General features: G+C 46.5%; 1 protein-coding gene across 6 annotated transcripts; it reads left to right on the top strand.

The window, feature by feature from the left end:
* Nucleotides 1-52307: 52307 nt before the first annotated feature.
* CAPN13 (calpain 13) lies at nucleotides 52308-137969 on the top strand. Of its 6 annotated transcripts, none has more exons than XM_066266836.1 (23): nucleotides 52308-52464; nucleotides 81365-81597; nucleotides 89810-89888; nucleotides 91860-91975; nucleotides 99334-99470; nucleotides 103656-103830; nucleotides 104764-104838; nucleotides 109434-109519; nucleotides 113898-113972; nucleotides 115053-115198; nucleotides 116405-116547; nucleotides 118577-118588; nucleotides 120826-121028; nucleotides 121944-121980; nucleotides 122350-122406; nucleotides 125336-125393; nucleotides 125491-125549; nucleotides 126843-126911; nucleotides 128821-128896; nucleotides 130820-130948; nucleotides 131963-132018; nucleotides 132567-132621; nucleotides 137527-137969. In XM_066266836.1, exons 2-22 carry the CDS (start codon nucleotides 81400-81402, stop codon nucleotides 132591-132593), a joined length of 2013 nt encoding a protein of 670 aa, XP_066122933.1. In that variant the 5' UTR covers nucleotides 52308-52464; nucleotides 81365-81399; the 3' UTR covers nucleotides 132594-132621; nucleotides 137527-137969. The 6 variants fall into 6 exon arrangements, with proteins under 6 accessions (XP_066122933.1, XP_066122931.1, XP_066122932.1 ...); XM_066266834.1 differs by lacking the exon at nucleotides 52308-52464 and adding an exon at nucleotides 80949-81057 and having other exon boundaries at nucleotides 116408-116547; XM_066266832.1 differs by lacking the exon at nucleotides 52308-52464 and adding an exon at nucleotides 80952-81057.
* Nucleotides 137970-144179: the final 6210 nt, after the last annotated feature.

Here is a 144179-nt window from a genome sequence, read left to right as displayed (position 1 = left end):
AATAACCAGATACTGTATGCTATCCTCGAATCCCTCCTCTAGGACAAACACTGCATTTTTATGTATGTAGATTCCTGTCATTTTCATACTGTATTTGAGACTGTTCCATCACCCTACAAGGGAGGCATGCTGATCCCCACTTCAGAGGTGTGGGAAATGAGGCAAAGAGGAGAATTGTTTTCTCAAGGCCTCAAGACTATGAAGTGTTGGAAGGAAGACCGGTGAGCCAGTCTCCTGGCGGATCTCTTCTCTCCTGTAATGGGCTCCCACTGTGTCCTTGTAATTGAAGGAGGTGGTTCTCTCCTCTGGGAGGGGCAGCCTCCTCTCCATCTGCAAATAAAACTCAAGTCAGATCACCCGGGGTCTCCCCCCTCAGCGTGTAGACCATCACGCTCCTCCCCCAGGGTGTTCATTATTCTGGCAGAGAAAGTGCGGCTAATTGTGATGCTGATAATTCAGTGTCCACGAGAGCTGTCTCCACAACAAGGTGGTACTGCAAAGCTGCCAGCCTGCTTCTTTCTACACCTTCCTTTAGCATCCCCCATAGCTTCCCGAGACATTCCCTCTGAGACCAAAAACATTCATGGTTCTGTGCAGCCCCAGATCTGAATTACCTTGCAACACTTACATGCTTTTTAGAATTAGCACGAAGATATTTTTTAAGGTATAGAAAACAACCGTACTTTTGCGTTTCGGGCTCCAGCATTTGCCAGTGTGCTGCAGTACACAGCCCCGTGAGTCAACAATACATGAAAATCCAGGTTTAACGAGAAGTTAAACTAAAGGGGATTATTTGTTTACAAGGATGCCCTTGTACAGGAATTCCACTAATTCAAAAACTTGAATCCTGGGTCCTGACCCACCACTTACTGGCATAACCTTCCTGCACTCAGTGTTCATCTGTGTAAATGGGGAGATGTCACAGAAAGCTGTTTCACGTGTCCCACAAGGCTGTCTTAAGAAGCTAATGAGATACAGAATGTAAGCTGAGAGAGAGGTGCATAGGAAGGTAAGGCACCTTCAGTGAGAAAAGTAGAGGGCTGGGCGAATGGAAAAGGAAGTCCCCGTCTGGAAGTGGTACCCCAGGTTGCTGGGGACAAGCCTAGATTAGCTTGAGAACTGTCTACCCGTGGTTGCCACAGCAGAATACGAGCTCTTCCAGTTCCATTATCCTGCGCTATATCACCCTGCAGCCCTGCCAGTTAAACACCGCAGCTCCTGAGCACATTTTAATTTCTGATCATTAGTTACAAGATTTTTCTGGTTAATTCTGAGTCAGCAGATTTTGCTGAGACAGCTCTGTTTTTTTCCATTTTATTTTGGTCGCGCTGCACAAGGCTTATTCAGACAGACAATAAATTCTAGTGGCTCACCTCCCTCTGGGGATGAAACAGCTGAAACTCTGAAAAGGACACAGCCACAGAGGTGGCAGGGGGGATACTGTTCCCAGACTTCTTTACAGGGGACTCTGGGGGAACCTTCGAGATTCTGGCCTCAGGACACAAACCTGCCGGTGGTAATTACATCAGGGATAACAAGGTTTCCCCAGAGCTCAACGGCAGGCAAATTAGGGAGGAAAAAATAGAACAAGCCAGGACAACTCAGCAAAATCCATTTCTGCTTTCTGCTGCTTTTATTAGATCACAGGGATCATGCATTTACTGTAGATTTATCTAACCTGAAGGCACCAACAGAATTTTGTAACCAGCAAGATTGGTTTTGAGCCCTGTACCCTCCTTCTTGCCTTCCTTCCTGTGTCTGGTGCTCACCATGGCCACTGGCATGAGTAGGTTTATTCTTCTCCTTACGTGGGTAGGTAACCCCCTCCCAATCTTAGACCTAGGAAAACAATGAGCTCATCATGCTAACATGTTCTCGTTGGTTGCTATACCCTTCCCAGGGGCCAGGGGGATTTTCAGACATTAGGAAGAGCTAACACTCAAAGAGGGTTTACCGTGTGCTGGGCATTCTTCTTAACCCTTTTTATGTATTAACCTACTTTATTGCCATATCAACTCGGGAAGGTAGGTGTCATAATTTTCCTCATTTTATAGATGAGAAAACTGAGGGACAAAAAAGTTAAGAAAATCTCTTTATAGTCACACATATAGAATGTGGCAGAGCTGGGATTTCAGCCCCAGTTCCAGATTCCATGCTCTTAGCAACTGTACATTATTGATGAAATTTGATTTTGTCACAAGATACTACTGGAACGGCTTGATGCTCTGGCAGAGGGGTAGTCAACTACCTACCGCCCACTTTTGTATCTCTGTTAGTAGTAAAATTTTCTAACTGCCCACCAGTTCCACAGTAATGGTGATTTATAAAGTAGGGAAGTAACTTTACTTTATAAAATTTATAAAGCAGAGTTACAGCAAGTTAAAGCATATAATAATAATTACTTACCAAGTACTTTATGTCGGATTTTCGCTATTTGGCAGAATAAATCTTTATAAAACAACTTACTATAGTTAAATCTATCTTTTTATTTATACTTTGGTTGCTCTGCTACTGCCCACCATGAAAGCTGGAACACCCACTAGTGGGCGGTAGGGACCACTGCTCTAGCAGGACAGCTCTGTCTCGGGAGGGGGAAGGCCTAGCTTACATCTACAACAGAGAGGAATAGACCTTGCTGTTTGGCTGAAAGAAAGTCCTGTCTAATAGAGTTCAATTCAGGGCAAGAAGCTGCAGTCTAGACAAGCAACCCACGTCATGAAGGCTAGCATAGGATAGAGGGGTGACCCAGACCAGCAGATAATCCAGGGCAAGAAATAGGAGTACAGGCATCAGGGACAACTGCCAACAGGTTAAGAGACCCAGGTTAGACCCCCCCCCCCAAGCCAAAGTGGGCTTGGGAACAGGAGTTAAGATTAATTAAGAATCCCTACCTCACACCATATATAAAAATTAACTCAAAATTAATTAATGGCCTAAATATAAGAGCTAAAATCACTTAGCTCTTAGAAAAAAAACATAGGCGTAAATCTTTATGACCTCACCTTTGGCAATGATTTCTTGACTATGACACTAAAATCACAGGCCACACACACACAAAAAATGGGTAAATTGGACTGCCTCAGAATTAAGAACTTCTATGCCTCAAGAGACATCATCAAGAAAGTAAAAAGACAACCTAGAATGAGAGAAAATACTTGCAAATGCTATCTCTAATAAGAGTCTGATATCCAAAATCTATGAAAACACTTTTACAACTCAACAATAAAAGTACAAACAGCCCAATTAAAAAAAAAAAGGAATTAAATAGACATTTCCCTGAAGAAGACATGCAAATGGCCAATAATCACATGAAAAAATGTTTAATATCATTAGTCATTAGAAAAATGCTAATCAAAACCACAATGAGACAGACACCTCTTAATTCCCACTAGGACGGCTATACTAAAAACAGAAAACAGGCATTGGCAAGGATGTGGAGAAATTGAAACATTCACACATTGCTGGTGGGAATGTTAATGGTTCAACCACTGGGGATAATAGTTTGCTGTTTTCTCCAAAAGTTAAGCATAGAGTTTATCCTGCCATTCCAGTCCTAAGTATATACCCAAAAGAAATAAATACACACACATGCATATTCATAGCAGCACTATTCACAGTAGCCAAAATGGAAACAATACAAATGTTCACCAGTGGAAGAATGGATAAACAAATTGTAGTATACACATACAATAGGATATTGTTCCAAAAAGAAATGAAGTACTGATACAAGCCGCAGTGTGGATAAACCTTATGCTAAGTGAGAGAAGCCCACACAAAAGGTCTCATATTGTCTGATTCCAATTATGTGAGATGTCCAGAATAGGTAAAGCCACAGAGACGGCAGATGGGTGGTTACCAGGGTCGGCCAGGAGAAGAAAATAAAAAGTAACTGCTTAGTGGGTATGGGTTTTACTTTTAGAGTGATAGAAATGTTTTGGAATAAGATAGAAGTAGTGGTTGTACCACAATATGAATGTGCTAAATGCCACTGAATTGCCCAGTTTAAAATGGTGAATTTTAGGTTATGTGAATTTCACTTCGATTTAAAAAAAAGTAAGTTAGGCCCTGGAACAGCGATTCTCAACCTGTGGGTCGCGACCCCGGCGAGGGTCGAACTACCAAAACACAGGGGTCACCTAATGTATTTCCGATGGTTTTAGGCGACCCCTGTGTTTTGGTCGTTCGACCCCTGCTGGGGTCGTGACCCACAGGTTGAGAACCGCTGCCCTAGAACAACCATGGCACCAGGCAGGGACAAAGACAGGCCTGCAGGACCCGAATAGAGGTGTAAATGACGCGGCGACCAAGCACGGTACAGGGCAGTAACCCAGTTACTAGCCAGAGGCCTGGTGCTAAGCCTGGCACACAGGGACGGGCTTCCCCGAGCAGGAGCAGTCCTGGAAGAGTGTCGAGGATGGAGCCAGCAGGGGAGGTGGACCTGGGAAGCTAACATCAGCAAGGAGAGGCAAAGGTGCGTAGCCTCTTTGGACACAGGGTGACTTCCTGTGATTTGGTATTTCCAGCCTCCCTCCCTCAAATTGTATAAGCCTGGAGGTTTAGACAAATGCATTTGGCTGACAATAGATCCTCAAACACAAAGGAACAAATGGGAGGGGTGGAGGAGGAGGGAATGTTCTGTTGTTGTTTAGGAAATGAACCAAACAGCTGGAGGTAGAGCTTTTGTTACAGGCTGCCATCTCTGATTCCTGTGTCTGTAATCCTGACTATGGTAAGAGTGAGCCAGGAAGAGTGATTATCACCTCGTGTGTTTGCTGCACCCACCAGCATGGGGTTTATTAGAGGCGCTCACTCTCAATTACACAGCATAGACCACTGCCTATGAATGGAGAGCCACGCTCCTCTGCCAATGCCCAAGACCCAACTAAGAAACTCTGGGGCTCCCAGGGGAACCCCAGTTGCTAACATGAAACATGAAACATGCAGGGTGTCCTCAGCCCAGACTGAGCAGAGCCAAGCTTGGGGGTTAGTGAGTTGAGATCCTCCACCCTCCCTCTTCACCATCAGCATGGAGTAGCAGGAAAGGAGAGGAATTTGTGAAAAGGAGCAAGAGGCCTTTGACATCTTTACCCCCATGTTCCTGCCCTCCCCCACTTCCCTCCTAGCTTTACCTCCTCCTCATCTCCCTTTAGGCTGCCTTTTGCCCACAGAACTCTCCAGACTTGTCAACTTCTTCCCCACCCAAACTCCAAGGCCAAGCTCGGCTCCTTCCTGGGGTGAGACTCCTGCTACAGCTTCCTGTGACTGCTGCTGGTCCCTTCGTGTTGGGCCCTACCCTCCAGTCCTACCTGTTGCTGTCTTACTTTGCCTGGAAAGCCAGTTTGTATGGCCTCTGTTCAGAAGTCTTTCTTGATTGCCTACCTTTGATATGCTCTCCTTACCTCTGAACAACCTAGGACCTGTGTGTGCCTCTCTTGAACGCTTATTCTGTTCTGTCTCGCATTATGAATATTTCTGGCCTTGTCTTAACACCGCCCCCCTTACTAGGCTGTATGGGTCTACCTCTGAATCGTCTCACACAGAGCTTGGTCCAGCACTCGGGAGACAACATGTGTTTGTGGAAGGAAGGAAGGAGGGAGGGAGGAAGGGAGGGAAGGAGGGAGGGAGGAAGGAAAGAAGGAGGGAGGGAGAGAGGGAGTAGGGAAGTAGAGGTGGGGAGAAACTTTTCCAATCTGAGTCAGGCAGAAGAGTCTTCAGGGCACTGCTAACCATCCAGGAATCCCTGCGTCACCACCTGTGACTTATCGTGTGGAAAGCCTATCTGGAACCCTGTTGGGAAAGTGGAAGGAAGTCAGGCGGAGGCCCCAGGGCCAGGCCCTCTGCCTCTCTGGGGAGTGCCCGGCCTTCTGCTGTCTAGAGGGGCCAGGCCTGGAAAGCAAAAGTAGAGGAAGTGTATGAATCCCTTTTTATCAGAACTGAGACCCACTCAGACCTAGGCACACTGAGACTTCAGGGACATAAGCCAGGGAAGCAGGAGAGAGCCAGACCGGGGGGCAGGGGCAGCAGGAGTGCCAGGCACTGTCACAGTTCCTGTCATCTGCCCCGTTGGCATGGGAATGCCAGCACGGACTGCTAGTCCAGTGGGCAGGGCAAGGCCTTGCAGGATGTCAGGTCCCAGCCAGGTGAGCTGGGCCTCTTGACAGGAGTCCTTTCTGAGCACAGAACATAGACCCACAGGACATAAAGACTCATCTTTCTCATGAACTGGGAAGCCCCAGGAGGCAGGGAGGGACAGTCCCTAACAGACAGGTCCCAGACATGGGATGTGCCCTGAGCTCAGGGCAGACACCTGATAAAAGTGGGCAGTTAATTCCTGACCCTGGGGGCAGGTGTGTGTGTGTGTGTGTGTGTGTGTGTGTGTGTGTGTGTGTGTGTGTTACCAAAGCATGCCTGGCCTGGCCAGGTGTCAGGACTGACCACACCTCAGGACTGGCCACACCTATGCTTACAGAGCCTTCAGGGGTGGCCTTCAGCACACTCACACCCCAAATCTCTCTGCCCTTGAGCCCTTATCTCCCACCTTGAATGTCAAGAAGTAAGGCAGGAAAGGGGAGAAGTGAACCAGCAAGGGAAGGAGAGGCAGAGGGTGGAGAGGAGCAGGGCCATGCAGGCTTTTAGGGACCTCAGACTCACACAGTCTGGAGGGCTCTTCAAAAAGGACAAATGCAGTGTTGGGTGTTGGAAGCAGTCATGCCAGAAAGTGGCCCTAAGCCTAAGCTTTCTCTTCTGGGAGAGCCAGCCTCTGCCCCGCCTGGAGCAGTGGTCCACATGGGGGCTGGGGTGGGGGCAGAATGTCCCGTAGAAGCCCAGGCACACTCTGCACCTCCTCTCTCTTTCTCTCTTGGTCTCTCTAGCAAGCCTCGCCGGGCTGCCCCAGCTGGCTCCCTCTCTCCTATCCTCCCACCAATCCCAATTAAAAAACCCATTCTCTTATTTCCTGCATGCAGCACCCTTAATATTAGGCCTGAAAACAATTTGCAATCAGTTGCACTAATTAATCTAATTGAATTTAATTTCCCTTTCTTGGTGTTAGGGGTGAGCGAACTCCATATGTTGACTTATGTAAAGCAATATGCAAATTTGTATCTTGAGCCCAGAGCCCTGCAAGTGTTTTTGATTACGAAAAAGCCTCCGCGGAGGCCCCAGGGAAACACCAACCACTGCAGTTTCTGCCACCCCTCTCTTCCAGCTGGCTGGATGAGTGTCCCTTACTGTGCCATCTGTGACTTGGTCACCCTTGTTCCTGTCCTCAATTACACTGCTGGGTCCCCCTAAGGGGTCCATACCTTAATTTCAATTTTAACTCCAGAATCTGGGTCCCTTCCCTTTGTTTTGCTGCTGTTTCTTCTCCATGGGCCCCCTCTTAAGCTCAGGAATGGATCTGAACTTTTGCTGGGAAATTTGATGAGCACCCTGTTGGTGAGACATTCCAGCTTGGGGAGGTGGTGGGTAGTGTTCTTCTGGCCATGCGTGCTCCCTCCAGCAGAGGGCAGTGGAGGTCTTGGGTGGGGAGTAGGGAGCTTGGCCAAAGTGCAGGGCTACCAGGCATGTGGCCCCAACTTTTTTTTTTTATTCATTTTAGAAAGGAGAGAAAGAGAGGAGAGAAAGGGGGGATGAGCAGGAAGCATCAACTCCCATATGTGCCTTGACCAGGCAAGCCCAGGGTTTCAAACCGGCGACCTCAGCATTTCTAGGTCGACGCTTTATCTACTGCGCCATCACAGGTCAGGCCCCAACTACTTCTCTCTACTCCCACGCACAGGGGCAGTGTCATCCATGGATGACAGTAGAACAGAGGGTCATGAGCCATGGTTAGCCATGCCGAGTCCCAGGGTCCCTTGTAGAGCCCTGCCATAAAGAGCTGCCACGTGGGAAGGAGCTGAGAAGAGGTGAATGTGCACACCACGCTGTCACTCACTGAAGGCTTGTGCCCGGGTGCTTCTGCTCTGTTAAAAGCCAATGTCTTAGTTTGGTATTTACTCCCAAATAATCCAGGGTGGGGAGAGGAGTATTGCACAAAGTAGAGAAGACACAAGATTGGCTGTTAGAAATTGATGGTTGAAGCTAGGTGATGGCTCACTGGGGTTTATTATATTCTACTCTCTATTTCCATATAAATTTGAAATTTTCTGTAGTAGAAATGATGGTGTAGGTTTTTTTTAAGTCTTAGTTCTGAAGCTGGATCTTAGAACTGACTTTTGCTTCCAGTTGAGTGGGAGCTAAGAGAAGGAATGAGAAAAACTACGGGAGCTTTACTGTCGGCTCCTGCCACGCCGAGACCCATGTGGATGAAGGCTGCACCCTCCTCCCACCTGCATGGCGGGAGACTTGTCCCAGCCGCCTGCCCAACCTGGAGCTCCCAGGACCCGCCCACTCGCTTGGCAGGGGAAGACAGTCAAGCAGCAGGTTTCTGAGAGTAAAACCACAATGACATGGACCAGGGTGTGGGGGGCGGACTGGAGAAGGAGGCTGAGGGGTGCACACCTATTTGAAGGCTTCACAATTCTCTGCAAAAAGGGGAGGGGCTTAAATTAGATCAGGGCTAATGGATATGGTGAAGAAGGCACAAATGATTAATATTCCCAAGGACAACTCATTGCATTTAACGTTAATCTCTACATGAGAGATGAGCAGGTAGGAAGCTTTGAAGATTGCTCCAGCATGCCGAAATTGGTGGAGAAATCGTACATTCAGGCGAGGATTCTGGGTTGGGGAGAGGTGAGCAAATGCTTTCCTCAACAAATTTAATGTCTGGTGCAATAAGAATCCAAGTGAAGTCCCCAAGGAGGTTGGGAATGGAACCTGGAGTCCCAGGATGAGGCAAGAGAGCTGGAGAGAAGGATGTGGAAGATACCGGCATTGAAGTCACAGCCCGCCCACAAGGACAGTGAATCCATCCTGGGAGAGAATCCCAGAGAATGTCAATGCTCAAGGGCCGGGAAGAGGGTGGAGACAGCAAAGATGGTGACAGAAAATAAAAGGACCACTTCAACTGGATGAAAGAAAATCAGAGAGGTAATCCTGGAAGCTAGGGGAGGCGGGAACTCCGGGAAGAGTGTTTAATGATGCCACAGGCTGCAGGAAAGATGCACGCAACAAGGAGAGCAGCTTCCCCACTAAATTGTAAAAGCTGGATTTCCCATCAGGAGATCACCATCGACTGTGGCGAGAATTTGAGGAGTTTGTGTGAATGCACAGCCTTTGCACTAAAAAATTATACAATACTTAAGAAACATTTTTTTTTTAAGTACAGGTAAAAGCAATTTCCAAGCCTAGGTCTGTTAGACATGAAATCCGTATTCTTCCTTAAATCCAGTCTTCCCTCCAGTATATTAAATATACTTCAAATGTTATTAAAAGGTCCTCACGAACAAAGGAGAATTTTCCCATTTAGCTCTGACGAGAGGAAGGTTTATTAGTAAGAATAGATCCAGTTGAGAAGGCAGAGGGCAGATGGAAAGGACTGTTGGGCTAAGGACAGTTTTAGGAGGTCAGGGTGCATCCAGCCCCTCCCTCCTTGGCAGAGGACTTCACATTTCTGGCTCTTTTTTAACCTTACACGTCATTCATCCAAAATTTATTAAGGATGTACTGTGTGCCAGGCACATACCACATGCTGGAGATAAGATTTTAAAAACTGATGAAGACAGAGTCCAGCCACGGAGGAGACCATACCATGCCCTGTGGGGAGTTAGGGAGTTCCTCTGGGATTCATCGCAGAGGCCGCCAGGTGTGGGGTGTAGCCAAGGCTCTTCCCGCAAGACTGGCTGCCTCACAGGGCCTCTCAAATAGACACTCTTATTCCACGTGGGAGGCTCACTTGGCTCAACATCGGGAAGTACACGGGACTTCAGAGGAAGCCAGAGGAAAAGGCATCCAAATCCGGGCCCAGCTCGTGTACCAGCGGCTACCGTGCTGTGGTTAGAAATTATTAAAATTTCTCCTTGTTCTCTGGCCTTCTCCAGACTCTGTTGATTCCCTCATTTCTTCTGGGTAGAAAGCAAAGCCTCCCTTTAAGACTGCTGTGCTCTGCATGGACAAGGGGCATTTCAGCCAGATCGAGGGGGCCACGGAGGTGGGGTTCTGCTACCAAGTGTCTGAGAGTCTGGATTCTTGCTCGGTCTTCTTTGGAGATGATTCTGGGGGTGATTGCTGTTACCCAGCTCTTCTGCCTTTGAGAGCAATTGGATGAAGGGGAAAAGCCACGTCTCAGTGCACACAGGGTAACACTCCAGAGAAAGGTTCAGGGGCTTGGGAGGACTGTGCTGAAGTTGTTGGCAGGAAGAAAAGCTGCAGCATCTCCAAGTCCCTACCCTTTGAGCCACAATTGAAGGAAGAGGGTAAGGGCCTAGGAGGAGGCGGTGCTGGAACTGGGGTGAGAAGAGCGAGGTGCTTGTGTCAGGTATAAAATGAAAGCAGGCACCACAAATTCAATAAACAGGGTAAATCATCTTTTAAAACAATATTATTTTAAAACATCAAAGCTAATGCAAAAAATTGATGATGAGCAAAACATGAAAATTATAAATAAAGACTCCTAGGATTAGTAGGGTCACTCAGACTGCGAGATGGAAAGTACTGAGGTTGTTTACAGGCCACGCACTTCTTTCTAACCCTAAAATCCCACTGAGTGTCCTTCTCTTCCTTAAAAACCCTGATTCCAAAAGCAGCAAGACACCTCTTTACTATGAGGACACAACTCTCCCAGTGCTCAGCAGACGCTAGCCACAGCAACCTCCTTCTGTACCCAGGACATGTGATCTCTTTTCCACCCCAGGACCTTTGCACTTGCCTATTCTGCTATCTGGAGCTTTCACCAGCTCTACTTGCAAGAGAGTTATTGTCATCCTTCAAGTCTCTGCTCAAAAGCCCCCACCCACAGGGTTTTAAATTGGCCTCCCCCACATATGGACAATCACACCACCCTCTTTACCTCTGCCAGAACACATCTCACAGTCCACAGTTATCTTGTTTACTTACTCATTATCTCCATGGCTAGACTGTAAGCTCCCTGAAGGAAGATCCTTGACTGTCATCTCCGTGGTACTGCAGACCCTAACACAATGCCTGACACATAGGAGATGCTCACTAAATATTTGTGACCTGAATGAGCGAATGAAACTGCAGTTCAGGTGTTACCTCTTCTGGTAAGTCTCCCAGGACACTTGTCCTCACCATCGCCACTGCAGAAGTCACTGCTCATTCTCTGGCATCTTGGAAGAGACCAAATACCTCAACGTCACGCAGCGGACTGGAGAGGGAACTTCCTCTTTCCCTCCCTCTTTCCCATTTAGCATCTCCTGCCTCCTGGTCTGGGCAGTGGGTGTTAAACTGAAGCTGTTCTCGATCCCCAGTGGCTCAAGTTCCCGAAGGTGTGTGTGTGCCCCTTAGCAAGGGTAAGTGCTGCAGCAATCCAACAAAGCTACAGTGAGTAATTGTTATTTTCTTCCACAACACCCATCAGGAAACAAGCCCTGACATTTATCTAGCAGCAAGTGATCGTTATCTGGTGGCAATGTTCTTCCCACTGACAATATCTTCTAAATAAGGGTCAGCCATCCAGCGGTCTATCTGCCGCTGATTTCCTCGTGTGGGATAAACCACATTCGAACCAAGGCAGCTGGGGGGCTGAGGTGGGGAGGGGAGCAGCAAGAGAGAAGGTTATAGAAGGTGGACGTTCCAAGGTTGAGCCAGAGAAACTGGCCTGAGCTTTGATTGTCACAAATGTTTGATGGGTGAATGTTGGGGAGAACACAGAAGACAATCCCAGGGAGAATCTTCATTTTCACTTTGTCAAACCTGCATGCACAAACGCAACAGACCATCCCATAAATTACCAGATGGTGAAGTTCTGGGTTTGAGAGAGGTAAGACAAAAGCTCTTGTGGCTCTTGATCTCTGTTGCAAATCTTCCTCCCATCAGACCAGAATGTGGAATGGGTTTGAGTCTAGGAGCTCAGAATAAACAGTCTTCAAAGTATAGCCCTGGACCTGGCATCAGAATACCCAGGTTCAAGTCCGACCCCACCGATTCCAGGTTCTGGACCTTCGGTAAGTTAGACTCATCACATATACGTGGTCCAAAAGAATTAAAAGCAGGGGTTAAAACAGATATTTGTATGCTCATGTTGCCAATAGTATAAATATTATTCACAATAGCCAAAAGGCAGAAGCAGCCAGTGCCCATCAATGAATAAATGAATAAACAAAATGTGGTATAGACATATGATGGAATACCACTCAGCCTCAAAAAGGAAGGAAATTCTGCCACATGATACAACATGAATGAACTCTGAGGACATGATGCTAAGTGAAACAAGGCAGCCACAAAAGGACAAATACTGTATGATTCCACTTATAGGAGGTACTAGGAATAGTCAAATTCAGAGACAGAAAGTAGAAGGGAAGTTACCAAGGACTGAGGAGATGGGGAATGGGAGTTATTGTTTAATGCGCACAGAGATTCTGGGTGGGAAGATGAAAAAATTCTGGACATGGAGAATGATGATGGTTGTACAACATTGTGAATACACTTAATACCATTGATTCGTACACTTAAAATGGTTAAAATGCTAGATTTTATGTTGTGTGTATTTCACTACAGTAAAATAATAAAAACCCTCAGGCAGAAATTTTTCACTTGAAGAAAAGGAATGTTATGCTACCCGAGTTCCTTGCACTAGGGAGTCAAGATGATTATAATGTTTGTTTAAAAATCATTAACTGCTCTTCAAAGAAGGGGCAACCAGACACTCAAGACGTGACAAGAAGAGAAACAGCTCTGGGATGTTAATGTAAGTCACCAGGAAGTGAGGATTTGATTTACAAAAAAACTCAGTTGTTATGCAACTTCAACTAATTGCCCAACTGCAAACAAACCTGCTTAGAATTCAAAGGAGCTAAAAGAAAATGCATTGGAATTTGACCACAGGTCCCTTTAAGTCATTCAACGATGAACATTTATGCCACATGTTTCTTGGGTTTTTAAAAGGCAATGTTCTGTGTTGATGGTCCCCCCGCTGTATAGATAATTGTAAAACAAACTCCATATTCCACTGACACCCTTTCTAATTACATCTCACCTTCATTAGGCTATTAAAGTGATAGATGGTAGCAATTACATTGAACCCCACTGAAAACTATCTGCGACGCGCAGTGACGAGAACATGAGTTATTTACCCAGAAGCCAGGAAGAACGTGGCTGCCTGGGCCAGGCTGAGGAAAGAGAAACCCTGTGTGACCACTAGCCACTAGCAGCTTGTGGATTCCTGGGGCAACATCAGGAGGCAGGGTGGCAGGGTGCACAGTTGGTGCTCACTTTTCTACTGGCCTCATCGGATGCCCAGGTATGTAAAACAGAAACTATATTCAGGTGTTATCTAGTTACTGAAAACAGTTTGAATACACTCAGAAGAGAGCGTGCAGAATAGTGAGTTACTCCTAGCCAGTCTATGTGAAGGTCAGTCAGTTGAAGGAAGCAAACTTGAACCTGAAGAAAAGATAGAAAGCAGCCATCTCTAGACATTTCAAGATGAATTAGACTTGTTTACATCTACAGTGTGTCCGTAAAGTCATGGTGCACTTTTGACCGGTCACAGGAAAGCAACAAAAGACGATAGAAATGTGAAATCTGCACCAAATAAAAGGAAAACCCTCCCGGTTTCTGTAGGATGATGTGGCAGCATGTGCGCATGCGCAGATGATGATGTAACACCGTGTATACAACAAAGCAGCCCACAGCCATGCCAGTCGAGATGTGGACTGTACAGAGGAAAGTTCAGTGTGTTCTGTGGCTCGCTAAATTCAAATCCGTGACCAAAGTGCAACATGAATATCAGCGCATTTATAATGAAGCACCGCCACATAGGAATAACATTACTCAGTTGGATAAGCAGTTGAAGGAAACCTGCAGTTTGGTGGAGAAATCCCATTCTGGTAGGCCATCAGTCAGTGACGAATCTGTAGAGGCTATACGGGATAGCTACCTAAGGAGCCCTAAAAAAATCTGTGTGTGAGCCCACATTGAACTGCACTGAATAGGTATGAAACTGGGAGAGTTTTCCTTTTATTTGATGCAGATTTCACATTTCTATCTTTTGTTGCTTTCCTGTGACCGGTCAAAAGTGCACCATAACTTTACAGACACACTGTATATAGCCCAAGGAGGATGGATTAATTAGTGCAGACTCTAACAGGTTTAAATAACCAGGACATTTACTACTATAATAATCTGTGTAACTGGAGGTTTAGAAGTGGTTGGTCTTCATGGGCTGGTTGATTCATGGGCTCAGTGACACCATCTAGCTCTCAGGTTCTCTCCATTCCTCCACTCTGCCATCCAGGGTCACTCAACCTTATCCTAAGTTGGTTACTGCAGTGTGTTTATGGTGACTGTCAGTTACAATAAGGGCTGCACACTCTCTTGCTCAAGTTCAGTAGGAATGCAAGACCTGACTCCCCATAACTCTCAGAAAAATGCGGAAAGCTCTTAGTGGCCCAATTTCTCACTGGCTAAAATTGGGTCATATGCTCATTTCCAAATGAATCACTGTGGTACATAAGATGGAATTGCTCTGGTTGGTCAAGACAACTCATGACCCAATGGTGAAGCTTCTGCAGGTCAGCGTTTCCTGGGATGTCATGCAGAACAATGGAAACCTGAGCAATACGGGGCTCTGTTGGGAAGGAAGTAAGGGGATTGGTATTTGGCAAGGCCACTAGCAAGATTCACTAAAGGGGAAAAATAAGGACCAATAAGGTAAAAGTAGAGTTGACTCATAGGAAGAAGAGCTTCTAGCACTGGGAGTTGGCAGGGGGAGGGGGACCAGGGTAGATATGCTGCATCTATTCCACAGCTGCCCCTTCCATACCAATGACAAATGTAGTGAACTAGTCACTCTACCACTGAGCCTGGACAGCCTTAGCATCTGCCTTAACTTGGTTACTAACAATAAATTAGCTCTCAAAAAGAACATTTCATCCTGCTGTTCTATCAGTCAGGACTGCCCAAAGATGGAATGGCAGGCTTGACAGGTAGTGAGCTCTTGGTCACTGGCAGTGTGCAAGCATGGGCTGCGTGACCAGAGATGCTGTTGTGGGGATTTGATCACAGGGGAAGGCTGAGGCCCAGTTGTCCCGAGACTCTTTGGTTATAGATGGCTGGGGAAGGAAGCTGGGCACTAGAGCAGGCTTCCATTAGTAATAGAGGAAGAGTTTTGGAGCCTTCTTTGTTTTTTCTCCAGAGTCTTGAAGTTTTAGATTCCTTACATAGGATATCACCCCAGGCATCAGCAGCTCCCAGAGCACCCATCCTAGTCACAAAATATTAATACCTTTGCCTGGGGTTTTGATTTGTGCACATGCTTTCCCTTTAGCTTTCGATGTTGGGTTCTCATTAACACACACACAAGACTTACGGTTGCCTGACCGGGTGGTTGCGTAGTGGATAGAGCATCGGGCTGGGATACAGAGGAACCAGGTTCGAGACCCTGAGGTCGCCAGTTTGAGCGTGGGCTCATCTGGTTTGAGCAAAACAAAGCTCACCAGCTTGGACCCAAGGTCGCTGGCTTGAGCAAGGGGTTACTCAGTCGGTCAAGGCACATATGAGAAAGCAATCAATGAACAACTAAGGTGTCACAAGGAAAAACTGATGATTGATGCTTCTCATCTCTGTTCCTGCCTGTCTGTCCCTATCTGTCCCTCTCTCTGACTCTCTCTCTCTCTGTCTCTGAAAAAAAAAAAAGACTTACGGTTATTATTATTTTTTTTGATGCATGCACATGAGATGTTGGTTGCTTGCCCATGATCACATAGCTAAAGTGAGACAGAGCCTTTGGGCCTTCTCTCTAGACCAGAACACTGCTCGGGAAGCACCGGGCTATGGGGCTGAGGCGCCCTCGCCTGGGCATACACATGACAAGACACAGACAGAGCGATGTGGGTAGGAGGAGCCAAACAGGTCTCAGCACCTGAAGTGCCCTTTCTGGCCTATTCAGGAGGCCTGAGTACCAGCCGCTGTGAACGTGGCTGGGTCTTCTGTCTTGTCTGGGCTTTGGTTCTGCTTCCATCTACCTCCTCCCCTATACCCTGTAATAGGAGATGCTAAGATGCTGTAGGGCCAAGATGAGCTGTGGAGGCAGTTCCTCCAGCTTCTCCCTCAGGAACACCTACTCCAGGTTTATGTAAGCAGGTAGGAGTCCCTGTGGCTGCTTCTTTCCATTGGTCCTGGGGCCTACAACCTCGCTGGGGGCCCTGGGGTTAAGGCCAGACCTTGTCCAGACACACAGCTTCTGTATCCCTGCTCTCCCTCTTCTCTAAGCCATTTTTCAGGTTGCCAACGCGTGTGAAAGACCAGCAAAACGTGAAGGGAGGACCTGAAAGGAGTTCTCTGTGCCCAGTAGCTTCTGACAGCACAGTGAGACAGCATACTGAGTCCCTGCTGTGTGCAAGCCCAGCGAAAGGCACTCGATGCACACTCCCTGGGTGGTTCTCACTGGCAGTCCTGTGACACAGTGAGTGGTGTGTTTCCATCAGCCCTCAGGGATGCTGCTAGAAATTCAATAGAACCTGTCCTGGTGTTCACAGTCTATAGCCCAGTGTCTGACTTAGTGGATATTAAAAAGTAATTCACACACTAAGTGAATGATTAAACCCATTTTATAGATGAGAAAACCAAAGCATGTGATCCTTAGTTGGTAAACCAAGGCAACATACAAGTTGGGGCAGAACTGGGACCAGAAATAGGTTTTCTCCCTCCTGTTCCGGTTTGGAGTGAGACTAGACTATCTCTGACACCCCACTGTGCTCTCTAATATATATTTGGAGACTCAGATTCTTGATCAGAAAATTGGTCTCTAGGCCACTGCTGTGCAGCAGAACTTTCTGCAACGATGGAAGTGCTCCATGCCTATGCTAATACAGTAGCCATTGGCCACATGGGGCTGCAGGGCACTTGGAGTGTACCAGTGGCCACTGCACTGGGCAGCACAGGTCTAGCGTTCTCCCTTCCCCAGGGCCCGGCACCACCACCTCTGCGAACATCGGTGCAGTGGAATTTTGCAGGTGGCAGTGACACTTAGGAAAACTTTCCTATATCCCTCGGCCAAACACACCAGTTCCCCCATCACTGCACCAGTCATTCTTCAGTAGCTGTGCTTCGTCCTACAGAAGGGATACTAAATTGAGAGAGTTGAAGCAGAAAGACTATTGATTTTTAATCCTTTTTTATCATCTAAGAATTTCAAGGTATATTTCTCATGTCATTCCAGTCCTCTCCCGGGAACGAGGAGAAACTGACCCGTAAGGCCGGAGAGCACCAAACGATGTGAATTAAACACACTTTAAAGAAAACCTCTCTAGTCAACATCATTTTTTTCTTTTCTCAGCGAACTGTTTAGATCTTTACTATTATTTTCCTTGGGGTTTTTGAGAGACTTCTTAAAAACAGATTAAGCCAGGAATTCATTAACCAGTGATTTTATTTCTAGACCTCATTCTTCTAAACTGTTTTCTCATCACATAATGGAAATATGACACAGCTGAGCTAGAAGGCAGTTTAGGGAACCTCCAGTTTGTAAAATTGATGAGAATGAAACAGTTACTGCTTATCCAAGCTTGTGCAGCCATTGGACTGTATTCTCTATACCATAATTGTATCATCACCATAACCCTATGGGGTATGTAAAATTCTCCCCACTTTACAGATTGGTAAGTAGCTGAACTAGAATTTACAGCAAGGTCTGTCTGGCCCAAGACTGGGACTCTTCCTCTGTACTCTAAGCTTTCCAATCATTTCATAGACAAGAAAGTGGAGACGAAGAGTTATAATACCATATTTCCCCATGTATAAGACACATACTTTTTCTAAAATTTTGGGGTCTAAAAACTGGGTGCGTCTATAACAGTGGTTGTAGATTTTTTACTTGCATTTCTTGTTTCTTCACGCTTGTTTTGCGCTCATTGTTGAAGACAGTGATTCGTCATCAGACACAGACGAGGACAAGCTAATGGATAGGAGTTTTGACAGTGATGAGTTGTATGAATTTTATCATGAATAAAACTTGAGTTCAATAACTTTATGTAATACATTTTTTTTTCAAATTTCAGGCCCCAAAATTAAGGTGCATCTTATACATGGGATCGTCTTATACATGGGGAAATATGGTAACTACAGCAATCGGGCTGACCTCATGTCTTTCTGTTCCATTCAATTCTATCCTTTGACCTCAGATTTACCGTTCTGCACTCAGCTTGCACATATCACTCACCCTTTATTCTTTCCCAGAAAAAAGGTAAAAATAGCTGTACTTGCCTTCCAGGCCCCTCCACAGTTTGGTGCCGATCCTTCCTGCACCCTCCTCCAGCCCCACTCCGTGAAGGGAGCATTCTGGGCAAAGCCCAGTGTTTGCTTCTGCACTTTCAGAATTGAGCTTTATTTTTTTTTCTTGCTGTGATAAAAAGATACATAAAAACAAATTACATACCTGTACACTGACAGAGATGGTTAGGCATTAAACAAAAGATGTTTATTACAGCAATATACATCACAGTGAAATGTGAAAAATAAAAACAGCACGCATGGTCAACCATAACAGAAATGTTAAGAATAGACTTGGATAAAGCCACTAAAATGAAGGTGGGGCCCATGATGCGGGAGCACTTAGCTTCCACAATGCAAAGGCAGAAGGAGAACAGATCATATGTCCTGGGCACATACAGCACAGAGCAAAGCCACAAATGGCTGAATTGGGCCCCATGATATTAATAACAAAAATAGTGATAATGCAGGTTGATTGAGCTTTGCATTGATTTATAAGTTAAAGTTTTCAGCACTTGCTAGCTCCTCCTTGAAGCGGTCCCCCAGAGTAGCTGGGAGAATAAAATCCACAAGCGACCAGCAGTCACAATCCAGTAAGTCAAAGCCCTGCTGAGTCACTGAGACTTCAGTGTGCCCATCTGTAAATGAGGGCGGATTCTACCCACTGTAGGGAGCTGTGCTGAGCACAGCTGGTAGCTGGTGGCACCCCCACTCCCTGTTCCCCTGCTGCCCCTTTGGTGAGGAAGCATCACCCCTTGGGGCTTTGTCCAAACACAGGGACAGTGAGGGCACCCTGGCAGAAGAGGGGACAGCCACTGCTCTGTTTGGACTTGTGAGCCCGCCAGGCTCTTCTTTAACTCGAATCTAAGTGATGTGCAGCAGTCTGTCCACAAGGTGGCAGGAGTGGAGAGGCGGGGACCAGCCGTGGCTCCCCCTGGAATCCTGCTGTGTTTGCGGATTCTGTGGAACCAGAATATTAGAACTGGGCCTGACAGCGCTGATGGTAACAGCCACACATGTCTTGGGGGCTTCCCGTTCAACCATTCAGAGGGCTTTTGCAGACTCGCGTCAATGCACAAGGCAATTACTATTTCCATAGAAGGTTATTGTCACCAAATGCTCTTGCAGATTGTTTGGTTCAACCGGATGTGCTAGCGGAAACCACTGTGGAATGATTTCAGCTCTGTGCTGTTACACTTAAACACTCCCTCTGAAATCTGTCCTCCAGGGCCACCTAGGTTGATCTGATTTACTTTTTAAGCTCCTAATTCAGAATCGTGTGAGATGACTAACAGCAGCAGCTTTCACGATATTTAAGCAGCAGAACATTTTTCCCCCAAATGATAACTCATCTGGAACTTTCATGTTTATTTTATAATTTCTAATTAATAATATTTACTTTTTACAAAGTCAATCAGTGACAACAATGTGATTGTTTTGATTAACAAATAAGATTAAATCAGAAGCCATGGATGACAGTTGTATTTTTTTATATCAGCTTTTACATCTGATTTATAGCTGTTTCTTATTTTGGTTGTATTATATTAATACTGCATAATAATGAATACATCAGCAGTGCTCTGAGTGCTTCAAAAGTTTTAACTCATTTAAGCTTCAGAACAGAGAATATCATCATTCTCAGATGTGGAAATAGCAGCCCAGAAACCTGAATAAGTAGCCCAAGATCACACAGCCAGGGCATGGCCAGAGCCGGGGTTCAAGCCCAGGCAGACTGGCTCCACAGTCCCCGATTGGAATAGCCATTTTCTTCTGCTGCTCCCAACATATCCAAATAAATAGTTATACATAATAACTTTTTTAATTGGCTGCCCTGCAAGCCCAGCCTATTCTTTAATTAAACTGGGTGGACAAAATAAGTTTTATTCCATGTTCTAGTGCTTGAAGCATCTCCATTAGGATTCAGGGAGCAGTTTGAAAATTCCTGACTTAGAGCATAAGGGACATGTTGAAGGGATAATCCATCTGTCAAAACACACGTGCAGAGGACCCTGGGGGTATGGCAGAGACAAAAGACATTGGCTGGCATTTCACCAAGTGGAAATCTCTAATCTCTGGCACTACCAACATTCCCCATTACAAATCTTCCAGGTGGTAAACAGAATGATGCCACTGACATTTAATTGAAATGCCAGCACATTTAGAGAGAGCCCTGATGAAACTGCCAAGTTAAAGTTATCACTGATGACTTAAGCTAAATGGAAACAGAAAATCACCACTAACACCCACCCTTCGAAACACACACACACACACACACACACACACACACACACACACACACAGTATAACAGCAGAGAGAAAGCCAGAGAGCTTCAGCTGTCCAAGAAAAATTTACACATAATTTTTAAATGGAGTTTTATTCGAGCTGTGAGAAACTGTGGAGCAATTGGAAAATCTTGTGAAAGTAATCAGGTCTGAGATAGGCCAATGCCCATGTAAATCAACCTAACAAACATACACTGATTAAATTGCTTTTGGGTAGTAACATTACATTTATTTGCATAGCTTACAGTTTATAGAGGCCATGGTAGATAGCAAAGATGGCCCTGATTCTACACAACTCCTTACATCCTCATCTTAGGCCATTGTAACTTTGCAATGCCTTCCCACTCTGACACTGGGCTTTAACCATGTGATTTGCTTTGGTTAAAGGGCTATTAGAAGACATGGCATGAGCAGAGGCTTGAAAAGCACTCGGTGTTTTCACTCATTCTTTTTTTTTTTTAAATTAAGTGGGAGGTGAGGAGGCAAGGAGGCAGAGACAGACTCCTGCATGTGCCCCGACTGGGATCCACCTGACAAGCCCCCTATAGGGTGATGCTCTGCCCATCTGGGGCTGCTGCTCCATTGCTAGGCAACCAAGCTCTTTCAGTGCCTGAGGTGAGGCCATGGAACCATCCTCAGCATCTGGGGCCAACTTGCTCAAACCATTTGAGCCATGGCTATGGAAAAATAAGAGAGAGAGTGAGAGAAAGAGATGGAGGAGGGGTGGAGAAGCAGATGGTCACCTCTCCTGTGTGCCCTGACCGGGAATTGAACCTGGAACTTCCACTTGCTGGGCTGATCCTCTACTGCTCAGACAACATGCCAAGGCCAAGTTTTCACTCATTCTTATCCTATGCCATTGCCATTAGAGCAATATGACCATAAACAAATCCCAGGCATCCCAGTATTGCCCCACTGCCATCCCAGACCAACACCTGCTATCCAACACCCAGGTATATGAGTGATCCCTGCCCGTATCAGCAGAGCCATTCAGGCAACCTGCAACTGACCACAGTGACATGAACAGGCACAGTCAGGAGCAGCCAAACCCGGGTCAGCCGGCCCCCATAGACTCATGAGCTAATTCGGTGTTTACTGTTGTATGCCACTGTGGTTTTGAAGGTTTGGTTAAGCATCACTAGTAGGGCAGCAGATACCTGATAAAGAGACTTGCCTTGCATGTCCTCTTGTGCCCCTCCTTGGGAAGGAATGTGGGACAGGGGTGACGTCCACCATTTTATGGATGAGAACACTGCGATTCACACAGGTTAAGTGGATTGCCTTTATTTCTACAGCTGCCTCTTCTGATGCCTGGCTCTGCTCATGCTTAAGGCATGCAGCCTCTCTGAAATACTTAGCCAACAGCGTTAACCTAGAGGCCGAATCCATTTTTTTTTCTTTAAGATCAAAGAGACAGTTTTTATGAGTTGAAAGCACAGAGGGAGAGCAGATGTTTTAGAAGTTCTTGGGCCTGAAAGGCAGACACTGCTCAAGCATTTGGCTCTGCAGGCCCCTCTCACTCTCTCACACTGGGATACTGCTCCCCCTCCCTGGGTTCCACTCTGCTTTGAAGAGATATGCGCTTTAGTCCATGTCAGATGTGTGTTCCTCTCCGTGGCTATTCCACTCACAGGCATCCTTCAAATGCTTCACAGAAATCCCTGCCAGGCAGGAAAACCATTGAGGAGTTAGGAAGAAATGATCAAAAGTAATTTGTTTGACCTTGCAACATTGACCTTAAACATCTACTCTAGCTCCCAATTTCCCCAGCTAAAGCCCAAATTCATGTAGGCTCCTTCACAATCTGGACAAACCAACAACTGGAGCATCACCAACACTTCCACCCCCCACCCCCAAATTTCTCTCTGTTTCAGAATCAGAAATGTCCTGCTATTTCTGGAGAAGTGGGAATGGCAGGGCTGGGGTTCCAACCCAGGCAATGCACTCTGTAGTCCACGATCTATGACTGTAAGCATTCATGTACACATCCATCTGTTCAAAATTCTCTTCTCTTCTTTTTTTTTAATCTGGTAAACCTCTGTATTTTATTCTTTCCTTCTTTTTTAGGTGACAGGAGGAGAGATAGTGAGGCAGACTCCCACATGTGCCCAGGTGGGGATCCACCTGGCAACCCCACCTGGTGCAATGCTCGAGTACCAAGCTATTTTTAGCACCTGAGGCCGGCGCGCTTAGACCATCCAAGCTATCTGCAGTGCCCAGGGCTGACGCTTAGACCAACTGAGCCACTGGCTGCAGGAGGAGAAAAGGGAGGGAGTAAAGGGGGAGAAGCAGATGGTCACTTCTCATGTGTGCCCTGACCAGGAATCAAACCTGGGATGTCCATACATCAGATCAACACTCTGTCCATTGAGCCACTGGCCAAGGCCAACCTCTGTCTTTTCTATAAAATCACACACGTGTATTTAAATACTTTAAAGACCCACGTACTTTGTTTTGTCTGCTTGAGGCTGGGAAGTGTGAGAGTCCCTGCTTCCACTACCTTCTGACAGCCTGGTCCATTCAGAGCCCTCAGGAATCGGGGAAATAGTTGACTTTGTTCTACTTTGGGCTGCCCCCAAATGAGAGACAAAACACAATGGACCCGAAGAAGGTAGGCTTTACATGTTCAGAGGGAGGAACAGGATTACTCCCTTTTAGAAACAAGTAAGTCTAAATAGACCCATTTATTTTAAGTGGGTCTTAGACATCTGGTCACTAGAACCTTCCCATGTAGGACAAATCCCCAATTCCTCTGACCCCATTGATTGTACCAGTCACATTGATTATACAGGCCTCTTTTTACTGGTCTGCTCCCCCACTTGCTGTGAGCTCATCAAAAGCAGATACCCTGTTTTGTTCATCTTTATATTTTCATATCTCTCCTCTAACTTCCTCATCCCCAACTCCGAGCACCTACCATAACACCTGGCACATATTAGCTCAATAATTGTTTGCAAGAAAGCAAAAACTAAACCAAACTGCTGGGCATTAGACTGGCATGGTTCCTCTGAGAGGTAAAGGCATCTGCTCAGAGTCTTTGGTAAATTTTCCTGAAAAGCTGTCACTGTGGTACAGAAAGCATGGGCTCTAGAGTCAGAAGATCTCAGGATATCTCTTAATGTCATTGCCTTTAGTTTCCTAATCTGCAAAATGAAGATAGTATGGCACCATCTTTTTTTTTCTTCTTTTTGTATTTTTCTGAAGTGAGAAGCGGGGAGGCAGAGAGACAGACTTTCGCATGCACCCGACCGGGATGCACCTGGCATGCCCACTAGGGGGTGACGCTCTGCCCATCTGGGATGTTGCTCCATTGCAACTGGAGCCACTCTAGCACCTGAGGTGGAGGCCATGGAGCCATCCTCAGTGCCCGGGCCAACTTTGCTCCAATGGAGCCTTGGCTGCGGGAGGGGAAGAGAGAGATAGAGAGAAAGAAGAGGGGGAAGGATAGAGAAGCAAATGGGAGCTTCTCCTGTGTGCCCTGGCTGGGAATTGAACCCAGGACTTCCACAATCCAGGCCAACACTCTACCACTGAACTAACAGGCCAGGGTTGGCACCATCTTAATACTATTGGTAAACAAACAAGCAAACAAAAAACCCTCATTTTTCCAGAACCTATGACACATAAGGGAGAGAATCAGCATATGTATTTGGAAATCTTTCCCCATAAAATCCTTATATATCAACCCACTTCCAAAATGAGAATTTCTAGGCTAGGTCTGAAGGCAAGAGAGTTGGGTTGGAATGGAGGAGTGTGTGGAGTTCCGGGAGAACTTAGAAATCTAGACAATGACAAAAGGAATGGAGTTCACTCTCAGAGGAGGGATAAAGACAGAAAACATGCAGCAGAATAGACAGAGGTAAGGAAGGTTATAGCTGGGTGTCTTTGTTATCCATTCAGACCAAGGATAAATATAGAGAAGGCCATTAAGAAATCATTGCAGGACCCGGGTTTGATTCCCAGCCAGGGCACACAGGAGAAGCATCCATTTGCTTCTCCACCCCTCCGCCGTGCCTTCCTCTCTGTCTCTCTCTTCCCCTCCCGCAGCCAAGGCTCCATTGGAGCAAAGATGGCCCGGGTGCTGGGGATGGCTCTGTGGCCTCTGCCCCAGGCGCTAGAGTGGCTCTGGTCACAACATGGCGACGCCCAGGATGGGCAGAGCATCGCCTCCTGGTAGGCAGAGCGTCGCCCCTAGTGGGCGTGCCGGGTGAATCCCGGTCGGGCGCATGCGGGAGTCTGTCTGACTGTCTCTCCCTGTTTCCAGCTTCAGAAAAATGCAAACAAACAAACAAACAAACAAAAAAAGAAATCATTGCAACCCTGACCAGGTGGTGGCGCAGTGGATAGATCGTCGGACTAGGATGCAGAAGGACCCAGGTTCAAGACCCCTGAGGTCGCCAGCTTGAGTGCTGGCTCATCTAGTTTGAGCAAAGCTCACCAGCTTGGACCCAGGGTCGCTGGCTCCAGCAAGGGGTTACTCCATCTGCTGAGGGCCCCCAGTCAAGGCACATATGAGAAAGCAATCAATGAACAACTAAGGAGTCGCAACGAAAAACTAATGATTGATGCTTCTCATCTCTCTCCGTTCCTGTCTGTCTGTCCCCATCTATCCCTCTCTCTGACTCTCTCTCTGTCTCTGTAAAAAACAAAACAAAAACCACCCCAAAACAAGAAATCATTGCAAGGCCCTGGCTGGTTGGCTCAGTGGTAGAGTGTTAGCCCGGCATGTGGATGTCCCGGGTTCGATTCCTGGTCAGGGCACACAAGAGAAGTGGCCATCTGGCCCTAGCCGGTTGTCTCAGCGGTGGAGCGTCGGCCTGGCGTGCGGGGGACCCGGGTTCGATTCCCGGCCAGGGCACATGGGAGAAGCACCCATTTGCTTCTCCACCCCACCCCCTCCTTCCTGTCTGTCTCTCTCTTCCCCTCTCGCAGCCAAGGCTCCATTGGAGCAAGGATGGCCCGGGCGCTGGGGATGGCTCCTTGGCCTCTGCCCCAGGCGCTAGAGTGGCTCTAGTCGCAACAGAGCCATGCCCCGGAGGGGCAGAGCATCACCCCCTGGTGGGCAGAGCGTCACTCCTGGTGGGCGTGCCGGGTGGATCCTGGTCGGGCGCATGCGGGAGTCTGTCTGACTGTCTCTCCCCGTTTCCGCTTCAGAAAGATACAAAAAAAAAAAAAAAAAGAGAAGTGGCCATCTGTTTTTCCACCCCTCCCCCTCTTTTCTCTCTCTCTCTTCTCTCTCCTCCTGCCACCATAGCCCAATTAGAGTGAGTTGGCCCCTGGAGCTGAGGATGGCTCCATAACCTCTGCCTCAGGTGCTAAAAAATGGCTCTGGTTCCAAAGGAGCAAGGGCACCCTTTGATGTAAATAGCTTTATTTACTCAAAAGATGGGCAGAGCATCACTCTCTAGTGGGCTTGCAGGGCGGATCCTGGTTGGTGCGCATGTGGGAATCTGTCTTTGCCTCCCTCCTCTAACTAAAAAAAAAAAAAAAAAAAAATCATTGCAGATGTCTTATCTTATTGACCTTATTGGGGGGTTTTGTTGTTGGTCTTTGTTTGTTTTGGAATTTAATGGTCCAAATTAATGTAATATGTCAAAAGGATAGGAGGGCATGCTCATGACAAGGACTGGGGCAAGGATGGGGCTAGGGAGACTATAAATATGCTTTCACTGGGTACAGGCCTTGTGGGTAAAAGAGAATCCAAAATAGACAAATGAGTGCTGGCCATCGAGCAGGAAACCAGCAGGTCTGTCACCCGTCTGCAGAACAAAAGGCAAGCAAGGACTCTAATATCTAAAAGACAGGCCTCAGCCTGACTTGCGGTAGCTCGGTGGATAAAGTGTTGACCTGGAATGCTGAGGTCCCCGGTTTGAAACCCTGGACTTGCCCAGTGAAGGCACATATGAGACGCAACTACTATGAGTTGATGCTTCCTGATCCTATCCCCCTTTCTCTCTCTCTCTAAAAATCAAAAATTAAATCTTTAACAAAATTAAAGAAGGCCCTCAGAGAGGATGTCCCAAGAGAACTTCAAGAGATGCTCACTCCCCTGGGCTCTGACCTTGGTTTAGTCAAGGTCTTCATCATGCCTTTTCTGGACTAATGTGAGAGCCTCCCAACTGGTCTCTGTACCACCCACTGTTGCTTCCATTTAAGTATCTTCCCCACTATTACCACCAAAGTGATGTTTCCCCCTATTTTTTATTAGTATATTAAAAGTATAATTATACATAGATTTAAGTATTTGATATATGCATATAGTGTGTGTGTGTGTGTGAGTGTGTGTGTGTGTGTGTGTGTATTTACTGCTCACAAAAATTAGGGGATATTTTATAGCTTCTTATTCATTTTGAAATATCCCCTAATTTTTGTGAGCAGTATATGTAGTTCTTTGTAACTTTCTTATTAAAAGGGGATTTGTTATATTATCTATACCGTTCTGTGTCTTTCTTTTCTAATCCAGTGAAACCCATGGAATTTCCTTTAAAATCTTTAGGTAGTTCTCTAATTTATACTTTTTGTAGTCACATAATATTCCACAATATAGATGTACCATGATCTAGTCAGCTTGGGGCCACTATAAACACCAATAACCAATTCAGCAAATGGACAGGGGTGAGCAAGGCTTACAGTTCATATAGAAAAAGACATTCAGGTTATGACTATTACAATTGCTTTATTTACTCAAAAAAAATGTCACAATTGCACAGTGCACGTACTTTTGCCCACCCCTGTGTGTGTGTGTGTGTGTGTGTGTGTAGAGAGAGAGAGAGAGAGAAAGGGAGAGATTTTTTTTTCCTATCTGTGTCTGTGTCCTTAGAAACTACTCTTTTTATTTAAATAGGATAGATGCACAGAAGTGGAATTGCTAGGTCAAAGCATATATGTACTTTGAATATTAATAATTGTTGCTTGCTAGCTTCCAATTTAGCTGTAACTATATCACTGCCCCAACCTGCAATTTATAAGAACACTCTTTATTTCTGACATCCTTGCCAGCAACAGATATGACAGTTCTTTTTAATTTTTGCCAGTCTTATGTGTGCAAAAACGGTAATCTTATTGTTATTTTAACTTAGACTTCTGTGACTATCAGTGAACTGAATATATTTTGTACCATTTGCATATGCCCTTCTATGAATTATATTTTGTTATAATTTGTTCTGTTCATTGTGATTTAGTCTTTGAGTCAATTTATAATTTTTCTTTGCATAGTAGACAAATTAACCCTTTATCTACCATCTGAATTACAAACATTTGTATGGATCTATTGCATGTCTATTATCTGCGATATCTTTTTTCCAAAATGCATAAACTAAATTTTTTTGAGATATACTTTAAATACATCAAATGGACCTTTTTAAGTGTACAATGCATTGGGGTTTTAGTACATTCACAAGGTTTTACAACCACCACCACTACCTAATTTCAGAACTTATTCAGCACCTGGAGATATCTGTACCATTTACTCATTTCCTTCTGCCCCCAGTTCCTGACAACTACAACTCTTGTTTCTGTCTACAAGGATTTGCCTATTCTTCACATTTTATAAAATGGAATCATATAATATGTGGCCTTCTGCGTCTGCTTTATTCACTTTGTATAAGTTTTTGAAGGTCCACCCATGTTTGAGCATGTATCAAAATTTCATTTCTTGTTATGGATCAATATACCATTATATGGATACAATATTTTGTTCATTCATTGGTTGCTGGACATTCTGGGTGTTGCTTTGATCTGTGGACTATTGTGAACAGTGCTGCTATGAACATTCACATACAAGTTCTCATTTCTCTTGGGGGTCTATACTTAGGAGTTTAAATGTGGCATCATATGGCAACTCTGTGTTTAACTTTTGAGACTGTCAAATTACTTGTTTTCCAAAGAAACTGGGTCATTTTACACTCCCACCAATAATGTGAAGGTTCCAATTTCCCTCCTCTTCTATTTTTTAAAAGACTTTGTAAAAGGATTAGTGCTAATTCTTCTCTAAAAGTTTGGTAGAATTCACCAATGAAGCCATTTGGTCCTGGGCTTTTCCTGGTGGGAAGTTTTTTGATTACTAAGTCAATTTGTTTACTTTTTATAGGTCTATTCAGATTCCCTATTTCTTCTTGAGTCAGTGCACAGCTTTTTGTAAACATGTCTATTTTATGTAGCTGATCGATTTTGTTGGCCTTTAATCATTTATAGTATCCTCTTATAATACGGTTTATTATAAAGTCAATAGTAATGTCTCCTAATTTTAGTAATTTAAGTATTTTTCCTTTTTTTTACCAATCTGGTTAGGTATTAATTAATTTTGATGTTTTAAAAGAACTTTTAATTTTGTATATTTTCTCTATTTTAATTCTATATTTCATTTATTTCCATTCTAATCTTTATTATTTCCTTCCTTCTGCTTGCTTAAGGTTTAGTTTATTCTTATTTATCTAGGTTCTTAATAAGGTAGAAGGTTAGGTTTTCTGTTCTAAATATTTTTTAAATCTTTCTTCTTTTTAAATTATAAGTTATAAACTTTCCTCTGAGCACTGCTTTTTCTGTATCCTATAAGTTTTTTAAAATATGCCTTCATTTTTATTCTTCTCAAACTATTTTTTAATTTTCTTTATGATTTCTTCCTTGACTTATTGGTTATTTAGGAGTTATGTTTTTTAATTTCCACATAGAGGGGGTCCTCAGGTTACAACAGTCTCAACATATGATGTTTCGAGTTTACGATGATCCCTCCCATAGAAACTTTTAAAAATTGAGACATGAGTGTTTCCGCTTCTGCCATTAGCATCATACTTACAGACTACGTGAGTGAACTAGTTTGGTTTAACGCAGCGGGAGAATACGCAGTATAATGTACAGTATAGTATATGTTATTTTCCTTTTTCTGTGGCTTAGTTGCGTTTTTATGTTTTAGACTATGATTTTACAACTGTGTTAAGACAGGTAAGTGACTTAAGCTAGGGTGTGTTTCAACTTACACCAAAATTCAGATTATGTCACTGGCATAGGAACAGAACTGTGTCATAACCCAAGGACCCCCACCCCCATATTTGTGAATTTCTCACATTTCCTCCTGTTATTTATTTCTAATTTTATCCCATTGTGGATGGAAAATATACTTTGAGTGATTTTAATCTTTTTAAATTTATTGCTACTTGTCTTAAGAACTGACATATGGTTTCTCCTAGAGTCTATCCCATGTGTTTCTATTCTGCTGTTGTTGGGTAGAATGTTTGTTCTATAGATGTCTGTTAGGTCTAGCTGGTTGATAGTGTTGTTCTATACACAGAAGTCTTCTATTTTCTTACTGATCTTCTGTCTAGTTCTACTCATTATTAAAAGTCAAATATTGAGGAATTCAACTATTATTGTTAAATTGTCTATTTTTCCCTTTAATTTGTCATGCATTTAGCTTCACGTATGTGGGGGTTGCGTTGTTAGATGCATATGTGTTTTTACTTATTATATTTTCTTTGTCCCAGTAGTATATTCTTCTTTGTCTCTACTAACAATTTTGTCGTAAAGTCTATTTTCTTATATTAGTACAGCCATTCCAGCTCTCTTCTGGTTACTGTTTGCATGATGTATATTTCTAATCCTTATACTTTCCACCTATTTATATCTTTGAATTTAAAGTGTATCTCTTGTGGGAAGCCTATAAAGGGATTTTTTATGCATTCTGTCGATCCCTACCTTTTGATTGAAGTTTAATAATTTACATTTAATGTTTAACCCATTTGCATTTAATGTAATTACTAATGAAACATTATTTACATCTGCCATTATGCTGTTTGTTTTTGCCTACCCTACGTGATTTGTTGTTACTCTATTCCTGCATTACTGGGTTCTTGCATGTTAAATAGATATTTCTAGAATACCTTAGTTCCCTTGTCATTTCTTTTACCATATATTCTGTATTTAGTTTTACAGTAGTTGCCCTAGAGGCTGCTGGGCTGCTGCTTTTCACTGTGATTGTGAGCTGCTGATTTTCACGGCTGCTGCAGAGCTGAGGAGAGGGAGATGAGAACAGAACAAGTGAAATGCCACATGCTCGCATCGTTACCAAAGTCAGCCATTTCTCTTATATAAATGTCCGTTGAATTTCTGCAAGCCATTGGTTAATTTTCAGAGTTCTAAAAAGGTGATTCCGAATAATTTTGCTAGTGTTATTATTGTCTTTCTGGAAGAGAGGATTTTTAGAGGTTTTTATTTTGCCATTTTTACTGATGTCTTTATTATGTATTTTTTTCTCATGTAAAAGTTCATTTTAATTTGTGTTTTTGTATAAAAACTTCTTTGATTTGTATATAGTCAAACATGTCTATGCTTTGTTTTTTTAATTCTGGGCATCCACTTTTCATTAATAGAGTGTACTCAACCTTTGCTTGTAGTCTCCTAGGTTACTATATATAGCTATAGACTAATATCATATATTATATACATAAATATGTATATATATAATACATACACAGAATATTCATCATATTTGTGAGTATACACATATTCAATTTATTAATATAGTGGTATATGTTGATATAATGATATAACGGGTTGTTTTGATAGATCCTCTCATATTGAACTACCCTCAGTATAAAATCTGCTTAAAGATAATATATTATTCTGGTTGGCCTGTTGTGGCACAGTGGATAGAGCATCAACCTGGGACACTGTGGTGCTGAGGTCGCTGGTTTGAAACCCTGGGCTTGCCTAGTCAAGACACATATGACAAGCTATCAAAGAACAAATAAAGTGAAGTAACTATGAGTTGATACTTCTTGCTCCTCCTCCCCTCTCTCCTCTCTCTATAAAAGCAATACATAAAATCTTTTAAAAAAGAAAGATACTATATTATTCTTTAGTTTGTTACCAGATTTTATTTGCTAATATTTCATTTAGAATTTTGTACCTACATTTATATATGATATTGAGATATAGAATTCCTTCTTTATTATCTTTACCAAATTTTTTTTCTATCATCTGGAATAGTTAAATGGGAATTACTCATTCTTAAATTACATAAAATCTCAGCTTATAGGCCTGTTGACATTTTCAATGGTAACTCACTAATCAGTATGTCTATTTCTTCTATAGTAATTGATCAGGTCAAGATTCTTATTTCCTTTCGCCTGACTAGGCAGTGGTGCAGTGGATAGAGTGTCGGACTGGGATGAGGAAGGATCCAGGTTCGAGACCTCGAGGTCTCCAGCTTGAGCGTGGGCTCATCTGGCTTGAGCAAAGAAAAGCTCACCAGCTTGGACCCCTGTAAAAAAAAGCAACAAGAACAACAAATGAATCTTATTTCCTCTTAAATCAATTTTAATTGTTTTTTTTTATTGATTTGAGAAAGAGAGAGAGACATCAATTTGTTGTTCTACTTATTTATGCATTTATTGGTTGGTTCTTGCATGTGCCCTGACCAGGGGTCAAACTCACAACTTTGTTGTATCCAGACAACACTTTACCAACTGGGCTACCCGGTCAGGTAAATCAATTTTAATAGGATATGATTTTCTTAGAATTAATATTTACTCTAAGTTTTAAGTTTTTCTAGTATATAATTTAAGTATATAACAGTGGGATATATGCCCTGGCTGGATAGCTTGGCTGGTTAGAGCATAGTCCCAATGTGCAAAGGTTGCCAGTTCAATCCCCACTCAAGACACATACAGAAAAAGATTGATGTTTCTGCCTCTCTTTCTCTCTCTCTCTCTGAAATCAATTAAACACACACACACAAACAGTGGTACGTTTTGTTTTTCCATTTTCAATCTTGTCTATTTTTAGGTTTTCTTCTTTTTCCCCTTAATTAGGCTTGCAGGAGGTTTATGTGTTTTATTGGTTTTCTCAAAAAAATCAGATTTGAACTTATTTATCCTTTTTATTTCTTAAATTTCCATTTCACTGATTTCAGAGAGGAAATTAAAAAAGAAATTACTACTTACATACAAATGAAAAATATAACACCACACAAAAATAATAAGTCACTATAAAAGCAGTACTTAATTATTAAAGAAGGACACTAAAAACTAAGGAATCTAAGTGCTCGTTTTAAACTAGAAGAACAGTGAGGTGAGCCAAACAATCAGAAGGAAAGAATCAATACAGAAAAAAAGTCAAAATCAAAGAGCTCTTTTAAAATCCCAAATCTTCCTTGCTTATATCTTTTATCTTCACCTACACGATGAAGACCAACTTCTTAGCCTAACGACAGCACCTCAAGCCAGTCTTGATCTAGTTCTTCTCTGCCTTTTAGCCCCACCAGTCGGCACACCAAACGCACTGCATGATCCAACAGTACCAGATTTCTTGTAGTTCCCAAAAGACATTACATTCTTTCACTTGCCTTTATTTTATTGCGTGGACCATTCTCTGGAATGAATTTTCCATCTTTTTCCACCTGGCAAACTTCTTTTAACCTTTCAAAACCCAGCTTTATGGAAGTTCTGAAGGAAGATTCCCTCACTTCACCAAATAGAATGACGTTTTCTTCCTCTGAGCTTCACCTGCACCTTTACCTCCATTGTTACTTTATTGCAACGTTTGCCTCTGCCTCTGTTACAAGACTAGGAGCACCTTAATGGCAGGAATTACATCTTACTGGTCTCCATAATGACTCCCAGCTTAGTATCGAATATATTAGGAGCTCATAAAAATATTGAATAAATGAATGAATGAATGCCATGACTATAATATCCAATCATGTCAAGTCTTTCTTTGCTGGCATACTCTTTCAGAGGGTTTTCTATGCTTGCTTTGTCTACTTTACAGACTTTTGGCTCCTTAGTCCTTTACATCATGCATTCTTCTCCTGTCACTTCAGCAAAATGGCTTAACCCAAGGTCACCAACTCCAACAGCCTTTTCATTGCTAATGATTAAATGGCCCTCCCCCTTTTCTGGTTTTGGTTGGCCTTCAGGCAGCATTTATCCTATAAATTCCTTTCATCTTTTTATTTATTTTCTTGATACTAGGATGTCATTCTCCCTCAGTGTTTATTCTGAATTTCTTCTCGTATCTTCTTCTGGATGAGTTTTCATTAGTGTGACTTCATCTTCTTCCGCATTCTTTTTCTGAGTGGCCTCATGCATTCTCATGGCTTCAATTTATACATCTCTGTTGAAGATTCTTCAAGCACTAGCGCCAGCCTGGACTTATGAGATCCAAGTGTACACTTCTAACTACCAACTTACTAGCTGTCGCACAGGTACCTCAAATTCAACCACATGGTTTTCCTTTAACTCCTCTTTCTCCTATATTCCTTATCTTCAAGAATGGTGTTAAGTATTTCCAAAGTCACTCAGTCTGTAAATGGCATCATCTCTGCCTCTTTCTTGTTTACTGCTCACGTCGCCAGTCTTGTTTGTGCCTCTGAAATGCCCTTCAATTCTCTCTCCTGTCTTTATTCCCACAGGTGTGGTCCTACATCCATTCTCATCATCTTTTTCTTCTATTATAGCACTCATCATATTTGCTGCTGCAGCAATGTACTCTTTACATGATTTTAGTTCTAATACATACATCTGGTAATATTTTTCCACTAAAATATCTTTGTTAGTTTCCCACTACCTAAAGGAGAAAGTACAAGGTCCTCACCACTGCACTTATGACCCTCCACAATCTTTTGAGTTAATATCTTTTCAAGCTAATGTCCAGGATTTCCTCATCACACACCCTGCATTTCAGGCACACAGGGTTGGCCCTGTCCTACTGCCACCTTATTCATTGATGTGTGTGACTGTTTATGACTGGTCCCTACTCACTTGTCTGTAAGCTCCTTGAAACCGGAGACTCAATCTTATTTACTATTATATCCCCAGTGTCCCCAAGCCATTCCTGGCATGTTGCAGATGACTGAGTAAACTTCTGTGCTTCTTCATCTCTGCTCTTCCCCTTATCTCAGGTGCCCTTTCCCACTTTTCTCCATGGTGAATGTCTATTCATCCATCTCTAAGGCTTAGTTCAAGTATCAGCTTCTCCATTGAGTCTGACCTAAACACATCCTTCCCCAAGTCAAAATGAATGACTCTCCTTCTCTCTGCCCCTAAAACATTTTCTTTCAAATGCCAATTTAGCATCTACCTCCTTGTACTACCACTATTTAAATATGTGTCTCCTAGTTCTCTAGATTTGAACCCCTAGCAAGGAGGGCAATGAGCCTCAGTCATGTACAATTTCAGACACTGAACTGAACTTGACTCTGAATAGGTAGGTGCTTGATAAATATTTGAAGAAATATTGGAAGAACGTGGATTCAGATTTCTGCCTTTTGATGATAGAAAGTCTTGCCTCCAATTCATACAGGGGTCCTCCTCTGCTAAGCATCTGTTCAGCCTGTCTCTTAGTTCACCTGCCATTCTCTTTTGTGAAGCATGGAACCACAGGATGTCAGAACTGGAAGGGCAATGGAGACTCCTTCTGATTTGTCCAAGGCTGCACAGTAAAGATAAGAGACAAGGCGAGGACTAGATTTGCAATCTTTTAAGCCAGTATCTTTCCCAGTTGACTCTCTCTCTGCTCTCTCTTTGTATCACCTTCAACTGTTGCTTCCTTAGTGGGAGACACTGAAAGGCCAAGTGTCAGGGAGTGAGAGAAAGTCCATGGGTAACTGATACCATTGTGTATTTGTGATTTTTTTTGGTCTTCTTTCTATTTTATTTATAGCCCTCTGTATGGGTTCCTGGAAGTAGGCAGAGAGCAGAGAAGTCCCAGATCTTGACAGGAGCTGTGAGGAGAAAAGTCACGTTTCCTGTCTCTTCCTGAATTACCTACATGATGGCCAAAGCACTCCCCACATGGGCTCTGCCATACTCTACCATATCAGACATGAGCCCTGAGCAAGGATCCAATACTTTGAAATGTCACCATCACCAGAAACCTAGGTCCCTAAATATCCTAGAAAATGATAAGCCTGTGTCCCACACTTCACTCCACTGTCTTGGCAGGCAGCAACCCAGAGACAACCTTTGACCTCTGTCCTGCCCTGGCTCCCTGTGGTCCACACAGAGAGCAGAAAACACCTCAAAGGGATGTCAAGTTCATGCATCCTCCAATGTCAAATTTTTAAAACTGCAATACCCTCAGTAGACATGGTTTTATTGTAATTGTTTGGAATTTGAATAGTATGCCATAACCATCCCCATAACTTGGACTTCTTTAGATTTATTAAGCTATTTATTGAATGATGGGTAATAAACATTCAGGATTAACAGCTCTGCAACAGCTCTGAGCCAGTTACATATAGAGTTGCTAAACTCCCATAAAATAATTATGAATCAGTTACCAGGCTGACAAACCATAATTGTCAAAAGTTCAATGCAGACTCGGGGCCTTATTTAAAAGTTTGTTCTTGCTCACAGCTTTGACTCTCATATTCCTGTCTCCTTTCCTTCCTTTCTCTTTCTACTTCCCATTCCCTCTGTCTTCTCTTCCACCACTCTTTCTCCTTTCTTTTATTTATAATACATGGAAGTAACATGGTGTGAAGAAAAGAGCAGAGATATGGGGTCAGAAACATCTGAACTCAAGACAGAGTCTGTTCACCTGCCAGCTCCAGGTCCCTGGCCCAGTCATTTCTCTTAGCCTTTATCTCCTTAGCCATAGATATGAAGGCATATGTCTTTCCTTTTTAAGGCGAAGTAATATTTCATTGCATATACCACATTTTCTTTATCCATTCATCTCCTGATGGACACGTGGGCTGCTTCCGCTTTCTGACTGTTGTGAATAATGCTGTTATGAACATGGGTGTGCAATGTCTGCTCGAGTCCCACCTTTGAATTCTTTTGCAGCAGAATTGCAGGAGCACGTGATATTTAAATTATGAGAAAATACCATATCATTTTCCAAGCTGAGAAAATATTTTTTAAAGGTTTTATTTATTGATTTTAGAGAGAAGAAAAAGAAAGAAGGAAGGAAGGAAGGAAGGAAGGAAGGAAGGAAGGAAGGAAGGAAGGAAGGGAGGAAGGAGGGGGGCAGGAGAGCGGGAAACATCAACTCGTTGCTTCCCGTACGTGCTTTGACTGGGCAAGCCCGGGGCTGTGAACCGGCAACCTCAGCCTTCCAGGTGGACCCCTCATCCTCTGCGCCACCACAGGTCAGGCAGAAGATATATATTTAAAATAAATTTTCAATACTATTTTTTGATAAGATGTATTTATGGATAATTTGGAAAATGCAGACATCTGAACAAGAAAATAAGTTGTTCATAAGCCACTATTCAGAGATAGCTAGTGTTTACGTTTTGAAATATTTCTGTCTAATCTTCTTCCTCTTTGTAACTTTATATTTATGAGCTTGACCTGATTTTTTTTTCCTTGTGTTTTTCAAGCAGACTAATTTAGATAGTACCATCTATAAAATTTTTGTCTTTTTTCCCTCCACATCACTGTATTTTCCATTGTTGTTGTTATTGGTGGTGGTGCATGTGGGTGTTTGAATGGCTATACACCTTTTTCCAGTGAATAATGCAAACTTATTAGTAGAACACAGCTAAATCAAATTAATGAAAGTGTCTATTAATATTTATTATTATATACAATTATATTTTATTCATAGAAGAAGTAATACTATATATAAAATTTTTCAGATACCTAAAATTTTTACAATTTGGGTTGTTTTAAAAAATAAAAAACTCAAAGATTCTTCCCAGCACCTATATCTCCTACTTCTTTAATCTGAAACAAATAAAATAGCTGTTTTTGTCTTTAAGAAATATGTAATCAAATGTAAAAACAAATAAGAAGGAGAAATACTTTATCAGCCCAATGCCTGAGGAAACACTTAAAGGTTTTGTTTTGCATCTCTTAAATTATTTCTTTTTCCCCCCCACAATTGTTACAAAACTGTATATGTATTTGCCATACTGCAGTCTTAGGAAAATTCATTGTAATGGCTGCATACTGTTAGCCAGGGGGCATATAATTCATGCCTACCTATCCTCTATGGCTGAATATTTATACTTTTTCTAATTTGTCACAATAAAACTCCATAATAACACTTATCAAAGTTGATACAAACTATGTGCAGAATTTTTTTATAGGTGGAATGATTTTCTGAGCATAAAGGGCTAGAAGTAAAAATATTGGCTGTGGGTCAAATAAGTTTGCAAATATGATGTATATGTTTACTCGCTTATAGTTTGCATTGGGTGTGGGAGATAGGCTGTAAGCAAGTAAGGTCCTTATAGCCTAGGGCTTAGTTTTCCCATCCTTTTAATACCAAGATCTTCTCAACACTAAGCTTTTCCCCACACCCTTGACTGTTGCGTGATGTGAGGTGGTGCACTCTTCTGAGGAATTCCATTTATTCCTCAGATAAGTGGCTTTGTATCAGAGACTTCCTTATTTGTATACTGGCTTGAAGGCTTTAATTTCTACACTATAAAATGAGGGAGACCAGGGGCTCTTTCTCTCTTGGTTCTTGCTATCAGCATTGTAGAGGAGAAGCAGCCAAGATGGCAGATTGCTGAAGGAGAAGCCAGTTTGTGCAGAGTTTGTGCAGAGAGAAGGAGATGGGGAACAGAGATGAATAAGGCTGGTGAGGTAGAAACCTTTGATTCTAGGAATAAGTCAGTGGCTTTGGGAGCCCTGAATGGAAAGGGAAGTGTTTTCCCACTGTGTGTATTTCTTGCCCGCCAGGTGCGAGCTAGGATTAAAGGTAATGGTCCACCAGTTCTTGGCTCCGCTGTTTCATTACCGTCTGTCTGAATCAAATGTGAACCTGCATGGGCCAGGCAGCTATGATAGTGGCTGTGGCTACTGGCATTACATTGGCCAATTTAGATGAGCATTTTAAGGCTTTCAATGTGTTTTATAAATTGCTTTTATTTGGGGTCAATGTCTGATGACTTTATATACATGCCAATATGGATGCCATATGCTTATTTTTTCATAGCCTGAAACCATAGCCTCTCAAGACCACTAGAGATTGCTGAAGGTAAGTAATTCACCGGTATTTAGTCAGAAGACCTGAGCCCAAGTCCTAGCAACACACTTTAGTAGGTTTATATAAGCCCTCGGCCAGTGACCTTGTTGTAAATGGCTTCTGAGAAGGGAAGGAAGGAACCCTGATTGTACTGTTTGCCAATTTTCATGGTGTAAATATCTCCTTTCCTGTCTGATTTGAAACTACTATCACTGAGTAAGGACTTGGGAAGAGATGCACAAAATTGGCTCCCAGGAGTTGTAGAAGCAATGTCTAGCACACCGCTGCCCTGAGACTTAGCTGTTTCATTTAAAATGAAGGTCAAGATGTTTTAGGCAAAATAAAGAATAAACATATACCTAAGTCAGAACATTTGTGTAAAGGAAGCATAATACGGGAGGACTTGTTCTCTAGTTATTAAAATATAAAACGATGTTTATACATCATCATAATAAATATCAATAATATGTAATAGCTGTTATAGAATAGCACAAACCCTATTTTAAAACAAATGTTAGTATTGCTAAGAAAACTAATTCTCCTAGTACCCTCTACTTTTACTTCTTATTGACTATTTGATATTTAAGTAATTGTTTACATAATTGTATTTCTTTCCAAACTGGTGTTTTCTAAAACAATTTCTCCCTGATAGACTCTCCACTTAGGGCATTGTACGTGAATGGCCCCAAACACCTGAAGCCATCACAAAAGAGCATAATCTAACATTTAGAGGGGATCACCGCATATTAAACAGTGCTATATTTTACCATCTGCATATTTGTTTCCTGAGGACCCAGCTGAATTAAAAAACACATTTTTAAGACAAGTTTCAGAAACAGAACACTGCCCATTGGGAAATCTGTGTCTGTATCATAATAGTCAGGTTTTCAAGCTGCATCCAAATTCAGTCTCGCAAAATCTTACCTAATCTTATAAAATGAAATGAAACAAAATAAAACTAGATAAAATCAAATACAATAAAATAAAAAGTTAGTGAATAAAAAATCAAAGCTTCTCTTGCCTAACCTGTGGTGGTGCAGTGGATAAAGTGTTGACCTGGAATGCTGAGGTCACTGGTTCAAAACCCTGGGCTTGTCCAATCAAAGCATATACGGAGAAGCAACTACTATGAGTTGGTGCTTCCCGCTCCTCCCCCTTCTCTTTCTTTCTCTCCTCTCTAAACTCAATCAATAAATAAAATATTTTTTAAATTAAAGCTTCTCTCAAATAGATAAATTTGCATCAATAGATCACGGCTCTTTGAGTCCTCATTCTTTTTTGCTTGCTTGTTTTTTGTTTTTTTTGTTTGTTTTGTTTTTGTTTTTGTTTTGTTATTTTTCCAAAGCTGGAAACGGAGAGAGACAGACAGACTCCTGCATGCGCCCGACTGGGATCCACCCGGCACGTCCACCAGGGGCAACGCTCTGCCCACCAGGGGGCGATGCTCTGCCCCTCCAGGCCGTCGCTCTGTCGCAACCAGAGCCACTCCAGCGCCTGGGGCAGAGGCCAAGGAGCCATCCCCAGCGCCTGGACCATCTTTGCTCCAATGGAGCATCGGCTATGGGAGGGGAAGAGAGAGACAGAGAGGAAGGAGAGGGGGAGGGGTGGAGAAGCAGATGGGCGCCTCTCCTGTGTGCCCTGGCCAGGAATCGAACCCGGGACCTCTGCACGCCAGGCCGACGCTCCACCACTGAGCCAACTGGCCAGGGCCTGAGTCCTCATTCTTAGACTTCACTTCCTCACTCTTTAAAAAAAAAAATCCTTGATATGGAAACTTCTAGAAGCTTCATTTGCACATAAAAATTTGAAACTAAGAAAAACCTCTTTTATCCCATAGTCCATAGCCAATTTTATCTCAGGACCAACCAGGAAAAAAACACATCTTCAAATTATGCAAGTCCTTGAAGGGTCAAGATCAAATTGTTGGCAGGTGCTGCTGCAGTCAATCTGATAATCTGAGGTGGGAAAATGTTTTTAAAATGATGAATCACACTTAAAATCCATCTTTACTACTCACATACGGGTTTCTCAGGAATTGGGTGCGCCTGGTCATGATCTTATCCTGTCTGCACAGTAAGGATGTTCTTGTAGTCTTGTGATGACTTTCCACTTCTGAGAGTGTATCTCTTAAGAATAGGGATTTTATTTGCTTATAATTCTTTGTCTTGATTTGTAGCTCAAAAGATAAAACATTGTGTTTACCATCTGGAGAAGGTGTAAGGCAGGAGTCCCCAAACCTTTTACACAGGGGGCCAGTTCACTGTCCCTCAGACCGTTGGAGGGCCAGACTATAAAAAACTATGAACAAATCCCTATGCACATTGCATATATCTTATTTTAAAGTAAAAAAACAAAACAGGAACAATACGATATTTAAAATAAAGAACAAGTAAATTTAAATCAACAAACTGACCAGTATTTCAATGGAAACTATGGGCCTGCTTTTGGCTAATGAGATGGTCAATGTCTGGTTCCATATTTGTCACTGCTAGCCGTAATAAGCGATATGACGCACTTCCGGAGCTGTGAGGTGTGTGTCCCACATCACCGGAAGTAGTGCTGTACGTGAGCAACGCGAATGAAAGAGGTGCTCCTTCCGGAAGTGTGGCGGGGGGCCAGATAAATGGCATCAGGGGGCCGCATGAAGCCCGTGGGCCATAGTTTGGGGACCCCTGGTGTAAGGGGACAGGGTGGAGGGAAGGTCCTGGTTACAGTTCCTGAGGACACATCCCAGAGGGCAAAATGCTGCCCCAGGGGAAAGCTCTGCTGAGAGTCTTCAATGGTTGTAAAACAAGACTTGAAATGAACTTCTAAATCCAGGGTTTCAGAGCTGTGCTCCTCATTCCCTTCAGGTTCCTCTGAGGTGTTTTAGTGGCCTTGCATTTAGGATGGAGTATAGGGCCTAGGGAAGGGGGTGGGGGCGGATCCTGGCCCACTGGATCAGTTTGCAATTGAGGATCTGAGCTGAGCACACGTACCCTCTTCAGCAAATTGTCTTCGGTTAGTTTTTTCCTTTTAGCAGCTATGGTAAACATCGCTTGTGAATTGTCCCAAACATTCCTTTTTGCACTGAGAATTTTGTGTAATAAAAGGTTAACATGATGAGCAGACAAGGAATGAATAAAGCTTGATTGTTCAGATGAAGAGCTTGCAGTTGAGCACACTACTTATTATCTTTACCCTCAGTCCATTATATAATGATTGTCCTCTCAAGATGTAAGTATGGTTCTAAGATGGACAAAAATAGATAATAATAGGCTTGTATGTCCCTCTCCAGTAGCATCTTCCTATCAAGGAGGCACAACTATTTCTCTGACCACCCAGCTTGCATTCTGTAAGGATAACAGGCATATCTGAGCTTGACTGAAGCCTGTCGCCACGAGACATTGCAGTGTATTCCTTACACGGTAGTACTTGGCAATTTTAACTTCCTCACTTAAGTACTTTGTGATGGTGCCAGCTTCCATATAAATGAAATTATTGTCTTTCACCCTGTGTCAGCAGGCAGGAAGCAGCCCTGTAAAGAGCCCCACAGGACCTCGGCTGGTCCCAGCCCCAGGATCTCCCCCTCTCTTCTCTAAGGCCCTGGTCTGCTCTCTTCATCTGTTTTGGAGTTTCATTTCTCTGCTTTGTTGTAGTTCTTTTTGTCGCCCCAGAACTGTCTTAGATGAACAGGGTCTCCTCAGGACATCCCTTTCTTTCTGTCACCCCACCCCCAATGAGCATAGACATCCTTTTGAATTGGTTTTCTCGTTCATGACCTCAAAGAGCAGACGGGGAAGCCCAGAAATGCATAGAAGGTGCTCTGGCTTCACCAGGCTCTCCCGGGTCATTTTCTTAGAGGGTCTCTCATACGAACAGAGATACTCTTTTCCTGTGACTGAGTCAGAAATTATTGTTCCCACTGTACCCCCATGTGAATTTTGGTCAGCACTGCCCCTGCATCTGGTGGCTTCCCAGGCCCTGTAAGAACCTGCTTGCCAATCACATGTCCTGAACTAACTGCCTCTTTCTCCCCAAGGTCGGTTCACCACCAACGTTGGTCACAGACTTTTCTGGGCAAGTGAAAATTTCCCCACCAATTTACCAAACGTCCTTCTTCTGTCCTCAAGCCATTATGTACCAACTTTGAATATTCCTTATCTATAGCTTTCTCTACCCATTTGTCACTTTTCAGGAAGAACGAAGGGTTTTTCATAAGACCCCTGGGTTAGCTAAAAGTGAGGGCGGGGTGTACGGAACATTCCAGCCCTCCCTAACTTACCACATGCATTAACTGACCTAAGCCTTCTTGCCTCAAATTCCTCAGAACTTGTTTATCAAATAAGGAAGTAGGAATCAGAGTCTCATATCTTTTGTGTTTTTTTTTTTTTTTTTTTTTTTTAGTTTAGAAATTAAGTTTACTGGGGTGACATTGATCAACAAGAGTACATAGGTTTCAGGTAAACATTTCTGTAGTATTTAAACTATTGATTGCATTGTATGCTCATTACTCAAAGTCAAATCATTATATGTCACCATATATCTGTCCCTCTTTACTCACTTACCCCATATCTTACCACTTCACCCTTGTAGTGGTCCATATCTGACCCTCTGTAGTCAGTCCTAGGACAGAATATAGTCCTGACCCTCTGTAGTCAGTCCCAGGACAGAATATAGTCCTGACCCTCTGTAGTCAGTCCCAGGACAGAATATAGTCCTGACCCTCGGTAGTCAGTCCCAGGACAGAATATAGTCCTGACCCTTGGTGGTCAGTCCTAGAACAGAATATAGTCCTGACCCTCTGTAGTCAGTCCTAGGACAGAATATAGTCCTGACCCTTGGTGGTCAGTCCCAGGACAGAATATAGTCCTGACCCTCTGTAGTCAGTCCCAGGACAGAATATAGTCCTGACCCTCTGTAGTCAGTCCCAGGACAGAATATAGTCCTGACCCTTGGTGGTCAGTCCTAGGACAGAATATAGTCCTGACCCTTGGTAGTCAGTCCCAGGACAGAATATAGTCCTGACCCTCTGTAGTCAGTCCCAGGACAGAATATAGTCCTGACCCTTGGTAGTCAGTCCCAGGACAGAATATAGTCCTGACCCTTGGTGGTCAGTCCTAGAACAGAATATAGTCCTGACCCTCGGTAGTCAGTCCTAGGACAGAATATAGTCCTGACCCTCTGTAGTCAGTCCCAGGACAGAATATAGTCCTGACCCTCTGTAGTCAGTCCTAGGACAGAATATAGTCCTGACCCTCTGTAGTCAGTCCCAGGACAGAATATAGTCCTGACCCTTGGTGGTCAGTCCCAGGACAGAATATAGTCCTGACCCTTGGTGGTCAGTCCTAGAACAGAATATAGTCCTGACCCTCGGTAGTCAGTCCCAGGACAGAATATAGTCCTGACCCTTGGTAGTCAGTCCCAGGACAGAATATAGTCCTGACCCTTGGTGGTCAGTCCTAGAACAGAATATAGTCCTGACCCTCGGTAGTCAGTCCTAGGACAGAATATAGTCCTGACCCTCGGTGGTCAGTCCCAGGACAGAATATAGTCCTGACCCTTGGTGGTCAGTCCTAGGACAGAATATAGTCCTGACCCTTGGTGGTCAGTCCTAGGACAGAATATAGTCCTGACCCTCGGTGGTCAGTCCCAGGACAGAATATAGTCCTGACCCTTGGTGGTCAGTCCTAGGACAGAATATAGTCCTGACCCTCTGTAGTCAGTCCTAGGACAGAATATAGTCCTGACCCTCTGTAGTCAGTCCCAGGACAGAATATAGTCCTGACCCTCGGTAGTCAGTCCCAGGACAGAATATAGTCCTGACCCTCTGTAGTCAGTCCCAGGACAGAATATAGTCCTGACCCTCTGTAGTCAGTCCTAGGACAGAATATAGTCCTGACCCTCTGTAGTCAGTCCTAGGACAGAATATAGTCCTGACCCTCGGTGGTCAGTCCCAGGACAGAATATAGTCCTGACCCTCGGTGGTCAGTACCAGGACAGAATATAGTCCTGACCCTCGGTGGTCAGTCCCAGGACAGAATATAGTCCTGACCCTCGGTGGTCAGTCCCAGGACAGAATATAGTCCTGACCCTCGGTGGTCAGTCCCAGGACAGAATATAGTCCTGACCCTCGGTGGTCAGTCCCAGGACAGAATATAGCCCTGACCCTCGGTGGTCAGTCCCAGGACAGAATATAGCCCTGACCCTCGGTGGTCAGTCCCAGGACAGAATATAGCCCTGACCCTCGGTGGTCAGTCCCAGGACAGAATATAGCCCTGACCCTCTGTAGTCAGTCCTAGGACAGAATATAGTCCTGACCCTCTGTAGTCAGTCCCAGGACAGAATATAGTCCTGACCCTTGGTGGTCAGTCCTAGAACAGAATATAGTCCTGACCCTCGGTAGTCAGTCCCAGGACAGAATATAGTCCTGACCCTTGGTAGTCAGTCCCAGGACAGAATATAGTCCTGACCCTTGGTGGTCAGTCCTAGAACAGAATATAGTCCTGACCCTCGGTAGTCAGTCCTAGGACAGAATATAGTCCTGACCCTCGGTGGTCAGTCCCAGGACAGAATATAGTCCTGACCCTTGGTGGTCAGTCCTAGGACAGAATATAGTCCTGACCCTTGGTGGTCAGTCCTAGGACAGAATATAGTCCTGACCCTCGGTGGTCAGTCCCAGGACAGAATATAGTCCTGACCCTTGGTGGTCAGTCCTAGGACAGAATATAGTCCTGACCCTCTGTAGTCAGTCCTAGGACAGAATATAGTCCTGACCCTCTGTAGTCAGTCCCAGGACAGAATATAGTCCTGACCCTCGGTAGTCAGTCCCAGGACAGAATATAGTCCTGACCCTCTGTAGTCAGTCCCAGGACAGAATATAGTCCTGACCCTCTGTAGTCAGTCCTAGGACAGAATATAGTCCTGACCCTCTGTAGTCAGTCCTAGGACAGAATATAGTCCTGACCCTCGGTGGTCAGTCCCAGGACAGAATATAGTCCTGACCCTCGGTGGTCAGTACCAGGACAGAATATAGTCCTGACCCTCGGTGGTCAGTCCCAGGACAGAATATAGTCCTGACCCTCGGTGGTCAGTCCCAGGACAGAATATAGTCCTGACCCTCGGTGGTCAGTCCCAGGACAAAATATAGTCCTGACCCTCGGTGGTCAGTCCCAGGACAGAATATAGCCCTGACCCTCGGTGGTCAGTCCCAGGACAGAATATAGCCCTGACCCTCGGTGGTCAGTCCCAGGACAGAATATAGCCCTGACCCTCGGTGGTCAGTCCCAGGACAGAATATAGCCCTGACCCTCGGTGGTCAGTCCCAGGACAGAATATAGCCCTGACCCTCGGTGGTCAGTCCCAGGACAGAATATAGCCCTGACCCTCGGTGGTCAGTCCCAGGACAGAATATAGCCCTGACCCTCGGTAGTCAGTCCCAGGACAGAATATAGTCCTGACCCTTGGTGGTCAGTCCCAGGACAGAATATAGCCCTGACCCTCGGTGGTCAGTCCCAGGACAGAATATAGCCCTGACCCTCGGTAGTCAGTCCCAGGACAGAATATAGCCCTGACCCTTGGTGGTCAGTCCCAGGACAGAATATAGTCCTGACCCTCGGTGGTCAGTCCCAGGACAGAATATAGTCCTGACCCTCGGTAGTCAGTCCCAGGACAGAATATAGTCCTGACCCTTGGTAGTCAGTCCCAGAACAGAATATAGTCCTGATCCATGGCAACTCCTCAGGCTGCAAGGACAGTGACCACCCTCTGAGTGTGCTTTCATGGACCGGTGTGTCCACTGAAGAAGTTCACCCTGAGGGATGTTGGAACGTCCAAAGGGGCAGAGCAAGCCCCCAGGCGCCGTTCCCTGACACTGGCACACTTCTCAGAGTGTTGGCTCCTTCAGCACACGCAGGACTCGGGTGTCTCCCGTCCCCCTCCACCACGGCCACCCCATCAGAAGACCCATATGGGTTCATCTCCTTTCAGCCCACCTGTGACCAAGTTCCACATTAGTAGCAGAGCTCATTTCTCCTTGGCCAAATGCTTCCATCTTTCTCAGTTTAGCAATATGTGCCAGGCTCTAATGCCCTGGCCTGGGTTATCACCTTTATCTTTTCTATTAGTGTCTGTGGTTTCCACCTTAGAAGTCCCAGCCTCTCTGCTAACCTGGTTCTCTTCAACATCTACTGATTAGGTATATGTCTGGTTTACTAAATCATAGCCACCATTTATTGAATAGTTACTAAGTACTAGGCTTAGTACTAAACAATGTATCTGCCTTTGTTTTTTGGGTTTTTTTAATCTCATGATGCCTGATGAGTTAGATTAAAATGTTATGGTCAGGAGACCTGGCCCAAGGTCTGCCTAGGGTCAGCTGGTAGTGTATAAGTTCTTTTTTTTATTTTTATTTTCTGAAGTTGGAAACGGGGAGGCAGTCAGACAGACTCCTGCATGCGCCCGACCGGGATCCACCCGGCACGCCCACCAGGGGGCGATGCTCTGCCCATCTGTTGCAACCAGCGCCTGAAGCAGAGGCCATAGAGCCTTCCTCAGTGCCTGGGCCAAAGTGTATCAGTTCTTTATGCAAGAAAATTTCATAACATGAGTCCAGGTGATCATGAAAGTTTGTTAAAGCTGGGGACCGTGAGACAAGGGCCTAGAATAGAAGATACCTTATGGGAAGGAAATGAGCCTGCACTGGGGGGGGGCTCAGAGACAGGTCCAGGGGGACGAGCTGACACTGCGGGTCCCCACTGCTGCCCTGGTTACAAGTCTCATGAGGAACCTTTAAGTTTAGGAATTATATGCGGGGAAGGAAGGCAGAAGAGTGGAAGAGAGAAGAATGGAAGGAGGAAGAGGGGAAGGAGAAGGGAAAGGTGTAGACATGCTCTCTGAAGGAGAGTATGCTTGGTTCTTTGTTTCAAGCGTCTTCAAAGACTGGGGCTCTAGGGGTGTTCTTAGGGAAGGGTTCCAATAGAATTTTCATAAGTTGTATGCTGATGTGCCAACATGAGATTTATTCCCTTAACTTCATCCATCCTTAGGTGTGGTTGGCACAGACGGTACTAATTGGATTTCTGTTATCTCCATGAGTAGGGTGGTTTAATAGCTTAAACTTTAAGCTATTTACCCTTTGGGTGGGGAGAAGAACCCCATTTACACTTGGTTACAGAAGACAGGATTCTGTGATTCAGTAGATGGCTGTGAACTGCTTGGCCGGCTGTTTAATTATCTGTCTCAGTTTTGCTATTTCCCTTCTGTCCTTTCTCTGCGTCAGTATGCCAGGCTCTAATGCCCTGGCCTGGGCCATCAGCTTCTCCATTCCATAAGTGTCTGTGGTTTCCACCTTAGAAGTCCCAGCCCCTCTCCTAAGCTGGTTCTCCTGAAATTCTACCAACCGGGTATATATCTGGTTTACTAAATCATAGCCCTCATTTATTGAATAGTTACTAAGTGCCAGGCTTAGTACCAAGCAACTTACTTGCCTTTGCTTTTTTAATTCTCACGATGCCTGATGAGTCAGGTTCCGTCAACATCACCATGTTGCCATTGAGAAAGCAGGCTGAGGGTTAAGTGGCTTTTCCAGAACTTCCCAGTCTGTAGGGCGGGGGCACTTTGATTTGAAAACCTGTGCGATTATAATGCTTCTCTTGAAGGTAATGTTAGATTTTTGTTCTGTTTTTTTAATTTTTAAAATTTATTTATTCATTTTAATGAGGAGAGAGAGAGAGAGAGAAAGAGAGAGAGAGAGAAAGAGAAGTAGGGAGGAGCAGGAAGCATCAACTCCCATATGTGCCTTGACAGGGCAAGCCCAGGGTTTTGAACCAGTGACCTCAGTGTTCCAGGTCAATGCTTTACCAACCAAGCCACCACAGGTCAGCCTTGAAGGTAATGTTAGATTTGTCACCTATTGCTGCTCTGAGTCTAAGAATGTGACTTGGACAGTTTATTATCTGCAAACTCAAACTCAAGCTGGGAGAACCTCCATCACCTCATAGTTTTAGGCACTACCAAAAATCACCTCGCTTTGTTGACTTTGCTGCTCCACACACAGAGGAATGAAATCTGTTAGATGATCTGTTTATCTATGTGGCAAACACTGTGTACCCGTTTGCTCTGCCACAATAGTCCCTGTTGTTATATTTTGTGGGGACATTTGGTCTAATCTCTTGAATCAACACTGGGTTTGTTTTCTTATAAAGAAAAAGAGGATGGAGCCTATTACAACGAACAGGATTGGGGGCAACCTGGAGGACAGTGATGGGAGGGGGTTGCCAAAGGCGCATTTTTTAGGTCCCAGTAATGCTGTGTCTTTTAACTGCGGGGCTGGTAACTTGGGTTTGACCTTGTGAAGGGTCATGAAGCTGTCCACCTGGGATGCGTTCTTTCTCACCGCTCTCACTCCTGCCCGGACCACCGCCACCCCCATCCTCTCTTGGTGGGCTCCTCATCTGTCACTCCTCAGCAGGATTTCTCATGAGTCCTCAGTCAGGAAGGGGTCTCCTTGTTCGGGGTTCTCATAGGCCTGTAAACCCCTCCACAGCACTGATCACAAGTGAAATTATCCAGCTCTGTTTTTGGCTGTGGGTTTCATGTGTGTCTCTCACTAGACTCCAAGCCACCGGGCTGTCTGTGTCCACTAGCTCTGCTGTTCTGTCTTCTGGGCCTGGCTCAGGTGACCACTGTGCAATGGTTGGTAAGGAATGATGGAGGGGAGAGAGAACAAAGCAGATGGGGAGACAAAATAGAGAGAGAGAGGGAAGAAGATGAGAAGAAGGCAAAGGGAGGCAGGGGGACAGATATGTCTCCCAGGATCTGGTATTTTGAGGCACGGCTGGAGGTTGGAAAAGGGGAGCACTGGTTAGTGTGTTAAATGAATGAGTAAAGAGTCGCCTGAGGCCTGACCAGGCGGTGGCGCAGTGGATAGAGCGTTGGACTGGGATGTGGAGAACCCAGGTTTGAGACCCCAAGGTCACCAGCTTGAGCATGGGCTCATCTGGTTTGAGCAAAGCTCACCAGCTTGGACCCAAGGTCGCTGGCTTGAGCAAGGGGTTACTCGGTCTGCTGAAGGCCCACGGTCAAGGCACAAATGAGAAATCAATCAATGAACAACTAAGGTGTCGCAGTGAAAAACTGATGATTGATGCCTTCTCATCTCTCTCTGTTCCTGTCTGTCTGTCCCTATCTATCCCTCTCTCTGACTCTCTGTCTCTGTAAAAAGTAATAATAATAATAATAATAATAATAATAATAAAGAGTCTCCTGAGGAAGAAGTCTTTTCAGCAGACAATAGACTGACTGACTCACTGTGAACAAGCCTGGCTCAGGGACCACAGTCTACATTCATGGGGGAGGGCAAGGACCCTGAGCCCAGTCTAGCTCAGACTTTCTTTTGGTTCAGAGGACATTGCTGTGGGACAGAAGAGTTTTCCTCTGCCCTAAAGGTTCTTTTGGATGGTCTAGTAATCAAATAAACGTGAGGCAGATTAACAAGAGCAAATAAGCAGATTTAATACATACTGATATATGGGAACCCTGCACACATGAGAGACCTCACATGAATGAGAGGTTCAGAGATAGAAAGGGTGCAGGGGTACATAAGATATTCTGATCTAGGGATGAGGGATAGTGCCTTGGGGGCTTCAAAGAGTCCTTTCAGAATGATAAGAAGAGCATACGTTTAATAAGTCAAAGTGTGTTCTGCCCTATAGATAGGTCAAAAGAGGTTATCTCTGGTAATGTATTATGTTCAAGACCCCTAATTCAAGTCTTCTTTGTAGTTAAGGGAGGGCAGAAGTTTCTCTTGAGCTGTGCCTAACGTTGCCTTTAGCTCAAAACAGTCCACATACCACAGAGGCACACAGCGACTCATTCTGAAGCCCCACATTGCAAAAAACAGCAATTTCTCTGTGTTTCTGTGGCTCAAGAAACACAGAGCACAAGGCGTGAGCCATTGTTGCCGGTGGCAGCCTTGGGAACAGCCATGATGCTGGCAGCACAAGTGTGGGTTGGCCATAGCACAACGTGATGACAGCATCTGCCGAGCACCTGAGGTGCAGCCCTGGTGGCCCAGGCTTGGACGGACACAGCAATTTTTGCACATTTGGCAGTGACAGTAGAGGCCTCAGCTGCCCTTGTGACACAGAGGCCATTATGTGCAGTGAAGGCAATCAAGCCTCGGTGGAAGGGGAGGTGAACCCCACCCGTCTCAGAGCTGATGCCACCAGCCTCGCGGGGAAGGAGTCTGAGGGGCATGCCGTACTTCCTTCAGACCCAGAGCAAGTCAGTCCACCTAGAAAATGTCGGCCAGAGGTTACACGGTTCCCAGCCCCAGGCTGGAGTTCTCTGGAACCCCTAAACCACTGAGAGACAGCTTCTAAGGGGCACATAGAGCCAATGAAGCCCCCAAAGTAAACAGCCCCTTGGGTTCATGGGCAGGTAGGTCCTCCTCACCAAAGCCATCTTACAGCATAACTATCACCCAGAGGACACTCCTTTGGGAGATATTCCCCCTTTTTAACTCAAGATTCCCAAAGACTGTGGTGGAGCAACAGCTGCTCTAAGAGGAAACTTTTTTCTGTGAAATGGGAGAAGACACAACCATCGTCAGTAAGCAGGAGATTGTTTTTCCTTAGGCGCAGTTATTTTTCCTTAGGCACTGTCTCAAGATATACTTATGTGGGTAGGGCTTTTGAAATTATTTTCACACCATTTTTTCCTGAAACTATGACTTCCAAACGTTTTTGATTGCATACCCTATTAGTAAAGTCATTTTGAACACATTCCACAAATATTTGTGTATTTATTCATTCATTATATTTATATGGTAGTGTGTTTATTGCTCACTGGATTTATAGCCAGTGTCCTAACAGAGTGTGTCCCCTGGGAAGGAGGTACCCCAGGAAACAAATGTGAGGAAGACGAGTCTAGCAACGTAATCCTCTTTTTACAGATTAGTAAACTGAGCTTCAGAGCGGGAGGGGCACGCCCAAGTCAGAGAGCCAAGAATTGTAGGCCTGAGATTAAAACCCCAATTTCAGTCACTGAATGACCCCTCCTCGCCCGTGGTCCTGCATCCCAGGGGTGTGGGAGCACTTCAAGCGCTCTGATTCTTCCTTCCCTGTTCCAAGTGCCATCTCTTCCCCCCATCTCAGTCTGGGGACAGATCAGTCCCATCTCTCCTAGGGGATGACCACATTCCTCTCACTGACCTCGTTCATCATTCTCTCCTGGAACAGAGGGTGAGCCTCTCCACCAGGGTCTGCAGTCAGGAAGCCACTGCCTTCCACGCCTCATTTCTTTCTCCCCGAGTCTCCCCAGGCTTCAGGGGTTAATGTATTCAGCAATTATTTGGAGAAAGATGCTTTCTCCAGCAGAAAGATGTGAATTACTCTGAGCAGCCACTCTTGATCTGCAAACACGTGACAATGTCACTTCCTGTAGGAGAGAATGAGACAGGTAGGGAGGTTGCTTCCTCAAGTGGTTTTGTAGAAACACCAATTAATTCCCTGAAGTAAAATAAAGAAACTGAATATCTGCAAACACGGAGAAACCCAAAACCCAGGCAGCCAAGAAATCAGCAGCTGGGGGCTCCAGGAAGTGAGAAGGGGGAGAATCAGGGGGAGACTGCCCTGGGGCAGAGTATGGGCAAGATCTTGCAGGCAAATCCAATATCCTCTCTGTGGGAGGGGCCCAATGCTTGCTGGTCGTTGTTTAACTAAGGTGGGGCAACACCTGGTGTGCCTATATAAGGAAGAGCCCAAGGGGAGGAAGCAAACAGGTCCCAGGGCTACCGGCACTACCCCTCCACCCCTTCTCCAAAGAGACTGCCACTCTCCATGCCCCAGGCTGCTGCTCAGCTGTGGGTCCTGCCCAGTCCTCTTCCGATCCCTGCAGGAATTCTGCTGACACCGACTGCTGCATCAGACCTACCTGTCTAGGAAGCAGGTAAGATGTGACTGGTGACCTAAAAGGGAGTGCTCAGTGAGTATGAATTTCCCCAGAGAGCATCTTAAAATTATGCAGATTTCTAGTCTCCACCCCAGAAATGTGTATTCAGTAGCTCTGAAAACTGTGTGTTTCTGATGCAGTGGTCCAGGGATAAGCTTTAAGGAAACCCAGGGCAAAGAATGAGTTACTCCCTAAGAGAAGACAATCTAAACCATACATTTCATACGGTGAGAGCCTCTCTCAGTCACTGAGTCCCCTTGGCTTTTCTGCTCCTTCAAAGCCGCAACCTGGAGGGCTACAATAAACATAACTGATACCCTGATGGCAGGAATTGTGTCATCTTTGTCACTCTGGGTATAGTTTCTGACACATAGTGTTTGATAAGTATTTGCTGAAGGGAGGAATGGTGCCCAGCCCTTGCCTTTTGTTTTCTAATGATCTAGCTTAATAATTATATGGACAAAGTTAAAGAATCTGGGTTGGTCACAAAGACTGATGGCCACCACTGCAGAGGCTCAGATGCTCCTACACCCCTCTAGGGCTTCAGAGTCAACGCATGTGCCTCTAGGGCTGCTAGTCCTATGATCTTGGAGAGGCAGTTCTGCTCCCAGGGCGCCAGAGCTCCAGGCTCTGGGTAGACCAGCTGCCCAGATTGGAATAGTGCAGATATTTTCTCCCTGTAGTTCCAGCTGGGTTAGGACCTACCGACAGCCCTGTTTGCCCTGAAACACAAACAGAACTTTGCTGATCCCCATGTGGCATTAACTGGGTCTCCAGTCATTGTATCCGCCTGAATTGTCCCACCTGTACCCCTGCTGGACCCAAACTTTGTGTGTGTGTGTGTGGGTGGGTGACAGGTGCAAGAGGACTCAATTGTTAGCACATTGGTTGATGACAATATAGTGATCTAACAATCATGTCACAAGGAAGAGTTATGTGGAACATGAGTTCATTATCCCCAATTTATAGATGAAAAAAAAATTCCCTCACTTGTAAATGAGGTATCTGGTGAGTGACTTGCTCCTGAACTGCTAACCAGATGCAAATGGCAGAGCTAGAGTTATATTGTTCCTGGTATGCTGCCTTGTCCCCTGGTTAGTTGCTTATGTTTAGTGAGTGACTCACTTGAAAGAATGCCTTAGTAGAAAAGATGCTATCTAGAAATTAGCAATGAATGACCCACTATCCGCTCCGAGGGCTTACTCTCTGTCCAGCACTGTGCTTGCTTCTGTCATATGTGCTGCATGACACTACTGTCTGGGCCTGTTACTTGAGCTCTCTGGGTCCCAGTTTTCTCATCACTAAAATGTGGTAACAACCACATCTGCCTCATGCAATTATTGAAAAGATTAAATGAGATAATCCATGCAAAGTACTAGGCAGTGCCTGGCACACAGTTAATGTTCCCCCAAATTTAGCTATTACTATTGATAACTAAAACAAAGCTTGGGACAAAGCTTAAGTGCTCAGGCGTCACTGGGAGGTGCAATGGAAGGCAGTGAGGGTGAGGGGAATGAGAAAGGAGGAGAATGGGAGGCAACACAAGGAGATGTGTCACCTTCACAAAAAGACATAGCCGGCCACTTGGCCAAAGCAGGACATCTGTGGACTAGCTCTGCAGAAACACCGGGCCTCAGGATAGTCCACCTGAAAGAGGTTGGGGAGGACGCGAGAGAGGTTCCATGCTGTCTCCTGTCTTCCACTGCATGAGAGTTAATTCTTCAAACCTCTGGTTTGTGCCATCTGGCCCCTTTGGCATCCACTGGGAAACTAATTCTGGAAGCTGTTGCTGGGAGCTCTTTGATACAAAGTTTCTATGATCAAACATGTGTGTGAATGTTGCCTCCTGCTCTCCCCTCCTTGCAGAGTCGTGATTCAGACTGATTCAGTCATGATTCAGTTGCATATAAAGGCTCTGAGAAAGCCTAAACAAAAGCACTGGTACGCCAGCACCTTCCTTACAGAATGGCTTTGGAAGCACCACATTGGACCCTGGCGGCCCTGGGTTCAGTCTCTCTTCTCTCTGGATCCCTGAATTCTCAGTGGATTCTTTTCTACTATACACTGTGTTTTGCTTTGCACAAACCTTTCTGAACAAAAAATTTTGCTTTAATGTGAGGCCATGCATGCTTACCAGTCTGCAAAACTGGTTCCCCCAATAAACAACCAGAAAGCTTGACCAAACCTCATTTCCTCAATTTAATAATTAATATGCTGAACAAGGTGATCCCTAAGGGCCTTTCAGCCCCTTGTAATCTGTGACACTCATGTTGAAAGACAGCTGAAGGTCATCTCTTCCCGGTTCTGCATTGCCTCAAAGACGATCTATTTAGTTAATAAGGACACACAGTTTTAAAGAGATGGCATAGGGGCGTAGAAGCAAAGGCTCGCCCACCTCCAGCAGCCCCCCCCCCCCAGTTGTGCTTAATGAGGGGAATATCTTGTACTCAGAGAGTGGGCCCGAGCGCTGGGCTGCCTCAGTCCTGGGGCTGGAGAGAGCCGGCCCTGCGGTCAACATGCTTGCTCAGCCACATCAGCCTCAAGGGATCTTTAAAACTGAGAGTGGCCAGGACCTCTGTTTGATCTGTCTCTGAGAGGATGGTCCCTTGGGCAGTACTCTGGCCTCTGTTCACTGTCTGGGTCAGCCCTCTGTGCCCTCCTGCCCCGCTGGAGGATCAGGCCTCACCAGGACCTCCCATGCAGCTCAGAGAGCTGAGCAGCCCCCATCACAGCTGGCCAGTGGACGAGACCCCGAGGGGCACATCTCCATCAGAACTGTCTGCACACCTGCCTTCAGGAGAGGCAGCTAGTGACCCACATCTGGATCCAGGTAGCTCTCACGTGCCTGGAGTAGGAGAGGTCAGAGGAACGTTTTCCTCGTTCTTAGCCAACTATTGTCTTCTCCCCACTCGAATCCGTATCCCATGCGGCTGCCAAGCAGCTGAGCGACATCATTCAGTGCCATCCCTAGAAACTCCAGCTTCCTTTCAGAAACTAAAGTTAAGGGATTTGCTGGTGGTGTTGCCCAGGGGAGAGATTCAGGGCAGCGGGCTTCAGGATGGGCTGGCTCCCGGGCCACCTCCACGGGCTCCTTCTGCTCCGAGGCTGTCCTGATCCCGCATCACTGTCTCCTGATGCGGTTCGCGAACCCTGTCTTCTCCCTTAGCCAGGTCACTTTATCCAGACACACGGGACTGCGCCCTGGCCCCTGCCTGCCTCACCCTTTCTGCCAGGTAGCCCAGGCAGCAGGAGGGAGGCAGAGGTTTTCTGTGGCAGCGTCTCCACTGTCTCAGGCAGGGGCTCTGCAGGCATGGTCCTCCCATCTCGCCTGCCCTTCCTGCCTCCTCCCCAGAGGCTCTCAGACCGCTCTGCTCCTCTGTTACTTCCTCTCCTCTGACCCTAGCCCCCACCTCAAGGAGCAGGAATTCTCAGAGGTTTAGAAGCCCCCCACCAGCCTGCTTTTTTTTTTTTTAATAAATTTTTATTAATGGTAATGGGATGACATTAATAAATCAGGGTACATATATTCAAGGAAAACATGTCTAGGTTATTTTGTCATTAAATTATGTTGCATACCCCTCGCCCAAAGTCAGATTGTCCTCCGCCACCCTCTATCTAGTTCTCTGTGCCCCTCCCCCTTCCCCTAACTCTCTCCCTCCCTCCCTCCCATGTCCTCCCTCCCCCCACCCCTGGTAACCACCACACTCTTGTCCATGTCTCTTAGTCTCGTTTTTATGTTCCACCAATGTATGGAATCATGTAGTTCCTGTTTTTTTCTGATTTACTTATTTCACTCCTTATAATGTTATCAAGATCCCACCATTTTGCTGTAAATGATCTGATGTCATCATTTCTTATGGCTGAGTAGTATTCCATAGTGTATATGTGCCACATCTTCTTTATCCAGTCTTCTATTGAAGGGCTTTTTGGTTGTTTCCATGTCTTGGCCACTGTGAACAGTGCTGCAATGAACATGGGGCTACATGTGTCTTCACGTATCAATGTTTCTGAGGTTTTGGGGTATATACCCAGTAGAGGGATTGCTGGGTCATAAGGTAGTTCTATTTTCAGTTTTTTGAGGAACCACCATACTTTCCTCCATAATGGTTGTACTACTTTACAGTCCCACCAACAGTGAATGAGGGTTCCTTTTTCTCCACAGCCTCTCCAACATTTGCTATTACCCGTCTTGTTGATAATAGCTAATCTAACAGGGGTGAGGTGGTATCTCATTGTAGTTTTGATTTGCATTTCTCTAATAACTAATGAAGCTGAGCATCTTTTCATATATCTGTTGGCCATTTGTATCTCTTCCTGGGAGAAGTGTCTGTTCATGTCCTCTTCCCATTTTTTTATTGGATTGTTTGTTTGTTTGTTGTTGAGTTTTATGAGTTCTTTGTAAATTTTGGATATTAGGCCCTTATCTGACCCACCAGCCTGCTTTTATCCACATCATTCACACACACGCTCACACACACTTCTGTTCTAAGTTCATCCTTTTTCATGATGCTCTTTGACAGATGTAATTCAGAAAGCTCTTGTTTTGCAGAGACTTTCTCCTCCTGCAGGCCTCGCCCTGTCCCTAACCCCAGCCCCACAAGTGTGACCCCATTTGCCTGGGTGGCAGCTTGTTCTCAGAGAAGTCGCAGAGCTAGGAAGTCAGCCTGGGCCTTCTCGGGGCATAGCACCCTCCTACGTCCCCAGGCTGGTCGGAAAAGGGAGCGTGTCCTTTAGCCGAAGTGCTTGGCTGCTGGTGCTGCTGTGGCTCTCTGCTCCCTCCGCCACCCCCACCCCGCGGTGGGAGGGGCCACCGGCAGAGCCAGACCAGGCTCCCAGTGCAGGGATTCCCCTCTGCAGCCCCACAGGTATGAGATGCCCAGAAATGGCCAGGCACAGACTGAGATGCCCTAAGTCACTGGGCCAGAGGTCCAGCTGCCGGGGTCCTTTTCTCTCCCTGTGCCCTGGCTCTCACCCCTATCATGGCAGCAGGGATCTGCAAAGAGCCCCAGCAGGGGGTCTTGACCTTGGCGTGGTTTCTAGAGGTACCTGGTGAGCTCACATCTGAGGGGTCAGAGGCTCTATGATATTTGGGCAGTTTCAGCACCAGAGGATGCTGGGCCAGCATGAAAAGGCCTTTCACTAGTGGATTTTGTCCTTTCCCCCCATCTCGGCTCTCTCCTTCCTCCCTTTATTCCTCAAGAGCTCCACCTCCATTGACTGTCTCTGTCCATCTGTCTGTCTCTCTGCCCATCGCTGCCTGTAACTCTCTGTCTCTCTCATCTGTTTTTTCTCCATTTCTTTGTCTCATTTCATTGAAAACCTAAAAAAATAGGCCAAGAGGATATCCTTCAAGAATAAATTATCTAAATATAATATCAACTTCCAAAAAAAACCTTTTTAAAAAAAGGCACACTTTTTTTTATTTTTTATTTTTTTTTTGTATTTTTCTGAAGCTGGAAACAGGGAGAGACAGTCAGACAGACTCCCGCATGCACCCGACCGGGATCCACCCGGCATACCCACCAGGGGCAGCACTCTGCCCACCAGGGGGCGATGCTCTGCCCCTCCAGGGCGTCGCTCTGCTGCGACCAGAGCCACTCTAGCACCTGGGGCAGAGGCCAAGGAGCCATCCCCAGCGCCCGGGCCATCTTTGCTCCAATGGAGCCTTGGCTACGGGAGGGGAAGAGAGAGACAGAGAGGAAGGAGGGAGGGGTGGAGAAGCAAATGGGCGCTTCTCCTATGTGCCCTGGCCGGGAATCAAACCCGGGTCCCCCGCACGCCAGGCCAATGCTCTACCGCTGAGCCAACTGGCCAGGGCCTAAATTTTTTTTATTTTTATAGACTTTATTTATTCATTTTAGAGAGGAGAGGAGTAAAGAGAGAGAGGGGGGGGAGGAGCAGGAAACATCAACTCCCATATGTGCCTTGACCAGGCAAGCCCAGGGTTTCAAACCGGTGACCTCAGCATTTCCAGGTTGACGCTTTATCCACTGCGCCACCACAGGTCAGGCAAAGGCATACTATTTTTAAAGATTTTTATTTATTGATTTTACGGGGTGGGGGAGGGAGAAGTGTTAACTCATAGTTGCTTCACCTTAGTCATTCCTTGTTTGCTTATTGAACTGTATGTGCCTTAACCGGGCAAGCCCAGGGTTTCAAACTAGTGATCTCAGCATTCCAGGTCGATGCTGTAGCCACTGTGCCACCACAGACCAGGCCCAAAAGAACCTTTTTTTAAAAAAAGGCCCTGCATCAGCAGGGTGAAAGGATTGAGGGGGGAAAAAAAGACAGAGAGAGAGAGAGAGAGAGAGAGAAAACTCATAGATGTGAACAAAAACGGATGATTGTGGGGCAAGGAGGTGGAAGAGGGTATGAGGATGTAAATGCACAGAGACTTGATGAGGGGGATGTATACAATATGGCAGGGGTCCCCAAACTTTTTACACAGGGGGCCAGTTCACTGTCCCTCAGACTGTTGGAGGGCCAGACTATAAAAAAAATATGAACAAATCCCTGTGCACATTGCACATATCTTATTTTAAAGTAAAAAAACAAAACGGGAACAAATACAATATTTAAAATAAAGAACGAGTAAATTTAAATCAACAAACTGACCAGTATTTCAATGGGAACTATGCTCCTCTCACTGACCACCAATGAAAGAGGTGCCCCTTCCGGAAGTGTGGTGGGGGCTGGATAAATGGCCTCAGGGGGCCGCATGCGGCCTGTGGGCCGTAGTTTGGGGAACCCTGCAATATGGTGTACAGAGATGTGCTGTAGAATTGGACACCTGAAACTTGTATAATTTTGTTAACCAGTGTCACCCTAATAACTCAACTTTAAAAAATGAGAATATAAGAGAAGAGGCCCTAACTCCATACCCCTGGTGCTTGCCTGAGCCCTCTCTGATTCCCGCCCTGGGAAGTGAGCAGTCTGGAGCCGGGGGCTGCCTGGGCTGTGTGAGTTGGAGACAGTATCTCTTAGACCCACATCATAATTTGCTACTTAAGTTCCAACTTCCCAAATCCCCTTAATTTGCCTAAGAGGAAGGTTGAATTAGCTAAGTGGGGAAGCGCATCCTCTCTTCCTGGATGTAAACAAAAACCATTGCCAGAAGTCCAAGATCACTCTAAATATTACAGTGTTTCTGGGACACATACAGTTCTAGAAGCCAGGAAGAACACTGTGCCTTGTCTGTCCCCAGAGTACAGCCACAGGCAGTGCACTCAAACTCCCTAGGCCTCTTTTCTAAGCAAATGACAGATCAAAGAACTTTGGGGACAAGAGAGGAGGGTCCTTGCTTGCAAAGACACGTTTCATTTGTTTGTGTTTGCACAGCATGAATCCACATTTAACGGAAAGGTCCCGGTGCTATCCATGATTTGAGGCCTCAGTTGCCCCTTCTGCAAAGTGAGCTCTGTGTAGCCTTCCTCTGAGGACTGCTCTTCTAGGTTCACAAACCTCACTGGTGGCTTTCAAGCCTCCAAGGCATAAAAACTCGCTGAGATGATTCTGCAGTGGGGGCGCGACCTGGGGAAAGCGCTGGTCTAGGCATTACATTCTATTTTAAAACCTGATATTTATGTCATTCTCATCCTTAGGCCGCCTCACACCAGCTTTCTTTGAGAAGTAGTCACGAGTCCTGTCCTTCCCAACTCTCAACAGATTTGCACAGACAAAAATTACCTTTTTCTCTTTCTTCCTCCCTCCCTCTCCTCTCTCCCCTCCTTCTCTCCTTCCCTGTTTTTCTCTCTCCCTCTTTCCTGCCTCCATCTCTTCCTCTTTCTTCTTTGCTCTCTCTTTCTCTCCCAACCCCTCTCTCCCTCTAAACCCCCCTCTTTCTCTCCCTCCCCCCCTATTCTCTCCCTTCCTCTACCTCCCCTTTCCGTGGTTCCCCCTTCTCTCTCTCCCTCCAAAGCCCTTGGGTGTGCCCAGGTGGCATATAGCTAAAAGTAGTTTGCATGGGGCTTTTTTTTTTTTTCCACCAGAGAGCAGTTAAGTGCCTTATTTTCTCCACTTGGGTGGCTAAATTATTCTCAATGTGTTAAACAGTGTAATTAAACACATACACAGGCGAGTGCGCCAGCCCCTTCCCCCACCCTTCCTTGCTCCTTGTCAGCAGAGAGAGTGTCGGCCCCAGCCTTCAAGCTCTGTTAGTTTTAATTTGAGTTGTGGAATTAGTAATGGGTTTTGCCGGAACACTGCTGTGGGAAATAGATCGCTCCTCGTGCGGGACTTGGGCACCATTTTAAATGAGTATTTGTTAAGGGGAAACCATCCCTTGTCGTGTTCTACTACATTACATCAGATTTATTTCCATTGTTCTGCAAAACACCAGCCAGGGGAGGGCTGGGAGCACCACTCCTGGGCAGGCAGCAATGGAACAGTTGCTTCCCGTTTCTTAGCTGATTGACAACAAAATGCAGACAGAACCAGCCTTTGTTCCCGGGATATACTCAGCTCATCTTGGACATGCCAGCAAGCCCTGCACCTGCCGCTGTGGGGTCTGGGCAGCTGCTGTCCTTGTCCTATCACATCACTGGCAGAAAGTGACTGGGTCCATTGGTGGTGAAAATACTATGTTGAAGAAAAGCAGTTGAGTGGAGAGAACCCTACAGGTCACAGTTGAAGAGGATCTGCCCACTTTAAGGATGCTGTTATACCCCTTTTATAATCATCCAACCTCAGCTTGACTATTTTATTGAAGAGCACGCATGCCCTCCTTGGTCTGCGGTCATTCATCATAATAACAGCTGTTTTCCTCAGCATTGTCCAATAAGGCAGCCATTAGCAGTGTGGATATTTAAATTTCAATGAAAGTTAATTAAAATGAAATAAAATGGAAAATTCAGGTCCTTAGTTACCCTTGCTATATTTCAAGTGCACAATAGCCTCAGGTGGCTGGGTGGCTACTATATTGAACATAATAACTCTGGGTACCTGGAAAAACCTACTGCTGGGAGTCCAGGCAATGATTAGCTGATGCCTGGGATGTCTATCACCTGTTATAGGGCCCATGCCACTGGGCTCAAGTTCAAGGCCAGCTCACCTGGGGAGATTCTGACAGTGTAGGTCACAAGAGCTACCACATAGGGTTTTTGTTGTTGTTTTTAAGAGAGACAGACTGACAGACAGGAAGGGAGAAAGATGAGAAACAACAACACATAGTTGTGTCATTTTATTTTATTTTTTATTTTTTTATTCAGTGAGAGGAGGGGAGGCAGAGACAGACTTCTGCATGTGCCCTGATCAGGATCCACCTGGCAAGCCCACTAGAAGGCAATGCTCTGCCCATCTGGGGCATTGCTCCATTGTTCAGCACCTGAGCTCTTCTTAGTGCCTGAGGTGGAGGCCATGGAACCCTCCTCAGAGCCCAGGACCAACTTGCTCCAGTTGAGCCATGGCTGCAGAAGAGGAAGAGAGAGAGCAAAAGAGAAGTGAGAAGGGGAGGGGAGTAGAAGCAGATGGGTGTTTCTGCTGTGTGCCCTGACTGGGAATCAAACTCGGGACATCCACATGCTGGGCCAACATTCTACCACTGAGCCAACCAGCCAGGGCTAGTTGCATCATTTTAGTTCATTGATTGCCTCTTATATGTTCCTTGACTGGAAGGCTTAAGTCAGTGACCTTGGACTCAAGACAGCAATCTTGAGTTTTAAGCCAGTGACCTTTGGGCTCAAGCCAGAGAACATGGGATCATTTCAATAATCCCACGCTCAAGCTGGCAACCCCCTGATCAAGCTGGTGAGCCTGTGCTCAAGCTAAATGAGCCTGTGGTCAAGCCAACAACTTCCAGGTTTTAAACCTAGGACCTCAGCATCCCAGGTCAACGTTCTATCCACTGTGCCACCACTAGTCAGGCCCACATAGGTTTTACTATGTCCCATCCCAAGCCCTTTCCTAGAATCTTTTCATTTAATACTTATCTAGTGCTGTGAGTCTGATTTTATTAACACCAGCAGCTGCCGGGGTCCAGCCCCGGGGGGAATCCAGGGGTCCCACAGGAAGAAACGGCGTCGGCACGAATCGAGTAAGAGCTGAATGCTTTTTTTTCTCTATTCTCTCGTTAGCTTTTACTGCCAGGCATCTCTGCCAATGGCTGGTCTAGCTTTATTTTTATACACACACACTAAGTTACAATCACATGGTATTCAGAATACATTGATTAATCATTGTTTTTGTTTCACTATGGTTACATATTTCTAGGTAACAGTTAATTCATTTCTATAAGCTATAAATCAGGTGGTCATTTATACATTAGGTCATTCTAAGTACAGTTATAGAATAACTTGAATAGCAATAACAATATTGGTACAAACTTCTAAAAGGTCAGTACTGATTAATAACTCTACCTTACCTAAGATTCTATTGTCTAGTCAAATTTTTTTTATCTACTATATTCATAGACTAGTTAAGTTCTAACTTTATTCTTCTCAGAGTGTTCCACCACCTGCAGGTCAGGTATGCAAGAAGAATGAAAAGTTTCTTTACTCTACCACATGAAAAGGCTAGGGAGGAAAAGTAATGAATTAAGTGAAGGCTGAAAGGTGCTTCTGTGTATAGTTACTGTTTCCTACCTATTCATAAGTCACAATCTATTTTTTCTAACATGATTAATAAGAAGAAATTCTCCTACAAACTTAACTCTTTATGAGGGATATCATAGCCAGCCTCTTATTTCTCTGAGCCCAGGCCAAGGGGCTTAACAGGCTTTTCTGTAGAACTCACACCCTCTGTCTCATTTCTAAAGAAATTATTACGAATCTACAGGGAAAGCACGGTACTATTATCCCTGTGCCGTAAATGATAGCACACACCCAGAAAGGGGGGATATAAGGCCAGGTTAATTCAAAAAGGTCAAAGGGGCAAGTATCGTTGTGCCTTTCCTCTGCGGTGACTTTGTCAACCAGCAGCCATTGGTCTTCTCTGCTGTGACTTTGTCAACTAGCAGTTTTTGATCTTCTTCTGCTGTGACCTTGTCAGCCAGCAGTTGTGGATCTTCTTCTGCTGTGACCTTGTTAGCCAGCATTTGTGGATCGGCTCCTGACATCTCCCCCTTTTTTATTTTTTAAATAAAGCTTTTGTATTTTCACCGCTGTTTCCCTGTGACCGTTGTTTAAGAGTCGGAAGATGACTGGAAGGACAAGAAGAGCAATAATTACCACAGCTATTATTATGCCTATATCAGTAGCCAAAGAGGTCAGGCCATGCATAGAAAACATACTTTTTACATTTTCAACAAATTGATCAGCTACTTCTGAGGCAGAAACTAAAGAGCCTGAATGTCCTAAGTTTTGTATCTGCTGATGTAATTCCCTCAAATCTAAACTAATATCACTATTATTCCATACACCTAACAAATGATTCTGTATATTATTCCATGCTATGATAGACTGATTGTATTCTAAAGGAGTCACACATATCCACTTGAATTCTGCATAGCATCTAAGAGTCATTCTAGCCCTCATAGCTAACAGCTCAGTACCAATATGAATAAAAGCATCCTCTAAAACATTCACTTTTATTTCTAACTTTCTATCTATAGTCTCCTGTATTGCTAATGCAAGAGATATATTACGAGATAAACTATCTACATGATTTGCAATATGAACCAATTGAGCTAAAGCAGTGGTGGAAGCAGCTACAGATTCTATAATAGCAATAAGAGTAGTAATTCCTAAAATCAATTCTGCAATAAATCGCTTTCCTCTATGGCGAGCAAGCACTTCAGAAGCAGCCTGTAGTGTATGCACCCTGGGTCATCATACCAAGGCTAAGACAGACTAACAGGTAACATCACATAAGGCGGCTGCTGCAAAATAAACATGACTTGAGCTTTGGTGTCATAAGATAGACAGTTTGCTAAAACACAGTGAGAGCAGGAAATGCTAAACATCTTTATTATATGCGGCTTAAGTGTCTGTTTATCACCGATAGCTTATTGGTTGCTTGCGTAACTGTACTAGCCAATGGGGTGAAGTTGCCACAGCTGAACGCAAATTGAGCAGGTCAGGGGGAAGGTGAACATTTTTTTGCATTGGCAATCATCTGTTTTACATAAAAACTACGTCTTAACGTAATTTCTTTTAAGAATGCCTCCTAGAAAATACAGCACTGAAGAGGAAAGAAAAGGAGCTAAAGCTGCACAAAAACGGCTTTCTCGACAAAAAGAAACCACTGAGCAGAGAAAGACAAGGCTTGCTTCAGTCACAGAGCAAATGCGTCTTTCTCGACAAAATGAGACTGATGAGCATAGAGAAACAAGGCTTGCCTCAGATGCAAGACAAAAAAGCCTGTCTCGACAAAATGAGTCCCTTGAACAAAGGCAGGAGAGAAATGCAAAAAATCGACAGAGTAATGCTGACTGAAACGCAAAAAGGATTAAAACAGTTTCAAATGGAGAAACTTTCATTATTGCGTGTTGGCATTTTTTCACCTGAGCCTGCATTTGGACATGGTCAACTTTATGTTGCCTGTTCAAGAGTTCGTGAAAGAACGGACGTATAATTAAAAATAATTGATGGTCCTCTGCAAGGCGAGCTTAAAAATGATGGAAAGATCTACACAAGAAATGTTGTGTACAAAGAGATCTTTGACATGTGAATTAACATTTTATTATTTAAATCACCTTTATTTATTGAGCTAGCGGTGGCTCTTAAGAAATGTACCACCAGTGGTTTCCTTCATTGCACTCTACTTTAAGCAATTAAGCAAGTAGAAGGGGGAAACCCCGTGGGGCACTAAGCAAAGGGGCGTCCTCGCCGCCTGCCCTGGGTAATTCAGTTTGAATTAGCAGACACCTTTGCACAAATCATTTTAATTACAATTTATAATATCTAGAACAGTGGTCATTTCGTATGACCGCCGGGCTTTCTAGTAGAATTATAAGTGCTAATAGAAAGATTACTGTCCATAGTAGCAATCAAAAGTACATAATGAGTCTGTATACAAGCCTGAACAAAAATATTCTGAAGAGGATAAGGGTGAGGCCTAACCATATATGCAGGTGCAGCAGCTGCAATTAGCTGCCAAAGCTTTGTTTGATATCTGGTGGTTGATTTATCCTGATAAGTCAGCTGTGCAGGTATCCATCCAGTAGACTGCCAACGTGTGATGATTTTATTTAAAGGATTATATGTACTTGACCAATTGTAAACGTCTTTTATTTCCTGCACTAATTTTCTATAATCATATTCAAAATAAGGTCTAGACCAATCTTGCACAGTGAAATTAATAGCACATACAGTATAATTCATATAATTGGAATATGCACATTCTTGCCATGGGGGGGAAACCAAGTCTATTCTCCACAGACCACCAGTAAGGCTCTTGAGTTGCCTTTTTTGGGGGATAAAGTTTACATGGGTGAAATCCCTTAGGAGGCAACATAACAGGATTACACTCATGGGGGTCAGGGCCTCCAGGCATTAAAATTGTGAGAGACCATAAGTCTCTTGTAATGTGTCCAGGTTTATTACTTTTAGGAGAGTCAGTCAAAATAGTCTTAAGTGTAGTAGGAAAACATCAGAAATCTTGTGAGTATGATTAAACATAAAACATATAGGTACATTATCCGTTTTTCTATGGAATGAGAAATTTGAATTAGTTTTATGCATAATAAAAGAACTAGATAATGCTCCTAAAAAACTTAGTATGATTATTAAATACAGATATATCATCTCCTCCCCAAGTAACAGGGTTAACCAATGGTGGATTTGGAATATAAGCCCAATAAGATTTGTTTTGTCCAATAGCCTCAACATTAAGTACCTGAGTTGAAAGTACAGCTAGCATAGCAATAAATATATTAGCAGGGTTACGAATATATTTTGTTGATGACAAATTAAATCAGCTCTTTCAGACAATGTCCTTAACTGGTTCCAGGTTGGTGGGTTGACAGTTTGAGTAGAGCGAGCTATCCGTTGACCATGATAGGGAGGTCGTCCAGCTTCCTGTAGTGACAATCGCTGCATCACTCGAGTAACAGGATCATATGGAGAGTTCCTTGATGGCCTTTGCTGGGAGGTCACTGGTGACATGGGTGGCACAGGAGTCTCCTCCAGGCTGGACGTATAAGGAGCATGGGGATGAAGAGGAGGCAGTGGCGGCAGCAGAGACCTCCGATGAGACATGGCAAATCAGCTGGTCTAGGATTCAGAGAGGCGAGCCAGCGTCCCGTGGAAATACACAAGCACACCCTCTCCCCCGGGTCAGAACCACATCTGGCCCCTTCCACCGACCTGTCAATAAATCCCTCCACTTTGCCACTGTCTCAGGCCCACCCAGATCCAGATTCCAGTGTCTCAACATGCGAGCGTGGCCTTGATAGTCTGAATTAAGATTGTTAATAACAAACAAAGCATGATTTAAAAGCTGATGTGGGGAATTATATTTTAATTCACCTTCCTGTAGTTTTTGAATTTGCATTTTCAGAGTCTGATGAGTCTTTTCTACTATACCTTATCTCTGTGGATGGTAAGGGATGCCAGTAATATGTCAAATGTTAAAGGTGTTACAAAATCTTTTAAAGGCAGGCTTTAGCTCAAATGACCTTTCTTTTCACTCTTGCTCAGATTTTGTTGAAAGGTTTGAGGGTTCTTATTCGCCTATATAAATCTTTTCCGTATATCTGGAGCTATTTGGAAAAAGACAAAACAGTGTTATTAGCTGGATCAAACAAAAGAGGGTAAAAGTTTGCAGGAGAAACAGGTTCAGCATCTCCTGTAGGATTCCAGAGTCTCTCAGCTGTTGAATAATCCTGTATATCAGCATTCAAAAGAAATTTTTTAAAGTAAGAAGCATGATAAAGAAGATTTGCAGGAGTTCCAGTATATGACTTTCCTATATTCATAAAAATATTTCTACTCCATTAATTAACAGGCAATTTAAAGAACACATTAAAGCTGGAAAATTCTAGTGTGACTTTTATTATTTTCCTATATTAAAAAAATCTACACCTTTGTTAGGTAAATCTACTCTGCTTCATGCTCTGCAGCAGCAGCAAGCAGCCTGAAGCTTGAAGCAGTTTAGTCAAAATTAACAAGTCTTTAGGATTCATATTTCATATTATTTAAATTTAAATGAGCGTGCTTTACTTGTTTCAATTAAAATTATAAATTTGTAGGGATGATATTTTTATAATATTAGAGCCAGCATATTCAATTTTTGCATGCAAGAACTTAAAAAAATCACATTTAGATAACATTAAACAAAGACCAAACACACACACAAAAAAACCAGACAAAGTAGACAAATTAGAGAGAAACCCAGGATTTTAGAGATTAGAATATGGCCTGCTTGATTTTTACACAGGGCTATTTTGATTAGAACATTAAGGATAGAAACCAAACAGAATTCTCTCTCGAAAAGTTTCGAGAACGGCCGTTTATGAGATTCTGTTTAGCCACATCCAAACAGGTGTTCCCTTTGCCCTTTTTTCAGGCATAGAACAGGAAAGAAATAAAATGAGTTTAGAGAAAGAGAAGAACAGAAAAAGCTGTAATTTTTCCAAACTCTTAAGTTCTTCTACTTACTAAAGAAAATCAGATAATAACACAACTTTAAAACTCATCTCAGTCTCTAATTATTCTTAAATTCTAATAGCTGCTACAACCGGCAGCCGAAATCCCTCCATTTCAACCCCCACAAGAGGCTTGCTTCTCATATTTTGCATTCCAAAGCAGGTAATTTTCTCCAGATAAACAGGCTTTAGCAACTTGTTTCCAATCATAAGGAGTTATCCAATCTCCATAAGGAGAAACTGTTTCCACCAAGGACGTATAAGGAAAGGTGGGTCCATATTGGCTGCAAGCCATTTTCAACTCTTTCAATAATTTATAAGGAAGTGGCTCCCATGTAGGAACCCCCTCATCATCAAATTCACCAGCTGCAGCCACAGGAAAACATAATGCCAAATCAGTTTCTCCTTGGTCGCAAGAAGCTTGAATTGCCTTCTGCAACCCTGTTAACCCTGATGATTTTTTCTTTTCATTAACATCTGGTGATTGTACTGGTAGAGGCAAAGACATTTTAATAACCTTATTTTTATCCTTTTTGTCAGTCTTGGGGGATATAATATGGACAAGACTGTTTTTGAATCCCAATCCTCATTATCCCTATTATATTTAGTTGCCTCATCTTCTAATTCAGCCTCATCAGATAGTGATAAATGATCTTCACTATCATCCTGATGTTTACTTAATTTTAAAGAGGCCATACCATAATCTGAACTATCTTGAGACTGCCTTCTATTTCTAATTAATGGAGTCTCTTCTTTTGGAGGAGCAGTTGCCTTAGAAAATTTATGCATCTCATGTTCTAGATCTAAGGCATCTTTAATCAAGCTCCATAAAGCAAATGTATCAACTGGGACCCTTTCTGGTCCATGTAGCTCATAGTAAAGTTTTAAATCTTCTCCAACCTTAGCCCATGTCTCGAGACTCAGCGTCCCCTCATCTGGAAACCATGGAGAACATTCTTGTACAAAATGCAGAAAACAAGCTACTTGTTGAGGGGAAACACTAACTCCTTTTAGGGAAAGTGTATACTGAATGACTTCTGTAAAGAGTCTTCTTTCTTTAGACTCAGTATGGCCCATGACTTCTCAAAATCTTAAGTTCTGTAATCCTCCACCTATCTTCATCCTGTCTTCCTTACAGGGGGGTCTGCAGCACCCTGAGTGGAGTCCTAGCCATCCCGCAAAAACGAGGGGGGCCTACCTGTGGGTCCCTGTTCGGGCGCCAAATGCCGGGGTCCAGCCCCGGGGGGAATCCAGGGGTCCCACAGGAAGAGACGGCGTCGGCACGAATCGAGTGAGAGAGCCGAATTCTTTTTTTTGTCTTTATTCTCTCGTTAGCATTTACTGCCAGGCATCTCTGCCAATGGCTGGTCTAGCTTTATTTTTATACACACACACTAAGTTACAATCACATGGTATTCAGAATACATTGATTAATCATTGTTTTTGTTTCACTATGGTTACATATTTCTAGGTAACAGTTAATTCATTTCTATAAGCTATAAATCAGGTGGTAAGTCATTCAAAGTACAGTTATAGAGTAACTTGAATAGCAATAACAATATTGGTACAAACTTCTAAAAGGTCAGTACTGATTAATAACTCTACCTTACCTAAGATTCTATTGTCTAGTCAAATTTTATTTATCTACTATATTCATAGACTAGTTAAGTTCTAACTTTATTCTTCTCAGAGTGTTCCACCACCTGCAGATCAGGTATGCAAGAAGAAAGGAAAGTTTCTTTACTCTACCACATGAAAAGGCTAGGGAGGAAAAGTAATGAATTAAGTGAAGGCTGAAAGGTGCTTCTGTGTATAGTTACTGTTTCCTATCTATTCATAAGTCACAATCTATTTTTTCTAACATGATTAATAAGAAGAAATTCTCCTACAAACTTAACTCTTTACGAGGGATATCATAGCCAGCCTCTTATTTCTCTGAGCCCAGGCCAAGGGGCTTAACAGGCTTTTCTGTAGAACTCACACCCTCTGTCTCATTTCTAAAGAAATTATTACGAATCTACAGGGAAAGCACGGTACTATTATCCCTGTGCCATAAACTATAGCACACACCCAGAAAGGGGGTATATAAGGCCAGATTAATTCAAAAAGGTCAAAGGGGCAAGTATCGTTGTGCCTTTCCTCTGCGGTGACTTTGTCAACCAGCAGCCATTGGTCTTCTCTGCTGTGACTGTCAACCAGCAGTTTTTGATCTTCTTCTGCTGTGACCTTGTCAGCCAGCAGTTGTGGATCTTCTTCTGCTGTGACCTTGTTAGCCAGCATTTGTGGATCGGCTCCCGACAAGCAGCCCATTTTATATGTAAGGAAAGGAGGCTCAGAGATATTAAGGTCATTGCTCAAGCTCATTCAGTCACTAAGCAGTATCTGGATTTAAACAAGTTTCAACCTGATTCTACATGCTCTTGATCACCATTCTGTAAAGTCTTTTTTTTTTTAAGATACAAAATCATTTTCAAAACAAGAGCATAACCTTTGGGGTCAGAGAAGCAGCAAGGGGAGCCTAGTTGTGGGACCGGAGGTGGATAAGCCTCTGCTCTCTCAGACCAGGGTTATCCTGGAGGGCTGGGCAGCAGGAGTCCAGGGCTGGGTCTTAATCTTTCTTTCTCCCATTAAACATTTCTAGATTTCCAACTTCTCAGGAAGTGGTCTCTAGGTTCCTGGTGTGTTTATCCAATGGCATGTTTGTGCCAATTAGAAAATGTCCCCACTTTTTCCAGGTGGACTGTAACTGCATGCCCGGAAACCCTGTTTGTGAGCAGACAGCTTTCTGGCCAGGTGCCCCATGCTGCTCTGACGCCCTTCTTTGGGTACCATTCGTAGTGTTGATGCACCTCTGGAAATGCGGCCTGAGAACTGAACACAGTGCCTTAGAGGTCCAGGTGGGGCCAAGAGCATCCGTATACAGGGCTATGGTGTTATCCTGTCTAGAGCAACACCTTCTTGCTGCCACAGCTCTTCACATTGTGTCAGATCTTTCACCAGCTTGCCTCGTTTAAAATAGGAAGTCAAGTAAGCTATCCAAAATACTTGTGAAATGAAATTTAACCAAGGCAGACTCACTATTTACTCTCAGAGTTAACTTTTCAATGAGAAGACAGATTTACAGTTTCCTTGGTTAAGTTCCATCTTTTTTGTTTTTAGATCTTTTTTATTTTGATTTTGCAATCTGCTTGGTTAATTATTCTTCCGTTCTATCATCAAAAATAATGAAAGAATTGAAAAGTATCCTCAGTTTCATTTCAATATGTCTATCCAGGATCAAGATAAAAATGGTAAACAGGACGGGGCAAGGAACAGAGTTCTGTGACTATTACAGTACAATAATTTCCAGATAAACCAGAATCTCTCATCAGTGATCTCTGGTTCAAACTGTGAAGTCTATTTACTATCCCCTGCTATACTATATGCACTGTACTTCTGCTGTACAATACCTACCAGTCTAGCAGTCTAGTCTGGTTTCATCCTCTTATATAGAGAGAATAAAGGGAGAGTTTATCAACTACTTTTTAAAAATCAAGATTTATATATATAATATATTACATATATATTTCATATGTTATATATGATGTACATGTTAATATATATACATATACATATAAGCATATAGTACCATATATATCTATATGGCATTCTCCTGTTTCTCCAAAATAGGAACTCTATTTTTGGAAGGAAAAAAAAAAAGAGAAAGGAAAGTTAATGGTTTTGGTAAGGCTATTTTTGCTTCTATATAGAAATACAAAATTTACTTCCTAAATACTCAAAGTATTTCTTTGCAAGTGTATTTCAGAATTTGGCTATGAATATTGCACTTCTCTCTTTTTTTTTTTTTGTATTTTTCTGAAGCCTGAAACGGGGAGAGACAGTCAGACAGACTCCCGCATGCGCCCCACTGGGATCCACCCGGCACGCCCACCAGGGGCGTCACTCTGCTGCGACCAGAGCCACTCTAGCGCCTGGGGCAGAGGCCAAGGAGCCATCCCCAGCACCCGGGCCATCTTTGCTCCAATGGAGCCTTGGCTGCGGGAGGGGAAGAGAGAGACAGAGAGGAAGGAGGGGGTGGGGGGTGGAGAAGCAAATGGGCGCTTCTCCTATGTGCCCTGGCTGGGAATCGAACCCGGGTCCCCCACATGCCAGGCCGACGCTCTACCGCTGAGCCAACCGGGCACTTCTTAAAAGTATTATAGAGCTACAAAAATTTTAAAAAATTAATGCTTTGGACAAATAAACTTACTGCCTTAAAAAAAAGAATCTCTCATAATTTCTTAAGTTCCCATAAGAATTAACATTTGGCTTAGTTTATAAAAATGAAACTTCTAAGCAAATATTCATAACACATTCATATTTATACAAAGTGAAGAATATCTGTGTTCATCAAAGACTGTCAAAAAAGTAAAAAGAGAAGCCACCAACTGGGAGAAGATTCTTGCCACACATATGACCATCAAAAGATGACTCCCCAGAGTAAATAAAGAATTCCTACAAATCAGTAAGAAAAAGACAACCCAACAGACAAATGGGCATAAGATATGAAAATTCATTTGCATAAGAGGGAATATGAATGAAGAATGAACATCTTGAAAGATGCTTTATCTTACCAGTAATGAGGGAACATAAATTAGGATTGCAGGGAGTTGCCACTATTTTCCCATCTAATGGGTACAAATAAGGAGCCTGCCAGTACCAAGTGTTAGTGAGGATATAGAGCACTGGGAACTCTTTTACATTGTTATTGAGATTATAAATTGGTAAAACCTTGGAAAATTGTTTGGCACATTTAGTGAGGTTGAGTGTACATATCCTAAACCTAAGAATTCTCGGTGGTGTAACATTTTACATGTCCACCAATGATATGAAAGTTCTAGTTGTTCCATCTCCTCATCAACATGTAGTATAGTCAGTATTTTTTATTTTACCCTTTCCAATGAGTGTGTGGTGCTATCTCATTGTAGTATTAATTTGCATTTTTCCGATGACCTATGATGTGGAACAATTTTTCATGTTGCCTGTTTTTATGTTTTTGGTAAAGTATTTGTTCAAATCTTCCAACCATTTAATGAGTTATCTTTCTATCATTGTTGATTTATAGGAGTTCTTTGTATATTCTGGATACAAATCCTTTGTCTGATATATGTTGCTAATTCGTCTAGCCCAAGTTTGCAAGTATTTTCCCCTGGGCTTTCTTCTAAACATATTTAACTTTTTTATTTCTAGGTTTATGATCTTTTTACTTGGTTTGGTGTCCAGGATATAAGGATTCTGTATGTTTTTTTTATTTTCTATATGGATATCCTGTTGATATCCAGCAACATTTTTTGAAAGACATTTCTATTCCCATTGAATTGCTTTGGAAACTTTGTCAAAATTAATTGACCATTTATTTATTGGTCTATTTCTGGATTCTCTGCTTCCTTGATCTATTTGCCTACAGATCTCTATTGATCTATCTTTTTGCCAATACTATAACTTCATAAGTAGTGTAGTCAGGTTGAGGAAGTCCTCCAAATTTTTAATTTTTAAATAATTCTTTTGTTATTCTAGGTCCTTTGCATTTAGGTGTAAATTTCAGAGTAAACTTTCCAATTTCTCAAAAAAAAAGAATTTTTAGTTGGGATTGTATTGAAACTATGTATTGGCAACACTAAGCCTTCCAATCAATGAACCTGATGTATCTCTCCAATAATTATTCAGGTCTTTAATTTATTTCAGCAATGGTTTGTAGTTTCTGATGTAGAGATCATGGATGTCTTTACTTAGATTTTTTTTTCCAAGTATCTTTTCTAGTACTGTTATTCTGTTGGATTTCCAGTACAATGTTAAACAAAAGTGTTGACAATGAATACCTTTGCCTTAATGATGATCATCAGGAGAAAAATATATACTTTTCTATCACTAAGATGATGTAAGCTGTAGATATTTCATAAATGCCCTTCATTAGTTTGAGGTTACCTACTTTTTCTAATGTCCTGAGAGTTTTTATCATAAATATGTTTTGAATTTTGTCAAATAATTTTAATTCAACTGTTTAATATATTAATTTCACTTGTTGATTTTTTTTAGTCTTAAAACAACCTTATATTTCTGAAATTTACCCAAGTTGGTCCTGATATATTGTTTTTTTCTTTCCTTCTTACATTATTGGATTTGATTTACTAAATTTTGTTATGGATCTTTACCATCTGTGCTCATGAGGGATGTTGATCTGTAATTTTTTTGGGGGGGAGCATGAAGATTCCTTTATGAGGTGCTATTGTGAGTGGGAGGCTGACCTGATAAAATTAGTTAGCAGTGTTTCCCTTCTGCTCTACTTTCCGAAGGAGTTTGTGAAAAATTAGTGTTTTGTTTGACCTTGAAGGTATAATAATTCCAGTGAAACTATCTGGGTCTGGGTTTCTTTGATATGGTTGGGTTTATGTCTGTTTTTTAGTTTGTTTATTCATTGTTTCCCCTTTATTGACTTGTTTTGATTATTGAATATGTTTTAGTATTCCATTTTAGCATAACTATTGGTTTTCGACTATATTATTTTTGTTAGTGGTTGTCTAGGGATTATACTATACATTCTTAACCTTTCTCACTCGATTTTGCCACTTCATTACATACCCCTCAACCCTCTTTCACTTTTTTAATGTTATAATTATTATATGAATTACATATGCATACATTAAAACCTCTGTAGACAAAATGTTATAATTTTTGCTTTAAACATATTCATGTATTTTTCAAAATTAAAGAGGAGAAAATAGTCTTCTATATTTACTCAGGTATTTATATCATCCTTAAAAATTCAATTTTCCGTGTTATGATTGCTTTCAAATTGAAGAACTTCCTTTATCATTTCTTCTGAAGCATGTCTTTGCATGATGAATTCTCTTAGTTTCTCTTTGTCTGAAATGGCTTTATTCCGATTTTGTTCCTGAAATATATTTTCACTGAATATAGATTATCTGATAATTTCTACATCTAGATCATTGCAGAGTCGGCACCTGCCAATTGTGTTTTCTCTTGAGATTGGGTCACATGCTCTCAGTTCTTTTTATTTTGAGTAGTTTGGGGTTATATTGGACAAAGTGAGTGTTCTCTTTAGACTTTGTGTTCTGTGAGAATCTCTGGAGAATGTTTTTATTTTTTAATGTAGTTCAATCGGTAGAACTAAGTTGTCTATGCACCCTAGCTCATCTTCTGTGGGCAGTGATAAAATCTCAGTTTATTTATTTTTTATTAGATAGAGAGAGAAAAACATTGATTTGGTGTTCCACTTATTTATGCGTTCATTGGTTGATTCTCGTATGTGCCCTGACCATGGATCACACCCTCAACCTTGGCATAGTGAGATGATGCTTCAGCCAACTGAGCTACCTGACCAGGGCCTCTCAGTTCATTTCTTTTAGCCTTTGCCCTGTGGTTTGGATCTGTCCCACATGGCCGTAGTACAGATGGGTTAGGCTGAGGTTCGTGCAAATTTATACACAGAATTAGAAGATCCTATTTCCTAGCCCTCTTCCTTCTTGGCCTCTCACTGCCAGTTCCCAGTAGGACTGTGGCCTTATAAAGAGAGAGGGAAAGAAGTCTGTCACTCTCTCTGCCATGTGAGGACACAGAGAGAAGGAAACTACCTGTCGGCCAGGAAGAGTCCTCACTAAAACCTGACCGTGCCAGTATTCTGATCTTAGATCTTTAAAAAAATTTATTATTATTATTATTTTGTGTGTGTGTATTTTTCCGAAGTGAGAAGCGAAGGGGGTGGGGGGAGGCAGACAGACAGACAGACTCCCGCATCGGCCCAACCGGGATCCACCTAGCAATCCCACCAGGGGGCGATGCTCAGCTGGGGCATTGCTCTGCTGTAATCTGAGCCATTCTAGCGCCTGAGGCAGAGGCCATGGAGCCATCCTCAGCGTCCAGGCCAGCTTTGCTCCAGTGGAGCCTTGGCTGCGGGAGGGGAAGAGATAAATAGAGAGAAGGGAGAGGGGGAAGGGTGGAGAAGCAGATGGGCGCTTCTCCTGTATGCCCTGGCCAGGAATTGAACCGGGGACTCCTGCACGCCAGGCCAACATTCTACCGCTGAGCCAACCGGCCAGAGCCCTGATCTTAGATCTTCAGTTTCTGAAACTGTCAGGAAATTCATGCTTTCTGTTTAAGTTCCCAGTCTCTAGGTTTGTTTTGTTCTCTGTTTGTTTGTTTGTTTGTTTTTTCAGCCCAGGCAGACTGACACAGTCGCCCAGGTCAGCAGTAGGCACGGGAAGGACTGAATCAAGCTTATTCCAAAAACACGGAGCGGAGCAGAACACGCTGCAGAGCCTCCAGCCGCACCTCTCTCCTTTGTGTCCTAGTTCTCAGTCCTGGTGCGTTAGCTTGCACCACTTCTTACATTAAGAACTTTTTATCAACTCTTCTTGCCATTTTTTTTTTAGCTCTTCCTGTGTCATTTTTCTTATTCGACCCAAGAGATAACCCACCAGCAAGACAGATTTTTATCCTGAGTATCAGGTAGACCTTCCATCCCTCTCTTTCATTTTTTTTTTTTTTTATTAAGGCAGCAGTCTTCTCCTGCCTTTGTTTATCTTGCAAAACGAGGCAAGTAGAATAGAGAAGATAAGAAATAAGCCAAAAAAAGCCCTCCCCAAAGTGACAGGCAGGAAAATTGGTTTGCCTTTTCTGCTGCACACAAAAGTGAAACATTTCATGTTCTGTAGGTCCTTCTGCCTGAGAAAGGGAATCTGCGTGGACACAGAGAACAGACCGCCAGCCGCCAGAGCGGAGGGGTTTGAGAGGCTGGGCGGAGAAGGTGAAGGGATTAAGAAGTACAAATTGGTAGTTACAGAATAGTCACAGAGATGTTCATGTACAGGGCAGGGAATCTAGTCAGCCATATTGTAATAACTAGGTGTGGTGCCCAGCGAGTACTCAAATTATCGTGCGGATCACTCTGTACATTCTATAAATGTCTAATCACGAAGCTGTACACCTGAAACTAATGTAAAATAATACTGAATGTCAACTGTAATTACAAAATTTTTAAGTGAGTCTACAAGCTGACAAAGCCATAAGCAACTGGGAGAGAAAAGTGAACCTCGTAGGCATGAGGTCTGCTCCTAATGGCGGCTCTCCTCCTTCCTGCCTTCTCTTTCCTCATCAAGATTCTTCCTCTCCCAGAGCAGTGGGCCTCCTGCAGCATCAGACACCACGGGCTGCTGCCTGCCCCCGGAGCCCTCCCCTTTTCCCTCCCCCTCCCCCTTTCCACCCCTCCTCCTCCCCCTCCCCCCCTCTCTCCCCGCACTCTGCTCTATGGGTGAAGAGGTGATGCACAGCTGAGGGCATGGATCTGATGCCTCTCCCCTGGTTTTTACCCTGCAGACCCCTCTGAGCCCAGCCTGCCATTCATACTAGCAAGTCCTCATGAGGGGGCTTCTGCCCAGTTCTCTCTGTGGTCACCATGATGACAGTCATACTAATAACCATCATTTACTGACCCCTTTCTATTTACCAGTCACAATGATAAGAATTGGACAAGCGTGGTTTTATCCGAGTCTCACACCTCCATGCTGTGCATGTTATCACCATATCTACTTTACACATAAGGAAAGTGAGTCTTAAAATGGGATTCCTAAAGTCAGCCGGTTCACCGCCCAGTCAAAAGTGGGCAGTCAGGGCCCTGCAGACGGCTTGGGAACAGATCCCCCAATGTAGGACCTTTGCAAGATTCTGATGAAGTCAAGCCAAATTCTTTAGGCTCGTTTTTACATACTGTGAAGGGCTGCTTACTAGCCTTCCCATAATTATGCCATTAAGGGTAATCACCATTTGGTTATCATAAACTAAAATGAGCTCACCGCCGGAGCTTAGCACACACTCTAATCCAATATGTTACTGAGAGGTGAGTGGCTTGGCAATGCTGTCTTAGCTCCACTGTCCCAGACACGTGCAGAGCTCAGAGACCCACAGTTTTCACAACTCTCCACCGTCAGGTGTCACTGCTTTTGTCTTGAATTGACAGTCAAACTGAGTACTGGTTTTTTTGTTCTTAAATGATACCTTACCGTTATTTCAGTTTTATCACTATTTATATTATTTGTGTGGGCTCCCCTTTTAACCCTATCATGAGTGGTGAGGTATATTGACATATTTTCTTTTTAATTTTTTTTTTAGATTTTATTTATTCATTTTAGAGAGAGGAGACACAGAGAGAGAAAGGGGGAAGAGCAGAAAGCATCAACTCCCATATGTGCCTTGACCGGGCAAGCCCAGGGTTTTGAACCGGCGACCTCGGCATTCCAGGTCGACGTTTTTACCCACTGCACCACCATGGGTCCGGCTTTTTTTTTTTTTTTTTTTCAAATATTTCACTTTTTAAATTTTTTTAGATTTTATTTATTGACTTTATATATAGAGAGAAAGGCAGGGGGAAGAGCAGGAAGCATCAACTCGTCATAGCTGATTCTCATATGTGCCTTGACCCAGCAAGCCCAGGGATTCGAACCGGTGATACCAGCATTCCAGGTCGACGCTTTATCTACTGTGTCCCCACAAGTCAGGCTATTGACATATTTTCACCTGTTATTTTTCAAGAACTCCACTGAAATATTATGTTAGGCTAAACTAAATGAAATTGCCTATATTTAACCATCTTTACCTTAGTTTAAACCATATGAAACTGACTCTAGTCAAGTACTGTTGACCTACAAAAATCACAGTTTCATGTGGTTCAACCTAAGAATTCAAATATAAATTCTTACCTCATTTTCTGGACAACTGTGTGTGTCATTCCCTCCTAATATGTGGGTACAGTGCCACCTCACAGGTGATATTCACAGCCTTTGAATTTGTGCTATTTAAATAATTGATAACATACTATTATTTTAAGTTTGCATATTTTTTTTCATGAGTTGTTTATTCATGTTCTCCTCTCGTTCTTTACCATCACCCGATTCCTTTTCACTGTGAAGTGGGAATGGATAGGACATGTGGACCTTGGGGTCTTTTGTGCCATCTAGACAGATGCTGGTCAAAGAAATTTAAGAGGTACAGCTTGAAGGGCTGAGGGGGTTTTTCACATCCAACAACTAGTAAGTGTGGTTTCAGGATTCAGATGGAAGTCAGCTTGCCTCACTGATGGAGGAAACCATGCGTATTTCAGTAAATGGCAAAATTATACCTCTCTAGCTTCCTGAGCAGAAAAGCCCAGACTTCCTTCAGATCTCCTCAGGGCACCACCATTTATGGAGTGCCTACTGTATGCCAGTCACTCCGCTTGGTATGTTAGGTGAAACCTCATTTAATACCACAACAAACCTTAGGACATAGATATTATTAATCCGTACAGGAGAAGAAATAAGTTCACAGGCTTGAATGCTAACTCGGTGTTGGAGAACTGGTGATGGGTACAGGAAACAAACTTCAAAACGCATCTAAATGTTCGCCACGCTGCCTTTTTTTTTTTTTTTTTTTTTGGATTTTTCTGAAGCTAGAAATGGGGAGAGACAGTCAGACAGACTCCCGCATGCACCCGACAGGGATCCACCCGGCACGCCCACCAGGGGGTGACGCTCTGCCACGACCAGAGCCACTCTAGCGCCTGGGGCAGAGGCCAAGTAGCCATCCCCAGCGCCCGGGCCATCTTTGCTCCAATGGAGCCTTGGCCGCGGGAGGGGAAGAGAGAGACAGAGAGGAAGGAGGGGGGGTGGAGAAGCAGATGGGCGCTTCTCCTGTGTGCCCCGGCCGGCCGGGAATCGTACCCGGGACCTCCGCACGGCAGGCCGACGCTCTACCACTGAGCCAACCGGCCAGGGCCCGCCACGCTGCTTTTTGTTTTTCCTCTCCACCCTTTGCCCCCCTATTCAATTCATCATCAAATCCTGTTGGTTTGACTTATAAAATGGCTCTGGAATCTGTTTCTCTACCATTTCACTAGCAACGCTGGAACACTATCTCTCCCATGAACAAATACAGCAGTGTCCGAGCCTGCTCCCCGTCTCGGTCCTTACCCATCCTCCCACGTGGCCTCCAACTTGCTCCACAATTCTGTACACAGATCTGATCACAACCCATGTCTGCAGTGGCCCTGCAGTGCCTGCACAGTACAAAGTCGTTCACAGTCCAGCTTTCCAGCTGCGGAGGAGAGACTACTGTTCCATGACATGACCGCTGCCTGTCCGGCGAGCGGGATCTGGGCCAGGAGGGAGGTTGCTCTCCACAAACCTCCCTTAGAGACTATCTGGTTGTAACTGCTGTTCGTTCTGATATAAATTAGCACCCCTCCACTGCCTCCCTCCTTGTGCTGGTTCCTGGAAGAGGTTGTTGTCCTGACCGGGTCAAGCAGTGTAATTTCCTGTTCCTGGTAGCAATCTGACACTAGGACCCATGACTAGCCCTCCTTTATCCTATATAAGTCTTTGGCTTCTGCCAAGTGGTACAGGGGTCCATTTTATCTTGCAGCCTCTCAAGACATGCTTCATGTAAACTTCCCTTAATAAACTCTGTTAATAATTACCAGACTGGAGTGGACAGCCTCTTTCTTTGATCTTTCCCTACTTTCTACTTACAGATGTAGATTTTCATTTCTAGAAACTTCCTCTGGGTCTATGTATACTAACACCCACCTACCTTCCTGGCCATTTCTGCCAACACTGCCCACCCCCAGCCCCCACCCCACCAACCTGTCCATCCCATCCCATTGTCTCGAACACCCTTGACCTTTCTAATCTGGCTGCTGAACCTCCTTGCACTTTCTTCTCAAGGGACCTGCAAGGACTTTTTTTTTTATACCTACCATTTCTCCTCCTGGCAAATTCTTCTTCCTTCAAGACCCAATTCAAAGGTCACCGCCCGTGGGAGAGTCATTCCAGACCGTCCTTGGCACTTCGTAGCTCCTTTATGTCAACAGGACTTTGCACACATTTTTTATTTAGACAGTTTCTGTTGAATGATAGAATGTTGAATGTTGTTATTGAAATGTCTGATCTATCTTTCCCATTTGATAATGAGCCCCTGAAGGATAAAGATCATGTTGTATTTATCTTGGGATTGCCAGCATGCAGAAAAGCACCTGGCACAAGGTAAGTACTCAGTAAATATTCATCAATGTACAAATACCCTCGAAGTCGCTGGTGCACGGAGAGCACACTGAGGAGCTGGTCTGTACAGCGGGTGGAAAACCCAACTGAGAGGAGGGATAATTGAATTCAAGTCTGGGCTCGCCCAGCAGCTGGCTCTGTCTCCGGGGAGAGCACTGACGTGGGTCTCAGCCCCTTACTTGTAAGGGGGTTGCATCTGAGAACCCCTTCAGAGCTCGCATCGCATCTGATGATGCAGAGGGCTTGACGGCTCATCCCTAAAAATATCTTTTTTTTTTTTTCTCACCAGAAGGAAAAGACGTTGAAGGTCTTCCAAGGACAGTCATGGCACACAGTCATAAGCCTCTATCCAAGACCCCTGTCATCAAGTTCAAAGGCCAGGACTTTAACTCCTTGAGGGATCATTGCCTAAGCAGAGGTCTTCTGTTTGAGGATGAGGTCTTCCCTGCTGACGTTACTTCTGTAGGCTGGCAGCTGCTCTCGGGTAAAGACCCCCACAGCCTCAGGTGGAAGCGACCAAAGGTGAGAGACTCCTCCAGGCACAAACCCAGCTCCTGGGCTCTCTGAGCCACCTGACATGGTCCTTCCCTCTAAAAGGAGGATGGGCCTCACACCTGGTTTTCAGAGGTGGCCCCAAGTCCAACAGGAAGGAGAATGAAATTCATCTGATCCCTGGGCTGCAGTGCTGTACCTCAGTGGGGTGAAAAAAAACCCTGTACCAGGACGCAGGACCCCTGAGGTCTAACCCAGTCCTAACTCTGAGCACATCACTAGATTATATGCCCCAGTATGCTCACCTGAAAAACAAGAAGATGTAGGCATGAAGGGTGTAGTAGTTGTTCTGGGGGCCTCTTCCGTCTCCATAATTGAGTCTATTTAGCATCACGCTTTATTCTCTTCAACTATCATTGTCTTTAGCTTCTCATCTTTTTTTTTTCTGTTAGAATTTACTTAAAGGGAAGACACCATGCCACTCACTTATATAATAGGATGAATTTAAACAACTGCCTCCCCTATCTCATTTTTATTTGTATTTTCAATGTTTCCAAGACTCTATCGCCTACAAAAGAATTCCAGACATCAGCTGTAATATTAGGAAGACATTTCAGGGTAACATTCAAACGCCCCTGAACCCCCTACCCCAGCAGCAGATGCCCACTAACTTCGCCTTGTAGCAAGGTGAGCCTTGTTGGTTTTTATAGAGCCATTCTAGTTTCGGGGCATGAAGCTCCAGAGGACATAATACACGAGAAAATAATTTAATGTCTAGTAAGCTAATGATTATAATATCAGTAAGAGTTACTGAGCAAATGTTAAATGTCAAGCACTGTACTGAGCATTTTCAGCAAAGTCAAGTTAGGTTATACAGAAGAGGTATTTTCTGATGACATAGAACTCTGGGGGTGCCAACTCTTGTCTTACTCCAGACAGATTTGCAGCCTGGGGTAAGGGGAGGGCTAGTGGGGATCGGGTGGGGCTTGGATGCTGCTTATAGAGAGGTGGGGTGCTTCAGCTTTTGGGAACCATCCTATTAGCCAGAGGCAATAAGTCCCTAACAATAGCTCTTTTCTCCTGGCCTTTACCTCCTAAGGACAACTGAACAGAGAACTCTAAAGTTTGGAAGGGTTAAATAATTTTTCCCCTTGGTTATTTTCAGAGACTGAGATTCTTTTTGAAAACGTTTTTTCTTTTTTTTCCAGAAGGTGCTAGGCAATAGATGCGAGACCATATTTATTTATTTTTGTTTGTTTGTTTTATGTGACAGAGACAGAGACAGGGAGAGGGACAGATAGGGACAGACAGACAGGAACGGAGAGAGATGAGAAGCATCAATTCTTCGTTGCGACACCTTAGTTGTTCATTGATTGCTTTCTCATATGTGCCTTGATCGGGGAGCTACAGCAGACTGAGTAACTCCTTGCTTGAGCCAGCGACCTTGACCTCAAGCTGGTGAGCCTTGCTCAAACCAGATGAGCCCGCGCTTAAGCTGGTGACCTCGGGGTTTCGAACCTCGATCCTCTGCATCCCAGTCTGTTGCTCTATCCACTGCACCACCGCCTGGTCAGGCAAGACTATATTTATAGTGTTTAAGAATTTATAACATCTATTCAGAAAGGGTTGAGGGTTACTCATTATCTTAGTTCTAGCAGCATCTTAACTTATGATGATGACTTTTGGGGTCAAGGAGAAACTGAGGGAAACAGAAGTGAAATTTCTTACCAGATTCATGCCAGCAGCCTGAAATAGAGGCACCAGGGGCCAAGTGCAGTCTGTTCCCTTTCCTCTTCTACCAGGGAGTCATTTTTTATTCCAGCACTTTTAAAATGTGTATGTGGATATGTCATATATCTTTGTGTCCCTTATCACAGCTGGCAGTGCTTACATTTGTATAGTACTTTCTAGAGCTCTCCATATGTCTTCTCTTACTTTATTTCCTTTGTTATTTTCATTTCATGGGTAATAATGAGTCCCATTTATCATCCGTGTACACGTGCTAGGTATTAATCTAAGCCCTTTACACATAACATTTCATTTAATTGCCATTGGAGTCCTGTGAGGTATAGATGATATCATCATCCCCATTCAGTAGGTCAGCGCTGTCCAACGGAACTTTCCTCAATGATGGAAAGGTTCAGTATAGTAGCCACTGGTCACATGGCTTTTGAGCACTTAGAATGTGGATAGTGTGACTGAGTGAAGTTTTAATTTTATTCAATTAAATTAATTTAATAGGGCTTATGGCTACCATATTGGAGATCACTGCAGAGTCACCAATATAGGTCAGCTTGAGGGATTAAAATTTCAGCCTTGTCCCCCTTTTTTAGTGAAAAACATTTTTCACTTCTCAACTGCAGAATGGGCTATGGGCCTGAACCATATTGTTTGACAGGCATTCAGAGCTCAGCATTCAGCCCCATGGTGGATTCTGGCCTGTGGCCATCCTAGAATGAAGTGTTGCCTACCTAGGCAACAACGTTCTTCTTCCCAGTAGCCAGAGCAGACTTTCTGAAAGGATCATTTGCTAGAAATGATTCACCTTAAGACCAAAGTGAGTTCATCAGAAAGGAAGTGGCTAACAAAGTGGAGATGGTAGAGACGTGGGTGTAGGTTGTGAAAGCAACAAGTAACAGAAGGTGACAAAAAGTGAATATGCCAACAGCCAGTTGCCTGTGAGCCAAAGGACTTTGATGCCAATAAAGTCAATCCCTCTAGCAAAAGCAGAAAGGGAGTGACACCGCTCCTGGCCCAGCCTGAACTCTGGCCACCCTCTGAAAGCACCTGTGTGTGAATGCCAGTATGCTAAACCTGGTGCTCCCTTGTGCAAGCGCAGCACACCATCTGGGGGAAATGCATGGGCAGCCTTTGGAAGGAACGCAGAAATCACTGTTGAAAAATAGACCAAGTGCTGTCACAGTGGAGGAGACCCCTCCAGAATGATGCAGGAGACTGCTGGCTTTGGTGCCACTCCAGGGAGGCTGTTTTCTAAGATTCCAGTAGCCTTTGGATTTCCAGCTAGCTTCTGGTCTTCCTAGTATAACAGAGAGTGCCCCAGACTTCATATTGGAAAACCGCTCTACAATTCAGAACTACATTCTAAGATTATTTAGTCTGACTAGTGCTGGTGGCTTCTGTATTTGTCAGGGTTCTCAGAGAAACAGAACCAATAAGAGGTGTATATATCCTGTGGTGTATTATTAATAGGAAATCTATAGATATGTCCTATTGATCTATTTACTACGAGGAATTGGCACATGACTATGGAGGCTGAGAGGTCCCACAGTCTGCCATCTGCAAGCTGGGGACCCAGGAGAGCCAGTGGTGTAGTTTAGTCTGAGTGGGAAGCCTGAGAATCAGGGGAGCAGATGGGGTGGCTCCCAACCCGAGGGCAGGAGAACACCAATGGCCCCCTCAGCAGTCTGCCAGAGGAGGGCAATTTTTCCCTTTCTCTCCCTTTTGTTCTATTTTGTTCTGTGGATTGGCTGAGGCTCATCCACATTGAGGAAGGCAACTGATTTATTTACTGAGTCCACGATTCAAATGCTAATGTCATCTAGAGACAAGCACTGCTCACAGATTCACCTGGGAATAATGTTTAGCCAAATATCTGGGCAGCCAAGTTGACACATAAAAGCAACCATCACAGTTTCCTTCTGCACAAATGGATGTTTCAGTGCCATCAAAAGGCCAGTCTGTTGCCTGACCAGGAAGTGGCACAGTGGATAGAGCATCGGACTGGGATGCAGAGGACCCAGGTTCGAAACCCTAAGGTCGCCAGTTTGGTTGCGGGTTCATCTGGTTTGAGCACAGCTCACCAGCTGGAGCCCAAGGTCGCTGGCTTGAGCAAGGTGTAACTTGGTCTGCTGTAGCCTCCCAGTCAAGGCACAAGGCACATATAAGAAAGCAATCAATGACCAACTAAGGTGCCACAACAAAGAAATGATGCTTCTCATCTCTCTCTCTTCCTGCCTGTCCGTCTCTATCTGACTCCTTTCTGTCTCTGTCACAAAAAAAAAAAAGAAAAAAAAAAGGCCAGTCTGTCTCACAGAATTGGAAAACATTGCAGCCAAGAAGCCCCTTGGTGTGGCCCATGGGGGAGAGCTGGGTGCTGTGGAAGCTGATTACCTTTCTCCCGACTGCTTCCTGTGGGCCCTGGAGCCAATTTCTGCTTCTCTCAGCATGCTCCCTCACCCTTGCTGGACCTCGGCATCCTCTGAGGAGCTGTGTAAATCCTGAGCTCCACTGCTAGATGACCTGCTAAATCCAAGTTGTAGGACATGGGGCCCAGCCATCTGCATCTCTGTGAAGCTCCTGGTGATTCTGAGTCACACTCTGGGTGGACACTTTGCCCCTTACCAGTGACTCCGCTACCTTGGTCTCCCTGGCCCACCTGGCAACAAGGAATCTGCCCAAAGCCAAAGCATTACCATCTTCCCAGCCATCTTTACCCATTTTCTCTGTGGTCCTTGTTTCAGGAAGTCAGCCTAATGGATGAAAACACTTCTGGGTATAATTCTGCCTTTCCATCTTTGAGACCCTCCAGTACTCCATGAAAGCCCAGGGTGGGGAAGGACCGGGCAGCTCAGAGGGCAGGGAACTTAGGTGTGGGTTTTGTGCCCAACTTTGATTGATGTTGACTCTTGACTTTGATTTGAAGTAATTGCTGTTTGATTTTCCTGACATTAACACATCTTTCTATTTCTAATTAGATAAAAGTTTGGTTTTCTTCATTTTAATTTTTATTACCTGGGTAAATCAGGGATAGCTGTGCATTTATCAAATGCCTCCAAGGAAAGATATAAATTGTCTTCTCTTTGGCCCAGGTAAATGCTATTTTATATTATTAGATATCCTGATAGAAAACCACCCTGGCATCCTGAATTTTTATGGAAAACCCTTCTTGGTGGTAGTGGGTTAGTCTTATCATCTATTGTAAGTTCATTTGCTGGGTGTTTTGCCCTGGCTGGTTGGCTCAGTGGTACAGTGTCAGCCCAGCATGTGGAAGTCCCAGGTTGGATTTCCAGTCAGGGCACACAGGAGAAGTGCCCATTTGCTTCTCCACCCCTCTCCCTCTCGCTTCTCTGTCTTTCTCTCTCTTTCTCTCTCTCTTCCCTTCCTGCAGCCATGGCTCGATTTGAAAGAATTGGCCTTGGTCACTGAGGATGGCTCAATGGCCTTTGCCTCAGGCACTAAGAAGAGCTCTGTTGCTGAGCAATGGAGCAATACCTCAGATGTGCAGAACATCGCCGCCTAGTAGGCTTGCCTGGTGGATCGGGTTGGGGCACATGTGGGAGTCTGTTTCTCTGCCTCCCCTCCTCTCACTGAATAAAAACAGCAACAACAACAACAAAATTTGCTGGGTGTTTCATTCCAGTGAGTTCCCATAAGTGAGATCAGTCTATAGTGTGAGTGTGCTTTTGTGTTGTCTCTCTCAGGCTGGGCTTCCAGGCTATGCTGGCTTCTTAGAATAAATGGTGGCAGTAGCCTTCTTTCTTTCTCTTTAAACACTGAAACTATAAGTGACACTGGAATGATCTGTTCCCTGAAAGTTTGAGACCACTCATTAGGAAGATCAAAGGTCCCTGGAAGCCTTGACAAGATATTGGAGAGATCTTTCTTGATCATTTGAAAAGACTATTCCAGGGTTATGGACCTTTTCAGGCTATGTGCTAACTTGAATGGTTTGGGCAATGTTAATTTTCATCAGAAAATCATTAGTACTTTTGAATTGATTAGTATAGAATCTTACATCATGTTTTTATATTGCCAAAACCCCATTGCTACTTCTACTGTGGGTTTGACTACCACATTTACCAAAGGTTGGGTCCATATAAACCTTCTCCCTCCAAAAGCACACTTTATTTGCTTTATTGATTTTGCTAATTTTATTTTATAATTCCCTAATTGTGCTCTTTTATCACTTCTTTCCTCCTATATTTGCCAGGCTCTTTTTTTCTTTTCCTTTCTAACATCTGTGAGTCGACTGCTTAATTCATGATTTTATTCTATGTTGTTTAATAATGAATGGATTTGAGGTTCTGGGTTTTCCTATGAATATGGCTTTTTTTTTTTAATTCTGCAAATACTGCAGAAGGAGGGAATCAATAGTTATTGAACATATGCCCTACCTGATGCTGTGCTAAATATTTTACATCCTTCCTCATTTGTAAAATGGAAGGGTCCTTGCTTTGCAAGGCTGTTGGGAGACAGCCCGTGAATAAAGCACCTAGCCCTCAGTAAGGGAATGATAGTGGCAGCAAGTGTCTTGATCGCTTTATCCCTGGAGTCTCCCATTTCACACACGAGGAAACTGAGGCCCAGCAAAGGAAGGAAGTTGCTCAGGCTCACCCAGGAAGCGATGCAGAGCAGGATCCCATGCCAGGTCTATCTGAATCAACTCTCAAGTGCGCACATACCCCTCCTCTACTGATCACTGGGGGGACCAGGAAAAAGCAGTGAAGAAGAGCTGCACTGGGTCAAGAAAGCTGAGCAACGTTGACCTTATTCCTGGTCCAATAGCCCCGTGACCTCCACCCTCATCTTTAATTCCCATGAGTGGAGTGTCTAGGCATCTGCTCACTGACTGCAGGCCTCCACTGGGACCTTTACTTCCTCTTTCTAGTAGAAGGGGAGGGGACAGTTAAAGTCATTGAAGTACCCCAGTTGTTTTGAAACTGGAAGAGTCACTCCCTCCATAGCTCTTTCCAGCCATGGGGACAGCAGAGGATTGGGCCTGATGCCTCCACCCCAAGGCCTGGGCCCAAGTGCCCCTCTCCTGCCATCCGGAGGGCCTGTTATCTGTGGGAAGACAGTGGGAGGAGGTGCAGTGAGTGATTACCCGCCACGTGCCTGCTGGGCCTCCTTGTCTGCAGGCAGACCTGTACACCTTTATTTGCCCCTTGGCGGCTCCACCGGGAAACTGGTGGTTTACAAAGGGCTGGCACGTCTCACACGGGCCTCTGTACAGACGTGGCTGTTGAGCAAACGAATCTATTTCCACTTTGCAGCCCTGTTCTCCGGGGACTATTTGTCAATGTGAAAAGAAATAATACAGGCACAGTTACCAAATTCTGCAAATGTGTGCAATGGGAATCCAGGAAGAGCTGCCCGGAGGGGATGCTAAGGACAGTCCCGCAGGTCCTAACAGGGCACACCTAGAGGCTGCTTCGGCTGGGGCAGGAGCCAGGCGTGGCATCAGTGTTCCCCCAAAGATCGTGGGGAGTGCCTTCAGGAACTCTCACCATCCTCAAGTATGCCGCAAGCTGCCAGGATTCTCCCAGACTGCGCAGCACTGCAGAACCCTCTAACAACCCCTTCCTGTGGCCTGCAGGCGCTGTGTGTGTCAGAGCCTGGGGAAGAACTGGTCACTGAGTTACAGCACCAGAGATGCGGGGCCTGGGGTCTTCCAGAATCAGTCTGTGCATTAGCCAGGGAGCCACCAAAGATCTGAGTGATACACATCCTGCATCCTGTACAGCAGTGGTCCCCAACCCCCAGGCCGTGGACCGGTACTGGTCCGTGGGCCATTTGGTACTGGTCCGCAGAGAAAGAATAAATAACTTACATTATTTCTGTTTTATTTATATTTAAGTCTGAATGATGTTTTATTTTTAAAAATGACCAGATTCCCTCTGTTACATCTGTCTAAGACTCACTCTTGACGCTCGTCTCGGTCACATGATACATTTATCCATCCCACCCTAACGGCCAGTCCGTGAAAATATTTTCTGACATTAAACCGGTCCGTGGCCCAAAAAAGGTTGGGGACCACTGCTGTACAGTACGTGGCTGCGCTTGAATCTGAAGTGCTGACTTCTAAGAGATGACACTTCACAAAGAAAGCTTTATTAAGTTTATAAAAGTTTCTGCTAAGAAATATACTTGATTCTTTTTTTTTCCTTTTTTTTCTTCTTCTTGTTTATATCCTCTTAAAACACTGCTTGTTAGGACCAGGATGGCTGAATATCTGAAGTAAGGATCCTGAGACCTTCTGTATGTTCTCTTCATGCAGTTTGCTTATGCATTGATTGCCTGTCTGATCAGTTACATGTACACCCCTGTGACAGCCACCTTCCTGGTAGCAATAAAACCTGAAGAATGGGGCACGGGGAACTTCTAAGCACCTATTTAAGAATTAACCTCTACTTCTCAAAAACAAAGTGAGTGGTGTCTTGGGTACCACTCTGAGTCATAGAGGAAGGAAAGATGCTCATGGCTTTTCTCCCTCTTTCCTAAGGAGTTGTTAAAGGGTAGATCAGAGCCTCACTTCATCCTGGAAGGTGCGAGCAGATTTGACATCAAACAAGGAGAGACAGGTAAGAACACAACCTCTTCTCTTCTGGCTGTGGGTCAGGGCAGGCTGCTCAAAGGCAGCCTCTGGATAGGGAGGGGAGGGAGGAGGGGAGGAGGAAGAGGAGGAGGACGGGGCCCACTCAGACTCTCAGAATTCTGCCCCCACTGCTGAGGGGACAAGGCCAGCCCCCTCAGGCCTACTGTGGACAGACTGCTTGGGTCCAGCTCTGCAGCCTGTGAGGCGGCTCAGCATGGGTGTGCAGAGCCATTTGGGGATGAGGCATTATCGCAGAAAGGGAGCAAGTGGGCACATGGTGTCATCTGAGCACTGAGCAGAGAGAAGCAGCAGGGACATGGGAAGCTTCGAAGGAGAGACCGAGAATCTGGCAGCAAGCATTCGTTGAGTTTCTGCAGTGACTGCTAACATTTTGCAGGTGCTATTTCCTTTATACCTTGTAACATCCCCATTCCATATACGTGGAAACAAAGGGTTCAGGAGGCAAAATAATTTTCTTAATGTCACATATGCCGTAAGTGACAGAGTTGGGTTTGAATTCAGGGCTGTTTGACTTCCTCCCACCCATCAGACAGCCATGGGGCCAAGTTGTTGCTTAAAAGCTGAGCAGTGTGGACAGGAGAGAGGAGGGCTCACCTTGAAGGAGGGCCCAGGGCAGTATCAGGACCCGCTGAGAGAAACCCTGAGTGAGAAGCCCAGGGGTGGAGGGGTGGGCCTACTGGGAGGGCAAAGTGGACAGGGAGTCGGGAGAGAGCCACTCTTCTGAGAACAGACTCTATATCATTAAGATGTCAACCTACAAGGTATGCCTACACTTGGTCTTCACCTAATGGAATCATGGTGTCTTAGGCTACGTTCATAGAAGCCTCCATGGCTTGTGTTCAGTGTTGGGGAGAGCCCCCAGAAGTCAATACTCCTCCTGTTAGATCTTTAGTTAACTGACGACAGGACCTCTCTGAGGGCATCTTTGTGGCTTCTGCGCCTACCCCAGTGATTGACACAAAGTGACATTCAAGTAATTGATTATGTTGATGATAAAGGAAGGAATACTCCGGAGAAGGGGATGATTCTCATGCTCAGAGGGCTCACTGTGACATCCAAAGAGAAAGTCAAGACCACATGTCCATCAAGAGAGAACCCCTGTGTGGGCTAGAGGGGTCCTGACACAGATAGGGGCTGAGAAAGTATTAGCAAGAAAAACACAAATCTGTTCTCTGAAATGTAGAGAGCAAGCACCATTGCCACCAATGCTGACAACAAAAGATGTTTTCACTTTAACTCTGGGCACTGCTGCAAAATGAGAATCAGAAGACAAGTTGAGGCCCTGGCCCAGTTGGCTCGGTGGATAGAGAGTCAGCTGGACATATAGATGTCCTGGGTTCAATGCCTAGTCAGGGCACACAAGAGAAGCTATCGTATGCTTCTTTCCTCTTCCCTCTCCTACTTCTCTCCCTCTTCCCCTCCCACAGTCAGTGGCTCAATTGGTTTGAGCATCAGCCCCAGATGCTGAGGATAGCTAAGTTGCTTTGAGCATGTCAGCCTCAGGCACTAAAAATAGCTTCGTACTCAAACATCATCCCCAGATGGGGTTGCCAGCAGATTCTGCTAAGGGTGCATGAGGGAATCTGTCTCACTATTTCTCCCCCTTTAACAAGAAGAAGGAGAAGGAGAAGGAGAAGAAAAGTTGACCTATCAGCCCTTTCAAAAGCCTGCCTGGGGTTCTCCTGAATTCCCTCAAACCACCATCACTTCCACCATCACCACCAGCCCCTCCTTTATTTGCTTAGAACTGGACCCATGAATCCTTCCTCCAATTCTCCCTCAAATAGAGTTGTAGGGGGTAGTTGCGAGGGGCAGGGAGTACATTTTTCAGAAGGACATATGTGGACTCTGGTAACAAAAACCTGTGAAATGCACAGGGTGGGGCTTCCACGTGTGTCCAATGGAGCTCTCACACTTGGCTTGTGTCCCCTCACAGGAGATTGCTGGTTCCTGGCAGCGCTGGGCTCCTTGACACAGAACCCACAGCATCTGCAGAAGATCCTGATGAACCAAAGTTTTTCCCATCAGTATGCAGGGATTTTCTGTTTCCGGGTATGTGGGCTGCTGGGATGCTCCTAGGTGGTATGAGCACAGGGAGGTGACTGTCCTGAATATTCTCTTGGTCTGACAGCCTGAGATGTGGAAGGGATGCTTACTGTTAGTTACACTGTGTAGCTCCAGAAAGGAAATTGAGCTCATGATCTGACAGCCCATGGGAAAGATGAGTTAACATGTTCTCATGTAAATTTTTGTTAAATGGCAGAAACAATCAGCAAAAAAAAAAGTCATTAATCAAGAGCCCTGTACATCACTGAGTGTTAGTTTATATCTATTCCTGTGCCATATCTTGCTATGTCTATTACAGTAGCTTTAGAGTAAGTTGTAACATCTGGTAAGATGATTTCTCCTTCATTATTCATTACCCTTTTCTCAAAAATATCTTGGTAATTCTTGCACATTTGTTCTTCAATGAGAATTTAAAAATCATTGTGTCTAATTAAAAAGAAAAGCCATCGTGAGGTGGAGTGGAGCAGCATTAAATTTTTGTATTTATTTGGAAAAATTACACTTCTATTACGTTAATGATTCTTTCCAGAAACATAGTCTATCGTTCCATTTACTCAGAACTAGTTTTATGCCTTTCGATAAAATGTTACAGTTATATTTTCATATTGGTGCTGTATCCTTCCTGTTAAATATAGTTTCAACTATTTTACAGTTTTGTAGCTCCTGTGAATGAGATTTCCCACCTCATTTCTACCTAGGTGTTGCTGAAAAGAGAAAAACCACTCCTTATCACATATTAAATTCTATCTAGCCACCTTACCAAATTCCTTTATTTGTTCTAATTTTTTCTTTAATAGAATCTGGATTTTTTTTTAGTTATCTAATATTATCTACAAATAAAGATAATGTTGTCTCTTCTTTTAATATTTATAGCACTTATTTGCTTTTTCACCTTGTCTTATTAGTTGAATCCTCACAATTTTGAGTAAGAATGATAAGAGCAAAATCCTGCCTTCTCTGGAGTTTAGTAATGGATTTTCCTGGTACTTCATTCTTTAAATACACTGTTTATTTATTTATTTTTTTATTTTATTTTTTGTTTTTTTGTATTTTTCCAAAGTTAGAAGCAAGGAGGCAGAGACAGGCATGCACTTGACCGGGATCCACTGGGCATGCCCACCGGGGAGCGATGCTTTGCCCATCTGGGTGTTGCTCCATTGTGGCCGAAGTCATTCTAGCACCTGAGGCAGAGGCCATGTAGCAGCCTCAGCACCTGGGCCAACTTTGCTCCAGTGGAGCCTTGGCTGAGGAAGGGGAAGAGAGAGATAGAGAGAAAGAAGGGGAAGGGTGGAGAAGCAGATGGGCACTTCTCCTGTGTGCCCTGACAGGGAATTAAACCCAGAACTTCCACACACTAGGCTGATGCTCTACCCCTGAGCCAACCGGCCAGGGCCTATTATTTTATTTATTTATTTATTTATTTATTTATTTTAGAGGAGGGAAGGAGCAGGAAGCATCAACTCCCATATGTGCCTTCACCAGGCAAGCCCAGGGTTTTGAACTGGTGACCTCAGCCATCAGGTTGATGCTTTATCCACTGCGCCACCAATACACTGTTGATTTAATTTGTTAAGAATTTTATTAGAATTGTTGCATCTATGTAGAATTAGAGTCTAGTTTTTAAATTATGTTTGAGTTATACTAACTTCTTAAGTGAACCCACTGAGCTTTATGCACTTTGATCTGAAATAATTTAAATCAGGGGCCTCTAAACTTTTACACAGGGGGGGCCAGTTCACTGTCCCTCAGACTGTTGGAGGGCCGGACTATAAAAAAAACTATGAACAAATCCCTATGCACACTGCACATATCTTATTTTAAAGTAAAAAAACAAAACGGGAACAAATACAATATTTAAAATAAAGAACAAGTAAATTTAAATCAACAAACTGACCAATATTTCAATGGGAACTATGGGCCTGCTTTTGGCTAATGAGATGGTGGTGCCCTTTCTAGAAGTGCGGTGGGGGCCGGACAAACTACGCAGCAGTAGTTTGGGGATCCCTGATTTAAATAATGATGTTAACCATTGGTTATCTTTTCTTTGAAAGTAAAACCTAATAGTTAGATCATCTGGATCTACTTTCTATTTAAATGTGATTTCTTCCAATGTGGTTAGTAACAATTTATCTGCCTGGATGTCTTATTATTTTCTGGAGTTAATTCTTGAAATTCATGTTTTTTGCCAAGAAAACCAACTGTTCCCTCTATGGTGCCAAATTTATTGCCAAAAATTGCCTATATGATTTTCTGAAAATGCATTTAATTTCTTCTCATCAGTGTTTAAATAAACTTTATCAATCCCAATGCTATATTTTTTTTTCTTAATTCAGCCAATCTATTGCACTCGTTTTTGAAACCAGAAAAAAATTAACTTTTAGTTTTCATTATTCTTTCTGTTATTTTTCTCTTGGGGCTTTGTTTTCTATATAATTACTTTTAATTTATTTTCATTAATTCCTGTTTACTTTCTCTTGATTAACTTTATTTTTTTAATTTTCTGAATCTTCACATTTAATAGTCTTAGTCTTTTTTTTAATTATAAAAGCTTTAAGACAAAAATTTTCTTTGAGATCTTATTTGTATATATTGTTTCAATACAAATATCTTATTTTTTTAATTTTAATATAATACATTTTAGTTTTGATTAAGTTCTGTAGAGGGTAATATTATAGTTACACAGTTTTAGATTTATTAAATTATGGTCAGAAAATGTAATTCATAAAACCTCTATGTTTTGGGAAATTATATATGTTTTATTGATGGCCAAATCCACCACAGTTTTCATAAATGCTTCATGGACATACAAGAAGAATATATATTATCCAAAGATCATGAGTTTTATATATGGAATAAAGCCTTCTAACTGGCAGATTGTATTACTTGCAATCATCTCTCTCTTTTTATTTTTATTTTTAATTTTTATTTTTTCAGAGACAGAGAATGTCAGAGAGATGGATAGATAAGGACAGACAGACAGGAACGGAGAGAGATGAGAAGCATCAATCATTAGTTTTTCGTTACGACACCTTAGTTGTTCATTGATTGCTTTCTCATATGTGCCCTGATCGTGGGGCTTGACCCTTGCTCGAGCCAGCAAACTTGGGTCCAAGCTGGTGAGCTTTGCTCAAACCAGATGAGGCCACGCTCAAGCCGGCGACCTCGGGGTCCTGAACCTGGGTCCTCTGCATCCCAGTCCGATGCTCTATCCACTGCGCCACCACCTGGTCAGGCTCTCTCTTTTTTAAAAAAAATAGAAATTTATTGGCCCTGGGCCCTGGCCGGTTGGCTCAGCGATAGAGCGTTGGCCTGGCGTGCGGGGGACCCGGGTTCAATTCCTGGCCAGGGCACATAGGAGAAGCGCCCATTTGCTTCTCCACCCCCCCTCCTTCCTCTCTGTCTCTCTCTTCCCCTCCCGCAGTCAAGGCTCCATTGGAGCAAAGACGGCCCGGGCGCTGGGAATGGCTCCTTGGCCTCTGCCCCAGGCGCTAGAGTGGCTCTGGTCGTGGTAGAGCAACGCCCCGGAGGAACAGAGCATCGCCCCCTGGTGGGCAGAGCATTGCCCCTGGTGGGCGTGCCAGGTGGATCTCGGTCGGGCGCATGCGGGAGTCGGTCTAACTGTCTCTCCCCGTTTTCAGCTTCAGAAAAATACAAAAAAAAAAAATTTATTGGCCCTGGCCAGTGGCTCAGTGGATAGAGTGTCTGCCCAGTATATGGGCATCCTGGGTTTGATTCCCAGTCAGAGCACACAGGAGAAGCAACCATCTGCTTCTCCCTGCCTTTCTCCTTCTCTCCCTCTACCACTCCTGAAGCCAGTGGCTCAGTTGGTTCAAGTGTGTCCCAAGGCACTAAGGATAGCTCTGTTGGAGCACATTGGCCTCAGGCACTAAAAATAGCTTGGTATTTGAGCATCATCCCCAGATGGGATTGCTGCGTGGATCCTGGTTGGGGAGCATGCAGTAGTCTGCCTCTCTATCTCCCCTCCTCTCACTTAAAAAAATTTATTTTCTTACAATTCTGGTGGCTAGAAGTCTGAGATTAGGATATTGGCAGGGTTGGTTTCTTCTGGTCTCTCTCATTGACTTTTATTTTATTTTAGTGAGAGAGAGGAAGGGAGAGAGATGAGAAGCATCAACTCGTAGTTGTGTCACTTTTAGTTGTTCATTGATTGCTTCTCATATGTGCTTTGACCTGGGGCTCAAGCCAAGCCAATGACCTTTGGGTTCATGCCGGCAACCTTTGGGCTCAAACCAGGAACTATGAGATCATGTTGATGATTCTATGCTCAAGCTGGTGACCCCGCGCCCAAGCCGGCTAGCCTGCACTCAAGTCAGATGAGCCGGCACTCAAGCCAACGATCTTGGGATTTCAAACCTGGGACCTCAGCATCCCAGCTCGATGCTCTATCCACTGCACCACCACCAATCAGGCAACAATCATCTCTTTTATATTGGATTATTTTTTTGTCTGTGTGATTTGTCAAATTCTAAAAGAGGTGAAATCCCCCAAAGTTATGGTTTGGAGGGTTCCCCTTACGTTCTCAGATGTTCTGGCTTTGTATTTTTCCTGCTGTATTCATCAGTGCCCAAAGGATTATGTTCTTATTATCTGGTTGTTGGAATCAAGGTCACAAATGGAATCAAGGCCTTTTGTTACCTGTAACACTTTGGGCCTGGAATTCCTCTTTACCAGGTATGCCTGTTGCTATTCCAGCTTCCTATTATTGACATTTCCCTGTTATATCTTTGCTCATCGCTTCAGTACCAGTTTCCTTTTCACCATTTTATGTTTTTATATAAAACATATTGAAAGCTCATTGCTCACCATTGTTTCTTTCATCCTTCATGTCCCCTTATCTGGAGACTTTTGTTCTAATTTCATCCTCATTAAGTAGGAGTAGTTCCTTGAATAATTTCCTCATATTATATGAGTGTTTTTCATTTGCACTTTCTTAAGAATGGTACTTCAGTTGGACTTAGGATCACACTGAGGAATGAGATAGAAGATGTAGAATTCAGCTGTGTTTGAGATGCCTTGGGGCTAAAAGTGTTGGTTGAGTGACAGGGGGTTAGGACAACTTGAGGCCCAGGCAGGACATGCTCTGCCCTTCTGGGTGTTGAAGAAAGGCCCACAGTTGCCCAGAGTCAGCTGTAGTGCTGACCTCTCTTCATCCCTTCTCATCACTCTGACCTGGGCACTGCTTTTTGGAAAGGACCCAGTGCCCAGGCAGCTTGGGTGCTTTGCCAAACACTTCTGGTTTTCCTCAGACACTTGGGTGTTGGCATAATGGCACCAGCATGTGCCTTGGTGGGTACAGACATTCCAGATGCCAGCTTGCCTTACCCAGAGAGGGGAATCCAGAGATACTGGTCGGTGGCCTCATTCTTGACCACCAGTCAGGCCATTTGCCTCCTGTCTGGGAACTGTGACCATATCTGATGTTCCCTTTGTACAGGGAGAGCACGTTTGGTCTCCGTTACCAGTGCGGGGAGATGAGGTGAGGGTGACTTATTGGGGACCACCGCGGGAGCACATTCAAGCCAGGACTTGCTCATTCTGGATGACCTGCCTTGCTCCTGGGTACTGTCCTACCTGAATGAACCGCTATTGAAAAATAGTTTCTGCTTTTTAAAAAAAAGTTGGTTTTTTTCCAACTTTGATTTGAGGAAGAGAGAAAGGAAAGAGGTGAGAGAGCCGGGGGAAGGGAGAGAAAGAGAAAGAGAAAAAGAAAGAGAAAGAGAAAGAGAAAGGGAGAAGTATCAACTCGTGTTCCACTTAGTTGCTTCTCATATGTGCCCTAAGAATTGAACCCATGACCTCAGTGTGCTGCAACCACACTCTATCCACTGAACCACCCAGCCAGGGCCTACAGTTTTTATTTTCGAAACTATGATCTCACTTTCACAATCTCATCTGATCCCAATCACGGCTCTACGAGGCAGTTCTTAGTCTTACACACACCCCTTTGACAGATAAAAAACTGAGTCACAGAGAATTGTCTTACCCTATGTCTATTGGTCAGATAACTAAAGGCAAAAACCAGGACTGAAACAGTTTCACTGACTGGATACTGTCTACTACACTTTGCTGTCCCATTAAACCCAGATCCAGATAGGACTGTCCTTCCAGTACCCCCTTCTAGGAGCTGGGATTAGCTTTTCCTGGTGCTTCAGCCACGTTTGATGATCTCCCTCTGATAACATCCCGGCAAGCTCTTGACCTCACGCACTGATGCATCTCATTGCACCAGGGACATGATTCCACACTGGGCCAGACCAGCTGCAGTGCATGGGTTCATTAGTGACTGTGAAAACATCTCCTCTCTTTGTATCCACTGACGTCTCGGTCTTGGTCTTCATCTCTGCTTTGAAAGCGTGTCCTCAGCCTGATGCAACAGCCCAACATCTGGGACATCCAGCTGTGGAAGAGACCATGTGGATGGCTTCCTGTCTCTGCTGAGCAGATGATAGATCTCTCCCACCTTGCTTTACATCGAGTCCGCCTGTCGGAGACTTGCCTTCATCAAGGCTTAGGCCTGACGCTGGCAGCCCTGCTGCTTATCCAGCACGGGGGAGACCAGCAAAGAAACTCCAAAAGACTGGCTTTATTATGGACTGTCCTCATTTGGCGATGTCCTGGGTGAACCATGAAGAGTTGAATGCTGAAGATGAAAACAGTCTGTTCTGGAGAGGAACATCTGCTTTGCTTGTGCTCTTAGCAGTAGCCACGCCAGCCAGCTTCATTTCTGCGGCTCGGATGGCCGGTCCGAGCGGGGCTGTGACTGCTGCGAAGTCCTCCTGTGCGCTTATCGCTCAGCCTCGGCCTCAGCCCGCGCTGTCCCTGCCACCTGGCACGCCTTCCCCACCTCCTCTCCACCTGCTCAAACGCTGCCTCCTCCCGCAAGTCGCTGCCTCCTCCCACAAGCCGCCAGCTCCTGTGGGCTCTCCTTCCCCACAGCGGCATCTGCACCTGCCGCTCTCCTTTGTCCTTCTGCGTGTGCCTCCCCCACCGCCACTTTGTGCCCAGCTGTGCCTGGAGAGTCTCGTGTATGGAGCTCACAAAGGACTTGCCAAAGCGAGGCCAGAGTTAGGAGCAAAGTTGAACTAGACCCTCAGTCTCCTTCCTCTCTGCTTGTATTTCCCTTGACTAACGATCCCCAGCTGCCAGGAGAGGGGAGATGCCCATCCCTTGTCCATCAGCATGGGCTGAGATTTGTTCTGGACGGAGCTCATTTTTGTGTGTGGAGATCACATGGTGACAGGGATTGTCTTTGACACAGTTTGAGGGTCCAGGAGCTCCCTTCCGCCCCAACTTTCCTGAGACCTATACTATCTCTCTTGCAGTTCTGGCAATGCGGCCAGTGGGTGGAAGTGGTGGTTGATGACCGCCTGCCTGTCCTGAACGATGAGTGCCTCTTTGTGCATCCTTTCCAAAACAACCAAGAGTTTTGGCCCTGTCTGCTGGAGAAAGCCTACGCCAAGTAAGAGTGGGCCCACCCCCGAGCCCAGGCCTCGACGCTGGCCCCGCCTGTGCCGCTGCTGGCCCCGTCTGTGCCGCTGCTGGCCCCGCCTGTGCCGCTGCTGGCCCCGACAGGTGCTTCCCACCAGCCAGCAGCTTTGCTGAATGCAAGTGGTGCCCCGGGGAGCATCAGGGCCTTTGCACCTAGGGGGCACCCTCCACAGATGTTCACTGTGTGCAAGGCTGTGTTGGAGCCCTTGGGAGGGACCCAGAGGCACATAGCAAGGGGTGGGCAGGGCAGGACTGGACAGAGATATGCATTGACAATGTTGTTATTGCATGGGCTGGTATAAGGCCCAAATAAAATACACTATCCTGGTCATAGTCTGCTGAGGGGGCAGAAGAGAGAAAACGATTCTGACCTTGGACTCACAGACAGTCAGTCTGAGGCTATACAGAGGAGGTAGAATTTTAGCGGGGGGGGGGGGGGAGGGAATATGAGAGATGCATCCCCAACCATAGGAATAATTCCACCAGAGAGCTAGGGGTGGGAGAGTTCAGAGTGAGGTCAGGACGGTGGGGGCCTGGTGTGGTCACTGTGAGACTGCCTTTATGTGGGGGGGTGGAGGGTATGGTCCAAACACCGTGATTCAGGGGCTATCTTCTGGGGTCGACAAGCTCAATGACTTACAAACACCCCAGTTCACTTGTTTTACTTAGATTTGGAGGGGTTGCTTTTTATGCAACAGATGTTCTCAGAGGTTTAACCATAGGCGAGGCACCATGCTTGGCACAGGGGTGTCTCTCAGACTGACTCGGGTATGTGTGTGCAAGCGTGTCTGTGTGTGTGACATCACTTTCTAAAGACCCACACAGATGAGGGACACATTAACGCTGGAAATCAACACTAGGAGACAAAAGGACAGAGGACCACAGAGGTAGTAGAGAGTGTTACCAAATCAGGTTTCCTGAAGGTCATCCAGACCAGCCCCTCATTTTATAAGAGGAGAAGCCAAGGCTCTGACTCGGATGTGATGGCCGGTGTGAGGAGCGAAACTGACCTGAGGTCTTCAGAGCAAGACTAGCCCCTGCCCAATCCCACCCGGGGCCCTGAGGAACGGGGCAACCCTCCAGCCCCTGTCCTTCTGGAGGTCACAATCTAAACAGCAAGACATCTCAAGATCTTCTTTTTTTCATTCTTCTTTTTGAGCCCATTTGTAAAAGAAGTAAAGCAGTTGCTCTTTCCAGTGTCAAGAAGAATGGCCCATTAGGATTTGAGAACAAAGCCCAGATCACAGTCAAGGTTGTTGAACCAATTCATATGTTTGGGGAGGTTAATGCTCATCTAAGCTACTTACACAACACTGCGGTTATCTTTGCAGGATGGAGTCAGGCCTCACCACTCCAGGGCTGTGTTGTCTGTTATGTAATGGGCGGGAGGGTTGGGAGGGCTGGCAGTTCACTGGGAGAATTAGAAAGCTTGACCCCATTTTGTTAACAGCTGACCTAAGGCAATCATTCAGTTTGAAAAGAAATGGGATACTGGACCCAGAACCCACGTTTCACTGCCTAAAGAAATCTAGCAGAGGATAAAATGCTTCAAACTATTAAGCAGTTTAAAAGCTTTTCCCTCCATCCAAAGAAGGAAGTTATAGAATGGAGGGGTGAATCAAATAGAATTACAGGGTATCAGAGCTGAAAGCGACTGCGGTCAGCACCAGGCCCTGCCTTCTTTGAGATATGAGGCAACAGGCTCAGAGAGGTGCAAGGACTTGCCCAAGGTCACAGCATGTTTGAGGCCACGCTGCAACGAAGAGAAGACTGTTCTCTCTAGTCACATGCTTTCCATCATCCCTTTATACTGTCAGTCCGATAGAAAAGGATTTGTCCTTTTGCTTCTTTGGAACTTAGTGTCTGGCACACAGAGATCACAGCACAAACACAGAGAAACCTCCTGTCCAGATAGGAATGGCCTTCTTGCCCTCCAGGGTATAGGCACTGACAAGTGAATGTGTGGACTCCAAACTTTCCACTCTCCTTGTGGCTGGGAAGTATGGAAATGCATTAGTCAAGGCAGCCGATGTAGGGGGAGGGTCTATGTGTGCAGGTTTTTTCCCCCGAAGGTTATAAAATAGAGAGGAGATTAGAGGGCAAGATCAGGTAGACTGCATATGGTCCCTTCTAGAATCCCTGCAGTTAAGAATAATAGCATTTCAACATCCTTGCTGGCTCTTATTTAGACATCTGAATTCTTCCCTCTTTCATATCATTTCTGGAAAGATAGACATGTCCCCAAAATGAGGCTGAAGCGGAGGGATAAGAACAAGGCTCTCTCAAAATTCCTGGGTTCCGGTGACAAGGCATAGTGACAGGCGCGGTGAGCACAGTTCTTGCCGTCTTCCCTTTCTATCTCCTGTCAGCAAAGGAGGCTAAGAATAGCTACCATGTTCCCGAAGCATCCGCAGGATCTGTGAGTTTGTGTTTGTGAAGCAGAGAGAGCTCCTTGTCAGACAGGCAGCCGCTGCTGGGACAGGCTTTGTGGGCATCATAGACAGACAGTGAGACAAGGGCGTGGAAGAAACCGAGAAGGGGGCTGCTGGCCGCGGGTCCTGTCTGCTACTTTGGGTGTCTCTGTGGTGACTGCAGAATGGTGTGGGTGCCAGACATTAGATGAGGCCCCCGGCCTCTGAGGACCTGGGCCTGAAGTGACGGGCTTTCCGAGTGACTCCGGCGCAGCCCTCTTTGCAGCCAGGGAGCCCCCCCCCCTCCCCCCCCCCCCCGTGCATTGCCAGGAAAGGTTGCAGCACAGGAGGTCACGCTGGTGGGCTCAGAAATGGGTTCCAGAACCCGTCTCTGTGCAGTCAGGTACCCTCAGCGAAGCCCTCTTAATCTAAGATCAGGAGCCTGAGTACCATGGGAAATCAGGAGAGGCAGACATGCAGACCCAGCCGGGCGGAGTCATGGTCAAAGGCAAGCTTTGCGGTTGACTAAGCAAACACCTCAGAGATAAGAGTCTGGTACTGGGCATTCCACTGGGTTGGAGAGAGGGAGAGAGAGATAAGAGTTAGAATCAGTTTGATAACAAGGTGACGGTTACATGGTTGTTCCTATAGAATGGCCATTTTGTTCTGTGTATCCTTAGCTTTCTTTAATAAAAGACTTTCTAAGCCATTCATGGCATTTGCACCTGGGACGATGTCCTGCTTATAGTGTCTGCTTACTATATATTTGCTGAGGTGAACTTGTGTGAGTTCTGGGTGATGCCCAGGAGAAGAGAATGGCAGAGTCGAAGACAGGGTAAGAAATGAGAGTCTGAGGAGCTCCCAGACCTGATCCGGCCAACTGCACCTTTCCAGATGAAAGGCTGTGGACTGGGAGGGAGAGGCTGGTCCAGGGTCCCGGGCTCCATTAGAGGCAGCCACAGGGAGGAGACTCAGGCCCCTGATCCCTGGGGGACTTTGCTTTACCAGAGAGAAGGCTGTGGTAGGACTGTCTCCATAGCCTCTGGCCCGTGAAGCGCTTTGCGTCTTCACCGCTGCCACCTGTGTTGTCTCCCTGATGGTGCTGGCGTGATGAATCTGAGAACGGGATAGGGAAGCCTGGATCGAGGTTTGGACAGAATGAGAGCGGAGGCTGCTTGTGGCCACAGCAGGCATCAGGGTTAGTGACTGTGAGTTCTCGAGGGCAGGAATGGGGTCTCATTCATCTCCGAATGCTCAGCGCCCGGCACGATGCCCCTCATACAGTAAGCACTTGGCACCACTGTTCAGCAGAACAGGAAATAGTGAATCCTCATCATAACACCATCCAATATTTATGATGGGCTCATCATGAGCCAGGCTCTATGCTAAGCCAGCCCCACGAGGTTAAGTAACTTGTCCAAGCCAAGGTCAAACAGCCAAATACATGGTGAAGTTGGGATATGGCTCCCAGCCTGTGGCTCCAGCACCTGCATTCCCGACCTCTACACAATAACGCCGCTTGTAGGGCTGCCCAGGCCTGGGAGACCAGGGAAAGGATGGGGCTCAGGTGGCTCGTGGCTAGAATCTCCATCCAGGCGACTGGAAGGTGGGTGGGTGTGGTCCGGAGGGGCGGGATAGACTGTCCTTTACCTGGGAAACATGCAGGGGTCAGGAGTGCAGCCTCTCTTCTCAGAGTGTCTCCCTGGAGGCACCACAGGGGTTCTGGTCTGACTTTCCCCTCCCAGGTTTCACGGATCCTATCTCTGCCTGCACTACGGCTACCTCCCTGATGCCCTGGTGGACCTCACGGGAGGGGTGGTCACCAGCATCGACCTGCACTCCTCCCCTTCGGACCTGGTGAAGGTGGTGAAGACAGCTGCCAGGGCGGAATCCCTGATAACCTGTGCCACCCCGGCCGGGGTGAGTGAGCCACAAACCCCTCTGCCTGGGCCGAGCCGTTTCCCGCCCGGGAGTGTTCAGCCACTGGCTCTTTCAGCTCGGGAGGGAAACGGTCAGAGCCATCAGGGATCACTGATGCTGTGCTTTACTGAGGTCACATTGTTTAATCCTCGGGACAGCCCTCCCTCTGAGAGAGGGATCGCAGGATTCACGTACAGAAGATGAAATGGGCTCAGAGAGGCCAAGGGAACTGCTCCCTATCACACAGCCAGTAAGTGGCTGCGCAGGGGTTCAGACATTGCTCTCTGATTCCAAAGCCTCAGCCTCGTATTTCCCCGTGACCAGGAGCAATGGGTCCAGAGCGACTGGCAGGAGCCCTTTGACTCTCACAGTTTCTAAAGGCAGCCTCCCAGAGGCAGCATGTCGCACTTGGAAAAGTCTGGACGACTCTCCAAATTGAGTTCGTTCTGAGATGCTTCCTTCATTCACTCTTTAAACATGTAGGCTTTGAGTCACACGTTTCTAATCTGAAATGCCACCCAAAAACTAAGATGCACTTTAAACCCCAATTACAGGAGGCAGGCGGGAATGGGGGTCATCCAGCAGACGGGAATGGGGGAGGCAGGCGGGAATGGGGGTCATCCAGCAGACGTGGTTCGTGCTGTCTCATTGATGCTGTGTGCCTGGAGGAGCAGGCAGCCCAGGTCCCCAGGACTCTGTGGGACTCTTATCAGTAATGGGGTGTTCTCTTGAGGTACGAAATGTCAGTGGCCTCAGCCACTCAGCAGCCTTCAAACTCTGCCTCTCTCGAGTCCCAGGAACACGTGCCATTCCACTGTGAGTCAGCGGGCACTTTCCATCCAGCCACGGCTCAGCAGCCGATGAACTGCGCTTTTCTGTTTCTTTGAAGAACCTGTGGAAGTTTAATGCATGATCTGCCTTTCTCCTTTGAAGCCGACAGGGATGGCCTCGGAAATGGACAACGGCCTGGTGAGCCAGCATGCCTACACTGTGACCGGCGCTGAGCAGGTAAGCCTCCCGTGGTGGGGCCCCTGTGTTCCTGCTCCTCCAAGCGGGAGTCGGAGTCATGTGCCTTCAGCAAGCCCGGCAGAGCTGAACCGAGTGCTTCGCACCCTTCTTCCATGGTGGTGCCCGTCATGGACTGCTCATTCCTTCTGTACTGGTGCCCAGTGCCCTCGTTCCCAGGGACCCACCAGGGGTCCTGCTATCCTTGAGGTGCTCTCAGACAGGGTGTCTAGCTAGACAGGGGGGGATTACCCCAAAGGAAAAACAGACTGAACTAGCCAGTTGGCTCTGTGGGAAGTTTTGCCCTGAAAGAGTTTTATTTGCAGCATAGCAACCAAACTGCTGTAACAAAGACATTCCAAAATACAGGGCTCAAACAACATCAAGTTCATTTTCCTCTCAGGTAAGCAGGTGATTCGAAAGCTCGTAGGCGGCCCTGCCACCCACAACTTTGGACTTTGTCCCTAGGAGCCCAGGGCAGCTGCTCCAGGCCCCCTTGCCTCCTAGCCAGGGGAAGACAAAGACACCAGGGCAGACTCGTACATCCTTTTAGGAGGAATACATCAGGAAGGCACACACCATTTCCTCTCAGATCCCATTCCTCAGAACCTCCACATGTGGCCACGCTGAGGCCCAGAGGACTCTGGGAAATGTACCATGTCACTGGGCCACCACGTGCCCAGCTGAAACTTTATCCCCATGGAAGAGGGAGGATGACCACAGGAAGACAGTCTTTCCCTTCATACAGAATGGACTTTGGGTGCACAAGGATGTATGTGATTGCTGTGTGCAGTATCATTTGGTCTGGAAAAGTCTACTAAAGTCCAGCTTCCTCCACCATAAATGGAGAAGCTGCAGCCTGAGAGGGGAAGGTCTCCACAAGGTCACCAGCTGCTGGAAATGTCGAGGCTGGACCCCTCGGCCCCTCAGTTCCCATCTACACTGTCATGCCGCCATGTGGTGACAGCACTTTCTGGCTTTATGATGACTTCCCACTAATGTTCCCCCATCTCTGTATTCCCCACAAACCTTGAGGTCTTCTAAAGTCAGCTAGGCCCTAAGTAATGGCATTCCAAACTCCGGGGAACAGTTTTCATAGGCATTTATGGGCCTGGGAAAGCAGAGTGTCAGGATCTGTTTCTAGCGTGCCTTCCCCTGTGTGCCTTCCCTCTCTCTGTATCAATCTGTCTCTCCTGTCCATTGACCTAAGGGCCATTACTCCATTGTTTTGTGTTTTGGTGAGTGTTCCAACCCACAAAACAGAAACAGTATCTTCTGCCTCCTGCCTGTCTCCCTAAAGAAATCAATAATAAAATGCTTCCTTTGCACAGAACCTGGGAAATAGGAGGCACTTAAAATGGTTGTTGGATCAATGGAGGGGTGCACTTGCATGAGCGAATAAAGGCATTTGTCCTTGGCCTATGAAGATGACATCACTGATCCTTCATCATAGATCATATGTGATAAGATCAAAAGACATTTCCCATAAGCAAGGAAGAGGCTATCCTGATAAACCCAAGCCAGAGGAGAGCCCAGTCGCTGTGGCTCCAGACTCCCTTCCTCTGACTTCTCCCAAGCCCTTCTCTGAATTCTCAATGGGCACAGCTATCACGCTTGGCTATGTACAGACAGGGCTCCCCACACTCCTGACCCAGATGTGGACAAGGGTAGGCTAGAGACAGCAAACCGGTGTTCTTCTGTGTCAGACTTTGATCACTTGGCAATGCTGCCTGGGTTGCTGTATTGACAAGACTTTGGCACTGCTTCAGCTTTGTGGAAAAGGAGCTTTTGATCAGTGGTTAATGTCTGTGCTGGGCACGGAATGAAAGAACCATGGTGCCTGCATCAGTGGTTTTCAACCACTGGGCTAGTGATTATAGATTCTGCAACCTTCATACAATATCAGGGTGGTTAACTCTTTCACAGACGGGCACAAAATTTCTGGTGGACCTGCACTGGTCTGTGGACCAGTGGTTGAAAACCACTGATCTGCCACTCCTGGACATGGCCCTTGTACACTGAGACAGCCTTGGTTTCTCCTCTGAACAAGGGGGAGAAGGGACTTGTATTGAGAGGTCCAGAGGATCAAAGGATATGAGTCCTGACAGAGGCTGGGCGTGGAGATGGCAGTGACTGTCAGGGTGTAGACCAGCCATGGAAACACCAAGGACCAAGGGAACGAAGGCGGGGTAGGTGAACTCAGGACTTGGTCTGTGGGATCAGCTGGCAGTTGGGCTCCTGATGACTCCTTTCATATCTTGAATATTTGCTCCCCCATGGGACACACTTTGAGCTGTTCTTATAATAAGGGGTCTGAACAGGGCACCTCCTCTGTGAAGGCAGGTGATCAAAACTTCATGTTCTGCATGGTCTGTTTTGCCATTCTGTGGCTGCTGACACTTCCCAGCTGTGCTCTGTGGCGCACCGGCCCAATGAGTCCACTGTGAAGCTCACCATATCCTGTCCTTCGAGATTCACAGTGGACATGAACCTCTTAAAGGTGCTGAGAAGGCCTGTGTTAATCAGACAAGTACAGCTTAATTTTACTCAACCATGAAACCTTTGCTATTATTCCTTCTAGGAATAAGTATTAACAGCCTAGGAAAGTACCATTTGAGAGACTACATTTTAAGGAAATGTAATCCTCAGATAGATAACCTGGATTACCTTGCATCTCAGTTGGACTCCTGAGCCATCTGACCGCAGTCTGTATGATCCCCAGCCGGGGCACAGTCAGACGAGGGCCTAAGAACTTGACTTGGTTAAAAATTTCTCCTCTAGAAAGAGGAGGTTATAACTCTCTGCAAGTGCTGATTAAACCAGCCCATAAATGCCGTGAGTCTTTTAATCTGCTCATCCTCCCTCTGGGGTGGGACACAGACAGGAAGATAAATGAAATTGGCATTTTTTATTATGTACCTAGCTTGGTCCGTGACTCCCCTGGGCAAGGGGGTGAGTGTTTATCTGCATGCCTCATTTAGCCCTCTGCCAGCCCCTTCCAATCACTGGCCACTCTTCTCCCCTGTGCTCAGCTGAGCCCCCCGATTGTCCGTTAGGCACTGAGGGTGGCTCATTAAGTTCTTCAGGCCACCAGGCGACCATTACTCATGCCTTGCTTTGTGGGCTCCACCAGGTGCTGGCAGTTAAAACATTGTGTGCAAAGCCTGGAGTGCCCCTGGGTAGGGCAGGAAACCTGGGTTTGTGCCAGGAGCCCACCCCCATCCTGTGTGGCATTTAAAGCCAGAGCTGCAATGGCAGCCTGAGCTAGAAGGAGACAAGGAAAAGCCGTAGAAAAGAACCTTATCCAAGCCAGGTTCTTGGGCCCTCGTCTGACTGCATGGTTCCTTTGTGGTAGGAGGTGCCTGATTGGTGATCACATGGCCCTTGGCCAGGTGTCTTAAGGTTCTCTACAGGGTCAGGTTCACAGCCACATCAAAGAGTGGGCTGGGCACCAGAGTGGCTAGGCCTCTATCCACCTCCAGTTCCGAAATGAAGAGCCTGAGCTTTGGAGACTGACAGTGGCTAGGGGCAGGATTCTGCTTCTGCCACTTACTCTGTGGCCCTGGGAGAGCTGCTTAACCTCTCTGATATGCAGTTTCCTCCTCTGCAAGACAGGAATTGTATAAAGATCTCCCTGGAGGATCAAAGGACATAACTCCCACGAGCACTCTGCTGGCGCCCGGTTCCCACCCCTGCCTCCACCCAGGGGTTCTTTTCCATGTGCTGATATTCCACTCGGCCTCCTCTGTCCTGGAGTCATGGAGCACATCCGCCCCCTCCCTCACCCTCCAGGCCTCTGTCTCCGCAGTCAACATTAGCACAGATCAATATCTCAGCGACAACTCAATCATACTTTAATTCCTCTCGCCAGACTGAGGGCTGCTGGGTCTGCGACTGTAGGTTCACAGGGTTGCCATTGTTTCATTGTAATTTTTCAATAGTCTCGCCCTCTGGCCTCAGTGATCTGAAGGAGAAAAGGTACCAACCTCTCTCTCTGGGAGAGGAAGGGGAAGTCCCAGCCTTCGAGGTGCCCTGCTAGGCAGCAGTGGCAGGGGAGCAGGATGAGGCCGGCTCCTCCTGGACATCTGGCTTCCCAGCTTGTCCCACCTTGCTCAAATCAGCCTCCTTATTCGGGACAGCACTGCGGAGACCCAGCACAGCTCCTAGTACGTGACTGGCAGGAAAGCAGCTATATCTGGAATAGAGGTGTCGGCTATGACAGGGACTAGAGGAGGCGAGGAACCCATAAAGTTCTCCCCTCTGCAGGCCGGGGCAACATCCCATGCTATTTACCTGCTGTTAAATCTCAGCTCACCCAAGTCCTGGGGTGCAGCTGTTCGGAATGATGAAGTTGCACCTGCCCTGTGAGGTGTTGAGCTGAAAGGGGCCATTTTCTCCTCTATCTCATTCCAATCCATACAGGCAGCAGACATTGATTTTTTTTTTCCTTTCAATTTTTTTTTTATTCTGGCTGCAGCCAAATGAGGTCAGAAGTTAAATTAGTCCTTGGAGGTAAAAAGCAGCTTGCATTCATATCCCCTTTCTGCTGACTTTTGCTGGAGAGCTCTGACAGTTTCCTTTCCTCTTCTTCTTTACAGATACAGTACGGGAGGGGCTGGGAAGATCTCATCCGCCTGTGGAACCCCTGGGGCAACACGGAGTGGCGAGGGCGCTGGAGGGACGGGTACAGTATCTGAGAAAACTCTGTCACCGAGACCAGTGTTCAGGGAGCACCCTGGCCAGGACGGTGGCGTCTGTCTCCCCTGCTGTGATCTCACTGCGGGCTCTTCCAGTTCACACCTGTGTGTCTGTCAGGCTGGCTCACACTCCCATGATGCCATTCAGAACATCCACTCTGTTCTTTCTGTACTGAGGACAATGTCAGGTGGGTGCTGTGGGGTGCATACAGATGACAAGACCCAGTGTCTATCCTCTAGAAGGTCATGGTCTAAAGCTTTGGATTTCCATACCCAGAATTAGTTTTCTTTAAAAAAAAAAAAAAGAAAAAACAGTGGGTGGGAGGCAGAGCAGGGGCCAAGTTCCGCCTGGCAGAGAGCTGCAGAGACGGTGCCTTGTCCCATAAATGGATCTTATGGGATTCTGGTCCTGATGTCACTATGTCCTCAGGATGGAAAAGACCATCTCAGGGGGCTAGGGGAACTGAGGCAAAGATCTGGACGATCATTTTACTCAATTCAGTTGGGTCCGTGTCCTGCCCTACTGACCCAGACTCACGTGTAAACAGTGCCCGGACTAGCCCCCTGCTCACCGTACAAGTGAATGGAACTCAGCGGGTGGCAGATGCCCTGTGACCATGTTCTCTCAGATCCAGCTGACCGGGGGGACCTGGCTGTGTGGTCAGAGGTTCCCGGGCTAGCACTGCCCAGCTGCCAGGAGCACTCGTTCCTGATCCCCAGCCCCTTGGGGACTAGGAATGAGATGGTGGTCCTGAGAGGGCCGGAGGGCCGGTGACAGATACTTGCTCTCTGGGCAGCCAGTGGGGCCCAGGCCTGTCACGTTTCTGAGGGCCATGCAGATCCATGCAAAGCGTTGAACCACAGCGGAGGCCACAACAGTGTTGCTGGGGGCTGGGGGTGGGGAGGATGTGTGGGGAGAAGGCGGGGTGGGAAAGAGAACCTGACTGGAAAGGAACTGCAAAGCCCTGTGACAAACAGGAGAACAGGACCCAACAAGCAGTGGGAATGAGTCAGTGAAGAGTTCTAGAAGGCAAATGCCGTGTTGGCCAGTGCTCCAGTCCCCATTTTTGGCCACCCAGAATGTGGTTCAGGGCCTCAGGCTAATCTGTGACCAGGACCTCTCCGATCCTTGGTGAGCCCGACAACGGATGGGAACCTGCATGAGGGGGCCCTCAGCAAGCAGGAGATGGGAATACGACTGGGGTGGAGGGTAGGGAAGCAAGGGGGAGAGGGAAGAGGGAGGAAACAAGCAACATTAATTCATAGCATAAAGCTGGGTATGACCTCAGATGGCCCCTGGGCAACTAGGCAGCCAATCCCCTCCACAGAAGGGGGATGAATTTGTAAAACCGGGAACCACTGGGCAATGTTTTTACTCAGTGGCTTTTTCTCCATTTTTCTTGCCGCTATTTTTCCTTCCTTCCTTCTTGGGCTATCCTTTGTCCTTTCCATTATAAATCTTAACAACTGCAGGCCCTTTCCAATTCTCCTTTTCTTTTCTTTTTGTATTTTTCTGAAGCTGGAAACGGGGAGGCAGTCAGACAGACTCCCACATGTGCCCGACTGGGATCCACCCGGCATGCCCACCAGGGGGCGATGCTCTGCCCCTCTGGGGTGTTGCTCTGTTGCAACCAGAGCCATTTTAGCACCTGAGGCAGAGGCCACAGAGCCATGCTCAGCACCCGGGCCAACTTTGCTCCAATGGAGCCTTGGCTATGGGAGGTTAAGGGAGAGACAGAGTGGAAGGAAAGGGGTAGGGGTGGAGAAGCAGATGGGCACTTCTCCTGTGTGCCCTGGCCGGGAATCAAACCTGCGACTCCCGCATGCCAGGCCAACGCTCTACCACTGAGCCAACCAGCCAGGGCCCAATTCTCCTTTTCAATCATCACCCCAAGCTGCCCCATAAAGCCCAGGGAAGGAAGGGGCAATACAATTAGCCAGAATTGCTGATTCCGGGTTGGTTGTTGGGCTAGGACTAGAGGAGGGGTAGATGTCAATGATGCATCCCTGAGGTAGGAGGACAGGCCTTAAATTCATGAGCTGATATTTTGCCCACGTCTCCCATGCTACATATGAGCAGGGAAGGCAGCAGGGACAAGGAGATCAGGGAAAGGAAGCCTCTGGCGGGCTGGCACGTGTTCAGGGAAAGCTTTTTGGATGGGGGTGAACTTGAGTTCAACCTCAAAAGAAAAAAGTATGACTCACTTCGGAAGAGATCACGTGTAGGCAGGCACATGTAGGTCACTGGCTGAGCCAGGAATGTTTACGGTGTGTCCAAGGCCAACAAACTGGCCCGCGGCAGCCAAGCTGGGGAGAGAGCTGGGGCTGAGCCCAGTGCCCGCTTCAAAGCTTGGATTTCCACCCTCCGGGCCTGTGAGGGCCTCCGAGCAGGGGACAGGTGTGTGCACAGCGGGGACTGGGAATGGGCCTGGCAGTACCTATGCTGTGGGTCAGGCATTTTGGCTGAATGTTGAAGTTCACCATTTCCCACCAGAAACCAGGCTGGAAAGAAGCCGCAGGGCTGCACAACCCCCTGTTTCCATGCCGGTGGTCGATTTCTTCCCTACTTTTTAAAGAATGGGGATGGATGGAGAGAGCTGGATGGTCTAATCTCGGCCATAATGGAAATTTCAGTCGCACACACTTAAAGTCAAACTTGCATGAATCAATAGCATATTGATTTACACTACATTTATTTTCCCTTACACACTGCAGAAAATGTAATTATCGCTTAATTATAAAATTGCCGTTTTACAATAGTGCATCCAACTGGCTCAGCCTGCAGCCAGGAACCCGAGGGGTGGTCCCTGCCTTGCTCCCCAGCGCGAGGGTGACCCCAGAACTCAATGCAAGCCACTCGCAGAGATAGATCTCATTACACTCTGGACCTCCGGGGGCCCGTTGCCTCTGAGCATGCCTCCGCTTTGAGGAGTGGCCTAGGGAGGGGGCAACTGTTCCCTCTGCCTGTGAGGGTCTCCTCCTTCACCACAGACCCTCGGACCAGCTTTGGGAGCACCTTACCCCAGTGAAGTGGATAATTTTAATTAGTAATAAAGCAAGCAAAAAATTATTGCATGCCTGCCATGTGCCAAGGCATTGGGTTAATCCCCTGGGATGATATTATTGCTATGGTGATGAGGCTCATTGACCTCGTGGAACTCGAAGGCTAGCGAGGGGACAGCCAGGCAGGGTTCTCTGGAAAAGGCAGTAATGCTGGGAAAGATAGAAGGCAGCAGGAAAGGGGAGGACCAGATATGAGGGACTGACCCCACAAAAGGCATAGCCATGAGTCTGCAGGAGCTGGGCAAGGCTGTGGCGAACAGGACACTCTGGACCATCACTCATAAGGTGGCCAGGAGTCAGAGCTGACTCAGCAGCAAGTAAGACGCATATAGTAACAAGTAACACAGGGTACCAGGTGCTGAGACAGAAGCGGTACAGGGTGCCATGGAGCTCAAAGGAGGGGCATTGACTCTGGAGGTCGAAGGTGGAGTGGGGATGCCAGAGAGGAACAAGCAAAGGGGAGGAGAGATGAGGAAACGTTACCAGACGGAAAGGAGGAAGAGTATTCCAGGCAGAGAGAACATCATGGTGAAGGTTAGGAGGTGGGGGAGTGGAGAGGACACAGGTGTTTCTAAGGAAGTGAAGACAGTTATTATTGCTGGGGTGTGGCATTCCTGGTGGGGGGGGCTGGGGGGGCTACTTGGGTAAAGCTGGAGAGGTAGGCTGAGGCCCAAGTACTGTTTCAGGAGTTTGAACTTTATCCTGAGAGTGAAAGGGAACCACTGATGTGTTTTAAGCAGGAAAATACCATAATCAGATTTCTCATTTACAAAGATCATTTTGATGTCCGTGTGAAGAATGGATGGGACAGGGGGCAGGATTGAGTTCAGGGAAACCAGTGTAAGTCCAAGAGGGAGGGGAGGGTTCCTGAACTAGGAAAACAGCCACAGGGATGGCAATAAGTGGATGGTTTGGAGAGGGGTTTAGGATCTGGAATCAATAAGCCATTATTGTGGGTGATTGTTTGAATGTGAGAGTGTGTGAGAGAGAATGACTCATGTTCTCGCTCAGGCAACAAGAGGAGGCAGAGGATGAGTACAGCTTGGGGCGAGTTGATTGGAAGGTCACTGTGGGACTGGTGGAGACGCGGGCTGGACTATAGCATTATTCTTCGAAAGCTCAGGAAGGAGGATCGGGCTGGGGACAGTTTAGAAACCATCGGCATGTCACTAAGTAGAATGACACTCTCCGCTCGTACCAGGAACTAGTGGAGGCCTGTGCAAAGGGCCCCTGTTGGGCCATCTGTGGCTGAGGGGAAACACTCAGGAGATCTCACCCTGTTCTCTCTCTGTCCATGCTCAGGTCTCTGGAGTGGCAGGAAACCCACGACCCACGGAAAAGCCAGCTGTATAAGAATAAGCATGATGGCGAGTTTTGGTATTTACTCCTTTTTTAAATTATATTTTAAATCTTTAACAATGGCCCGTACCCCTGATAGTTCCCCTTTCCCTAAAGTTTTGCAAGACTAGGCATTAACTTTGCAGAGACCCATGTAGAGGGAACTTTTTTTTCCCTCAACCAACGCAGAAATGCTTTGAATGGGAAGTTACTTGTGTGCTCTCTCTTTGGACGAAAGTTATTTCATCTCTGAAATACTGGAACTTCCAGGAAATGTTCATGGCAAAGGGGAATATTGGCACCAAAGCTGTGAAACCAAGTTTCCTGGAAACTGGGATGCATGGTTTTCACACCTGTCTCTCCGCGCTTCTTGTGGGGGCGATGGAGCTCAGTGGTCCTTGGCGGGAACTCCAAACGCATAAGCTCGGTGTTCCTCTCCCAGCCCTGATCCCAGAGTCCTCAGTGAGACATCGGTGTCATCACCCAGCAGCGATGCAGGACTAGCTGTTTTTGAAAACATGTTTCTGGCTGTATGCGGTCATCTTAAAGGATAAGATGGACTTTTAGCATATGGGAAAAGGAGGCTGGGTCTAAGTAAGTAAGAATCAGAGGGACAAATGTAAATTGGAAGGAAAAATATTTCCAATGTCTCTACTTTAATCACAGCATGAGGTGGTTATTGTAGATGCTGAATTCATTTTATTCTGATAAAAACCTCAACATTGAACTTGGCGAAGGACCCCAGGGAGAGACGATTTTCCTCACAGCATGGAGGACTCACAGCAGAAAGACTGGCAGACAGCCTTCTGGTCATGAGCAGACTCACATTTGATCACTAGGTCAAGGAGGTGATAGTTAATGATAAAGCCTTTGCCAGGGGACATGCAAATCCCAGAATTTGATTCTGTCCTTGTCTTCTGAACCTCTGGAGGGGGCAGAATTGTGCTGGACAGTACTTGACATTCTTATTCCCAGAATGAGAATGAGGCTCTGGTCTCTGGGTAGGACAGTGGTCAGGCAGGGACTACTGTTGGCAGGCAAAGGTACAGTGAAGTGATGGGAACCCTCATCCTGGCGACAAAACCAGTGCCCATTAAGCAATGTGTATCTTTTTAACAGGATGTCATGTCAAGATTTCCAAGAGAACTTCTCCTGCCTGTATGTATGCAACCGATTTCCTGTCGACCTGGACCGTGGAAATGTGCCCCGTGAAAGATGGTCCCAGGTGATGTTTAAGGACCGCGTGATTCCAGGAAATACCACAGGTAGTTATGACATTGGCAGTGACTCCGCCAGATGGGAAGCTGCCAGCCCTGGCCCCATCCTGGTGTCAGGTCTCAGTGGCTCTTGGTTCTGAACCATCAGCCCGAAGTTGGAAGGAGAGGGATTTGTCAGCTTCAAGGAACAGCTCTGCTTTTCCAAGGGAACTGGTTGCTGGTTGAGGGTGGGCGGGGGAATCTCAGAAATGCTTCCCTGCCCTTTGCTCTCCTGCTGTCCTAATGCTGACCTCCACCAACCTCCAGGAGCAGGACAGGACCACTGCTCTCCGGGAGTTTCCGGATGGTGTGAGGGCGTGGAAACAACACTGGACAAAAGTCGAGGCTGGGTTAAACCCTTGTCCTTGCCACATATTGGCTCTGTGACTCTGGGAATATAGCTGGGGTCTCTGTCCTCGGCCTCCCCACCTGTGAACAGTGGAATCGGTAATCCCTGTCTGTTCCTCGAAACCACAGGTGCCACCCGGAGAGAAGGGAGAACAATACCCCACAGCAGTGCGAGGAGCCCCCCTGAGATAAATCATGTTGGTGGTGCCTTTGGGAGCATCCCATATTCTCACTGCACCTCCACTCCCCATGTGGGACAGGACCCATGAGATAGGTCCCTGTGAAGATGAACCTGAGTACGCTTATGTATTACATACCCTGGATAGGACAGGCTGTGTGTGTGTGTGTGTGTGTGTGTGAGAGAGAGAGAGAGAGAGAGAGAGAGAGAGAGAAAGAGAAAGAGAGGGAGAGAGAGAGAGAGAGAGAGAGAAAGAGAGGGAGAGAGAGAGAGAGAGAGAGAAAGAGAGGGAGAGAGAGAGAGAGAGAGAGAAGGGGGAGACTTGTGCACTCCCTCTCCTTGGCACCTGCCTGTCTTGGATGGCTCCCTTGAAAGACCCCATCCCCCAGAATAACCCCCTTTCAACCTCCAGGTTCCTCCCTATGCTGGTCCTCCTCTTTGTAGTTTAAGAAACATTTCACCTAGTAGTAAATATATTCCTCCTTCTTAATTTTAAAAGGGGACACTGAGGCTCACAAAATAAAGAGCTTGTTTTACAGCTAGTAACTGTGGGCTCTGGGACCTGGGCCTTAGGTCTCCAAATCCATACTTTCTAAATCACCCCAACCCCAGGGTCTCTGAACTGGACACAGCCCCACCCAGAGTCCTAGGAGCCGAGCTGAGCTCAGTAACCGTTCTTCTTCTTGCAGAAGGACCCCAAAGGAACACACAGTACACCTTCTCTGTGCCAGAGAGCATGGAAGGCAACAATGTCATCGTGTCTATCAACATTATGCCAGAAAATTTAAAGGAAAAAGATGACAAATTTCCACTAAACTTCCAGGTGTTCAAGGTAAGGCAGCCTGTTTCAAGCCTTGCACACACACACACACACACACACACACACACACACACTCAGTTACTTTGGGCTTTGGCTCCTGAAGAAGTAATCAAAAGAGGTAGGACCAGCCGAGGGATTATTTGCAGCAAATCTCTGGCCCAGCAGCAGCAATGTGGGCATATCGTGTGGTGGTGTTCAGCCATCTAAGCTGCATGCTCTAGACTTCCTATTGACTGTGAGCTGGCCTTCCCATATATAACTTTCTGCTCACTTCACCCTGGGTTGCTTTCACTCCTTTCAGCCAATAATGACAACTGATTTAGGTTCCTTCTAAGAGGACCCTCATCCTCAGAGATCCTCAACTCTGACCTCTGAGAAGAGGAAAGGAATTGGGTCAGGCGAGGAAGGAATTTGGGGCACCTGGTCTACCCAGCCAGGCTTCAACAGTTCAGGGCACCAGACAAAACTGTTGGAACTATTTCAGCCAACCCTTCTCCTTCTTGATGACAAGCAGAAGCTCAAAGAGGGTGTGAGGCCTAGTGCACAAGAACTGGGGGTACTGTTTGCAATGTCATCTATGAATCCGGTGCCCCAGAGCTGAGCAACTCAGCAGCCTTGTGTTCACTGATTTGCCCAAAGTCTTTATAGTTCAGGAACCCTAGTAAGATTATAATCATGTCAGTTTTTTTTTAATGCTGCCAAGCTCATTTCTCTACTTTTCAGTCAGAGATGCATTTTTTCTCAGCTGCCCACTGTGCTCAGGGGGCACTCAGACCCCAGATCTCCTCAGCTCCCTGGATATCTCAATAGATCTTGCAGGACCCTGATTGAGTTAAACACTAAAGAACTGTTCAGACCTTGACAACGCAAGAGACACTTGGGTTCCTTTCACAGTCACCTGAAAAACAGGCCATGTTAGTGCCAGCAGCCAGGCTCCCAGAAGTCGCCAGGGCTCTCGTGGTGGCTGTGGGTCCAGTGCTGCCCCGGTGACAGCTACATGTGGTGCCCTGGGCCTGGCGTGGCCGGTGCTATGGAAGCACTGCTCTGCCTGGCGGCAAACTGAGTGTGGGTGGTTTATGAATAGGCGGGGAGAAGACAGGACAGAGAAAAAGGACAAGAGTGGACAAGACAGTTTATCTTCACCCCAAAGCTCCTTCCCCAAGCTGGGACTTTCTACTTCCCTCCCACCTCACCCCTGTCTGCAAGAAGTTGGCCTGGGAAAATCACGTGGTCTGTACTCATAGTGAGGCTCACAAGCAGCCATGAAAAAGAACTGAAAGCCATGCCAGCTACACCAACCTATGCCTGGTGGGGGTTTTATTACAAAGGAAGCAACACCACTTCTGCATTCTCACCTCTACTCCTTGGACTGTTGAGGCCCAGTTTCCACATCCATAACATAAGAAGCCCAGCATCTGCTTGCAGGATCACTGTGACAATCTCACACATTACGTAGAAGTGCTTTGCAAATTGGAGTGGCTTAAAAATGGTCTGCATGCTCCGTGCTTCCTTCGGCCACATGCAAAATCTGGAACGTGGGCATTTCCCTATCTATATACACACATCCATTCTCAACAAACTCCAGAAGTCTAGAACACATTCCCATCACGTTTAACAGTGGTCTGATGGGATAAAAGAAGCACATCTCATTGGAACTCTGATGTTGGAGCATTTACTTTTGGTCCAGATTTCGTCTTACCTCCGGCCCCCATCAACGGTTTGCTTTTCCTCCCAATTTTTCTTCATACTGTGATGAGTAACCACAGCTGGCTGAGTGACAAAGGGCGAGTCTTGTCCACTCAGGTGCCTTCCTCCCTTCCTCCGCGTCCTTCTTCTTCATGCTCCCTACTATAGATTCGGTTTCCATTTTCGCAGCCCCACACCGGTACTGTGCAGTGTCCCCGCTCATCCTGGGTGTGCCAGGGAACAGGTGACCATGCAAGAAGAAGGAGTGCAATGCGTGAGCCAGGCTGCTGGGAGCTGCTTGGCTTTGTGTATTGCTTCATGTTCCTGAACCTGCCTTTCTTCTTCTTCCCTGCAGGTCGACTCTCAGGTACGGCTCACCACCTACCTCACTGGGCTTCTCACACCTCTGTTGCTGTCCATTGGTGAAGTGTTAATGCCTCTTTCAACACCCATGGCCTTGACACCTCTCTTGCTGTTTGGTGGCTGCAAATTTGGTCTTGCTACATTCTGTAATAGCTACAAGCTTAGAATCTCCAAACAAGTCAATGAGGGACATATTTTAGCTGTGCCGATCTAAAGGTTGGACCCCCTGAGCTGTTCTCTGGTTGAGAGAGGCTGCAACAATGAAACCATCCTCAAGCATTTATTTGGCCTCTAATGGATAAGGCTAATGAGGCCAGTTCATTTTTATCTCAGATGAGAGGCAGGGCTGTTGGGGCTTCCTTGGGGGGGATCTTTAGCCTCTCAAATTCTTTGTCAGCCCCCAAGTCCACCACAAATGGGATGCATGCTATGCAAATGCAACATCAAGGCACATTCTCTAGCTCTTCTTACAACCAAATCGTCACTCATCCTAAGTAAATATATTCTGGCTTGGCATTGGTGAAAGGTGGTTTAAAATGTGAGTAAAGATGGAGAAGGACAGATAGAGTTTAGAAAACCTAGCTCACAGGCACTCAGACTCTTTAAATGGATGTGGGCTCTGCAGCACAGCTGCTGCCAGGGGAGGCCTTTGCCTGGGGCCTGAGTGTGGAAGAGAGGAGGAATTAGCCACAGCCAATGGGTAGCGACTATAGCAGGCAAGGCTGACGGGTCCAGGGAAGCCCCCGTAGGCCTCCCAGGGATGTCACAACAAGTAAATGGAGACCTGACAGGACATATCCAAGTTGGGACACTCAGAACCCTGGGCACAAAGCAAGAAGCAAGGAGGCCTGTCACAGCAGTGGCCCTGCCACAGAGCTGGGTTTGGGAGATGATTCTGACCCCTAGCACCCCAGTCAAAGAAGCAGAACTTCCAGACAGTCTTCAAGGGAACAGACAGGTGCCAGGAACAGGTCCGTGTCCCCAGAGCTGGGGACTAGCGTGGGGACCTGATCCAGGAAGAGGCACAGGCCCCATCCCTAGAACTACAGGGTCAGGTCTGTGTGTGACTAGCAGCCAGCCCTTTGTTGATTTGATGCCGGGTCCTCTGAGCCCTAGTCCGAGAGCCCCCATCACACTCCACACACACTTCCTGCTGCCATTGAGCAAGTCTGTGCTGCAGGATCAGGACCCTGGACAGGGCAACAAGGGTTCAGTGGAGGATGGAGGGCGGAAGAACAGGGAAGACCTTATCTAGGGGACACCATGCCCACACACGTGTACATGTGTGTACACACACATACACACATGCGTGCTCACACACAGAGCCACAGGACAGTGTTGACTCTGGAGAAGAGCTGATCTCATTACTTTTGCCAGGGGGGCTCAAGCCAATCAGACTCCAAACCCACTGGGGCTCCTGTGAATGTCAACAGAATCACTAGGGAGAGCCCACGCAGAACCCTGCTGCATTCCTGGGACAGTGGCCCGTCTCCTGTCTCATCTTGTACCCCAGCCCTGCCTCTACCCTCTGGGGAAAAAAACCCAAACTCTCCCCTTCTCTCTGTTTTTCCCCAAGGCAGAGCTCACAAACAGTCATTTCATGCAGCATAACCATTCCAAATGGAATGCCCATGCTTGACTGTATTGGGAGAAATTTATTTAGTAAGGGGTTTTTATTATGTAATATGTATGTGACATCCAGTAATAGGAACTGCATTATATTTATTGTTTTATCTCTAAGAAAATATTGAAATAAAAGGAAAGTGATCAGGGCCTATTATTCTCCAATGGGAAGGAATTTCAGGGCTCCATGGGAAAGATGGAGGGCAGGGAGGGAGCGGGGCCTGACTCGGCAGCCTGTGGCCGTCCAGAGGGAGCTCTGCCAGACGTGCAGGACAGAGGGGGCTGTGGGCGCTCCAAAAGTAATTCAGTGCTCAAACAGTCTCATTAGTTTTCATGGAATTCTTTATGTATAAGTAGGGAGCTAAACCCAGAAACCTAGGATGTTGTCAGATTTAATGAGGTAAAACTGTGTGTCATGTTTCTTTGCATTCATTGTAGTGTTAGCATCTATATTAAATAAGTCTGAACCCTATCGCATTTTGAGGTCGGGCAAGCACCGTCTCCCCTTTTAGGGCTGGTTTTGGTATATAGAGAGCGGTCTGGAAGACAGTGGGTCTCTCCTGGTGGCTGGGACTCATGTGCACGGCGGCTTTCTCACCATCCCCATGGTTCCTCCAGTTTCAGCGCTTCGAGGACAGGCTGCCATCCACCTTTTTTTCCCAATTCAGAAATGCTGAAAATGGTAGAGTGACTAAAACCAAGTGCAACCTCACAAAGCGTTTCACTTTAACCCCGGGGACCTATGTGGCAGTTGTGTCTGCAAGCAGAGAAGCCATTGAGTTCTTGCTCCGAATCTTCCTGAAAACGCCAGTCACAGACAGGTAAGAACGTCTGGGATGCTAAATAGAAAGTCTATCTAATTTTATAAAAACACATTGTGGAAGGTATTTAATACCAAGTCAATAGTCAAGACTGGGATCAATAAGTATACACCCGGCTGGGCACCTCATCCCCACTTGGACCCAAGGCAGACCTCACTGTCATCTCGGCATTTTCTTTTTTTTTTTTTGTATTTTTCCGAAGTTAGAAGTAGGGAGGGAGTCAGACTCCTGCATACGCCAACCGGGATCCACCCAGCATACCACCAGGGGGCAATGCTCTGCCCATCTGGAGTGTTGCTCTGTTGCGGCTGGAGCCATTCTAGTGCCTAAGGCGGAGGCCATGGAGCCGTCCTCAGTGCTGGGACCAACTTTGCTCCCATGGAACCTAGGCTGCAGGAGGGGAAGAGAGAGATAGAGAGAAAGGAGAAGGGGAGGGGTGGAGAAGCAGATGGGCACTTCTCCTGTGTGCCCTGACTGGGAATTGAACCCAGGACTTCCATGTGCCAGCTGACTGAGCCAACTGGCCAGGGCCTCATCTCGGCAGTCTTTACAGTGGAGCACGATAAGGCCTTACCCATCTAGTGTACTGATAGCTTCTGTGTCACCAATCAGAGTTGGAACATGAGACAAAACTTATCTGCCATTCTGGCAGCTAGGGTTACCGTACATTTGTACCTCGTTGCGAAAGGAACCACTTACTAAATGGTTAAGGGCCAAATGACACAAAAGACTGGACACAAGGTCATGATGTGCATCTGTCTGCTAACTGTCATGGCTCCCCACTTCATATTCTGCTGTGCTGAGGGTTTTCCACTCACGTCCCTGGCATAAATGCCACTTAGGGTGCCCTCCATATGCAAGCCTCCTTTGAATAGTGAGTTGATCATTCTTGTCACCATCCCCCTGATTTTCTAGGAACCTGAGCAACAATTTCAACCTCAGAACACTAAAGGTAGGTGTGCGGCAAGGTAGTTGGTAGATTTCATTGGCCACATTCAATTCCCAAGGGCTTCTAAGTTCTTCTTTCTTGCCTGACCACTGATGAATAGAAACGGAGACACCATAATGGGCTGATGACGACTCAAAGGGGCAGGGCGGAGGGGAGAAGAGCAGCCTCTAAGGCCAGGCTGGAACCGACCATCTTCTCTGCACAAAATTCCATTTTCTCATTTTCCAAATAGTTTTACCTAATTGCTAGATGAAGCATCTGTCTCAGATCCAGGTGGTGGGTTGGGGGGGGTGGTTCTTGTGCCCTTACTGTTCCAGGCAGGTGCCCTCCTTCCCCAGCAATTTGATATTGGCTATTTCCCCTTTATTCCAGGAAAGTCTTCCAGAAACTGGCTCCCAACAAAGCATTTTCTACAAGTATGCTCAGCAGGTATAGTACTTAGCGCAGGGGCAGGTGATGGAGGGACCAGAGGGAAGGAAATCTTTCCCAGGCTTGTATCAGGACACAAAGAGGAAAAGTGACTTGATGGGTTAATTTCATCAGTCTCCTTCCTTGGACTTCTCCAGAACTGATCTGGCTACCAAACCCTGGAGAGAAGTGAGGCCCCACCTGGGGGACATCTGGGATGGAATGTAGAACTTGGAAAGAGAAGGGTTCATAATGGGGTGTGTGTGTGTGTACTTTTTAAATCTTTAAACAAGCAACCGGCAACACCCCTTGAAATCTTTCCTTCTCCCACTCTGCCAGCTCCCACCAGCCTTGGCATCATTCCTCCCAGGAGCTGGCCAGCTGCAAAAAGCACCAACAGCACTCTTCCTGCCAAGCAAGCCACCTGTGTGTACAGGGGGTTTTCTTAATGGTTTTATAAACCATTATAAAGAACTCCTTGACTTGTCAGGATAAGAACAGCTGCCAAGGGCTCTGCACGATGGGCTTTTTACCATTAATAATCATGTTGATGGGGAAGGTGATGCAGATGATCGTGTGCATGGTGCCAGCCTCTGGCCAGGCAGAGGCCAAGGATGGGAAGGATGCCAGGCATTCAGACAGCTAATAGGGCAGTGGTGAGCAGGAGGCAGGGAAATCATTCAGGTATCCTGGGCTCAGAGGCAAACATGAGGAGAAATGAAGAATGTGGCTGGCAGGCAGGGTTTATGTTGCAAGGAGGAGCTCAGTGTGTAGCTCCTTGAAATCAATATGGGCCCAGGAGTCAGGGCCACATCTGGGCTGATTCAAAAGGCCCTGCACTTGGTGCAAGATGGTGGTCCTGGTCCGTGAGCTCCTGAAGGCAGGGATGACATCACATGCATCCCTTGTCCCTAAGGCCTATCATGGCCCTTGGCACAGAGAAGGTGCTCAATTATATTGCATTGAATTAAGGCAGATTAGCTTCCCTAGAGCAGATGCCCAAGCTTGGGTCACTGCCCAAAGGTGATCAGCAGGATCGGATTAGGATACCGAGCTTCCTTCAGGGGTAGGTGGTGGCAAAATCCGCAAAACTGTCGACATGGCCCATGCACTGCACATCTGAAATAAAAATGATCATTTGTGATGTTATCAATGTTACAGATTCCCTAATTAGGACTTTCCCAAATAACAACCAAATGTCTCTCATAGCGGGTAACTGGAGCCCAGATGGACCTTTATAGAAATGAGGCACAGATGCAGCTTTGTGTCGAGATGCACAGCTGGGAAGTAGAACCCAGACTGGGCTCCAGCCCCTGCTCATTCCTCTCCTGGGCACCCTTGAGCAGGACCAACCTGGCATCATTCTGCTAAACCTGCAAACTATGCTCAGAGGTTGTGCCCTCCAAGAGGAGTTGAAAGCGAAATATCTGTCCATGAGCTCGCTGGGTCCTCTCTCCTGATCTCTTTTATCTGTTTAGCCTTAAATGACTTTCTAGTACTGTTACCACCACCTTGAGTCACCTTCATAACCCACTGGCTGTCTGTAGGCAAGCAAGGACACAGCTGGCCTCTGGGACAGGACAGGTCCATCCATCCATCATTTACTCAGTTTGCAAACGTTCCCAAATACTGAGCACATTTCAAGTACCACGCTAAGCTTTGGGAGTGCGGGTCAGTCCTCGGGGCTCTTATGTTGAGGTGGTAGAGACAGCATGCGATTCTCTGGGGATGCACTGAGGCAAACTTCATCTCCATATCTATCCTCACCTCCTCAGTTTGGTGGGTCCTGGGTCCAGGTCAGGGGCTGTGTTGGGAGATTGGGGGACGTGTAGAAGGAGGGCTATTTGATCCATGCCCCAAAGATGCTTATATTCTTGTTGGTTAGAGTTCCTCACCAACGTGTCAACTGCAAAGCAAGGTACCATGATTCTTTTGGGGAAAAACTCAGTTGAAGGTAGGCATAGCACATAAGCACCCGTGAGACCTTGCAGGGTCCATTGCAGACTGGCAGAAGGTGTTTCTCCGGGGGCATCGTGAGGGGTCATCCTTCTAGTTAAGGTGCTCCTATAAGGACAGGCTGGAGAATTGTTTTTGCTTTCAGTTCTGTGGGAGGAGGCCAACCCTGGGGACAGCATATTTCTCATCGGTGGGGCACTGGTTCTCAGAAGCCCCCACGGAGGTACCTTCATCCACCTGACCCGGTGCGACTCCACACAGAGAGCTGCTGGGAGCCCTCACTCCGACTTCTCCCCCATGTGGCAGCCTGTGCGGGTGTTGCTGTCACATCGTCCCCTCGGCTTTTACCAGGCTGGTGGGAGACATGGCCACAGGTAGGGCAGCTCTTCCTTTCTGCACGGTTGTCGTGGAGGACACTGCCCGGAAAGCTGCCCAGTGTGCCCGGTAGAAAATTGAATGCCATTAAGGCCTCCAGAAGTTCAGACCAGAAAATGCTTCTCTCCCTTTCACCTCAGTTGCTTTTTGTGTTTAATCCAAGGGAAACCGTGATGTCTCCCTTTCTGTTTCAGTGTCTGGGAAGGCTACTGCTCAGTAATGTGCTTAGTTAGAGCACCTGCTCTTAGCCTAGGTTCCCAGCTTTTAAATCTCCTCTCACTGGATTGATCCATTCAGCAATACCTCTCCCGAGGGGCCCCAAGTGCCACGTGTAGTGGGGAGAACACAAACACGGCTTTCAGTCCAATAGTGAGTGAAGAGATAAATGCAAGGTCCCCACAGAAGGTCTCAATCGTCAGGGGCGATCAGCACTGTAACAGCTCGGGGGAGGGAGTGATCACCATGGCCTGCGGCCATCAGGAAAGGCTTCTTGTCCAAGGTAGATGGCGCTGGCGGGCACTGGGATTAGAACTCTGCGTGCTCTCACAGAGCCAGGCAGGGGCGTCCCTCGGTTCCTGGGCATGGGGTAATTCCTGTCTTCCTCCCTGGTTTGGATCAGGCGCTAAACATTGATGCCACCCAGCTTCAGAGCCTTCTCAACCAGGAATTCTTGAAAGGTAAGAACTGACCGTCCCCAACCTCATCTCCACTGCCGAACCAGTCCAATGTCACCCTCCCTGACATTTCTGTCCCTCCTGTTCTTCCCCATCGCAGGGCCTCCAGGGGACATGTTCTCTTTGGATGAGTGCCGGAGCATCGTGGCTCTGATGGATGTATCCTTTGCTGTCACCTCCCACGCCTTCCCCTTCTGCTCTGTGGGCTTCCCCAGGAGTCTAATCCCTGTGATAAGTATTATCATACAGTGAAAACAGGGCTTCAGAGAGGTTAAGTAATTTGCCCAGATCACAGAGCTAGTCCAAATTTGTGTCTGGATTTCGGCCTCCTTGTAGCACCAATGGGAGCTATTCCACCCCTTCCCTTGCCACCGATGGAGCCTTCACCAGTTAAGTATCTTAGCAAGTCCCTGCAAAGATAAAAACCACTGAAACTTGCAGAGAAATCCTCAGTCTGTACAGCAGTTGTACCCCATGTGCAGATGGGGAGACAGGGTTAGGGCCATCCAGTGATGTGTCCAAGTTCCACATGTGGCAGAGCTGGGAATTGAACCCAGGTTTCCTGACTCCCCTCCTGGCTGCTTTCTCCAATGAGTCATTTGACCGCACCTCCTGACAGACAGGAAGGACTCGCTCTGTGTGTGCATAACCCCGAGCTGCTGCCTGTAGTTCTTCCCCGGGTGTGGGCTCTCTCCTGGGAGCAAGACAGATCTGTTCTTTCACTCGTAACAAGACTTGATTGGGAATGTGAAGCCCGTCATTGTCAAACAAGAGGGCTTCTTGATGAAATCATAAATCAGACCCTGTCTCTGCCAGCAGTGGTTTTGAATCACTGGGTGGAGACAATGCCCATCCCCGCAGAGGAATCAAAACGGCCACAGTCTGGGGCAGGGTGCCCCAGGAGAGTCACGTCCCTGCAAAGTGGAGAGGGCCTTTCTACCCTTCCTCCTCCTCACACTCCAGGCCCTCAGAGATCCAATCTAGTCTTTTCATTAGTTCTCACGACATCTATCATGAGGCATGACTAGGGCTGGCTTTACCACGCGAGATGCATCCCATCTGCTGACACGCGCACCCGGCCCGCATTGACTTCTCATATGCTTCAGGTGCTGCCGTGACCCCCTCTCTCTCCTCCCCACTCTCCCCTGCCAGGGGCCCCACTCCCACTGGTGAAGGCTGTGTTTGGGGCTGTCTTCCCTGGGATGCAAGAGATGTTGCCCCCTCTTTCTCAAGGCTTTCTTCTCCTTCCAACTCGCTATTTTCCCTTGTAAATTCAGTGTAAGCCGGGTCCCTTCCAGACCCAGCAGGAGCCAGCTGGCATGAGGTATGGCCCCATCTGAGTGATGCTGGACCAACCGTGTCACTAGCTGATGGATGGAGGGCTTGACGGTAGGACCTACAGCCCCTTTGCTCACCGCCCACTGGACTGGTTAGCTCTTTAACTCCTCACAGCTGAAAGTGAACGGGCAGCTCGACCAAGAGGAGTTCTCAAGGCTGTGGAGCCGTCTTGTCTGTTGCCAGGTACCGGCCTGTTTTCTCTGGACCACCACTCCTGCTCCACCCCGTTTAGCAGATGTAACTGGGTGCCTGGCCCTGCACCAGGGTTAAGAGTACAAAAGACAAGGAACCTGACCCAGGCCCGCAAGGAGAACTCCCACGGTGTTTGGGGAGCTGTACATACACCACCAGAAGGCAATGCCTGGTCGAGTGGCAGGCTGAGGAATGCTCTCGGAGGTGGAGGAGAAAGGGGTCACTGTAGATTGTAGCTAACACCAGCAGCCAGCCTTGCCCCCAGCTGCATCCCCAGGCTGCTAGTTCACCTCATTCCCTTCCCCTCCGTGTGCTGGAAGATACATGAAAACCACAGATGTGGTCTGTGGCCTCCCCACAGGGCAAGCTCGTTCAGGGCAAGAGCTGTGCACGAGATCCTCCGACTTGAGACCCTCCTTTACGGTCCAGGAGAGGCCCGTTCACCCATCCCACCTGCTCCCGCAGACCCCACTCTGAGAGTCCTCACTGTTCCCTTTCTGCACTCCCAGACTGGCCAGTGCCTTCCCGCCCACCCTTAGAGCCCAGCCTCAAACACGCCTCCCCTGGGGGTCGCGTCCACCCCGAGGCCCGGGTAGTTCCCCCCGGGGGTCGCGCCCACCCCGAGGCCTGGGTAGCTCTCCCCTCAGCCCCTAACACTTGAACTCACAACAATAAAACTCTCTGTGTGTGTGGCTATCCCAGGGTATATTACCTAATCTCTGGTTTGGGGTTATTTGGTTTCTCACAGGACACTACAGTGGCTGACATGCCCCCCTGTTAGATTTTGGGGTCCCCCAGGGTCCCTTATAGTCATCTTCCTTCCCCAGCATCTGGCGCAGCGTGCTCAGACTGCTGAACAAATGACCAAACTAACAAATTGCTGAATGAGTGAGCGAACACCTCATTGAGACCACTATATTTGGTGGCCAGACTCACTGGCAGCCAGGTGAGGCCAGAAAAGGTGCTGAAGAGGCTCCTTCACAAGAATTGTCCCCAGAAGTCAGCCTCAGTCACACACCTGCTGGGGGGCTGTTTTGTCTTGGAGCGGCTCCGGTGGGCAGCTGTGCAGAGGTCACAATTAGGAGTCCCGCGGTCTGTTCCATGATGCTCATGTGCTTACTCGGAGACAATCACCCCCTGCCTATGCATCAGTTTGCTCACTTGTGTAGTGTGCTGATCATCAGGGTTACTGTGCGAACCAGGGAGAGGAGAAAAGTGCTGGGTACATGGAGAGCCACTCTGCGCTGAACTGAGGTGATAGGGTTGCTGTCGTCCGCCACTGTGCGTGGTCCTGGGTCCGGCCCTCAGCCACATGCTTCCTGCACAGCATACACTACTGTGCGAGGCATTCTCCTAGCACTTTGTAAATATCCGCTCATTTACTCCTTGCTACAAACCTAGGAGCTGGGTAATTGGCCCTGTGTTACAGATGGGGTAACAGGCCTGGAAGGATTAAATAACCTGCCCAAGTTTGCAGAGCCCGGACGTAAACCTGGCGATTGGGTAGTCAAGTCTGTGCTCTTAACCATCATCCTATACAAGCTCTTTAGAGAGCTCTCCACCTCCCTGGGAAGCAGTGACCTGCCTTGAGCGTCAGGAGCCCGGTATAGGGGGATGAGGAAGAGGAGAGGGCGGGTTGGGAGAGGGTAGGTGGGGAAGGAGAGGAACCCCAGCCCCGCAGCTGGAGGTCAGGGTGGCGGCTTTCTCAGGCAGGACCCGCCCCTGCCTTCCCGGTCCTCAGCTGGGCTGTCCTGCCTCCTCTCACCTGAGCCCACTCGAGTTTTAGTGAAGCAGCTTCCAGGGATGGAAAAGGGATTTCCGGTACCTCTCTCTACCCAGGACATCCTCATCAGGGTGGCTGCTGGGACTCACACAGGCTTCTTGCTTCTTTTCCTATCAGGGTGTTTTCCAGAACATCCAGAGGAACGCTGGCGTTTTCCTGAGCTCGGATTTGTGGAAAGCCATATGCAATACAGGTAAAGCAGGGGACCCCCTGAGCCGCGATGACCGAGGGAGGCGGCGGTGTGTGTGTGTATCTGTGTGTGTATCCGTGTGTGTGTGTGTGTGTGCATCTGTGTGTGTGTGTGTGCGCGTGTGCGTGACGCACACCCAGCCCGCCCTGGGCAAGGCCAGTGCAGCAGTGCGGGGCCGTCAGCACAGAACAGAGCTGTGGCTTCCCTGTCTGCTCCTGATTCACACCAGCCTCCACGGGCCTCCGGGCTCTGGACTCACACCCTGTCTTCCTTTGCCTGAGTTCTCATGAGTCGGTATTGCCAACTGCCCTTCTCCCCAGCGCAGCTCTAATTGTGAGAAAGTAACCCCACACGACTGATCCCCGACCAGAAACCGAGCTCCCTGTGGAGATGCTGCCATCTCAGCACCCGGCCCTCAGGGTTAAACACCCACCAGCAGGCTGATGCGCTCTCTTCACAGAGGGTTTAGGGCTAAACGAAATCAGTGGCATCTGTCTGCTTCAGGGAGGCCGGAGCTTTCAGTCCTGGGCTGATGACAGAAACACCCGAGGGTGCCGGAGTACCTCCGAGTTCAGCAAGGACTTGTACTCCTGTCATCTCGTGTGATTGTCTCCACTACTCTGGACCTGGGACGGGCAGGAGCCATGATCTCTGCTGTACCAATGGGGGAAATGGATCACAGAAAGGTTAAGTCAGGAAATAGCACCTTCCTTGATAAAACGTAAAATCAGATTCCCCCAGGTTACAACGGTCTTCCCAGCTCTCCTCCCTGGCCTGGAGAGAGGGTGGACACATGGGCTGCTTCTGCCCACTGAGCATAGATCCTTCCCTTAATTCTTCCTGGCAGAGAGTTACCGCTCTAAACTCGACTGTGCTTGTTAGAACACAGACGAAAAGGGCTCATCGCCCACCCGAAGAAGTTCCTGATTCTGGAGGGCCAGGGAGGGGCTCAAGAACCTGCTTTTCTGCAGCATAATCAAATGTCAAAATAACCTAGAGATGTCTTCTCTGAACATATGTACCCTGATTTATCAATGTCACCCCATTAAAATTAATAATAATAATTAAAAAGAACCTGCTTTTCTAACAAGTCCCCAGGTGAGGCCACACTCCTAGTCTGAGATGACACTTTGAAACCACTGAACAGCCAATGAAAGATGAAATTCCTAAAGGGGACCTCACTAATGACTCCAGAATAATAGGAAGGAAGGAAGGAAGGAAGGAAGGAAGGAAGGAAGGAAGGAAGGAAGGAAGGAAGGAAGGAAGGAAGGAAGGAAGGAAGGAAGAAAATAGTTAGAATTTAACTCAAGCCTTCAGGGGCCTTGGAGTTCATAACTAGACATCCCAGACAACGAGACCCAAAGAGGGCAAGCCCCCGTGTCCTGGCCACCTGCTGAGTTGTGGTCTCCCCGCTGAGGCCCAGTCTCTTTCCTGGATGGCCAGTTCAGGACTGAGCCCCCCTTTTCCAGGAACCACACTGACCCACAGTAACAGCACCACATGTAAAACCCGCATGTCGTCATGGGGTGGGGGAGGAAGATGGTTTTACAGGGTCACCAGCAGAGAGAGGTCTGGCAGAGGCCGGGTTGGGAGCAAACCCCAGGTGTCCTGCAGCTCCCATCTCGCATGGGAGTTATCAGGTGATGATGAGGCTGAGGTGTCCCCAGGAGAGTCAGGGTCTTGAGGATCTTGAGTTGACCTCTGGCCAAACTCCAGAACAGTGTGGTTGGGGCCCAGGAGCCACCAAGAAAGAGGCAACTAGAGAATCATGAAAACGCCAGAGAGGAGTAGACTGGCCACCGAGCGGGCTGAGTAGGAAGCGCTGGGGGAAGGTCGCTGGAGCCTGTGAACAGGTTCCTCAGGCCTTGCCCGGCAGAGGACCGGCCCCCGCCCGGCCCCCCGCTCACTGGCTCACCTGTCTTCCAGACTTCCTCACCGGGGTCTCTGTCAGCAGCGAGCTGCTGGACCTCGTGGCCCTCAGGTACAGCGACAGCGCCGGCAGGGTCAGCTTCCCCAGCCTGGTCTGCTTCCTGATACGACTGGAAGCCATGGCAAGTAAGTGTCACCTGGGGGACATGCTGGAGACCTTCACGGTGACCGGGAACACAGGAGAGGACCGGGAATGCACTCCCGCCCCAGCCTGTGAAAGCGGTGGTCTGGGGACCTGCGTGAGGAGCTGTTGCCCTGAGAGATGGAGCCCATGGTAGCCTGTGTCGTGGTGTCGCTGGCTTGTGTCCCCAGCCTCCCTTCTGCACCCTCTTCTCCCCAGGGGATTACCCTGTCCCAGGTCTCTTTTCTCCTCCTCACTCTGTATATTCAGCGCTTCTTCCAGGGTCAAGGTTAAATCACCGGGTCCCTCACCGGGTTGTGTTTGTGGTTTAAACCCACTCTGTAGTCATGCAGTGAATGGTGTGGGTCTCTGCACGCAGTAGCACGTAGCTGGGGGCAGGAGGAGGTCTTGCCCCAGGCTTCAGAAACCCAACAAGCAGTTTGACATTTTTAGCAGCTTACTCCTTTGTTGTCAATGAAATCTTATGTGAAACCCCAAGCCATAAAATAGCTTAAAACGGAGCAGTTGCGGTTGAGGTTAGCAGTGGGATCTGGCCTCCACTCTAATCCTTGCACCATCCTTGCCTTGTGACATCCCGGCACCTCGGTCGGTAAACGCTGCAGCTCTGAGCCCCACGATTTATAGGGAGGTCATGAGAACAGAGCTGGGAGAATAAATGGGGAGCCTGAGGCGTAAACCTCGCTCCAGCAAGTTCACCACTGGACAAGGAAGGTTCCCCAAATGGTGCCCCTGAAATACATACTTTGTAAGACAAGCCCACACCGCCCCTGGCCAAGTGTGGAGATGCACCGTGGTGGGAGACAAAGAGGGGGAGAGGCGTGTGGGCCAGAGCAGTCAGAGCGGTAATTTGAAACCAGCCTGGAACTGTCCCTGGGGTGCAGAGTTCGGCTGGAGAGAGAGGAGGGGCAGGGCCAGCACACCTGTGGGGAGGGAGAGTGCTTTACACGGAACCACCGCATTTGCTCTGATATCTGCCTGATTCCTCCTGTTTCCTGTAGAGACTTTCCAGCACCTCACCAAGGACGGGAAGGGACTCTACCTGACAGAAATGGAGGTGAGCTGCCTTGCCCTCGCAGAGACAGGGCACGCCCCAGGCCTCCTCCCCCCACCCTGATTCCAGGGAACATTTCTCTCCCTGAGGATATTGAACAGTCTGTCAAAGGCCAGCCGAGCTGCCGGCCCCCCTGCCTCCAATTACTCCCTTTATATATTGCTGGCTGCCAAGGCTGCTTTAGGATCTTGGTAGACAGATTTTATTTTTTTTCCAATAGCTTAATAAAGCAGAGGATTATGTGGGAGTCATAAATCCAAGAGGGAACTGAACAACACCTGCTGAGCTCACTGTACATTAAACTCACTCCCATTGAGTTTTAGAAAGAGCTCCTGGCCCAGCCAGCTGGTCGACCGCAGCTTTCCCTCCCACTGCCTGGCTGTCCAGGGAGTCACAGAACATGTGAGATGCCCTGCTTGGGTTGGAATTAACCAGAATGAATTGATGAGACAAGACTGAGATCTTTTAAGGGAGGAGGGTACCATTTGCCCTGATCTGTGTTGAGTTAATATGTTTAAAAACTGGTTGTAATGATAATGCTTATTTCTTAGTGGATGAACCTGGTCATGTACAACTGAAGCAAGTTCAGCAGACCCCAGAACCCAGGTAAGACATGGTGGCTCTTGAATCATTTCCTCCTAGGGGCACAGTTACCCAACAGCTCCCCTCACCTGCTCGCAAGGTTCTCTCCCCAGAAGCAGCCTCCCAAGAGGTTCCAGAGCCTTGTTTGTGTGAGTCAAAGCTCAGCAGCTTCTAGGGGCCCTGAGTGTGAAGGCCAGGGCTGCAGATTGGAGCCATGGAGACTGGCGGGCAGTCATGAAAGAGAGGGCCTGAAAGTCATGAGTGAGGGAGATAGAATTCTGTTTTTAAAATTAGTTTTTTATTAATATATAATGATTTTTTTTAGAGGCAGCAAGAGAGAGAGAGAGAGAGAGAGAAAGAGAGAGACAGGAAGGGAGAGAGATGAGAAGTATCAACTCGTAGTTGTGTCACTTTAATTGTTCATTGATTGCTTCTCATATGTGCTTGACTGGAAGCCTCCAGCCAAGCCAGTGACCCCTTGCTCAAGCCAGTGGCCTTGGACTCAAGTCAGCGACCCTGGGATCATGTCTATGATCTCATGCTCAAGCCATATGAGCCTGTGCTCAAGCTGGCGACCTTGAGGTTTTGAACCGGGGTCTTCAGCGTCCCAGGTTGATGCTCTATCCACTGCACCACCACTGGTCAGGCTCTTTTGTCTTTTTGATAATAGCTATTCTAACAGATGTGAGGTGATATCTTACTGTGACTTTGATTTGCATTTCCCTGATGATGAGTAATGTTGAGCAACTTTTCGTGTACCCATTGGCCGTTTGTATGTCTTCTTTGGAAAAATATCTATTCATATTTTCTGCTCATTTTTAAATCAAAATTTTTGTTGTTGTTTTTTGCTACTGAGTTGTATGAGTTCTTTGCTTTTTTGGGGTACTAACCCCTTATCAGATATATGATTCGCAAATATTTTCTCCCATTCATTAGGTCTTTTTATTTTGTTGATTTCCTTTGCCTGTGCAGAAGCTTTTTAGTTTGATCTAGTCTTGGTTGTTTATTTTTCCTTTTATTGCTTTTGCTTTTGGTGTCAAATCCAACAACTCATTGTTAAGATCAATTTCAAGGAGATTACCCCCTAACTTTTCTTCTAGGAATTTTATGGCTTAAGTTCTTATATTTAAGTCTTTAATCTATTTTGAATTGATTTTTGTGTGTGATATAAAATAAGGGTCCAGTTTTATTTTAGAATTATTAATTGAAGTTCCAAAGAGTAAAGGCAATCACTCATCACAGGAAAGGTTAATGTGTGGAGCAACAGAAATGATCAGACATTGGGAAAATGAAAGTTGGGTCCAGTCCTAGATCTACCATTGCCTCACTGTGTAGCTCTGGACACATCAGACATCCTGTAGGCATCAGCATGTATACCTCTAGCATGGGTGTGCTGAAGAATTAATACTCATGTCATATTCTTCCACATGTTTGACTTTCATGGAACAGAACCTACATATACATGGTCCGTACCCCACCCTATAATAGCAGAAACCTATGCAGAGTCTGTTAGAATCCTCTAGGATTGGGGAGCTCGATATTTTGTGCTCCCATTGTTGGACATCTTCAGGTATTAGGTATTCTTTATCTGGAAGCAGCAATCTATTTCCCTGGAGCTTTCTATCTAAACTTCTAGCTCTACTCTATGGACCACTGTAGAAAAAAGGACTGGACATGCCAGGCCTTTAGATACTTGAAGATAGCTTTGCTGCCTAACCCAGAGCCTCTCTTCTTTAGTTATCTGTGGTGGTTCTCATCTAGGACCTACTGGTGACCATTCTCTCTATGCCAGTGTCCCTTTGGAGTATCCAGTTCTCCTATGCAGTAGTCCTGTGATCAACACATTCTGGGGTCCTTCTATTTTTGTAAACAGCATTTGTCTAATCTCCCAATCATGTACCTTGAAATCAAGACACAGACACTGTCTCCATAAAGGAATGTTTTAGCATAAATACTTCCTGATGAACACTTTGCACCTTCTCATAAACACAAGTTGCCAAACATTGCAGAGATTCAAGTTAATTGGATTCAACTATAGTTTCCTGAATTCCCCTTATATTCCTTTTTTAAAATAGAACATTTGCTCATTTCCAATTTCCAATCAGCCTGATTTTTTATTTCATTCTGCATGATTTCTAATGTCAGGAATGATTCTTCAATTGTATCTTTAAGCTCATTTTGCATTTAGGACCCAAAGCTTAAACTTTTGAAATAACTGGACTCTCATTATCCTTTCTTCTATAAAGGATCTCAATTCTCTCTCTCTCTCTCTCTCTCTTTTATGGCAGAGACAGAGAGAGTCAGAGAGAGGGACAGATAAAGACAGACAGACAGGAAGGGAGAGATGAAAAAACATCAATTCTTTGTTGCAGTTCCTTAGTTATTCATTGATTGATTTCTCATATGTGCCTTGACTGTGGGGCTCCAGCAGACCGAGTGACCCCTTGCTTGAGCCAGCGACCTCAGGGTCAAGCTGGTGAGCTTTGCTCAAACCAAATGAGCCCGCGCTCAAGCTGGCGACCTCAGGGTCTTGAACCTGGGTCCTCTGCATCCCAGTCTGACTCTCTATCCACTGCGCCACTGCCTGGTCAGGCTCAATTCTCTCTTAACTAGTTTTTCCATACTTCCTATTGCTTAAGATTATGTCAGGGAGAAGTATAATATAAGTTTCATGGTGTGTCTCTTTCAGTAATGCCTATCATCATCTCTAAGAGTGCTCCCCTGACTTCCTCATTAATCACCATCCTCTGATACCACGTTATTAAAGCATATCCACTCACTCTTGGCTCATGGGTTGTTCTGCAGATTGGAGGCAGAGGTTGAATAAGTTCTGCCTCCAGATCTACAAACCCACTTGCATCTGCAGTCATTTCCCACCTTCCTCCCGCTATGCTAGAGGGCACATCCCTCTGAGGATGTCCTGGATCTAATTACCTTCTACTTTCGCAAGGGCTTGATTGAATGAATTCTCTCCTCTGACTTCTGAATACTAACTCTCTCTCTCTTTTCTGTAGCCTTCTAGTTCCCATTTAAAATGCTTACCTTTTCAATTTCCTTCATCTCAAATTCCCTTCCAGCTAAAACTCACATCTCTTTTCTTCCTTTACAACAAAACTTCATCAGGAGCTAATTGTCTCCCACATCTTTACTTCCCACTTTCTCCTAAAATTAGTTCAGATTTCTCAGGCATTGGCTTCCTCTCTGATTTTTCTATATCAACCCATATCCCTTAAATCAATTTCCTGCAGTTTGAGCACACGTTTAAAAAATGTGCAGCCAATCATTGCACTCCCCATGTTAAAATCCTCCAATGTCCCCCTGTTGCTACTCAGGAAAAGTACGAAGTGGTGAACGGGTCTGCATCGTCCGGCCGCTGACCACCTACCTGGCCACACCTTGTGTCTCTCCTCCTCCCTGCACTATACTCCCACCACATCAGCATTACCTTTATTTCCTTGAATGTTTTTATTCTTTTTCCAGCCTCAGGTCCTTTGCCCGATTGTCTGCTCAGCCCTGGGATTAGTGACCTAACTCCTGAGCGTTCACATCTTAGCCCTATTGGGTTCCCATATTATTATTTACCTGTTGATGACCAGGCAGCTTTCAAACCCAGGGAGTCCAGCCTTCCAGAGCTGGCTTTTAAAGAGACATGTATCCAACTAGGAAAATGACATGAACATTCCATGGGCATAAACCGAGAAGGAGTGAGCGGGAATCCAGGAAGAAGGAGAGGTAGCTGTTTAAGGACCAAAGCTGTGCAGCCGAGCGAGCGAGAGAGCAGGCGGCCAGTGGGGAGCAGGAAGAGGGATAAAGGAACCTGTGGTTTTATCTGATTGCTTACTCAAGGGGAAAAGGGTGGATTTCAAAAGGCTACTGGGTACAAATTATTAGGATGATGACAGAGATGAAGCAGACTTTTTACATGAGGTAATTATTCATTCCTGGAAGAACAAAGAATTACAGAAGAAAGGGAACGTGATCCCAGAGTATTTCTTTACTCGGCAGTGAGCCGTGCATACATACTTGTAATAAAATAAAAATGGAATATTGATTGAACAGAAAATGTGACATAAATCTATTAGAGAACAGAGAGAGCGGAGATACAGGTGTGAAAGTGGGCGAGGAGCACCCAGCCCCATCTTCCATCATAAGCCAAAAGGCATTGCACACTGATGAGCCAAAGGTAGCCACGTGAGCATGTTACTCGGAAATATGGAGGTCCACATCAGAAGAAGAGTTGGGAGGGAGGAAGTTAGGAGGTATGGAACAGGGACTGCGCTTTTCCTTCATGCCTCGTCATACTAGTGGAGTTTTTAAATTATCTACTTGGGCTGGATTTTTATGAATAATAAATTAGCGAACCTGCAAATAGTTTGAGACTCAAGAGAAAAGAAGAGAGAGAAGGGTCAAGGCTGCTCTACCACATGGGCAGGAAAGTGGACTGATGATCGTTGTAGAGAACATGTTTATATAAGGATGTCATTTTAATCCAAGAAATGTACACATGGAAAAAGCCACTCTTCCGCAGGAGTCCACAGCCAGCAGATCACAGCTCAGCTGGGACAGAGGACAGAGCTGTGGTCATCGTGGCCTCTGGTCTCAGCCCTTCCAGCCGACCCAGGGTGGGGGCCGAGGACCATCTGCGGCCCATCTTTCTCCCCACTTTGCTGTAGGTGCTCAGGTGCCAAGTCGGCTGCGGTTTGCACTCAGAGAGGGCAGAGGAGGCGGGTGGGGTGCCTCTGAGGAACTTTAAAGAATGAGATGGAGACACCCCCATACTGGGGGCCATGGCGTGATGGAGGTGGTCAGCCGTGCCAGCAGGTGGTCTGTATGGGAAAGGGGGGTGCTCTCAGAAGTCACTCACAGGAAGGAAAAGCTTCTTTGCCCTCCCTGGGCCTTCTGCATTTGAGCATCTGTGTCTTTCTCTAGGACAAGCTCCCGGTGATTAGTCAAGAACCTGCTCTCGTTCCAAATGGTTGCGCTGCCCCCGTGACTGTGCTGTAAATGACACTGCCCTGCTGGAAATGTAGTCAAAGTCACCTTGCAGGAGCCTGGACTGGGTCCTCAGCTGGGTCAGGCTCCAGTAATCCCGAGGTCACAGAGCAGTCACCTGACTTTGGAACACCAGCCTGGCCTCTCCTGGAAGATGACACGGGGTGTTCCATTGTGGGGCAGAAGGGGAGATGCTGCATCTCGGGCCCCTCCCACCGGTCCAGTCCATTCCTCAGAAAAGCCAGAATGAGCCCATCTGCCTACCCACAAGGTGCTGTGGGCGACACAGGAACAGTCCACTGGGTGTTTGGAGAATAATCATACTCTCCAGCCTCTGAATCCTGACTGTTTCTCAGCCAAATGATGAAATAAAACATGATTCCCATTAAAGTCTTGGACTCCGTGACAAGTAGGATCCCAGTTCTGGATGAAAAATACATTTGGGAAAGGAGAAATCCAGCCAGCAAAGCAGGCACCTCCCTCCCTCCTTATCCATCATGTTGTCATCATGTCTCTCCAGAAGATCAGAGCCCACTAGAATGCAGAATCGGTTCCTCCGATGACCAGGCCAGACCCACTGCAGAGAATCCGTGGTTAGAGAACTCATTCTTGGAAGCATCTCCCCAGTGGGGAGGTGGGGACCTTCCTGAGTGTGACCTTTCTGACCAGATACCATCAGGAGGCAGATGGCATGAGTAGAGAGGGGTATACCATTATTCAAAATCTCACGCTTGGGAACAAGGTCAGAATTCAGAAGTAACACATCCTTGTACAAGGGACAAACACACAGCAAACTCACCTGCAGCCCACAGGGACTGTTGCAAAGTGTCATAATCATTTCAGTGGTACAGCAGCAGCAGACACACAGCAAAGCCTGGGCCAGGTCATTTGGTCTCCTGGCCCTGTGTTTGGCTGACCAGGAGTGATGGCCATGCTTATCAGCGTGGGCCTTGGAGACAGACAGAACCTGAAGACCTGGGGTCCGAAGCGATCATGCTGCCTGTTACGTAAGATTTTCTGCACACAAAGCACTGGTACTAACAGTTGACATAGTCTCTGCTAACAAGGGCAAGCCTAGAACAGATGAGCCATTTTTGGCAGGACTCAGAAATGACCGTCACCTGAGTGTCCAGGTAGAAAGTCCAAACACCTGCACACTTTGCTGCCCAAACTACAAGTCACACCAGGCTCCTTCCGGGCCTGCTTGGGCCCCAGAGACAAGAAGGGCAGAATTTACAGACCTGGGGTCTTCAGTGAGCAGCCCAGGGGTGCCTGTGCCCCCCTCCACACTGGCTGGATTGGTGTCCACAGGATGCAGAGTAGTGTCCACCTCACAGGGACGAGCTCAGGAACCAAAGCTTGATTTTCTCCTTAAACCAACAGGATAGAAAGGGAGTGATTACTCAGTTATTTGAAAAGCTGACTCACAGCTGCTCTGGGGCCAGAGCACTCAGGGAGGCTCTGCGTGGCCACGGCAGAGGGTCCCGGCCTCTCCGTTTGGGGCTGGGCTGGCGCGTGTCTCTGTCCCCCGTGGGAGAGAAGGCCTGGATACTCAGCCCCAGCACAGGGCCGACCAGCCAGCTTGGCCCTAGGCTGTACCTTCTCAGGGCTCCCCACATCTCCAGCCGAGGTCCAGAGAGGCCTCCAAAGCCGGGCTGAAGACTCAGCCCCGGCCCTGCCAGCTCCTCGCCTGGGGCTCTGGGAGCAGGCTGTGTCATCTCCGGGAAATAGGACGAGCTGTCCAGCGGGCGCCAGACAGGGTGGGGAGGGGCAGGCCCTCAAAGAAGGCCCTTCTTGCCACTTCACAGAGGAGATCCTGAGACCCAGAGAAGAGACAGTTACCCCATTAGAAGTGGCAGGTACTAAGCTGAAAGCCAAGTCCCTGGACTCAGGGACTGTGACCTCTGGCTGTAGCAAAGCTGGCCCTGGGCGGAGGAGAGGCCCACTTCCCCAGAGTGGAGGGTCACCTCAGACAGGGGGCGCATCTGAAAGCGCACACACACACCCAGAGAAGCTGAGACCCAGAAGCAGCTCCGTGTGCAGACGCAGTGGTTTAGGGGTAACATCAGCTTTGTTTCTCCCCAGAACATTAGTGGGCCCCTTTGCCCGACTTGGTTCTTGCCACCTCCAGGCCCGGGGGCAAAAGCAGAATTTGCAGGAGGAAGCCACAGAGGGCTTGTCAGACCTGTGCCCTCCCTCTGTCTTCCCCTCCCCTCCGCCCCATCAAGGGCCCTGGCCTCCTAGAACAGAATCCAGAGTCAACTCGGCTCAGTGGGGTTTGTAACAACATATAACTTTACCAAAACTAAACATTTAAAACCTTCGGTTCCATATATTAACTGGTGTGGGGGGAGGGTAAGAAAAGGGGAGAGAGTGTGGAATAGGAGACAGCGTAAGGGGGCGGGAAGAACAGTGCGTCAGGCAGGAAAACAGACCACTCTAGGTTTCTCAAGACAGACGGATTTGATGGAGTGGGTTGAGGTGCTCACCAAGCTGCTGAATCGACTGGAAGAGCAAAGGCCAGGGAGGTGACCACTGGCTCCCAGGTGCACCGTTAGCTTTTAGCACCAAGAAGCTGTGGCCACCGCCACCCTCCACCCTCTCCAGACACTGCAGAGAACTGCCGGAAAAGGTCACGACTGCCTGCAGCCCGCAGGCAGGTGAGTTGCAGGGCAAAGCCTCACATCCGCTGGAGCCTCCATGTCTGCCCACCCTGCTGGGGGCGGAGTGGCAAGGCTCTGCCCTCTTCTGCTCCCAGATGCCTCGTGGCGCATCTCTGCTGGGACTTACAGTGTGTTCAGACCTCTTTTGGCAAGGCGGTTCTCGGGCTTCCGGCTCCTGGCAAACCGGAGAGAATATACCAGGGGGTGGATGGGTGTCGGGTGCCAACAGACAATAGCACAGAGAGAGAGAGAATGGAGGGAAGGAAGGACAATCAGAAGGAGAGGAAGAGCTGTGGGAAGAAGAAGATTCAGAAGGGCAGACAGACAATGCATGGTGGGGAGCAAGAGAGACAAAATGAGGCGGGAGAGCCGAGGACAGGCCAGAAATCGGGGTTAAGGCAGAAGGAAGGGGACGTGTTAAGTCTGGGTGGGAGCGTCGGCTGAAAAGCCCAATCATTTGAAATCCGCTGCCCGGGGAAATGTTGACTTAAGCAGCACCAGTCAGGGCTGTCACTGTGATTCTCAAACATCCGAGCCTAAAAATAGCTGGGAATAACTTATTTTTTAAAAAGCTCAAGATTCGGACCCAGAAAGGCAGTGGCTTGGGGTGGGAATCTGCATTTTTAAAGCTCTTCAAGTAATGCCTGTGGTCCTTGAATGACACTTCGGGAATCATCCTGCTTCTGTGACTTCACTGAGCGGTGGAAGCTGCAGCACTTCCGGGGCAGCATGGTGGTGGTGGTGGTGGGGGGGGGGTGTGTGGAATGCCCAATGAATTCAAGCTCAAGGCCTGCAATGGTCAGAGGCCTCCCACCCACCCCAACCCCAACCACACTGCTGCCTGGGGCATCTTCAAGATCTCTTCCTATGAGCGTCCAGTTCCCTCCGCCCCTTCCAGCTCCCAGAGAACTGATGTCCTACTTGATTTTTACCTCTAAACAAGCTAATTAAGCAATAATCCTAGAAAAATCCATCACTTTGACAAGGTTGTTGATTAACCATCCCCCAGCCTAGCTGAAAGTGCTCAGCGTCCCAGCAGAATGGTCAATAATGAGTACGGCAGCAGCTGCAGCCAGGTGATGTCCGTGTCTGGGCATCCGGGGCAGCCCGCGTCCCTGGGCCCTGCCTCACAGCCTGGTGGCGGACAGGGCAGAGCAAGGCCGGCCGGCTTGAGGCTGCACAGGTTGGCATATTTTTAACCAGATTCTAGATTGCTCTTTCTGAGACCGTCCAATGCCCCGAGAGAGTTTCTAAGGTTCTGATCAACTCTGGACCAGGAGAGAAGGGCCACATGAAAGGGTGTTGGACACGGAGACATAATTCTCCAACTTGACAGCTGTCGACTCCCCAGCTGCGGGAGTGAGAGGAGAGACGGGCTGGAGGAGGCAATGACTGCCTCTGAGAGATCAATTCCAAGTCCGGACCCATCTATCTTTTTCCTTCTCGCACTTAGACTGTTATCTTAAACACCCCTGCTCCTTAAAAGATTTACTTTCTTTGTCGGTGCTAGGAAAGTTGTCCCTTTGACCAAGCAGGGTGTGATAAAACACTGCCCTCTGCTGGTCACAGTTGTTGAAGCTTTGAAACGTCTACCTTCCAAAGGTTCCTTCCCACGTGGAGTATCCCGCGTGGGCCCAGAGGTAGGAGCCTCCGGCCAGCCCCGCTGGACGGGCACCCTCTGAGCTGCCGTCTCTGTGACTTGCCCCGTCATCTGTCTGACTCCATCTGACTGAATGCTGGTCTTGTTTCTGCTCTTCTCCCTAAAGAGGAGATGATGCTGGCAAATACTCTGGATCAAGGACAAAGAAACCGACCCCAGCTGTGCCCCCCTGACTTGGTCATTGGCATGCCCTGTCATCTTACGTTTTTAAGTTTCCAATTATGCTTGGCCACAAAGAAAAGAAAAAAAAAAAGAAAAGAAAATATAGTCAGTGCTCAAATTGTGTTAGGAGGAGTGACTGAACCTATGGAGCGTGAGGGCAGGGAGCATGGTGGAGGGCCTGGGGCCCTGAGCCAGGGCTCAGCAGCTGCGGGTTCAAGTCCCACTTCTGCCTCCATCTCACTGTGTGAGCTTCAGGGAATGGCCTTCCCTTTCTGTGCCTCCTTCTCTAAAATGAAGAAGCTGAACTTGAAGATCTCGAAGGTCCCTCTCATGTCACACCCTTGGAGAGCCAGGCCCCAAGGATTCTAATCCACAATCATCATGAAGGGGCAGCAATAGCCAGGAGAGGAGCCCCTAGCTCTACAGCAACAGCAGCTCTTACTGAGACCTCCTCTCTGGGGAAGGAGATCAAACAGTGCTCTCCTCCCTCACTCAGCCTGAGAGTTGCTGCTCCTTTTATGATGTTTGCGACCATGGAAATTCAAAAGCCCCTTTACTCACCCCAAGCTGGCCAATAGCATTGACATGGCCTTGGGGAGGTGGAACCAGGCCACAGTGCAGCTGCAAATGGTGACCAGACAGTGACACCTAGAGGCTATTTCTACTAATCACAGTGCTTCTCAGCACTTGCCTGTCTCCCTTGTTCCCCACGGCAAAATGGGCAGCATTAACCCACAGTGTGGGTAATGCAGGGTCCTGAGCTGTAATCTCTGTCTTGCAAATTGCCTGACCTTAGTTTTTTCAAATAGGATTTTGACCTTTAAGTCCTTCCCTGTTCTCTGTGACTCTGGCGTGGCTTAAGGGGAATAGTCAGGTATCCTAGGCCCACGTGGCGGGCAGGATGTCCCTACCAGGAAGGCGCAGCACAAAGTTCACGTGGGCTTCCCTAGGGTGTACAGCCCTGCCACACATTTGCCTCTGCGCGGTTGTGAGACAGGACCCCATAGCTTCATTGACTGGTGTCCCTGCCAGGGCCTGCCTCCATCCCTGCTGCCCGGGGCTGTCACCGAGAAAAGTGACAGGACCAGCCAGAAGGAAGCTGGAAGCTTCGTCAAGTAGCTTTGTGTTCATCTGGTGTCACCCACTTTGGGGACCAGAATCTTGCCCTATTGGTGGGAGCCATAGGATCCATTGTTCCCTAAAGAACAATGCAGATGAGTTCTTTTTAACACACTTGACTCCAAACACCGACACACCACATCCACAAAGAGTGGAAAGGAGTCATGCGCTGAGGCTTCAGAACCCCTGCAGTGCCCGGTGCCTGCCCTACTGTGTCCTGGCTGCGGACATGGAGCCTGAATTTGTTGGGGTTCTCCTGAGTCCCACAGTAATCTTACTCTGGGAGAACTGCGCTCCGCCTCTTTTGGTCTGTGTTTGTTAGTTTGTCTCAAAGTATAATCTTTGAGTTGCTGGTGCTTTCCAGAATGCAAACTGCAGAAATGCTGGATGAGGCTGTTTGTGTGACTTTTCCTACTCACGGCTTCCCCTGGACCACCCCCAAGAAGTCTACAGTGGTGATACTCCGAGACCCTTGAAGAAGGAGTCGTGCGTTCAGGTTGAGGGTGAAGTTCTAGAGTTGCCATAACACCTGGTGCTGTGTGGTCATTGTTTCCTTGTCCTTAAATGGTGTCTGTAAAAATACTTTTTTGGAGATGGAGATCAGGTGAGTGATCATTTTAAAACACATGTCTTAGTCAAAGTCCAGTCAGGAGACGAAGATCAAACCAGCTGTTTGCATGGGGAAATTTTAATATGAAGAATTATTACTAGTAAAAGGTAGCTAACTTCTCAAAGGGGCAATATAGGACTGTGAGGAATACAGGCATAGAAATTTCTGGAAGCAGCTGCTACCTCTGGGGCTGAGGGAGATTACCCAAAGGAGCGAAGAACTGCAATGAGATTTCAGACCACCTTGGAGAGATCTCGAGCGTGGCTGCGGCCCATTGGATAGTGGAGTTCACTGGAACACCAGCAGATGGAGCTGGAGCACAGGAGGCCCCCTTGCTGGGTGGAGGAGTGGGAGGGAACTCACTGGGAAGCATCCC

Source organism: Saccopteryx bilineata, chromosome 3, assembly GCF_036850765.1.
Source record: "Saccopteryx bilineata isolate mSacBil1 chromosome 3, mSacBil1_pri_phased_curated, whole genome shotgun sequence".
Taxonomy (NCBI): domain Eukaryota; kingdom Metazoa; phylum Chordata; class Mammalia; order Chiroptera; family Emballonuridae; genus Saccopteryx; species Saccopteryx bilineata.
The sequence above is the reverse complement of the archived record's forward strand: the minus strand, read 5'-3'. Positions and strand labels throughout refer to the sequence as shown.

Bases quoted from the DNA above. Each gene is read 5' to 3' on its own strand.
- CAPN13 (XM_066266833.1), top strand. From the start codon at position 81,006: ATGTTGTATTTATCTTGGGATTGCCAGCATGCAGAAAAGCACCTGGCA. The intron at 115,199-116,404 runs GTAGTTATGACA...TTCTTCTTGCAG, and splicing joins GATTCCAGGAAATACCACAG to AAGGACCCCAAAGGAACACA. The intron at 128,897-130,819 runs GTAAAGCAGGGG...CCTGTCTTCCAG, and splicing joins GAAAGCCATATGCAATACAG to ACTTCCTCACCGGGGTCTCT.